This window comes from Notolepis coatsorum, assembly GCF_963971535.1.
Source record: "Notolepis coatsorum genome assembly, chromosome: 19".
Taxonomy (NCBI): Eukaryota; Metazoa; Chordata; class Actinopteri; order Aulopiformes; family Paralepididae; genus Notolepis; species Notolepis coatsorum.
In genome coordinates this window covers 45,444,085-45,588,263 of record NC_140183.1, presented here as the reverse complement: position 1 = coordinate 45,588,263, position 144,179 = coordinate 45,444,085, and the positions used below count along the sequence as shown (strand labels likewise).

Sequence of the window (144,179 nt, the reverse complement as noted above, 5' to 3'; positions counted from 1 at the left end):
TGTTCTGAAATGTTATTGCTAAAGATTGAGAAGATTGGATCAGTTGTACTTCTTTTTTGAATACTTGAAACCCTTTTTTTGTGGAATATTTGATGCGGCCCAGCCTCACCCAGACTCTACCTCCAGCGGCCCCCAGGTAAATTGAGTTTGAGACCCCTGGTGTATGGGCTAGCCCATTCTGCAGTGTGTTGGTGGAGTTTTAGTTCATTTATTCATTTACCCCTTCATGGGTGCACACCACAGTGGAGGTTGCTGCATTCCTACTAGTGAGGCAGTGCTTCACTAGTAGTAGTTTTTGTTGCAACCACCACTGGTGCTCCGTGCTTGTGAAGCAGGTGGCATCAGTCCTTTGCCTCTGGCATGTTGGAACGGTGCCCCGCCCGGCCGACGCCATGAGGTGAGTCGGCCCGGCAGGTGGCTGGTGGGCTGTTAAGCCTATACCGCCACGGTATGGAATTAGCAGCGACTTGTAACTTTGTTCGAATTGATGTTTTTTCTGTCAAAAATGGTGTCGGGTGGCGGGGCCATGAAGGCCAGCCGACGTCGAAACATTGCGCGAGGTTTTGACGTTATTAGCTTTGACCTAGCCGCAAGCTATAACCGCAGGGAGGGCTAGGATGCTGTCAACGCTTGAGATGTTTTTTTCCCTCCTCAGGGCTCCCCTCTCCGCAGAGGAACTTTGGTCTTTCCGCAGGAGCGCGGGTGGTATTTGACCTAGGCCCCACACCGCCTCACACCGCGCAGCCAGAGGTGAGAGCACGTCTCGCCAGCGGCTGTGGCGAGGCCCTCAACCAGCGGCCATGTTTCCCCCGCCTGAGGTACCCTGGGCACAACGTCAACAGGTGACCGCAAGGCCGACAGCCTTGGCGGCCGAGGGATCGGCTACATTAAAAAAACTTCGCCGTCTAGCTGTGTGCAGCTCGCTCTCCGGTCACTCCCCCCCCCAACACCAGCGGGATAAGGGCTCTGATTTGTTTCCTTTGGTTGCGGGTCGCGTGTCTTTAATGAAGCGCAAGCGGCCCCACGTTTTGCTTCTCATGGGGACAGGGGCTGACACCCAGTTGATGGCTAATGGCTGATGGGTCTGTCCGTGAGAATGTTGTGCTGTCAAGCGGCTCCCACACCACACATTCTGCGTCTGTGTTTGGTTGAGCCTGGTGTTACGTCTGTCAACTACAAAGGTTGGGGGGCTCAAGACCTCTTGAGGCAAACAGTGCGGGTTCCCCCGACCTCGCCTTCGCCAGGCCGGGTATCACGTTAGTGCCTCCCACTCCCGGAAGACCGGCAGTGGTCTGGCAGGCGCGCGTGATTTGGGTGGTAGTAATATCACTGCAGGGCTACGGTGTGTAGGAACCCACCCTATCGGGCAGTGTGGGGGCCTCACACCTTGCATGTCCAGCTGTAGAACAATTCCTCAGCAGTCCATGCTGGAGGGGTGTTCAGTGGGGGAGCTTTTGTCACCTAGTATGATGTCAGCTTCTCCCGTATCAAACCGGCCCTTTCTGTCGGGGTCCCCCCTTGGGTGCGATTGCCTCGTGGGTAGTGTCAGGGTCCGATGTCCCGACTCCACGGAACGCTCTGCTCGCGCGGTTAGTGGGTCCAGGGTTGGCTACGCACAGCTGGCGGGACCGGGCCGCCTATCTACGGTTTCTGGCGGACCAGCGCCAAGTGGCGGCGTGTGTACTTGGGATTAGATCATCACATATGGCTACAGCAGTGCCATATGTCGAGGTGGATGGAGAGAACGCTGAGGCGGGGACTTGTGTTTACACAACCCCACCCATTTTCAGGTTTGGTACAGACCCTATTGTCAGGGTCACCAGCAGTGACAGCTCTGGCCAACGAGATCCAATCTCTGTGGGCGAAGCAAGCCATCGTCGTGGTCCCAAAGGAGGACGCGATGCGTGGCATTTCCTCCCGGTATTCTCTGGTGCCCGAGAAATCGGGAGGGGGGGTGTCAGACCCATGCTGGACCTGTCCCATGGAAGGTTCAGCATTTTGACCGTCTCCCACCTGTTGAACGCTGTCAGGTGGGGGCCTGGTTCTTCTCCATAGACCTGTAGGATGCGTATTCGCATCCCGATCTTCCATCCTAGGGCTTACCTACGCTTCCTTTGCAGGGTTTAGCGTATGAGTACCAGAGGCTGCCGTTCGGCTATTCTCTGGCTCCCCGCATCTTCACCAAGTGCGTGGAGACCGCACTGGGGCCTCTGCGTCATCGGGGGTTACGAAGTGTATTCTGCCCTGGACGACGTTCTGGTCCTTGGCGGTCAGGGTAGATCGCCAGGTCTCATACCAGGCAGGTGGTGGAATTCCTCACCAGCCTGGGTTTTGCTGTAGACTGGAAGTAGAGTACTCCTCTTCCCAGTCGACGGGTGGAGTACTTGGGCTTATTCTAAGCTCAAGGTCTATATGGGTATCCCTCTCGGAGCGGCGACAAGTGGGCGGCACGCTCGAGAGGTTCTGTCCTAGGACGGTTACGGCGCTGTCTGTGATGCGCCTGCTCGGTATGATGGCATCTGCTCATTCCGTGGTCCCTCTTGGCCTCCTCTTCGTGAGGAGGATACAGAGGTGGTTTTCCAGTATGGAAATAGACCCGGTGAGAGGCAAGTGGAAGCGGCTAAGGTTCCCATGTCAGTACTGGGGGACCTTGCCCTCTGCGGAGGGCCTGGGGCCCTCACCAGCGGGGTCCCCATGGGCAGCAGGCTGTCACACGTCACGGTCTTCACCGACGCCTCCCTCACTGGGGGGCCCGGGGGGGGGACGTGTCGGGCCAACGCAGTAGGGGGCAGCTGGCAAGACCATGCTGCCCGGTCTGCGCTACATTCAATGTGTTGGCAGTCCTTCTGGTCCTCAAACGGTGTTTTGATCAGGACGGACAACATGACGTCAGCGTCGTATATCGACAGACAGGGAGGAGTATGCTCCCCCCGTCTGCACCGGGCAGCGTTCGGCTGGCTATGGGCGTTTCTCCATCCACGCAGCCTGAGGGCTCTCCACATCCCCGGCAGGGTGAATGTGGGTGCAGGTGTGATGTCGCGGGGTGGTCCTCACCCTGACGAGTGGGGATTACGTCCAGACATAGTCGGGCAGGTCTGGGACCGATTCCGTGGCCGTCCGGGATTCTGTACGCTTCCCCCCCCCCCTTACGCCTGATAGCTCAGCTGTTGGGGCGGGTACGTCGGAAGCACAGGACTTGGTCCTGGTCGTGCCGGGCCGGGGCTCAGCTGTTTGGTCCCCGGCCCTGATTCAGCTCTGTGTGGCCCCGCCGTGGCCTGTTCCGTGGTCACCGCGGGCCCTCTCTCAGGCACGCGGAACTCTGTTCTGCCTTCCTTTTCTGGGGCAGCCTCTAGGCTTGGCTGCTGTCAGTGTGAATCTGGTGGGGATGCGTCTTGGCTATTCTGTGGTTAACACTATCCGGCACACGCACGCTCCGTCCTCTACCACGGCTTACGCGGGTAGGTGGCATATTTTCCAAGAGTGGTGTAGAGTGGGGGGCTTGGACCCGGTGTCCTGCCCCCTGGACGCTGTCCTTTCCTTCCTTCAGTCTATTTTGGGTAGACTGTCGGCTTCGACGGTGAGGGTATATGCCGCGGCTATATCCTCTTGTCATGTGGGGTTTGAGGGCATTACGTTGTTCAGCCACCCTCTTATGAAGCGTTTCCTGCTTGGCGCTCGGCGTCTTAAGCCGGTGGAACGTTCTCTGTCTCCAAGTTGGGACCTCCAACTGGTCCTCGGCCGGTTGTCTGAGGCCCCGTTTGAGCCTCTTGAGCAGGCGTCTTTGGAACAGCTGTCTTCAAGACTGCATTCCTGCTGGCCATCACCTCCGCTAAGCGCGTGGGTGAGCTGTGTGCTCTCTCGGTGCGGCCTGAGTGCTTGTCTATTCGTGTCAATAGCGGTGCGACTCTGAGGCCTAATCCAGTCTTCGTGCCAAAAAATATCCGGAGCTCTTTTCGCTCCAGGGATATTGTGGTTCAGGCGTTTCATCCGCCTCCTCACGCTGGTGAGTTAGAGGTGAGCCTTCACCTGTCGTGTCCCGTCCGGGCTTTGGGGGTTTACCTCAGTCGGACTCAGGACTTCAGGGCTACCGATCAGCTCTTTGTTTGTTACGGTGGCTCTCGCGCTGGTAAGGCACTGTCCAAGCAGCGCCTGTCGCATTGGTTGTGCGAGGGCATTGCCCTTTGCTACACGTTGGCTGGGCTGGCCCCCCCTGGGGGTGTCAGGGCGCACTCCACTCGTGGAGTGGCGGCCTCTGCCGCCTTGTTAGGGGGGGGCCTCGGTGGAGGACATCTGTGCTGCGGCCTCCTGGTCCTCCCCGGGTCCCTTCGTTAGGTTTTACCTCATGGACATGACTGGGGGTTCTGTCTCCCAGGCGGTTCTGAGGTCTGGGACCTCCCCTGCGTCCCGCCCTTCGGTGGGTTAGCAGGGGTGTGTGGGTGTGTGCCACGGGGTGATGTGTCACACGTGGTCCCGCCTGTGCTGTGCGTTTTTAGGGGTCTCTAGTTCCCTCTTTTTTTGCACTTTGGTGGAGTTGACTGCTGCACCCTCTTCACTAGGAAGGGCGGGTGGACGGGACTCCCCTCCCCCCTGGTGGTAGGGCTTGCGGGTCCTCAGGGGGTACATTTGTCGGGCCACACGTCTGCTCTGCCCCATATCTCAGTATGGCGAAGAGCGAGACGCGAGGCCAGTAGGCTATATAACGAAAGGTTATGACTATAACCTAGTTATATGAGTACTGGCTGAGCGTCTCGCTCTTAGCGCGCCCTGAGGTCCCTTGTGAAGGATTTGGGGTGCTTTTTCAATGTATGTGATGTATAGATTGGGGGGGATGATCACAGCTAAAACGGTGAGATCGAAATGTGCATGGAAGACGGTGATAGAAGAAGCGGTTCAGAGGCAGTAGCCAGCAGAATGTTTAGCAGCCAGCCGAATGTTTTGCATTCCTTGCAAGAACAAATTGATAAGAGCGAGTGTACTGTAGGCCCAGAGCAGGAGGGAGAGAGGTTCATCTTAATGAAAGTTTAATGGTGTTAAAGGTTATGCAGTTGTCATGACAGCACGTCGCATGACAACCAGAAGGCGGGCTGTCGTTGCTACGGCGAAGATCTATAAGTCGAACGGTGTTTCCGGTTGTAGGGCAGACTAGAATCTGGCAGACCAAGAGTGAGTAGGACTGAGATCACACAGAAGACACTCTCTCCTCTCATCACAGAGAGGGGGGGGGGGGGGGGGGAATGCCACATCATCATTAGCTTCGGCTAACGCGAGGAGGGTTAGGCTAAAGACCAGGCCTGACCACTATTGGACATAACAGCAAAAGGACGATAGACTGAACACACCGAGAGATCAGTAGAATAGACTCTTCAAGGACAATACAATCTGTTAACATCTGAGCTGAGGTTTCTGTTTATCAAATAAAACCACGCTTTTCCTTGTAAGGTATTTCACGTTGTCGAAGTGTCGAATTCTTACGGAGGTGCAGAATTATTATGGTTTGCGGATTGTACTAACGGGGAGAGATAAGGATCTTATCAACCGGTATCGGAGACGTCAGGACCATTAAAATGACACAACGCAGAGGAATTGGATGGAGAGCCAAACAGACGAAGACGTGATACTGGCCAGTTTGATCAGGATCTAACAGTTGGTGCCGATGACAGCCGGATTTGCAAGAGATTAAAACAACGGGAACAGTTGGTTGCCGAGAGATAAAAAGACGGAAAAAGACTTTTTCAATAATGGGACGACAGTGGACAACAGTCATCATGTGTGGGAGAATCATGATCGAAGCAAGGCCGGCCAGCCCTGGGAGAGAGCGCCGAGTCGAGCGGTCATGAGGCGGACCAGCGCTGTAGGAGAAACAGCGCTTAGGAGAAAGATGTGAGTTCACTGTGCACACACGGTTGTTTTGATCTTTTAAGCCAAATAAAAACGAACAGATAGTGCATCCGTAAATAAGTAGCGACAGAGAAGCCAGCTGTGATAATATGAGCAAAGAGCCATGGTGTTTTGAAAAACCAAGATGGGTTTTATCTACAGGGAATGAAAAACAAACGGGCCGGTGAAGGAAGGCAGTGTTCTAAGGGGTTAATTCCATTTTTGTTGGTCTGTAATATAAGGGTTGTTTTCCTCGCAAGAGGCGGGAACGCAGGACTGTGAGTCGGGAGAATCTACCTACGTTTTTCAGACCTACCGTCATTTGGCATTCAGTCTATTTTTGACCTGTTCAGTACTTGCATGTTAGTAGATCATCTATTGTCATGTGACCTGCAGACATCATTATGACCTGTTTGGCCGACGAGACTCTAAGAAACAGTTGTTTTGTTGTTAGGCCTTGAAAAAGGAGGGGAGCGTTCGTTTGTTTGAGAGAGTAGCCATTATGAGCGAGACAAGATGGCCGCAAAAGGGGCCACGAGGAGGATGATACAAGATGGCCGTGAGCCACGAGGAGATAACAGATAAGAACCAGGAAGTGACACGTCAACTAAAACACCATCGAGGAGGAGTAGGTCGCCACCTAGTGGCGGAGGGGTTAGTGCTGGGGAGTTTTCATTACCCATAGGGGAATATTTAGCACAGAGAGTGGATTATTATTATAATAATAATATTAGATATAGAGTTTAATTATACAATGGATTAAATAAGAATTGCACAGAAAGATGGTGCAGTTATTTGAATGGGTTAATTATGGAATAAAGAGGGAGTTTGAATTCCAGTGGGGCCTTCTCACACCTAATAGATAGGCAGGGTCTTCAGAAGACACGTCACCAGAAGAACTGGCGCGCGCTGGGGGTCAAACTGGGATGAAGAGTTGCGCGGAGTGTGTATCGGAAGTTGCAAGTGTCACGCCGGAAGACAACAAACAGGGAACCGCCCTGTAAGATGGATAATAGGTGTGGAGAAGGTGGTAGACTAATAGCAAAACAAGGGAAGTCGAATGTACAGACGACTGCTGGTGTTGTGTTTCTGCTTTCAGCGGGGGGAGACACCGACAGCGGTGGAGACGACCAGGAGACAGACTGGAGGAGGAGGAAGCAGCAGGGGCCAGGCACCGCAGCCTGGTACACAGATCATCCACGACGAGAGAGAGGAGACGGCGGCGGTGGAGGAGCAGATGTGGAGAGGACAGCCAGAGACACTGAGCAGTAGCAGACCAGGGGAGACATTTTTGCCTAGGGGACCGCCCTGGGAGGGGGACCAGCTCAGGAAAGGAGCCGTCACTGAAAGGGGCCCTTGCCCTAGGAGACGGGACCGGCCCAAGATGGGAGGTGTACTGTAAGAGGGAAGGGAGCGCTCTGATTTGGACGTGGGGGGTACCTAATAGGGGGGCCGAAGGGTTTAGGTGTGTCGTCTGAAAAGTTGCAATCTGTGTTTTTCTCTGTCTCTCTCTCTCTCTCTCCTCCCTGACCGTTGTCTATCCTTTCTGGTTTGGGTGTGATGCGGGTGATGGAAAACAATAAGGCAAAAACAGCAGACGGCGGGGCCCTCATTGTTATGAGTCTATTTTTGTGTATAATTAATTGAAAAACCAAGTAGTCTGTTGATTCTGAAGGTTGATTAAGAATCAAAGGGGGGAATGAAGGATTTGGGGTGCTTTTTCAATGTATGTGATGTATAGATTGGGGGGGATGATCACAGCTAAAACGGTGAGATCGAAATGTGCATGGAAGACGGTGATAGAAGAAGCGGTTCAGAGGCAGTAGCCAGCAGAATGTTTAGCAGCCAGCCGAATGTTTTGCATTCCTTGCAAGAACAAATTGATAAGAGCGAGTGTACTGTAGGCCCAGAGCAGGAGGGAGAGAGGTTCATCTTAATGAAAGTTTAATGGTGTTAAAGGTTATGCAGTTGTCATGACAGCACGTCGCATGACAACCAGAAGGCGGGCTGTCGTTGCTACGGCGAAGATCTATAAGTCGAACGGTGTTTCCGGGTGTAGGGCAGACTAGAATCTGGCAGACCAAGAGCGAGTAGGACTGAGATCACACAGAAGACACTCTCTCCTCTCATCACAGAGAGGGGGGGGGGGGGGGGGGGGGGAGAATGCCACATCATCATTAGCTTCGGCTAACGCGAGGAGGGTTAGGCTAAAGACCAGGCCTGACCACTATTGGACATAACAGCAAAAGGACGATAGACTGAACACACCGAGAGATCAGTAGAATAGACTCTTCAAGGACAATACAATCTGTTAACATCTGAGCTGAGGTTTCTGTTTATCAAATAAAACCACGCTTTTCCTTGTAAGGTATTTCACGTTGTCGAAGTGTCGAATTCTTACGGAGGTGGATAATTATTATGGTTTGCGGATTGTACTAACGGGGAGAGATAAGGATCTTATCAACCGGTATCGGAGACGTCAGGACCATTAAAATGACACAACGCAGAGGAATTGGATGGAGAGCCAAACAGACGAAGACGTGATACTGGCCAGTTTGATCAGGATCTAACACTTGGTTGGGTTTTCTATGATGGAAACTTTTTCCAGAGGAAGGGCGAGTATGACCATGTCCGGTGTCTTATAGGGGGACACTGGGGCGGGGCCTGGTCAAGTGCATGGGTGCATTGTTTTTGTTAATGAAGTACAGTAGGTACTGGAGATAAAGTTATATCTCAGTATGGCGAAGAGCGAGACGCTCAGCCAGTACTCATATAACTAGGTTATAGTCATAACCTTTCGTTCAGTTACTAGTTAAACTATAGGCGACATGTAGTTCAGTTACTAGTTTAACCATAGGCGACTTGTAGTTCAGTTACTAGTTAACTATAGGCGACATGTAGTTCAGTTACTAGTTTAACTATAGGCGACTTGTAGTTCAGTTACTAGTTAACTATAGGCGACATGTAGTTCAGTTACTAGTTTAACTATAGGCGACATGTAGTTCAGTTACTAGTTTAACTATAGGCGACATGTAGTTCAGTTACTAGTTTAACAAAATTTTGCTATAGCTAGGTGGTTGTTTGAAACACACCCTCACAATCTAACCCACAATTCAGTTGTTGCTTCATATATTTGTATACAGTATGGCATTCCAGACTCCAATTATTGAGATCATTTCCCACATGTAGTTGAACTACTTTTTTCAAAATAATGTTAGTCGCTTAACTTCTTTCATTGCAGTAGTATTGTTGTAGCTAGTAAAATGTATTAGTTAAATTAGGATTAGTCTCACTGGGTGATCATCACACATAAAACACAGGAAATTGACACACTAGATTGCCTTGCATAAAAACCTGTCTAACCTTATCAACGTGAAGGGGGGGTTTCTGCACTCATTGTACAACATCCCTTATATCCTCCTATTGTCCTCCTGATCATGCGTCATGTCCACACGGCGTGTGGACGGCTGTAGCTATTGGCCTCTATACTGATTGGGGAGATGTGGGATTGTTCTGGGTCGTTCTGGGGGAAATGCTTGGGAACTCCACTTCCCAGCGTGAGAGGAGACGGAGAGCAGAACGGCTCCCCAGAGGCACAGCCAATGACCTCGCTGAGTGAAAAATATGCGGAGGTCACCGGGTTCCTATTGGGCCAGAGCTAAATCTCACTGACACCGGCCGGCAATAAGCCTTGATTTTATAACTGCTCGGAGACGCACTATATGTAGACGGATAAATGTCATGAAAATATGTCTGAATTTTCAAGCGTGTTTTCAGTAAGAACTAGCCGAATGTGATTTATTACCAATCTTCCGTGATATTGACTCTGACGTCTGATATATGTTCTCTGATTTGTGATGAGAAGTGAGTGAAGGATTTTATAGTTTCCAGATCAGTTATAGGCATAGCCACGATGAGCATACTTGTATAGTTCCATGAAGTTATGACGGTGAGGACAGCGGTGATTTCTACTGCTGACACAGAATAGCAGAAGTCACAATGAATCAACATCAATTGCCTGCGTCGAATAACTCTCTTGTCTCCAGATATTTGTATATGAAGGCGGATAGATCATTGTGAACCCCCCGTACCTCAGGGGTCAAGCCTGTACGGTATTAGTCATAGCCCTGGTCAGTGGGGAACGCTAGCAGAGTGCCTATAGCTGTACGTCTTGCAGTCACACACCCGCCCCCTTTCAACACCTACCAGTAGAGGTCAGCGTTCTCACACATACCTCCATGACCTGCAGAAGGGGATAGCAGCACCTGGGGCCTTGGTGGGGTCACGGTGTCAGCTGCAACTCTTGTACACTGCAAGTGCATATAGTAAACAGCAATACACAGTTTAAAAGACTGCTGAAATACAGGGTATATTCCTCCAGTAGAAGTGAAATTGTGCCTATAATAAGTGTATTTATCTAGGAAAGTACTTTTTAGGGTAAGTAACCCTAACCCTAAAATGTAAAAGAATAATACTTTAGTTAGCTTTATATGAAATTCATTAAGATTGTCCACACTGTTCCAAAATTGTTGCCCCCAAAAGTAATGGATCACCCGTTTTGTCATCTGAATATTTTGATGGGTTATTATCAACCCAAGGGTTGGGAAGTGGTCCCTCTTTAAATCATATAAACACAAAGCTATTGCAAATTATAGATTATATTCATTACATATTCATTACACTCATGGCTAAAAAATAATAGGAGTAAATTACTTAAGAATAAGTGAAATTACCTTTGGTATTCAACAACAACAACAACAACAACAACAACAACAAAGTAATTTACTGTATGTTCCACCTTTGTCAATACATGACACATAGGCCTATCAAACAGGTTTCTATAGTGTTGCACTCCCTTTGACCATCCACAGTGGGATTATAGCATGACAATGCCTTGAGATCAAAACAGTGGTGCAGAGTGTAGATTAAGGGTGCGGTTACACCTTTCGTTTCATTTTTGTATCGTCTCATATGCGTTTCGCCGTGACGTCGTGCGCCTCGAGTCACACTTTCGTTTTTTTTCCGTTTTTGTCACCCGAGCACACTGATGTAGTACACTGCCAAAGCAGTAGGTGGCAGTAGGTGGCAAACATGAAGGCAATTTCAACCAATCAGAACTTGAATGTGCCTGCAAAGCAAATGTCAACAAGGCGGCCACCTTCTTTTGCCTACAGTAGTTACCCAATGCAGCAATTCTTTTTCAGCAAAGCCTAATAAAAGTGCAATAAACAAAACGGATACATTCACTGTGTGTTCTGCCTGTCATTTGTTGATGAAACAAAACTAACATCAACACAAGTGACCACCAAGAGCGGATAGTTTAGTCTAAAAAAAGATCGGTAGCATTGTTAGCTGCATGCTAACGTCAATGGAGTATGCCATTATAACAATATAGCATTGTGGCTAGAAGCTAACGTTAGCTCACGCTACTTAGCCAGCACCAAACTGATGATATCGCGAGCTATCAGTAGTTAGATAACATTAGAGACAACGCTGTGTGTATTAAACAAAGGTGAATAGATGACTGGGCCATTTTGTTTAATGCTTGTTAAGTTGAAAGAGGAGCTCTGAGCTAACAGGGTCTGAATCCTGATAGCTCACGTTAGCCAGCTGCTCATGCAATCGGTAATGCTAGCAGAATGAATGGATGTAAACTTTATTTAACATATTGCATATGGGTACAATACAATACGGCTCAATACAAACAATTGTTAAGGGAATGCAGACTGTTGTAGCTTGGACTGGGGTCCTTATAACAATAACTTGACAACACATGGTAGCTGAAGCTATTTGGGACACGGAGCTATGTCCCAAACACACACACACTGTTGTCACCGGAAGGGCACGCAGATGGTATCTACAGCGCATGGGCGTTTTCGCAACAACGGCTCCGTGCAGACTACACGCTGTTGTCGACGCGTTTTTTTGCGTTTCTCCAAAACGCAAACACAATTTAGCGTTTCAGCCGTATCCACAAAAAAACGCCAAAAACGCATTTCTGTGTAATAGGGACATGAAACGTATTCAAAAACGTATAAAAAAAATGCCAGGAATACACTAGTCTAACCATGGCCTAAGTGTTAATGAGCTTCACCAGCCCCAACACACTGACTTAACATTAGCCAGAATAATGCGACTAGAGAAAACAGGCCCAGTCCCCTGCACACTAACTAGAGGGGAATCAACGCTCTGGGAATCTGCCTGTGGCCTCCATGCAGGAACCCTAGGAGGAGAAGGAAGCCGTTGAATCATAAAAGGTTGACTTCACTCTTCTGAATTATTAGCCTTATTGGAACAGCATGTTTGAGCTGGATGATCAGAGGGATGCTGGAGTGATGCAATATGGCCACAGTTCTCCCAAAAGCTGTTTGGACGGAGCTCGGTTTGTGGGGGCGCCCGAAACAAATTGCATTGTGAAACGGGAGGCGTTGTGCCGGGCGGTGGAGGCAATCGAAAAAATAAAAGAGCTAATGGCCCCATTCACAGATTTTGGGGGGAGTCTGGAGCTCTTCAACGCCTGCCTGGCACCCACGCACATACATGAGGCCCTTGATGGTGAAGTGCGTACGTATGTGTGTGTGTGTGTGTGTGTGGACAGGGGGGTGAAGCGGAGGAGGGCACTTACAAATTTTGTCTGCGAGGAAACGAGGAAACAGGCTTAGTGCTACAGGGTAATGCGCATGGCTAGCTGCAGCCGGGGGCCTTCTGGTTTTGGTGGTTGTAGTTGTACCAGGTCCAGCTCTAAATGAAGGTTTTAGTGGGGCGACCCTGGGCTGTTTGAGGTGTGGTCTGCCTCGGTGCTGCTAGGCCCTGCTCAATATCACACACGTCTGTAGCCTCGCTCCTCTGGCTTCAAGCTGAAGGCGGAAGGGAACCATCACGCTATCCACACAAGGCAGCTCCGACCAACCACCCCCATTATAGATGATGATCTCACCCTGCCTGTCTGTGGCCATTAAAGCTGAAGAAAATGGCCACCTAAGAGCGGCAGCAGCGTTTCCCTGAGGCCCTTAAATGACAAGGTATTTAGACCAGGCCGGCCATTGGACAAGAAGCAAGATAATAAAGAGTTGAATTTTGTAGGTTTAACTTTCAACTCAACAGTCCCCTGGCCCAAATAAGTGATTAGTGGGAATCTTTAAATATTAAAATAAAATATTATAAATATTATTTATAAAGATAACCAACTGTAAATCAGAATTGTCTTAAGGATAATAACGTGTTATTTTCTTTAAATATTTTTTGGTACAAAATGAAAACGGAGTATAAAATACTGGGTGGTTTAAAATAAGCGATACTGTTTCAAGATAGAAAAATGTTCTCTAAATTGTAACAATTCAATCTTTAATGCCAATAGCAATAAACACCTAGAATATACCGGAACTAGAACAGTTTCTCCATCTCAAATTACAGGAACTGTTGTTAAAAATTCCTCACATATGTTCAATAATTTTATTAAGTTTTCACTACTTTGGGAATGATCCTTTTCTCATCATACAGTCAAGCTGTGAATAGAGACAGCATTTAATGTCTCACTGTGTCATATATCATCCACTTCCCCACTAATGTCTGTATGTACAGAACAGTATTCTACACTGACAACTGCCGTAAATCTGCGGCTGCAGTCTGAAGACAACCGGGCGGTGACGACTGCTCTTCTGTCAGAAGCTTCCACACACTGTCCACACATGTTCATCTCCCGGTAACCCTTAAACATCCCACGACATGCTGCGTGTGCAAACGTGTACGTTCTCTGAGAAGCCAGTTGTATACAATAATATCATCAAATACTAAAATACTGTCCAGTTAAGAATGATACAAATTGACTGGTGACATCTGATTTAAAAGCTTCGAACCGTCAATAAAACTCTCTTGAACTCTCTCTCTTGCTCTTGTACAGCTCAGTAATGTTCTGGTTTTTCAATTTCTGGTTAAGATCCTTTAATGAGGAGTATGGGAATTATTTGTAATTGTGAATACGTGCTTTCTCAGGTAAACCATTTATTATTTATTGAATTATTTTATATGTTAAATACCCTGTTGTATGTCTGCTCCATTTTATAATTTTTTGACTATTTTTAAACCGAATCATTTTAAACTATTTTTATTATTCGTATTACTGAATTGAAACTGTAAACAGAGAACCTATTGGGATGCTAGATCCTAATGTGAAACACTGTGATTTACCTCTCTATCTTTTTCATGCTCGCTTATGCCTGTATTTTTTACTGTTGTGAAGCACTTTGAACTGCAACTTCTGTATGAAAAGTGCTATACAAATAAAGTTATTATTATTTAGGCATATACTTGAGAAAGCACCCGTTCATGATATTATTCATGAGATTACCGGATCTTATTGTCTGGTTATCAATATGTTATTACACAGTATTTACCCTGTAACCGTGTAGTGTGAACAGCTATCAATAATTGCTTTATTTCAAGAAATGTTTAGTGTAGTCATGTATTTGATTAATTACTGTTTTTATTAATTTGAAACAAGACATAGATTCGGCAGAAGACAGGGCAAGTCTGTCTCTTTCAGGTGTAGAGCCCAAACTATTTTATAGACAATAATGATTATATCTTTTGTTTCCATTCATTTAGCAGGTTATCATTTTTTATTACGCTATTTTAGGAACACTATTATAAATATAATTCAAGAAATACAGTGTTTTATATGAGACATATCAAATCGAGGCTTACTTGGCTATATGGGTTATATTGAGAGTTGCACCAAATGTAATGCACACTCAAATCTTTCCACATTAACTGTAGAAAAAAATATAATGATCATGCACACATAAAAAAAACACACTTGGGGCCTTTTAAAAGCCTATATTATATTCTGAAACAGAGAGCTGTAGGCTACATCAAGGCTTTCTGAGTAAAGCCTGACATTTCATCCCTCAGGGCAGTAAATCAAGAAGAAAAGCAAGTGTTATATGTGGGCTTTAACAGTAAACAGTAAACTGTTCTTTACGTTTACATTTTCTTACTTTAGCGAGTGGTTCCAGAGAAGCATTAAATGCTATCAGTAATATTATTTGTTAGTCCTTGAAAAGCTTCTAAATATTGTTGTCATTTATGCTGCTGCCACTGGCTGAGACTTCAATTTGCAGAACATCAAACAGTTTTAAAAAAAAATTTATGTGAAGGCTGTAACTGCACAATTTGAGGTTATTACTATTTGGCCTTGTGTTTTAAGGGGCCTTCGGGGACCCTGGTGACACACACTCATGCCTTTTCTACAGCTACACTTTAAAGCTATTGCCCCTCTTATTAGCTTCTACGCCTACAGCCGCCATGCCATATACCCCGACACTGTGTGGGCCGCCCCATGCATCTCTCCCTCCTCTGACTGACAGCCACAGGTTGAGCAGCAGGTCTACCTACGGTATCCGTATCTACTGGAGAGGAACGTGCCCGACCCCGGCCCCCTGGCCCCTCATGGGAACCCGTCACGGTTTAAAGATCATCAGATCAGACACACGGATCAACATCTGACCCACCACCCCCCCCAGCCCCCCCGACGCCTCTCCTCCATCACTGACTTGCAGTTCCAAGTCGAAGCAGAAAAGTTGAGAATCATCCCTCCATCTTACAGCCCCCACCCTCCACCCTAATTCACTTAACCCTCTGCTCTCTTCACACACAGCCCCACAGTGGGAGACGTTGCCTTATAGGCCCCAGAGCAGCGTGGCAATCGAGGAGGAGAAAAGAGCAGGATTCACTAACGACACCCTCACCCCCATGGGGAACCCACCCACTGCCGAGAGAGAATACAGAGAGATTGAAACCACATGTATATTAATACCAACTCACGGCCCTGAGCAAACGTCTAGAGCTCCCGCTAACCTGCTAATAGCCTCAATTTGTAAGGTAAACAGTGGAGAGAGTTTGACGCTCACTCACCTAAAGACGGCGTGGAGTCTAGCTGCTCTGCTTCCTGGCCCAGGGTATGGCAAGAATGGGAGAGAGAGCGATAGTGTCGTAGCCTGCCTTGCCTTTGCTGCACTATCTGTTAAAGTAATTTTCTCTCAAAGAGGAATTAATTTCCTTTCCCACGCAGGCCCCTATGCATGTGGCACAGCCCTGTGTACAGTAGAGGCTTGGAGCCCCTGGTGTGTGTGTGGAGTCCAGACGGAGAGAGAGAGAGAGAGAGAGAGAGAGAGAGAGAGAGAGAGAGAGAGAGAGAGAGAGAGACCCCACGCAGACCCCTTCATCTGCAAAACATACCCACGCTGAGAGACATATATGTTTAAATATATTTCATTAATCATATTTACAGGAGAATTGTTTTGAAGGAAGGGATTTATTTGAATTATTATTAATTTATGCAGTATATGATACCCCAATATGGATTTCTGAATTACTGGTTATACTATACTGGAGATATATTATGTAAAAGTAGCCTTATGCTTGCCATGTCTTGCAGGTGGAAAACAATGGAAATATTCACAATATCCTCATCTCACCATAATAATCTATATACAGGTCTCTCTCTTTGTTTCCACAATTCTCTACCATATGTTGTTGGTTAGTTTATGTATACTGTATTTTTTGTGTGGCATGCTTATCCTTTAATGTTCCAATCGGGAATTGGAGCAGGTAACTCTGTACCTTTTTCTACAATATATTATTTTTACCTCGTTATTTTAGCTTTGTACTGCCAGTAGCTTGTATACCTGTTTGACTGCATTTAAATTATTTCCCATTCTCAAAACCTCTGTTCTATTTTGAAGTTCAAAATGTTTGACCAGAATGGACCTGTACACATTACTGTGAGATCTACGTTTAGGATTATTTGGGGACAATTGCCCTACACTAAACAAAAAAGAGATTGGGTCTTATTTAGTATTGTGCCTACCTTCTCGAATGAACCCCACCCCCCCCCGCCACAACTTTGTCCAATAAAAAAGGAATAAAATTATCTTGAAGTCAACCATCTTTTGTTCGAGTTCGTGATCTGGAAGAAACATAATGAAAACTATTCAGGTTAGTATTAGAGATCAACTTTATGATGACCTCATATCATAGGCCAATAACGCTGAGATGAATTATCAGTATTAATTATCTCAATTGGTAGACTTGTTGGATGATTTTGAAAAATGTTTACATGTGGTGTTGGAGAGAAATGGCACATCTCTGCCCAAAGAGGGCGTAAACTAACTGGTGCTACCTATACTCATATTATTTCCCTTAAACTATTGAATAAATAATATTATATTATTGTTCCTCCCATATTTTTTGTCTCTTTTATAAATAAGAACCGAAAATGAGTTGAAAAAAATCTAAATAATTGAATTTCCCGGTGTCTGTGCAGCCTTGTTTATTCACTGTGTCCATGGAAATTACATGTATGAACGCAGCCATAAAGGTATTATGCAGAAAAGATAGTCTGTTTACTCTTATGATAACTACATCACTGCATAACTCATAAATGTTCAGATAAGCTTAATTTATGGTTATTTGTGATACTCTGTATACACCCAATTCAAAGTTATAACCGCATTTTCCCTCAAACCAATTTGGTCGCGGATGTCCGGATTTGGTCCAGTAAAAACGCAAAGTTGGGACAGAGCTGTTTTGCAGGCTGTGACGTCTGGTCGCAGACCATGTGTGGAGTGTGGAGAAATGGAACACAGCAAGCAGAGAAGGAGGTCTCAAGATTTCAAGATCTACGTGCTGTATCAAATTCACGAGCATAGACAGATACCATTATAAGGAGGAGGGGAGGAGAGAGGGAAACCATTATAACTCGGTGGAAGCAACGAGCGTCCCTGTCAGCTTCCACAACATAACAGTATTGGCAGGGGTCAGCATTTACAAAAGTCCCCACAGTCACCCTGTGACACCTACCCCTTTACCTCTACCCTCTCATCCCAGACCCCGGCAAACATTAAGATTGTTTTCTTAAAGGGGGCGGGGGGGGGGGGGGGGAGAAGGCCACTGGAGGTCAGATCCAAGTCCAAAATAAATTGCCTTCTTTTCCTGAGGCTCAGCCATTTTAATAGTGCAGATTTATTGTGCTGTGCTTTTTGGAGGACGATCATATGCATGTGGTCAGTAGCGCGTATGCAGACTGTGACCCAGCCTCCCTCTCACGTTACACCCTATTTATAACATCCCCTCTGCCGGTTCCCCCCTCGTTCTGCAGTTCCTAGGAACCACCTTCTGCTCCCAGGCTCGAGCTCTCAAGTCCCCGACTCCTCCTGTCACCTAGAGGCTTCTCTCAGCTCACCCGGGGCTCACTGTTTATCAGCCTGGCAACTGGCCGCATGCTCCGGATTACCACAGCACGCCCCTTTCAGCACACACTTAAGTGTTTTTTCCTCCAATCTTAATTTCTTTTCTTCTTTTTTTTTTGACTGAAGAAGCTGGTCAAGGAAGGAGAGAAGCATCTTGGATATCTATGAGTTTGTGATTTTCCTTTTTTGTTTTTGTTTGCTTTGTTGATTCAGTAACTTTACCCTGTTCACCTGCCCTCCGCACCTTTCCAGAAGGGCCGTGTGTGTATGTCTGTGAGTGCGTTTGCATGCGATGGATCACACACTGTTTGGCTGCCTGCGCAGCCCCCACGCCCCGGCACAGGCCTTGCACCCGGCCTTCACCCAGTCGCCCCTGACGCTGCACGGACGCTCGGACCACGTATCCTACCCTGACCTGGCCTCCTCCACCTCGTCCCCCTCGCCATGCATCATCTCCGGCTACCCGTCCGACGACGGCCTGTTCTCCGGGCAGCACCACCACCACTCCCACCGCGGCCACCTGCCCCCCCAGCAGCATCACCACCCGCCTCAGCACCAGGCCCCGTGGCACATTCCGCAGATGCCCTCGCCCGGCAGCGTCGGCTCGCGCCACAACCTCTGCCACCCTCACACTCACGCTCACTCGGCCCAGGACGGCGGGCACACGCCCTCGGACCTAGGCCCCCCCGGCGGGCCCAGCATGTGCGCCAGTACCCCTGGCCTCGGGGGGAGCAGCACCCCCACGGGGGCCTCCTGCGTGCCTGCAGACTTTGGCAGACAGTCTCTGTCACCCGCTGAGGCAGAGAAGAGGAACGGCAAGAGGAAAAGTGACAGCTCAGGTAAGAGCTGTGCTAAGATATAGACCTGAGGAGTTTCTATCACACCACTGAGCACAGCGGGGGAAATGAACAGGAAGTAAAGGAAATACTACAGGGATTAATTCACTCATGATAAATCACACTAATGAAGATCAGTAGAGATGTTATTAGATGTACAGTAGATCTTACAGTACAGTAACTTTATGTCAACAGAACAAGAGATATTATTATATTGAGATATTCTATCTGCCAGTTTATTATTTATAAACAATATATATATAAAGTGTGTGAAACCTTGCAGACCCAAGGACACTCACAAATACAACAAACTCTGTTTATGTAACCATTATATAAACACGACCACATTAATGTCAACTTTTGAGATTCCGAGTGGAGCACGAGAACTAACCGCTATTTGTGTTGCTCTAAATCCATCAGCGAAGTGTAACGGTAGAGCGGTTTACGCTGCACTGACAGAGAAACGCAGTCGAATGTCGTCTTAAGAAGCTGTTTGTAGGTGTCGGCTGACATGAACACAGGCAATTACAACGAGTTGACTGAAGCCAGGAGCGAAAGGCCGTATTATAACTCTGTGGCGGGCATCTGACTTCTGGCATGTTTTTGTTTTAAAATCACATCTGGTTCATTTCTACGCGTTTCAAGAGGGCAGAAAATGAGGCACACTGTAAAGAATGAATGTCACGGACTGTAAAAGACGACACCGGCGCCTCGCACGACACTAAACACCCAGAAAGATTTGGGCTTTTCGTGCCGCAGGCAAGCGATTTATTTAAGGATTTGTCTCGATCTTGTATTTTCAATAAATCACACAGAGTACTTTACTCAAATACACCATACAAAACTGGGGCAATAGAATGTTGTGGCATTTAACATCCAATAACAATTAAACACAACCATTCTTGTTTTACAAAAAAAAGTGTACTGTTGCCCGTTACCATTGTTAATTTTAGCCAACCTTAGTGAGACTGAGCTATACGAATTTGTGTTACAATTATTTTTTATATTATTTAAATTAAGTGATTTCATTTTGAATGCACCAGATAAACTCTGCTACCTTTAAGCAGTCATTATTTCATCATATTTTTTTCATATATTAAAAATAATAATAAAAAAAAAGAAAATAATAATAATAATAATAATAATAATAATAATAATAATAATAATAATACTGAACATGCATGTATTACACAATGACCTGGTTCACCCACAGTTCAGCATGGCCCACACTAAGTACTGTAAGAATTAACCTGCTTGCAGGTGAAATTAGTGACTTATTGCAGTGTCTTGCAGTATACAGTACATATGCCATGGCCTTGACCTGTACAACTAATGCCCATTGTTAAAGCTCTGTGAAACTGACAAGCAAACACTGTCCACATTACGACATATTGGGCCGTAAATAGCCAAATTAAGCCAATGCAATCAATAATACAAAAACAAAAAAACTCTTTGTATTATCTGTTTGAGGACTTAAGCTCAAACACCAAACACCTTCCTGATGACTGGTGCAACATTTCCAACCCATATTCACCACAATAATGGATCGCGCCGTGACAAACTCCCAGGATGGGGGCCAACGGGAGATTTTGCTGACAATGTGATATGAGAGGCAGTTATGGGTTTTCCATGCAGAGTGTGCCTGCCGTCCTCTCCGTCAGTGATTGTGCCTGCCGTCCTCTCCGTCAGTGAGAGGAGGAATGTACCGGTGGTCAGTACCACTTCTGGTTTGAAAAGGCCTCTTTGTACAGTATCTCACCTGGCCTAGGCTTATGTACACACAGCACTCGGACCAATGACTGATATTTCCTCCTACGATTAGCATTCTCTCAGGATGCTGGTCATCACCTCAGACAGCCATGCCTTCTTGACAGGACAGAGTTGACTTTACTATTTCTCTACATAACTACAGGGACGCGGCCGACCCAAGTGAGCATGTATATTTGGAGATCACTCCTTGAGTGACTGTGTTTGATGGACAGCATAATTTCACTGGGATCATTTCTATATTTCAAGTATAGCATGCTATTATTTATGCCAAATTTTAGAGTAGTCAGGCAGCATTCACATTAGTCCCATTTACCCCAGGTGGCTCTTACATTTCATACCGTTCAGCTGGCCAGTGGTTTTCATACTGAAACATTAAGTATTCATGGCACATACCGATAAATCTCGGGAGAATGCGAGAAAAATATCCCCAAATTATGAACCATGTAACCCGACAGAGGTTTTCCTGAGCTCGGAGGTCTTAATTTCCCATGCCTATACCATTCTATTAAGACTGCTGTCAGGCCACATGCGAGGGACTTATATTCTACTCACAAATTCAACACACACCACCCTCTATTTCCTTTTCTCCTTTGTCAAATGATTTGGAATTCAACCCCTGGCCCCCAAAGCCCCAATTCCCCAGTAACAATAGTTATTGCATACTCATTACATCGGCGAGTGCATTCTCTTCACGCTAACACCAATCACGCTGATTATCGAGGCTAGTTAGCCAGGCAGACTCAATCAGCTGTCTAAATATCACATTGTTGCCAGGTCAATAAGATGGCTCCCCCGATTCGGTTTCACCATCTGGACTCGAAACCTGAGTGACAAGCCCGTGAAACTTGAAGTTAGATAGGAAAACATAAACAAAACACGAGAGCTCATTTCCATGCTAAGTTTTCCCTTTAGCTCCCATATGAACTAGAGCAGACCAGGCCGACATGGGGGACCCTGATGTAAACAAGACAAACGTCTTTCTCTGGTCTGCATCCCCTTAACAATTGTGTGTATTGAGCCGTACTGTATTGTACCCATTCTGCAATCTGTTAAATAAAGTTTTCATTCATTCATGGTATCTCACTAGGGATTGTTTCCTAAAGGTAAGGCCACAGGCTTGGCTCACATGATAGGCCAGCTTTGTTTTGGTATTTGAGAGTCTGGTGGCTTCTGTGGAACCTATTTATTCTATAATTCTTATATTTAAAAATGTTTAAGCTTTTCACAATCCTATATAATTTCATGAGATCCATGAAACATTTGTTTCATCTTCCAGAGAAACTAGTCAAAATCTAATTTCGGAATTTTATTATTTGAGGGCCTTTTTCTTCAGCTCTTCTGTGTTTGTAGTGGGTGTTGCACACACCAAATTTCAAATTGTTATTCCCTGCCTTGATTGGCTGCCACAAATGGTAAGGTTAAAGATGATTGGTTGTTTTCACTGAACCCCAAAAGTGACATAGGCCATGGGGCACGTTCTGACTGTTTAGAACAGATTATGTATTTATTCATTTATTTACGTTACAACCCTGGCAAACAGCAGGGATTTCACATTTTCCCAACACTTAAATATTATTGCTAAATCCAAACCAAGATGAGACAAAAGCTTTTAAATTTTTTTCTCCATAGTATGGGACCTTTAAGTAGAACAGCTGGAGGGTGTGTGAGCTAACACTGTCAACTCATTTGCTCCATTTTTACTGAGTCAGTGGTTTAAGAGAGTGGTGTTCTTTAATGGTTACTAGATTTTCTGTGTGGAACAATAAAAAGGAGCTTGAAGTCTTATTTGGTTGAAGTCGAGGGTGTTTTGGTGTTGCCATGCGGAGAAGGAGTGAGCTGTGATGCAAGGGACCTATGTAACTCTGGCAGACAGCTTTTTTATACAAGCTTTTGGAATAACACTGTGGTCCTATTGGCGTATTTTATAGCATTCTTGCACATGCCGCTCTGATATTATTTTACCAAAGGAAATACAAAAAAAAGAAATCACTATAACTTTCACCGAAAGTAAACAACAAACACATTATTTTCCACTGAGGGACAAAACGGAATATTTTGACTCTCCCGTTTAGTCTTTCCAAAAGAAACAGAAACACACGGACAGTATTTTTCTGAGGAGGGACCTCCTGAGAGAGCAGCACTCTGCTCATTTGGGAATCCTGACCGACATACTCTGTCTGGCTGCTGTGTTTTTCTCCCATTATTCTGGCTTTTTTGTGGAGAGATGAAAGTCGCGGCGGAGACCTAATTGCTGTGGTGTAGCGGCTGTGTTGTAAAAAAAAAAAAAAAAAAAAAAGGCTGCCACTCGCTTTAACTCTGGCTCTGCTGGATCCCGAGCAGCTGTAAGGGCCGGTCGTGTTATTCTTTTTTATTTCTTTGCAGACAATGTCTGTGTTTACCAGAGAGAAAGGCGAGTAAATACATTGAGAGCAGCGAGGCTTCGGTCAGGCCCCCGGCTCTGTGCCAGACGGTGTCGGAGCGCTCCGCTGAAATTACAGGGAGGAAAATGCAAGGTCAATGGGAGCCGGACATTGGCTGTGGGTCAAGCGGTGATCAGCTTAATTTCAGGGAATCTCAAAATGCCATGTGGGATTTTCCTGCAGTATGGCCTGTGTATCTCCACATTTGTTTGCCCTTGATTCTAAGTTTGTGTGTGAATACCATACAAATATAACTATGTTGAGTAGTTTAAATTTACACCGGCTTTATATTTCATTTTTTATTTTAGAACCTCTGCAGAATTGTTTTTTCTTTTCACTGCAAGAAAGTGCTTAGTATCTGTTCTAGTCCAACAACACAAGACAACAGAAAGAAGAAAACAACTTCCTCTTTGACAAAACAAACAAACGAGAGGGCATTTTCAGTGAGAAATATTGAGGGGAGAAAAGAGAGAGAGGTTTCTCATGGTGTCTCTCGTGACGTGGCTCTCTGGGTCTCATGCTAGCTTGTGAATCTGGCTCTCTCGACTCCAGGGCCTATTTACAGTTGGGCTTTGGACAGGGCTGCGGGATTAACACACACTGCAGAACAGGACTGCAGATGAATTAGCATGCAATCACTGCTGCCTTCAAGAGCAATATGCAACTGAAGTGTGTCCAATGGAGAAACCACAGAGCCTGCTCACAATAGGAACGTTTTGGGAGACCGAATTAACAATCCATGTTTTCTTCTGAGACTGGGTGGGAAAAAACAAACAAATATAAATTGTATGTTTCTGTTTTGTCTGGGAGTGTAGTGGGCTTGTTTGCTTATACACTCTGTGCTGAAGGAAATCTTAAATTTCATCCTTTATTTCGAGGTAATGGAAGATTGTTTCAGTGGCCCATAATGTTCTACAATGTTTCCTAGAGGCCTTGGACTTGTTTTTGAATTGTTATCAAGTGTCATCTAGTGAATAGCACTGGTGTTGCCCACGGCTACGTTCTCGGTTTCACAAGATGAAGTAAACAAGACAAATCTAACCGAGATAATGAAGAAAATAACCAACAACTTTGCAAATTGTAGTGAGGTGGCAGCTTGCTCGCCATAATGAGACGCTTATAAAAATGTTGAGGTAAATAAACGAGGAAACATATTTTACACATCCTGTAGAGTTGTTTTGTTCCATATAAAAAAAACATGGGGGTAGCAGGCAGATTCCAGTAAGACTCAAAACAAATTAACAAAGTATAATACGAGTCAGCCTATATATTGTGAGAGCACAGCTGCCAAAGTCAGACACGTGTGTCCCATGGGTCCTTCCAGCCACTTCCAGTGTTCATAAACAATGCCCGAACAATAAAATCTTGATTGGCGGCTCCCATTGTCTCCTTTACCTGCCTCTCTCCCCCTCCTCCTCTCTTTGACTTGCACCTGCCGCGCAGCGCTCATTTTATCATTATTTTTCTTTGCATATAAATCTCCTCCGACTGGAAAGAAATGTGTGTGGTGTTTGATTTCAGAGTCCCAGGACGGGAATTACAAGTCAGATGTGAGCAGCAAACCCAGGAAGGAGAGGACGGCCTTCACTAAGGAGCAGATCAGAGAGCTGGAGGCCGAGTTCGCCCACCACAACTACCTGACCCGCCTGAGGCGCTACGAGATAGCCGTCAACCTCGACCTCACAGAGAGACAAGTATGTTGTCTGTACCTACTTACTGCCTCTACTGTACGTACTTACTGCCTCTACTGTACCTACTTACTGCCTCTACTGTACCTACTTACTGCCTCTACTGTACCTACTTACTGCTCCGCTACTGTACCTACTTACTGCCTCTACTGTACCTACTTACTGCCTCTACTGTACCTATTTACTGCTCCTCTACTGTACCTACTTACTGCCTCTACTGTACCTACTTACTGCTCCTCTACTGTACCTACTTACTGCTCCGCTACTGTACCTACTTACTGCCTCTACTGTACCTACTTACTGCCTCTACTGTACCTACTTACTGCTCCTCTACTGTACCTACTTACTGCCTCTACTGTACCTACTTACTGCATCTACTGTACCTACTTACTGCTCCTCTACTGTACCTACTTACTGCTCCTCTACTGTACCTACTTACTGCCTCTACTGTACCTACTTACTGCCTCTACTGTACCTACTTACTGCCTCTACTGTACCTACTTACTGCTCCTCTACTGTACCTACTTACTGCTCCTCTACTGTACCTACTTACTGCCTCTACTGTACCTACTTACTGCCTCTACTGTACCTACTTACTGCTCCTCTACTGTACCTACTTACTGCCTCTACTGTACATACTTACTGCTCCTCTACTGTACCTACTTACTGCTCCTCTACTGTACCTACTTACTGCCTCTACTGTACCTACTTACTGCTCCTCTACTGTACATACTTACTGCTCCTCTACTGTACCTACTTACTGCCTCTACTGTACCTACTTACTGCTCCTCTACTGTACCTACTTACTGTACCTACTTACTGCCTCTACTGTACCTACTTACTGCTCCTCTACTGTACCTACTTACTGCCTCTACTGTACCTACTTACTGCTCCTCTACTGTACCTACTTACTGCTCCTCTACTGTACCTACTTACTGCATCTACTGTACCTACTTACTGTACCTACTTACTGCTCCTCTACTGTACCTACTTACTGTACCTACTTACTGCTCCTCTACTGTACCTACTTACTGCTCCTCTACTGTACCTACTTACTGCTCCTCTACTGTACCTACTTACTGCCTCTACTGTACCTACTTACTGTACCTACTTACTGCCTCTACTGTACCTACTTACTGCTCCTCTACTGTACCTACTTACTGCTCCTCTACTGTACCTACTTACTGCCTCTACTGTACCTACTTACTGCTCCTCTACTGTACCTACGTACTGCCTCTACTGTACATACTTACTGCCTCTACTGTACCTACTTACTGCCTCTACTGTACCTACTTACTGCCTCTACTGTACATACTTACTGCCTCTACTGTACATACTTACTGCTCCTCTACTGTACCTACTTATTGCTCCTCTACTGTACATACTTACTGCTCCTCTACTGTACCTACTTACTGCTCCTACTGTACCTACTTACTGTCTCTACTGTACCTACTTACTGCCTCTACTGTACCTACTTACTGCTCCTCTACTGTACCTACTTACTGCTCCTCTACTGTACCTACTTACTGCTCCTACTGTACCTACTTACTGCTCCTCTACTGTACCTACTTACTGCTCCTACTGTACCTACTTACTGCTCCTACTGTACCTACTTACTGCCTCTACTGTACCTACTTACTGTCTCTACTGTACCTACTTACTGCTCCTCTACTGTACCTACTTACTGTCTCTACTGTACCTACTTACTGCTCCTACTGTACCTACTTACTGCCTCTACTGTACCTACTTACTGCTCCTCTACTGTACCTACTTACTGCTCCTCTACTGTACCTACTTACTGCTCCTACTGTACCTACTTACTGCCTCTACTGTACCTACTTACTGCCTCTACTGTACCTACTTACTGCTCCTACTGTACCTACTTACTGCTCCTCTACTGTACCTACTTACTGCTCCTCTACTGTACATACTTACTGATCCTCTACTGTACCTACTTACTGCTCCTCTACTGTACCTACTTACTGCCTTTACTGTACCTACTTACTAACTCTACTGTACCTACTTACTGCTCCTCTACTGTACCTACTTACTGCTCCTCTACTGTACCTACTTACTGCCTTTACTGTACCTATTTACTAACTCTACTGTACCTACTTACTGCTCCTCTACTGTACCTACTTACTGCTCATCTACTGTACCTACTTACTGCTCCTCTACTGTACCTACTTACTGCTCCTCTACTGCAGGGGTTCCCAAACTTTTCAGGCCAGGACCCAGAAAATAAGGCGTCAGAGAGCCGCGGCCCAATGCACATCGTCTGGCTTTTTTTTTCTTTTTTTTTTTGCCAGGCGACCGATTTTTTAAGCCAAATATCACTTCAATCCTATTAAGTTAGTTCAAGTTAGTTATTCATTTATATGTGCTATTTATGAGAGGGCTAACTTGTTGCAAAATAATAATGATAATAATAATAGCCTCATTAAAATACTATTGTTGCTTCGGTTGTTTTCAGCGTTTTATGTGCATAATCTGTTATTTAGTTTGAAATGTTCGTTGAAATAAGTAGATTTTTCGTTTTTGTTTATTTATTAAGTTAATATAAAACCATATAGTCACATTTTAGAATACAATAGAATATAATTTTAGAATACAACTAGAAACACTGTCCTGGCCTGCTTCTAAGTTCAGTGGCCTGACAAAAAAAAGAAAAAAAGAAAAGAAAAAAGAAAATGATTTTTCTTTTTTCTTTTTTTTTAATCATCTCGCGGCCCACCCGTGGCTGCTCGCAGCCCACCTTTGGGTCGCGACCCCGACTTTGGGAACCACTGCTCTACTGTACCTACTTACTGCCTCTACTGTACCTACTTACTGCCTCTACTGTACCTACTTACTGCTCCTCTACTGTACCTACTTACTGCCTCTACTGTACCTACTTGCTGCCTCTACTGTACCTACTTACTGCCTCTACTGTACATACTTACTGCTCCTCTACTGTACCTACTTACTGCCTCTACTGTACCTACTTACTGCCTCTACTGTACCTACTTACTGCTCTTCTACTGTACCTACTTACTGCCTCTACTGTACCTACTTACTGCTCCTCTACTGTACCTACTTACTGCTCCTCTACTGTACCTACTTACTGCCTCTACTGTACCTACTTACTGCCTCTACTGTACCTACTTACTGCCTCTACTGTACCTACTTACTGCTCCTCTACTGTACCTACTTACTGCTCCTCTACTGTACCTACTTACTGCTCCTCTACTGTACCTACTTACTGCCTCTACTGTACCTACTTACTGCCTCTACTGTACCTACTTACTGCCTCTACTGTACCTACTTACTGCTCCTCTACTGTACCTACTTACTGCCTCTACTGTACCTACTTACTGCTCCTTGTTTGAGACAAGTATGCCTCTACTGTACCTACTTACTGCGCCTCTACTGTACCTACTTACTGCCTCTACTGTACCTACTTACTGCGCCTCTACTGTACCTACTTACTGCCTCTACTGTACCTACTTACTGCTCCTTGTTTGAGACAAGTATGCCTCTACTGTACCTACTTACTGCTCCTTAGTTGTTTGAGACAAGTATGCCTCTACCTACTTACTGCTCCTTGTTTGAGAACCCCCTTGGGGTTCTGATATTATTGGCTCCCAATTTGCACATTAAAGCAACACTGTGTAATTTCCCCCCTACTAAGTAATCAAGTTCGGGAGTGTGTTCAAAGCAAGTTGAGACCGCCGGATAGCCACATATGGCCTGGTGAGACATGGCTCAGTTAGCCTTCTTGTGACACCAGAAGAACGCCTTGAATGAATGAGATGCGATCGTTTTTTTGGCAACAATGGAAAACAAATACCACCGACAAAACCAAGAATTCTCTGCAAATAAAGGAAAAATGCACATGGAGGCAATAGAGCCAAGAGGCTCATGGGAAATGTATTGAAAACACAGAGATGGTACCGCTTGTGGCCAGCAGGTGCCAGAAACGCACATTGTCGGTTTAACGGCTCGTTGGGAAAAGAGTCGGCCTTTAAGACAAAGACGCAGCTTTTCGGCTCGGGCTACTGTGTTTCCGTGACTTTGGTGCGTGTGCTATTGTGCGCCAGCTGTGGCTGTGTGGAGGGACTATCGTATTCCAGATGTTGCTGTCTATTCTTTCAGTCGGGCCACAGGCGAGGCAGGGAGACGGGCTGAAGGAAGTGCTGTCTAGCAAGTCACTTCCTCTCTCTCTCTCTCTCTAGCCCTGCTTAGTACAAACGAGTCTCCGAGCGCAGGCCGGTGTTCTGCCCCGTTTTTTCGGCCAGGAAGACTATGAAATTCACACAGGCGAGACTCGAGGAGCCAAAACAGCCCAAAATATGAGCTGGTAACAGTGTTTCATCCTAAAGTGTCTCTATAGAATATATACAGTGTGAATTTCATACATTTAATAACGGTCTAAGCTGAAATAATGGGGGGATGCGTTACTCCGCAGCAAAAATCAGTTCTGCAGAATAATGCATGCACCCCTTAACACTCTGTAATGACACTTCAAATCAAAGTTTGGTAGGAATGAAATGGTTTTACCAGCTCATATTTTGGGCCGTTTTGGCTCGACGGTGTGAATTTCATCCATGGCTGAAAAAGCGTGCGCGGGGGGGGGGGGGGGGGGGGGGCAATTCTCGGCGGGCCACTGTAAAAGCAGGCACGTGGGATAAATAACAGGAGACAAATTGTGGAGGAAGGAAACCCCATACAGCATGTTGTTCTGTGACACCCGCTTGGAAGCCATAAGTCACACTTAGTTGACACCTCGCCAGTCGTCTGTGGTGGTGGGACACTGCAGGTTAAATGTAAAGAACAGGCCTTGGACAGTTTCAGAGTGGGGAAGTCCAGCGCGGGGAAGTCCAGCGCGGGATTTCTCTCTGTACCTCTGGCCTAAAAACAGAAGACAAGAGTACTATGGAGACTATACACCAAAAGAAATAGCCCAACACTAAAACGTTGGACTGCTGATTTGTTCAGACCTGCATGTGGAGGATGATTGACTATACTGTAAGTCCTATGGGCCCAATGTAATAGTCTATGAGGAAGATATTTACAAATGTACCATGTCTTATCTTGCTCTGAATCCTATAGAAGTAATGACTGTGTAGCAAGTTATCAAGTACACGTTAAGGAGAACCAAACATATCAAAATAGCCAATGGACCTACATGAACCTACACTGATCCCCAATACGAGTGTCACTTTACAGAACTCAAATAGGCCTCTATTCTGTGTCTCAAATTCAGTCACTATATTCACATCATATTCACACAGGATTATAATTACGTGTGATTTCAGTGCTCTTGGCCAAAACACAAGTTGTAATATAAACATCTGTTAAGTGTCTCACTCTGTTTTGAGCAATTATCTCCCAGATGATAGCATTAAGGGACATAACACACAAGAACCGGGCTTCTGCAGGAGTGCCTTCAGCGCTGTGCCTTCTCAATGCATGGGAATAAAAGTGCAAGGCTTGCAGATGTATTTTAAGGATGGTCCACTTACAGCCATGACAGTGGGAAACCTGGGTGGCCACAGGATTGGAACTCAGTCCTCCTCAACCTGATAGTGTAGTGAAAACGGTGACATGCCAACCGGGAAATAACGAGTGGATCGTAAAAGACCTTTTGCTTTCACTCCATTGGGGAAATGTTGACATCAGACACAATTATTTTACTGTACAAACAGCCTGGAAGGTTAACTTAAGTGAAGTTTAGGCTAAAGGCCAGAGTTTAAGTGCCGGGCACTTATGTTCCCCTCTGCCCTGAGCCCTGAGAAGGCCCCACGGCAGGTGAAGAATCCGAGGTGATCCTCGGCATGGCACACGTCGCCGACGTTTTAGACAAATGTTTGTGCTGTCATCTGACTTCCTGGCCATGGCCTGTGGGCCCCCCTAGGAATGACACTCCCCAAAAATAAACCCGCCCGACATGACACCAGCGAGCAAGCCTCCCCCTCTCCTGAAAGCGTAACGTCGACACTGAGGGAGATTTTCGGCTCCGCTACGTGGAAACCGTTTTAAGCAACAGCTTAATCATCAATATGACTTGAGAGATGTAAATATGGTGCAAGTTGTTGAGTCAGGGAAAAGTGGGAGATGCCAAGTGGCAGATGGACCAGTACATAGACACATAATTGCTGCCAAGTTTTTACAGTAGCTAGCTATCAGGTGTTGCTGGGTGTATTACCCAATAATGGAGACTTTATGGTCTTGTGTGACTGTGACCGGTTGCTCTTTCTCTCTGAGCTTGTTGTTTGACCAGTCTTCTCTGTCCACTTTTCCCCCTTCAGGTGAAGGTGTGGTTCCAGAACAGGAGGATGAAGTGGAAGCGCGTGAAGGGAGGCCAGCAGGGGGCAGTTGCCCGAGAGAAAGAACTGGTGAATGTGAAAAAGGGGACACTGCTGCCGTCAGAGTTCTCTGGCATCGCAGCGCTTCACCACTCCACAGACTCCTTAGCCAATGAGGATAGTCATGACAGCGACCAGAGTTCCGAGCATGCTCACTTATGATACACAAACTACCGGTCCCGCCTCCTCAAAGTAGGCACCCGCCTCTGCCTCAGGAATGTCCTTAAAAGGACTGCTGTTTGCTGATTTGCCATCGGAGAGTACAACGATGCTAAATAAATGTACAAATGTACAAAGGCATGACGTGTGTTACTTGATGATAGATACAGTACACGTGCCAGGCAAAAAGAATATTTCAAGAGCTGAAGTGTTGAAATATTACAAAATGTCATTAATAGCTTTAAATGATTTTTTTTCAAAATGATTTTTTTAAACAAATTTAAGATAAGGAATATCAAAATGTCCAATATTGGATGACAGAAATGTATTATGAATGTTTGGACTCAAATCAGATTTGGTCAAAAAAATATTTTTTACATTCCATGTTGTGTGTCTTGCATTGCGTAGGAGGCAGGTTAAGGCTTTTGCACTGTTGAACATTTGCCTCAATTGGTCTCTACTGTATGTCATGTAAATTACAATGTAATTGAGTTATTGATCAAATCAAGTGCCGGAAATTTTTATTTGCCCAGCTAATATATATTCTGTAAATATTTCTCAATATCCACCCTATACAACTCACTCAGTAATACATGGATGGTTCTTCTAGTCAAAATTTGTTCTGCCTGGATATTTTATAAACCAACCTGAAATTTATATTTGATGAACATAATTTTTTCTTCTCCCTGAGACACTTGCAGATCAAATAAAATTTAAACAGTGGAAAATGGAAGACCCTCTGATTGCATAACTCCTGCATGCCCCTTCCCCATCCCACATGAATGCATGGTAATGTATGCGTATGCCGTGAACTGAGCTGAAATGAATTAAACATTACAGAATGTGTGGAAAGCTGGTGATGGGAGGGAGGGGGGGTGCATGCTAAATTCACATTTCCCTCCGGGCAGGGGCAGGACTCCTGCCAAGCATGCACAAGAGAACTCGCAAAGGATCATATTCTATTACAGAATCCAGTTGAAAATAACTTCATGACTTGATCTCCTTTTTCACCACATTGTGAGTCTGCATCCTAATGTGTAGAGAGGTGCTGGAGCCCGGGTCCAACAGTAGTTGGTAGTGTGACGTCCTCTGCTGAGTGTATGGTTTACACTGAATCACAAAAATTACTGCTATGCCGTAGTGACAGTTAGGACAGTATAGGCTGACTTATTAGGATGGCCTAACAATTAGGGATACACTGTTAGTGCCTGCCTTCTAATAAAAACTAAAAAAATAATGCAACAAGTAGGCTAAACATTATACAAACACAGGCTTCAGTACTATAATGATGATTCTGTTTTCCATAACTAATTTACACCTGGTAGGTCTGTCTGTATATGGATATATAATATAATATCTAGATTAAGGAAGAAAATACATGTTAATGGAAGGTGTAAATTGTCACAACATGCAATTAACCACATTCCCGAGCATATAAGAGCAAAATGGCCGCTGCGCTGTGTGAATATGGTCACTAGCGATCAAAGTAGGCCCATGTAGGGGAGACTGGGGTTATATGAGCCAATATTTACATAAATCTACCCATATTTCAGGATGTTTACTACCAATTTAAATGATAAGATTGCATCTAAGGGGTATGAAATCATGATTTATTTATTTTAAAGTGGTAGTCTGGCTCAACTTGTCCCAGGTTAGGGGTAAGTTGATCCTAGCCAGTTTAGGGGTAAATTTGTCCTTGCCAAAGGGTTGAAGGTTGAGGTTAAATTAGGTAAACTGACCAACTAAAGCATTTGGACATGAGAGATGATCTATTCCTCTATCAAATACAATTGAACAGTACTCCTTTATTTGAAAAGTCTTATTGGAATATTTATAATATATCATTTAATAATAATAATAATAATAATAATAATAATAATAATAATAATAATAATAATAATAATAATAATAATAATAATAATAATAATAATAATAATAATAATAATAATAATAATAATAATAATAAAGGGTTTTGAATAACAATGTGCTAACCACTTTCCCTAAGTGCTTCCCTCCATCAAAGGGCTCTTGAAGGGATCATCCTAAAATATTGTGTTAGATACAAGGGGTGGGTCAACTTACCTAGTGGATCATCTTACCCCACTCTCCCCTACAGGCTGTACAGTAACTCTCTACTGTCGTGTTCGTTAAATTGACCTTGAAGGATGATAGGAGAGGGTTTAGCAATCAAAGATTTAGTGATTATTCAATATTACAGAGTATACACACAAACAGTTGTGCGTGGACACAAGTTCTACTTAGCTCTGGGCTCAGCAGGAGTGTGTGCAGCTTCCTCCATCACATTGACTTTTATACATTTCTGGTTGGTGTGTTGGAGTGAATGAGGTGGCTCTTACCGATGGTAGTTCAAGTTTGTTTATTAAATATCACAATAAAATACACATACTTTACGGTGAAATGCTTGGTTCTGTATGAGCCCCTGAGAGTGTGCTTCATACAGTAAAAAAGAAAGTAGGTAAGAAAGTAAGTAAAAAGTAAGTAAACGAAAAATTTTAAAAAATAAGTAAAGAGGAATATACAATATAGATATACAATATAAAGTACAATATACAATCTAAAGTAGTAAAAACAGTGAGGTACAATGCAGACAATGAGGTAAGGTGATTTCAAATGAGGTATGAATGTAGTACAAATCTCTTTAATAATAGATAAATATAATGTGGTGTTAAAGTGTCTAAAGTGAGTGTTAAGGTGAGTGTTTGTTTAAAAGTGAGTGTGTGCATGTGGATGTGTGTGCAATGAGTGTAGATGATGGGTTGTTACATGAAGTCATTGAGCATCCTGATGGCCTGGGGATAGAAGCTCCTTCTGAGTTTATCTGTACTGGCCATGATACTCCGGTAGCGCTTGCCTGACCGCAACAGTTCAAAGAGGCAGTTGTTTGGGTGACTAGAGACTATACATGGTGATCAGTTAAAATAGCCAGGGTCTAGAATTACAGTCTGTCTCCTGGTGGTTCAGTTTTGAAGGACAGACTGGGGTTATCAGTGAATTCCTACACATAGGCATTTGCTTGTTTTAATACAGTATATAGCACATTTTGTAATAGTACACATATTTGTAGATATTTGTCTATACATTCTTACAATACATAAATGGATAAATGGATTGATTAATAGATATTATGCATATTGCAGATCCTGTCATTAGCTCCTCTGGTCAGCCAAAACCGTCGTCTCATCAGTCCTTGGTCTGTGGGCTCTTAGCAACAGATGCCACTGGCCTTCCGGTCACAAATAGATCTTGACCACTAGCTACAGACACAGGCTGAGATTTACATTAAGACATCATAATGAAAGACATGAATAAATGTATAGGACATGGATAAATGTATCTTAGCTCACACTACCTACTTTGTTTTTCATTCTGCACTGAACATGTGATGTTAAAGACGCAATCCACAATTGCAGCAGGCTTTGTTTACAGTAGTAATTGGACTGGGGCAATTTTTCCCCACTCTAAAATGTATTATCTGATCCTTTTGGCATGAGGGCCGACAGCATGTCACAGCTAAATGAGTTGTAGGACATGACTTATGAGGCCATACAAATTTGTTTCAATTGATGATTAACATTGTAAACATTAAAACATATATTATGATGGGCTGTCTTTAAGTCAAACTCTTCAAACATAATAATGTTAATAGCCTACCCATTTGATCAAATTAATTCCAAACTCATTTTGACCCTCTCAGGTGTAAGGATTCATTTAAGAATTCTACCTCACCTGGTATAGACCACCGCAACACTTCCGGTATTCTGAAATCATGGGAGAGAAGTCAAGTCAAGTCAAGTCAAGAGTTTTAATTGTCACGGCATACAGGTATACAATGAAATGCGGCTGGTCTTGCCCGCGACGATGTGCAATACAGTGGTACAACATATAATAGAGTCCAATAAAAATACAGTGGTACAACATATAATAGAATCCAATAAAAAACAACAGTGCAATAAAGGTACATGGTGTGCCATCTCGGTATCTGTACATAGTATTTACAGAGCATATAGGACATGCTAGGTAGCTTTAGTAGTGCAATACACTGTTCCTGATGTTATACTAATTTAAGTGGCCTTTCCTCTGGCCATAAGTGTGCGTGTGTGCGGCATGAGTGTTAAAGTGGCTGCTAGTGTGTGAGCGTGCTCAGCGTGCGTGTCGTGTATGTGCTAGTGTGTGCTTGTGTGTGGATAGTTCAGTTTCTGTGTCTCTCAATGTTCATTGTTCAAGGCTCTGATGGCCTGGGGGAAGAAGCTTAGCCTAAGCCTCTCCGTCCTAGTAGCTGGGGTTCGCAGGCGTCTGCCTGACCTCAGCAGCTGGAACAGGCTGTTATTGGGGTGGTGGGGGTCTTTCATTATCCTGCAGGCTCTGGATTTGCACCTCTTGTTGTATAGAGCCTGCAGGGGAGGTAGCGCAATACCCGTGGTACGCTCGGCTGAGCGCACCACTCTCTGTAGGGCCTTCTTGTCCTGTGCCGTGCTGTTCCCATACCAGGCAGTGATGTTTCCGGTCAAGATGCTCTCTACAGCTCCTGAGTAGAAGGACTGGAGTATCTTCCCCGATACTCTGAACTTCCTTAACTCTCTCAGGTGGTAGAGGCGCTGCTTCGCTTTCTTTACTACTGTGTCTATGTGTGTTGACCATGTCAGATCCTCTGAGATGTGGACCCCCAGGTACTTGAAGCTGCTCACCCTGTCCACGGTAGCCCCGTTAATCATCAGTGGTGTGTGTGTCTCCTGCTGTCCTCTCCTATAATCCACGATCAGCTCCTTGGTTTTACCAATGTTCAGGAGCAGGCTGTTGTCCTGGCACCAACGTTCCAGTACCTCAACCTCCTCTCGGTAGGCCTGGGGAGAGGGGGGGGAAGACACTTAATGAATGTGGATGAGAGCCTTGACGTAAGTGGTTGTAGCTACGGCTGTGGGAGTGCCGGAGACATGATCCAATATACTTGTATACGCCTGAGTCTCCTGAACACGGAGAGACTAATCCCAAGTCGATTGGAACTTTCTCGGCTGAGCTATAGTCACTTTTTCACACCTACTCCCCAAACTCTGTCTCACCGTGTTCAGGAGACTCAGGCATACAAGTATAAGTTTGATCGTGTCTAATATACAAATATATATATATATATATATATATATATATATATATATATATATATATATATATATATATATATATATATATATATATATATAGACATATATATATATATATATATTAGACACATATATATAATATAAACAACTTTACAACTCAGTACAACTCATTGTACCCATGGCACAAGTTCTGGACACATCCTCGCTGTCCAGGGGTGTTCGAACACACGCCGAACGAATCATCATTTCAGGATGTAGGAGACGTCCCGGAGTACGTACAACAGGTGGGTATGCTATTGCATCTCGTTGGTCCTGCTTTGTTTTGACTTTCAAGAAGACATGTCTGGTCTGCATCACCTTAACAATTGTGTATATTGAGCCGTACTGTATTGTACCCATTCTGCAATCTGTTAATAACATTTTCATTCATTCATGTCTTCACTCTCCAGCACCCCCATTCCCATAGCCGTAGCAACAACCACTTAATGTCAAGATACTGAGCTGCCATCGGATATTCTTTGTCCCTTACCGATCTCTAACCGAGGCACCCACCACCCAAATCCTGCCCTCCCACTTTCAGGATCCACAGAGCCATCAGTGTACACCTCCAGAGACCCTGATTCCAGAAGGAACCTCTCTATTTCTTCCACAATCTCGCCCTTATCCTCCTCCTTCAAGGATCCACATTCATTCATTTTATACCCCCGCTCTCTCTCCCATCATGAGCTCAATGTAACGCGGAAGTGCAGTGGTCTATAGTGCGTTATATTTTTTCCTAGCCGCATTTCTCGGAGATGCTCTCTGATTGGCCGACGCCTGTTTCTACACTGGTTAAGCTTAGGCACTCTTTCGAAGTTGGTTAAGGTTAGAGTTTGTCTTAGAGCGTGACGGCAAGTTCTTTCGACGGTTAAGCTTAGGCACTCTTTCGAAGTTGGTTAAGGTTAGAGTTTGTCTTAGAGCATGGCGATAGAACGCCAGGTAGTTTGCAGGCTGTTCGACGCGGAAATGGGCAAAGACACAGCTCGTCACGCGATTGGGCAAACATGTCAGTGGCCAATCAGAGAGCGCCAGTCAGTGGCCAATCAGAGAGCGTCTCCGAGAAATGCGACTAGGAAAAAAAATTACGCGTCTATAGCCGATGGGTGTCGCCTTAAATGGGTGTCAGACCTTTCTTTGACCCTCAAAGTATGCTCAAAAAAGTTACCAGACGGCGTGTATGCTTTACCAAACGCAGTTGTGCGATTTGCGAATCTGATTGGCCACTGACGTTTCTGGTCATGTGACATGTGCGCCCAATAGCGTGACGAGCTGTGTCTTTGCCCATTTCCGCGTCGAACAGCCTGCAAAGCACCTGGCGTTCTATCGCCATACTCTAAGACAAACTCTAACCTTAACCAACTTCGAAAGAGTGCCTAAGCTTATTGATTGAATTGATTGATTGAAAACTTTATTAACAGATTGCAGAATGGGTACAGTACAGTACAGCTCAATACATACAATTGTTAAGGGGATGCAGACCAGAGAAAGACTTTCGTCTTGTTTACATCAGGGTCCCCCATTTTCAATTCATCGTAACATATATGACATACATGACATACAGATAGAATACATGACATACAGACCGGCGAAAGAACTTGCCGTCACGCTCTAAGACAAACTCTAACCTTAACCAACTTCGAAAGAGTGCCTAAGCTTAACCGTCGAAAGAACTTGCAGTCACACGATTGGTGCACATGTCACATGACCAGAAACGTCAGTGGCCAATCAGATTCGCAAATCGCACAACTGCGTTGGGTAAAGCATTCACGCGACCAGACCAGATTCTTAACTGAGTGCCTATTCCCGCGAGAACAGACGGGCTGCCTACGAGTCACCTTAAACTGAACGGGACTTTACTGCACTGAAAGGTTGCTAGCTCTAGCTTATATATACCAAAGGTAGTAATATTACATTAGTATACTTGTTCTTGTTCTACATTATGTTTAGTGTAGGCTTGCGTTAACTTACATACGCCTGGCTGGTTGCCAAGAAATATCTGCTGAGAAAACTCTCCCCCAACAACTCAAGGTGTCACTGTCACGAAGAGACAACTGACAACAAGTGATTTACTGTACTGTTGATAAGGTTGGTGGAACTGCCGACAAGTCCAACGTCCCACAATCATTACTACAGAGTCTGTAGTACAGACATATAAACAACTCATTGTACCCAGTGTACTGCAGTCAGTGAAGGCGCCATGGCACAAGTTCTGGACACATCCTCGCTGTCCAGGGGTGTTCGGTCCATGTTTTACATGGTCACACCGAACGAATCATCATTTCAGGATGTAGGAGACGTCCCGGAGTACGTACAACAGGTGGGTAGTAGCCTATTGCATCCCGTTGGTCCTGCTTTGTTTTGACTGTCGACTGTCGAGAAGACTCTTGCGTCTTCAACAAAATGATAACTTTCAAAGCTACGAAATGTCTTTGCACAGATGACATAACCGTCATGAATGATGGCAAACTCGAAACGCGTGTGTTAAACAGTCACTAGTCTCTCCCGCATATACATCTAACGTACATAATGAATATTTACTGTACCGCACTCGTCTTTTATTGTGAGAAATGTCTGATAAAGGCTCAACGGCATACATGCAACACATGTTAGTTGTTTTAGGTATAGAACCACACTTTATTAAGCACATGAATAGGAGAAACAATTGCCTGCACAGCAGGAATCCGTATACTTCAGTACCAAACATGCAATTAAACAATCATATCCTATTACTACACGGTTTTATGATGTTCAAATGTGCATGGGTGTGTGAGCCTATTTTGTGATTGGGCTGTTTACTGTTTATGATGTGCTATTCATTACTCTGCAGCCATGTGATCCCAGTGGGATCTAGCACAATCCTAGTACTCGTCTAATGTTGGAATTCGTATATTGTTCCCAGGTTTGTCAGCTGTTAAATAATTTGTATAAAATCACAATATTTTGAGGCAACAGTGGTGTATTGTTAGGCCACATATTTCGAACTAACATCACTCATATGTGACAGTGACTAAATAAAAAGTCTGTTTGAGAAAACACAGACATCTGGTCCACAAATGTAATTTAATTTGCCACGAAATGTTGCAGTCCTTCAAAAAGCGTTTATACTAAATTATTGTAGTCCCTCAGAAATGTGCACACGCTCAAATAGGCCCTAACTTTTATTTTCTGTTTTGTGGAAACAAAGATACATATTCAGGAACAAATAGGGCAAGTCTCTTTTTTTTGCACATTATGAGACTCAAAATCCCCCCTGTAAGTAATTCTGCCCCTATCTAGTTGTCATGAGCATGGGGTTGTTGAAGTAAACTGTCTAACTGCCATGACTGTGGGGTTGTTGAGGTAAAACTATCTACAGTAGATGTCATGACTGTGGGGTTTTGAGGTAAAACTATCTACAGTAGATGTCATGACTGTGGTTGTTGAGGTAAAACTATCTACAGTAGATGTCATGACTGTGGTTGTTGAGGTAAAACTATATACAGTAGATGTCATTACTGTGGGGTTGTTGAGGTAAAACTATCTACTGTACAGTAGATGTCATTACTGTGGGGTTGTTGAGGTAAAACGATCTACTGTAGATGTCATTACTGTGGGGTTGTTGAGGTAAAACTATATACAGTAGATATAATAATAATAATAATAATAATAATAATAATAATAATAATAATAATAATACATTTAATTTATAAAGCGCTTTTCAAGAACCCAAAGACGCTGACAATGAGCAAAACAAATGAACAGAGACACAAAGAACCACAGGGAATAAGCAACAGTATGAATATGCAGGACATACAACCACGGGTAACAAGTAACAGACATGACTGGGGTTGTTGAGGTAAAACTATATACAGTAGATGTCATGACTGTGGGGTTGTTGAGGTAAAACTATATACAGTAGATGTCATGACTGGTTGTTGAGGTAAAACTATCTACAGTAGATGTCATGAGTGTGGGGTTGTTGAGGTAAAACTATCTACAGTAGATGTCACGAGCGTGGGGTTGTTGAGGTAAAACTATCTACAGTAGATGTCACGCGCGTTGGGTTGTTGAGGTAAAACTATCTACAGTAGATGTCACGAGCGTGGGGTTGTTGAGGTAAAACTATCTACAGTAGATGTCACGCGCGTTGGGTTGTTGAGGTAAAACTATCTACAGTAGATGTCACGAGCGTGGGGTTGTTGAGGTAAAACTATCTACAGTAGATGTCACGCGCGTGGGGTTGTTGAGGTAAAACTATCTACAGTAGATGTCACGAGCGTGGGGTTGTTGAGGTAAAACTATCTACAGTAGATGTCACGAGCGTGGGGTTGTTGAGGTAAAACTATCTACAGTAGATGTCACGAGCGTGGGGTTGTTGAGGTAAAACTATCTACAGTAGATGTCACAAGCGTGGGGTTGTTGAGGTAAAACTATCTACAGTAGATGTCACGAGCGTGGGGTTGTTGAGGTAAAACTATCCGCTAGACAGAAGGAAAAGAGGGGAAGGTTTTCGGCCGGTGTCCAGAATGATAATCTGACTCGTCGGTTTGGAGGGAGCCCATTTGTTAGCTGCAGTCCTTCAGTCCTGTGCCAGATGTTTGAGCGTTGCGTGTGATCGCAGGTCCCTTGTGGTGCTCTCTCACCTCTGCTTGTGTATGTACACACACACACACACACACACACACACACACACACACACACACACACACACACACACACACACACACACACTTCCTCTTGCTCCACCTGCAGATGTAGCACAGACACAAAAAAGCTCTCTTTCTCTCTCTCTCTCTCTCTCTCTCTCTCTCTCTCTCTCTCTCTCTCTCTCTCTCTCTCTCTCTCTCCTCTCTCTCTCTCTCTCTCTCTCTCTCTCTCTCTCTCTCTCTCTATCTCTCTCTCGCACTCACACACACACACACACACACACACACACACACACACACACACACACACACACACACACACACACACACACACACACACACACACACACACACACACACACACACACTTTGTCCTGCACCACCTGCAGATGTGCTCCTCAGTGGTGCTGTTACACTCCACATTCTTCACAGGCCTTGCTTGGAGTCCAGGTTAGGGTTACAATACAGAGAGCCTTCAGCCGACTGGTCCCATACGCTGTTCAAGTCACAGTTACCACCTTTTTCGGTGGCCCTAATTTGTTCCAGCTTTGACAGACCTATTAAGAGGTCAGTACATATTCCTAGCTTACTTGGTCTAATTACATCACCGGTTAAAAAGTTGTCCTGCTGAAATGTGGGATGGTGCAATAGGTCACCTGTTTTAAGAATTCACATATGTCCGTAGACAATGAATGGGGCTCTGAATTTGTGAGGCCATACAATGTTTGTGTGAGCTCTTACACATAATTAAGGTTTATATTATAGCATTGTCAGAATGTCTGAACCAGAATTAAAACCTCATTTGATTGTACAAACTCTTATTATGTTTGCATTCATTGTATACTTATTGTATTTATCAATATTATGTATGAATGCTCAACCTCATTGAAAATGAGGGCATTCCCCCAATTAATTTTCGATTTGAAATAAAGATAGAATGAATTCATCAATTTGGGTGCAAGAGCTCACAAACATTTTATGGCCTCTTTTATTTTTTACAGGATTACCTGAAAATAGAAATCGGCTTAATAAAATACATATTATACATATTATATATAATAACATAAAATACCTTTAACAACTGTGATTCCTCCTCTCGCATCTAGGATTCATAAAATTACCTTTAACAACAGGGATTCCTCCTCTCGCATCTAGGATTCATAAAATTACCTTTAACAACAGGGATTCCTCCTCTCATCTTGCCTACTTCTCTGAAACAGACATGTATCCTCTGGCAACAGTATTTCATGCCTTTCACAGGGGTTGCTTAACTCATTCACTGCCAACGACAAGTATACTCGTTATTGGGCTCCAATCGTTGAACGCCAACAACGAGTATACTCGTTATTTGATTGTTATTTCTTTTATTAGATATTTCTATTCATTACAGGCACACAGACTCTGGGTTAACATGGGGAATCATCATGAGAATGTAAAAGTGCAATACCGGCCGCATCACGCTAGGGCCTAACAAAATTAATAGTTTGGTTCCTGTTGGTTGTCAGTTAAGGCCATGGGTAGGTAGGGAATATATATATATATATCTTTTTTTTTCACGGCGACTATGGATAGGGAATTTTTTATTTAATAAAAATTAGTGATGCACCGATGTGAAAATTGTGGCCGATACCGATAACCGATATTAATATTGCTGTTCTGGCCGATACCGATATTTACCGATGTCGATATCTCTGTATAGAAAACACTTTTTATGATAATCAAATAAAGAGCTATTTTCCAAAACGCATAATTTTTTTACTTTTGTAACTTATTTTCAGAAATGACTGATATTTTGAAACTATTTAAGGCCAAAACATGTAAAAAGATTTTTAATTTTTTAATTTTAATTTTTTAATATCGGCCCTATCTTGATATCGGACCGATACCGATGTGTAAAAAAACGGCCATATCGGCCGATATTATATCGGCGGCCGATATATCGTGCATCACTAATAAAAAATTTCACGACAACATGGATGCATGTACTTTGCCAGCATGTTTAATATCCATAATACTAAAGGTTAAAATACAAAGACACTGTACTACAAAAGTACAATGTACAAAGGTAGTAGTATTAAAAATGCCACCCCTAAATACTACTCACTAAATATCCTGACGTCAGAGAGCTGTGCAAATATTGTGAAATACTTGCTTTTTATATATTCTCATTATTGTCACGGACTGCACTTTTTTGTATGGGTGGAGCCAAGCCAATAACAGCTTGAAATCCTAAGACAGAAAAATGCTGGTTTTGAGTACTTGATTAGAAATATAAAACAATGATTATTTTTGGAATAAACCTTACAGATGTGTTACATAGACTCACAGGAATTGTGTAAAGTTGCCCAAATAGTGCTAGGAATAGCAATACATAGCCCCTTTAAGATTTAAAATGTATTGTAAAAAAAAAAAAATTATTGGAATACTCCCGATCACAGGTAGAGCCATATGAAATCCGCGTTCACGGAATCGCGGACGGAATCACGGAATTTACCAATAAAAATCGAATCAACTGCAAAACGTGGAATATTGCAGAAGTTGGCCTAATCTGGACTGAAATTCCGTTTTTGGGTGGAAGGTTTGTTGCAAAGCAAACAGGACCGGGGAGGCGGGGACCGCTGCGTGTTACACACAACACAGCGGTGACCAAGCGTCTCGCTGCTTCGGTGTTAACGCCGTCAAGAAGCTAAGAAATTCCGCAATAAGCTCTAAATTCAGAGCAGAGCAGTATCCTAATGACTTTTATGCTTCAGTCGATAAGGTGTTTTGCAAATTCTGTCAACATACCGTGGGGACTGGACCCGCAAAAACACGTGCGAAGATCACTTCAAAAGCCATGTCAGGAACAAGGGCTGTGCGTCCCAAAACACACCAACTCTCTAACGATGATCTCTGGTGATCACAATAGATACAGCTGTGAGGCCCAAATAAAAAAGACATTAGCAACTTCAGAGGCCAGAGGGTGAGACCTATAAACACATGAAGGGTGCCGTGACTGGAAAAAAAGGTTGAGAAACACTGGTATATGGTGTGGCTCTTTGTGGTACCACATACATTTTTGTGGCTCTTAGGCCCCGTTTAGACGAGCGTTTTGTGAACAGAAACCGCAAAAGTCATCTTGCGGTTTCACTTTTAATTTTACGTTTAGACGAGCGTTTTGGAGTGGAATTCTCCGTGCAGACGACGCTGTAACGACGGAGACCCGCTGTCACACGATTGGCGCATATGTCACATGACGTGCTGTGAAGACCCGCCCTACTCTGCCTCTGATTCGCAGACTGTGGATGGGGAATGTGATTGCACCAAAGCAGAGTCACTCACAGACAGTGGCTCCACTCACGCCGTGGGACAGATTCTTGTGTATTTAAAAGTACTGCCAATGTAGCCTTCAGGTGATCTCCGTTGATATAAGTCAGACATACTTGCTTTGTTTACGTCTCGGCTACTGGCGCATACCTGCTACCTGTGACGTAAGCAGTACGCGCGACCACAGCCGTGACAACCCTTTCGTCATCGTTTTAACAGATTTATACGTTTTGATAGTTTAGACGAGATCGCAAAGCTTTTGCGTTTCTAGGAATTCCACCCTGGAAGGTAGTCTCACTTTTTTGCGGTTTCACCCCGTAAAAACGCCGTTTCCGTATAAACGAAAGGCACATCCGCAAAAATATTTTTGCGGATTCACCTGCTAGCGTTTCCGTCTAAACGGGGCCTTAGTCTCTGACTGGTTGGCCACCCCTGGTCTATAGTAAGGCTGTCCCCGAAGCCTGTTTTTGGGATTCGAACTTCGTCAGGATTTTTCGAACGAACGTAATTCATTGAACAAATTACATTTTTTATATAAATATCCTCAAACTAAATCCTCAATTTGAATAAAATGATTAATCTGATTAATCTTTAATGAATATAACTCATCAGTTTCTTTTAATACTATAATATTAGTGTAGCCTAATCTTTATCTGTAACTGTGAAGAAAAACCAGAATGAAAAAAATTTAAAATTAAAATGTATATTTATTAAAAATAAAATATTCAAATGTTGATTTAGAATTCGAATGCCAACGTAACGAACGAAGGTTCGAACGTTTGGGCTCAGCCCTAGTCTATAGTGGAATCGACGTATAGGGCTTTAACTCAGGATTTCATGAATTACCCTAGACCGCTCTAAAACCATACTTATATTCACCACGGTATAACACGGGAACATATGGATGGAAAATGTATTCTTTCTCACATATTGAACGATAGATAGGTGATGTCAAATGGGCCATAGTATTGTATCCATAGCTATAATATAGAATATAGTTATAGTTAACAAGGTGACTCAGTCCTATATTTTAAAGCGTGACAATGCGACCACAGGGCCATGGCTAATCCCCGGCGCTGAATGAGTTAAAGGTCAAGAAGGACACACAGTGTCATAAATGTATATACAAAGCAAATTTCTTTTTAATACAAAATTTTATTCTCACATAGGTTGAACTGGTTTTACAGAAAGTTCCATTCCTGTGAACTGCCAAGTGCGAGTGGCTAAGTGTCAGTGACTGAATGAATAAGTTAGTGACATTACTGTCTCTGATGGGCCACACACAAACTGTGAAATAAGACAACCTAGTCAGATTTTTCTTCGCTGCCTAGGGCATGTGCTATGGGCTATGTGCTTCAACAAACTATTGAGATTTGCCTCTCCGTCAACCGGGGATCATAGACAATGCGCGGTCCTTGACGCTAGAATGCATAATCTGAGTGGTATTTTCAGTCAAATAAAAACGTCAAAGACATGTTTTGGGGACCTCGGAGACCTCTATTAACTTGTTGAAAATAAGTAGAATATGTGACCTTTAAATTATAGTGCGTACTGCGTAGTGGGATAAGCAACGTCACACACCACAAGACACAAACGTTTTCCATGTCTTTTGTTCCTATTCCAAAGCCAATATTCATGCTCAGTACAGCTGCTTAAGACTGCTGATTCATCGAGGGCGGCTACGCGGCGTAGTGGGCAAGGCGCTCGCCACGAAATGCTGGAGACGTTGGGCTCGTCAGTTCGAGCCCAGCGCTCCACATTTGCTTTCAGTTTAGCTGGTCGTCTGTACTAATACACATTGGCCGTATTAGGGGGTGGGAAACTGATGGGTGGGGATCGGGCGTTGTGGACAGCGACTCCTACAGGTCGGTTGGTGCGCCTGCGCAGTAGAATCAGGAAGTGTCGGGGGCAGCGTGAGGCCTCCCACGCGTTACTCCTCACCACTGAGAGATCGAGCTGCGCAGGTGAAAAGATGCGACTGCTGTTACCTCAAGTACCGGAGGGGACTTGTGCTATGTATGACTTAGTCCACATTTCAGCCGGCTTGTGGGAGGCAAGAAACAGCGTCCGTGACAGGGGAGGGTTGAATTGGATGATACGAAATTGGGATGGGAGAAAAATATAGAAAATGGGAGAAAAAGTGGATAAAAAAAAAAGACTGCTGATTCATGATTCCCTGTTATATTCCAGGCCACTCCTTTCTTCGCGGGCCTGATGTTGCTGGAGGTGGTGGTGGGCTGGCTGATGAACCGGGACTCGGTCACCATCAGCGATGGACTCACCTCTGTGTCTGCTGGGATGGTGTCCAGGCTGCCAGCGTGAGTAATGTCACGGCTAACTAGTCACTAGTGAACCCAGAGATGCAGGAGGCAGGTAGAAGATCAAACCCAATTGTGGGCTAGAGCTTTGATTCTCTGCCTGAGCTGCCCACCGCCCAAAACTGTAGGCGTGCATGATTTGGGAAATTTGATTCAAAATCGATTTTCTTTTTAAATAATCTTTTTCCTCCTTTTTCAGATTTTTTTCTCCCATCCCACTGTTAGTCGTTATGCCAATTCCCAATCCCCTTCCTGGTCGTTGCGCACTCTACCCCCTACCATCGGTCCGGGAGGGTGGAGACTAGGGCTGACCCCTATTAGTCGATTAGTCGGCTAATCGGTCGAAAGGAGCCGTAGTCGACTGCCAACCTCTTTATTTGAAATATTTTTTTTATAAAATATTTTTTTTATTTAAATTTTTTTATCATTCTTTCCAAAAGAAAAGAGGCCTAGAAGCATGGCTAACGCTAATGGCACGCATACCAGAGGCTAACTGCCTACGAAAACAGGCACAGAGGCACTGACAGAGGATTTCACCCATCTAATGAACACACTAGACTAGAAAATGTTTAAATTGTACAATCTTTCAGCAGTCAGTCTGTAATTAATGTATGCATTCAAAAGTACTGAATAAATGTTTTATGGGCCCATAATAGTGATTATTAATATTATTTAAGTTAAGTTTTGCCATAATCATGTCTTTTGCCATAATCAGGTAGCGTAAAAAAAAGAAAAAAAAAACATTATATATATATTTTATATTAATCATTTTCGGCCTTTCGGCATTCGGTTTTCGGCCAACTGTTTCCTATTTTCGGTATCGGTTTTGGCCAAGAATTTATTCAGTGCATCTGTATACAGAAGATAGAAGTTAATACAGTTAAAAAAAACACTGAAAACAACACATCATTTAGTCGAGCCTTGGAATGGACACTGAATGGATGTTCCTGGTTTCCAAAACTCTGGGTTTCAAGATTCTCTACATCAAAATGATGGCATCAATCCTAGGGTGATATTCTTTTAAAAATATATCTCAAAGCTATATTTTTTAAAACTGTTCGCGGGAAAGCAGAAAGGGCAACAGAGAGACATTCCCCACCTGTAATCAGTTTTCCTTTAACCTTTGCACTGAAGAACCATATAACTCAGTTTTTAAATCTTTTGGACAGCCCATGTAATCGCAGTCCGTAGTACTGACACATACTGGTACCTAATAGGTTCACCTAAGGCTTTACTAAGTGAGATGTATGTTGTTTTGTGGTGGTGCCTTTCTATAAGCATAATGCTCTTATGTAGACTACCTCCACAATTGACAGGAACCGGTAGTGCCTCAGTACTCTGAAATTGCCTTCTGACATTTTTTGCTGCGCACGGATGTCCAACCTATCACGGAAAATCATTTCCTTACTCATCAGCAACGACATCTCATGATATTTTTGGGGCAGAATTCAAACAAATGATTAAAATTATCATAGAAAAAGTTGCATAATCAGCTCTAAATGGAAGTCAGTGTAAAGAATATGGTTTTCTCTCATAGTTATCATTAAAGGTCTAGCTCCTGCATTCTGATCTACCATAGTTGCTAACTGGGGATGGCTTTGTGACTGAGACCAGGCTAAAGAGAATACTGTACAGTACTGCTGATATTTATCTGAACATAATAGGGTGCTGTGAGATCATTCACGTTACTGTTCTTTTTGACCGAAGCTATTTCTAACATCCTCAGGTTGTTCATGAGAGGTTGCGAGTTGACCTCTTACATCTACGTGTGGAACAACTACCGTCTGATGGAGCTGCCTTGGGACTCTGCCTGGACCTGGTGGCTGGCCTTCCTGGGAGTGGACTTCTGCTACTACTGGATCCACCGGGCCGCTCACGGTACCAGCATGGTCCGGCCCATAGGCCAACAGAGACTGGCGATTTTTATTTGTAGAAATACACAGTGGATGTCGGTATACCTCATCATTTGGAACCCACTAAAGATACTGACAGAAATAAGAGAGGGACTATTCTTTAAGAATACCTTGTGACAAAATAATCTGGGGTGTAGAAGTCTGTGAAATTGCCTGTCACTAATTGAACAAAGAATTCCTTATCTTGGCGTTTTTGCCGTGTGACGGTATGAACAGACGCAAACGACACAGACACGATGATAAATGATCGCGCTGCCTTGATTTAGTTGACGTACCCGTAGGGAGGAACTGAGGAGATAGTACACACACATCATGGGTTTCTTGGACGTTGCGGAGGGGAAGCAATTATTTGTGAGTTACGTCCAGCTGGGTTTTGAACGGAGCAGATGCCAGAGGATGTGATCTCCAGAGAGCCACGGTCCTACCTGGGGCCTTCAGAGCAACGAGCTGTAAATACTAGCGATGGCTCCTGGAGAGCCTCGCTAAAGAAAGCTGGAGACTGTATTTCTACAGTGCTGTACCAGTACTAGTACTCGACATCTTTAAAACTATCCGAGGCCTAGGTTTAATTTGTCGTTTGTCTTTGAGCTTAGTGTTAGTTTGGTGATACACTTGCCGGACATTGACAAGCCGTTGTGCACTGGAGCAGTGCTTACTGTGCTTGTATCAGTGGCACATCAAAGCCGTATCGTCCAAATAGTTTTGGTTGAGAGTCCATTACCGTTGTGTTGACACTTGAATGACAAAACGGAAGCCTGTGTTTGTAAAGGTGCAGGGCTAAAATGTATTCTGTGACAGAAAATTACCCAGTGCACCCCCTTGGCTTGGCCAACCTGCCGCGATAGCCGAGAAGACATGTCTTAAAACATGCAAACAAATGTCCTGATTGTGTCATTATCCTGACAGGCAATCCACGAACCTGGGGTGAATAATGTTATATTAACATTTAAAAGGCTTGATGACAGGGGGGCTCCAGTAGCTCACCGCATATCTCGGCGCTATTTCTGCGTCGGGGAAAACCGTGCTGCGTCACGGATCTGGTGGACTCCGAGTTCGATTCCCGGACCCGCCGTCATTTGCCAGAATGTCTTCCCCTGATCTATATCCCGTTTCACCCTGTATCTGTCGGTCATGCTTGACCAGAAAAGCGATAAACGCTAAAAAATTTAGTTTAAAAAAGAAAAGGCTTGATGACCCAGCCTGGCATTTTACCTTATTTTTTAAATCACCATGGCGATGGATGTCGATCTCTTGAATAATATTCAGTGGAACCAGTGGAACTTCTCCTAATGAAGTGTGTGTCCCTGTTTTATTTTTTTCATTGTCTGACAATCCAAAAAGAACCATTGGTGCCCTATCGTATATCTGTATATATTTTCTGAAGCGTGGTATGATGTTTTATGTCCCGAAAACTTTCCACTTACTTTCATTTCCTCTCTACCGTTTTTTTTCTGGCTTGTTATTATGGAACATTGCGGGGTCACAGATAATTGTCTGGCGCTGGGCGGCCGCAGCGCTCGCTAAGGATATAAGCTTTTCCCCTCGCTGCCCTCTGGGGAACAGGCTCTCTCCGACCGCAGGACAGGGCAGACACGGCCCTCACTCTGCACTCTGGTTGAGTGAGGTCATCTCGGTCAACCAGACGCTGACCTGTAGCTCATTTCAATGTAAAGCTCGACTGACCCCCATTCCAAGCCATATCGTCCTGAGGCGGCTTTTTCAAGACTGATGACTACATGAAAGGCTGATTGATTTGACGAGACAGTTGTGGTTTAGGTCATATCCCTCAACTTAAGGGATATAAGTAAATGAGCATCGGATTGTGACTGCACAACACTGAAGGGACTTTCCCTCCTTTTACAAGTTATTGCACTCATATCACAGTTTTACAGTATAACCAATCTCTGCCTCAATGGAGCATGGGAAAATGTATCTACAATCCTATTGTGTCAAAACATATGAACTATAAATCTCAATATTGTGTAAAATGGAAAAAAAGAGAGAAAAAGGGGAAAGATTATAATAGAAAGCTAGAAAAAGAGCTAAAGTGACATCCTCCACTGAGAAATGTGAACCCTTATTAGCTGCACTGTAAAATATCACTTTCAATTTAACCGATTTTATAGCCCTTCTTTCATACTTTCCGCCTCATGTCTTCCACTTGAACGGACAGTTCCAGTCTAATTGAATGGAAAGTGCTTTGAAAGTACAAGGCGGTCGGTCGTCTCTGCTGATGCCATCGTTACTGACTGAGGATCCATTGCTTCCTGGCCTCGCTCTGGCCAGCCACTCTGCTGTGTGGAGATAGATACCAAATTGACTGGAAATGACCACATAGTATGCAGGCCTGCAGGAGTAAGTCCCCTTTATATTAAAGCTGCACCATGTAGTTTCTTTTTGGTGGGAAAAGGAACCTCGGAAAAGTAAAAAATAAAGTATGTACTTGCTAGTGGTGGAATGGTAGGCCTGCTGTAGCTTTGCATACAAAACATACCTTGCATACAACTTTGTCTCGAGGTTCCAACATTTCTGTCTCTGCCATCATTGCCCCGTGATTGTTGTTGAATTATTGGCTAATTTCAGCTCAAGGGATAGACCTACATTTTATTTTCAATCTGCTATGACATTAAAGTGACATTGTGACTCCATGCTCCATTCAGCACAACGACCCACACAAGAAGTCTAGAGGAAGACAGCCGTAGGTAGTTGCTGCTTGTTTTCCTTTTGTTTACAATTTGATTATTTAATCTAATATAGAATATTAATTGACGGCCCTATGACATATGCAATGAGCATGTAGTTGTGACATCACAAACTTAAGGAAGTCAAAACAAAGCAATCTAAGACATCTTCAAACCAACAGCTGTGACAAGATAAGTGACCACTTCAACTACAATACTTTTATCTCGCCATGCGTTGAGCGCCAGGACCCCCGAAAACCTGAGTATAGTCGGGTTTTCATCGTTATTTCTTTTATGTGATATTTCCATTCATTACAGGCACACGGACTTGGGGTTAACATGGGGAATCATCCTGAGAATGCCAAAGTGCAATACCGGCCGCATCCACCCAGGTGGCAGTATCGAGCACCCTTTGAAACATTATATCTTGGCCTGTGCGTCGATCAAATGTCTCCGGGCCCACTTTTCTTTGTCGGGCGAGGCGGGCGGGTATCCCGATCCCATTGAGAAGTGTCAAATGCCTCCGATGCATCTGTTGTGGTGGATTATGTTGGCGACACGGTGGACACCGGTACTTGGACTCGCGATCAGACAATTGGAATATAATCTTTGGGGTACCTCCTAGTGAAGGTAAGGATTAAATTATATCAATCCTGTTTTTATCCAACCATAATTTCACCTCGATCGCAACGTGTGTGTGTAACGTTACTCCACAACGTATGCCGTTGGTGACGATCAAAGCATCAAAAAACTACCCCCCCCCCCCCTTTCATGCATTCATGATGAAACATAATACCTATTATATATATTTGATTTGGAAATAGTAGCGTGTCCAGGCGAGAAACGGCAACGCTTTTAGTGAAATTCACGTTTTGCTGCATATCGTCGTTTTCTGGGATTAGACAGGATCACTCTAAAACTATACTCATATTCACCACGGTATAACACACAGACTTATTGACGAAAACAATTATAATTTTTCACATATTGAACGATAGATAGGTGATGTCAAATGGGCCATAGTATTGTATCCATAGCTATAATATAGAATATATATATAGCCCTGCAAACACCGCCACTTATTCCTATCTTTTAGAGCGTTGGCGTGGTAGGAACAAAGATGCTCTAGGCTTCCGGCGCTGATTGAGTCAAAGGCACAGTTTCTGGATAATTTAAAAAAATATTTAAATCTCCCTTTCTACAATATGAAACCTTTAAGCATTTTTTGGGTCAGCTGTGTGCCTGGCATTTGGGATTGTCCATTAACAGAAAGATTAGCATAGTCCCAGCCTGACTTCTTCATCAGCAGCTGTGGTTTGGCATTTCATCAGGGGCCTTTGGCGTTTTGGTTCTGATTCGCCAAAGAGAAATGGCAATTGAGGATAAAGTGGAGGGGAACACTCCTCGAAGCACTTGCGAGCGTAAACATTTGAATGACCCTTGTGCAAACAGTCTTGTAGTTGAAGTGGTCACTTATCTTGCCACAGCTGTTGGTTTGAAGATGTCTTAGATTACTTTCCTAGAAGTTAAATAAATATTTATACATCTAAAATGTTCTTATTGTTCAGGCATATGAAACAGTGTGACACCTCATACCACCATTCTCCAAATACTGGGCCCCTCTTTCTAATTAGTCACTGGCTTGTCCCTTGAAAATACGTTATTAACAGACCAACCAACTCCCAAGTGCTGCTGGCAACTCTTTGCTGTTGTTGATCGGCTATATTTCCATCCAATCCGCTTTCAACAAACTAGTCCTATGTGCTAAAACCCCCCAAAAAAAACAATCTCTTTCTGAACAGCCTGAAGCCAGATGGTTTGGGTGAGTTGGAAGCTTGCATCGGTTCGGATGCGGGCGTGTTGTTGACAGTGCTGTTGATTCTGTTTACTCTCCCCTCACATCGCATGTCCCACTAATAGCAGCTCTGCTCTCGCAGAATGTCTATATCCAGCCAGCCAGGCCAAAGCCATTAATCAGCCAGTCAGTCGTCCATACATTGATTATACGTATGAGTTAATGGAGTTATGCTGAAGCTGTCTCACTACACACTACTGTGAGAGCACTTGTCGCCAATACTTTGCTAGTAAAGTCATAGGGTTTACTACAGATTAGGAATAGATTTATTACAGGCTTTTCTGTGATTGGGTCCTGATAATCCGTATGAACGCTCTCTAAAGCTTAGCACAGCTCCTGTAGGCACTCTACTCGCAGACAGTTTACATTGGTGGATCCATGTAATGCAATTAGCAAGCGCTCTCACATGTGTTTTTTTGTTGAAAAATGTTTTTGGTTGGAAAGGAAAGGCCAAAGGGTACAAGAGGCACGAAAGCAGCGCAGGATGTTGCATCGCTAGCAGAAATCAGGACTTTGTCTTGTTATTCGTCATGTCATAGATACATATTTCCTTATCATAGTTTACATTATGTTCTAATATTCAAACATATTCTAATGTCCTCCTATTGCCCTCTGAGATCACATTAGCAGGGCCCCGTTCCCCGTACCTGGTTCAACTAAGTCGATCAAGATGTCATTATCCAGATTCAGTTAACCCGATGTTTGAAGCCGGGATTTTCCTGTTCCTCGAAGGTGGATTCAGTCTCGTTAACTCGATTCAGACTTGAGACCCAGGATAAATGCGCGCGGCCGCTTCATTTGAAAAGCCAGCACGTATCGATGGCAGAGATCCTGATTCTCTAACGGCATTGATTGATTAATTGATTTAAAACTTTATTGACAGATTGCAATACGGCTCAATCGCCTCGCCGACAAGTTAAATGCGTTATCTAGGCTAATTTTAAGTCCCTCATTACCTCAATCAATCAGATTATATTTCTTTAAACTTGCCTGCTGGATTGAATAATCAAATGAGATCTTGCTAGCGAAAATAATTAGTTAAACTGTTATACAGAATTACGATACGGCTCTCTTACCCATTGATTGATGTGTGGTCGATCTTTTACTTATCTCCACTGTGGTCTAACGGGTTGTTCTTTTGACTTTCACGCAGACGACCGGGGTTCGAAACCCTAGTCTTTTCCTTCTTTTTGCAATATAGGAATAATTCAATTTGGTGCACGTTGAGAGCTATATAAAGAATTACATCCTCAATGCATGTAGATTTATAATATTTTAACTTAAAACCAGGCTACTTTGGCGTATAATCATTAATATTATATTCAAAAAAATTATATTGGAAACACGGGGTTTCGAACACCGGTCGCTGGGTTGGCAGGGTTGAGCACTACCGCTGCGCCACTGTGCCAGATGGGATAAATTCATTGTTTATACATTAATGAACGAGAGACCCGTGTTTAGAATATTCTTTATTTTGAATGAAGTTTTATTTCTTTATCCTCATTCATTAATGTGACGTCAACGGCTCATTCAATTTCTCAAATCCGTCAAACAGCGCATCTCATCAGACATCTTAATCCCAGTTACAATTAAAATAACCACAAAGTCATAATGTGTACATCGCACCGAGCGAGCGCCACGGTATATATAACGTGCATTATTTAGGACAAAGTGAATTTAGTATCAGCATTTTGGGTATATTTTACATTTCAAAAGCCCCCTCTGGAAGAATGGAGCACAAAAACGTAATTCAGAATGGTATAATGCAGATCGTAGACTGTGGGAATAATTTCAGGAAACGGGCTGTCACTTCTTTGCGGGGGCGTGGCGATGGTTGATCCGGCTAACTTGAACTTAAACCCTGCTTTCGACCAGGCTCCAACTTTTGGATCTGTTGTCATGGTAATTTGGACAATCCAGGTACGGGGAATCGAAAGGTCCGGCTTAAGTCAGACTTGACCGAAGATTATCCGGCTAACTCAGTTATCCAGGTACGGGGAACGGGGCCCTGGGGGGAGCATGAGTATGGGGAGTGTGACATGGGAGTGGAGCCGAGGTGTTGTAGTTGTGGTGGGAAGCATAGTGTAGCGTATTGGGGTTGTGAGGCGATGAAGCGAGAGGTAGTGGTCCAGCAGGTGAGAAGGGATGATAGGATTTCGTATGCAGAGGCAGTTAGGAAGGTAGGTCAGGGAAAGCAAGGTAAGGAAGGAGAAGGGCATTTGGCAGTAAGGGTAGTGCAGGAGGATCAGGGGAAGCAAGGTGAGGATCAGGGGTTTAGAAAAGGGCATTTGTCAGTAGAGGAAGTACAGGAGGAGAAAGGGAGGGTGTGGGGGGAGAAGTTGGAGATAGTGGCATTTGTGACAAGAGTAGTGAATACAATAGTGATGGTTAGCAGTAGGACAGAGAGGTTAAAGTTAGTAGTTGAAGCAGCAGTACTAGACATGGGTATGAAGGGGTTGACAATGGAGCAAGTAACACAGGAGTTAGGGAAGTTAGGGAAGAAGGTGGTTGTGAGTGATCAAGTAAGAGAGTTAGGGAAGGTGGTGGTGAGTGTAGAAAAAGCCAGAGTCAGCCCACAGGAGGCAATGAATGACTCGTAGATTAGGATTGGATAGGGTGGTGATGTTAGGGAAGGGGTTTTGTTTTGGGTATTATGGGGTTTAATGGATCGTACAGTATGTGGCGGTATGCGCCTTCAGTGGTCGTGATCTGCCATTAACTCATGGAAGAAGAAGAAGAAGAACGGGGCCCTGGTGTTTGTGTTTGCGTGTGTGTGTGTGCCTCCTAGAATGCCTGCATATGTATATGTTTGTGTGCATATGTATTGTTGTTTTGTAGTTTCACCTGTGTGTGTGTGTTTGTGTGTGTGTATGCCTCCTAGAATGCCTGCATATGTATGTTTGTGTGCATTAGGGCTGTCCCCGACTAAGGATTTGGATAGTCGACTTCGATTGGCCGAAATTTGCAGATAGTCCACTGGTAGTCGACTACCCCCCCCCCCCCCCCCCCCCCGAATGCAAAACTTTTTTTAATTTAAAATAATAATATATATATATATACATTTATTTTTTAATCATTCCATTTGGGCTGTGGGGGGTGCTTAATGTCTGAAGGAGTCGACTGAAGGCTTCTTGTCCTCTGCGAAAGCATGCAATTGGTCCACTGATGGATACATCTTGATATTTGTCTAGTCCAGGGGTTCCCAAAGTCGGGGTCGCGACCCACAGGAGGGTCGCGAGCCGCCGCGGAGGGGTCGCCAGATGATTAAAAAAAAAAAAAACTTTTTTGTTGCAGTCAGGCCCTGAACTTAGAAGCAGGCCAGGACAGTGTTTCTAGTTGCAGCAGCGCAATAGTTAGATAACCTAGGTGGGGAACAACCAGGAGATCACTGCAACTCACACAAGTTGGAGAACTATCTCTCTCTCTCTCTCTCTCTCTCTCTCTCTCTCTCTCTCTCTCTCTCTTGCTCTCACACACACACTGGCATTTAAAGGGTTAGAATTATAAAATTAATATGTGGTGTTATGATCAGGGCTGAAGTTGAATAAAAGATTGTATTATTTTCAATCTGACATTACAAAAAACTGAAAATCCATCAGTGTTGTTGCTAATCATACATATTCTAGCCTGTTTTTTAACAATAATTTGTGATGCCATCACAAACACTGGCATTTAAAGGGTACAAATAAAAAAAATGCCTGCACCAGAATGCAGGAAATGAAGTCTTTGTAACAAGAAATGTCCTGGTGGGGGACCCCCAGACCCCCTGCTTAAAAAGTGGCCTGACTGGGGCTATATTTTGCACTATATTTCCTGGCCTGAATGATTTCCCCAGTCCGGCCCTGGTTAAAAGCCTCCAATGCTTATTAGTGTGTGTGCGTTTGAACGTGTGCATGTTTCAACCATACATTTCCATTTATAAAAAAAAAAAAAAAAAAAAATATATATATATATATATATTTTTTTTTAATTTAATTTAATTAAAAAAAAATTACCTCCTATAATAGTGGGGGTCGAGGCTCTCTCACCCCGTTATTTTTGGGTCGCGGCCTGAAAAGTTTGGGAACCCCTGGTCTAGTCTAGTGTGTTCATTAGATGGGTGAAATCCTCTTTCAGTGCCTCTGTGCCCGATTTCTTAGGCAGTTAGCCTTGCTGGCATGCGCGCGATTAGCGTTAGCCACGCTTTTAGACCTCTTTGCTTTTGGAAAGAATGATGTAAAAAATTATAATAATTATATATATATAATTTTTTTTTTTTTTGCATTCGACTAATCAGGGTCAGCCCTAGTGTGCATATGCATTGTTGTTTTGTAGTTGCACCTGTGTGTGTGTGTGTATGTGTGTGTGTGTGTGTGTGTGTGTGTGTGTGTGTGTGTGTGTGCGTGTGTGTGTGTGTGTGCATCCTCTCCGGCCCGTCCTGTTGCGTGCAATTCACTGTGTATCTGTTTGGCTGGAGCGTCCACACCCCTCCCAATCCTCCAGCCTTGCAGACAGCAGCAGTTGTTAAGACAAACAGATGTGCTCAGCACTCCTCCGCTCCCCCTCTCCTCTCCTCCCCTCTCCTCCTCTCTGTGTGCGTCCCCAGAGGAGGCCGGGCTGATGTGGATGTTATTGTTTAAAGAGGAGCTCGTCTTGGCTGTGGGGCAGGGCGGGGGTTAACCTCCCCCTGGGCGACCAGGGGCTTCATAAATCTTCCCTCTGACTACAAGTTCCTGGCCCGGCGCAGGTTGGAGAGCCGACAGAAAGAATGCCGGCCCCCGCTCACTGGCCGCCTCGCAGGCTCTGTAGAATGGGGTTGGGTCAGGATGCGGGGGCTCGCCCGCCGCGCTACAACAGACCAGAGCAACACCTCAAGGGAGCGGGGGATAACATCAACACTGGTCTACAGGTCATCATGCTCTCACTTGCCCTGTCTGGGGTGTGTACCTTTTATTTCCCCCCCTGTGTTTACCCAGGGATGATTTGCTGAGCATGTGTTCTCTTTTGCAGCAACACACTACCACACATGCACACCTGGGAGCAGCCCAGTACAACCAGCTTCCACATGCTCACCTGGAGCCACCCAGTACAACCAGCTTCCACATGCTCACCTGGGAGCCGCCCAGTACAACCAGCTTCCACATGCTCACCTGGGAGCCGCCCAGTACAACCAGCTTCCACATGCTCACCTGGGAGCCGCCCAGTTCACACACACACACACACACACTGGGGCGACAGTGGCTCAGGAGGTAGAGCAGTCGTCTGGTAATTCGGAGGTTCCCGGTACGATTGCCACTCCTCCCGGGCAGCGTGTCAAAGTGTCCAGGAGCAAGACACTTAACCCCTAATTGCTCCCGATGTGCAGGTTGACTCTGCCATCGGTGTGTGAATGTGTGAGTGAATGGGTAAAATGTGAGGAACAAATTGTAAAGCACTTTGGATAAAAGCGCTATATAAATGCAGCCATTTACCATTTACACACACACACACACACACACACACACACACACACACACACACACACACACACACACACACACACACACACACACACACACACACACACACACACACACACACACACACACACACACACAGGGTTTCTTACTGGTCTGGGGATCAAACCGGCAGCCTTCCTTTGTGACTGAGTGTGCATTTGAGTGCGTGCCTGTATGCACTCATGTCTCCACACCAAAGCTCAGTAGAGTTGGAATACATGTAATTTTGGACATAGTGGAGAAAGGAAGCGTGTCATTTACAACATGCTCAGAGACTGGATGTGAGAGCAGAACTGGGCAGAATTGCACATCAGCAGTCTACTGCCCTCATGTGCTTTGTTCGCTCCATAGATAGACCTCCCTCTGTTGGCACTCACAGACCAGGCTCTACACATCAAGTGTAAATAATACATATGAGGGATATTGTCTCTATTGTATACATACCATAGTATACATCAAATATACTAGGGTTGTTGCGGTGATGTGAAATTTCCCATGACCAATATACTCATGACAACCCGGTTGTTATCTGGTGATCCGCTGTGTCTGTTTGTCCAAGTCTGTTTTTAACCTCTTAACCCTTGAGAGTCAAAAGTCCTGTTTGCACCCGTCGGCGGAGAACAAAAGGATTTATAATTTCTCCCAAATGCTCAAAAAGTACCTCTTTTCAGAAATTGGTAAAAATAGAAAAATTACATTTTCTAGTGCTTTGAGATGTTATATATGTCTCGTTACTTGCTAAACTTAATACGACTTGTAAATATGTTTAATTCTAGCTAGATGGTATGATTGTAATTATCTCCTTTTGCCAGAGAACTACATTGCGTCAAGAAACGCACATACACGTACGCGTGGCGTTAATAGAATCGGGCGTTAACGCGTTAATACCGCGTTAACTTTGACAGCCTTAGAAATAATATATACATATTATGAAAGCCAAGGTGTTGTTTTATTATAATTAGTTTGATTGATTGATTGATTGAAAAGTTTATTAACAGATTGCAGAATGGGTACAGTACAGTACAGCTCAATACATACAATTGTTAAGGGGATGCAGACCAGAGAAAGACTTTCGACTTGTTTACATCAGGGTCCCCCATTTTCAATTCATCATAACATATATGACATACATGACATACAGATAGACAGTACTGCTACATCTATACATTTATGACATATCAGATTTGCAAATACAGTACTGTTTGTGATACAAAAGTGTCCAGAAAAGGAGTGTATATACATTTGGCATAGAAACTGTACATTGGAGGAGGTTGGTTGGGTGTGGTGGGGTTGGGTGGGTGGGGGGGTAGGGCGGGCCATACTTTTTTTATCTTGTAGACCAGGCCCATTGCAAGTTGCTGTACTCTGTCGTCTACTCTAAGCCATCCTAGGTTGTCAAAGTGGGCAGGGGTGAGGTGGGTTCTAGGAGTCTGGTCAAGTAGTAGTCTGACTAGCTTGTTTTGAGATGTTTGTAATTTGTTTTTTAGTGCCTTTGAGGTGCTTTGGTACCATGAGGTGCAAGCATAGTCGTAGTACCCTTGAATGAGTGCTCCTGCTAGAGTCTTCAGGGTATTCTTGTTTACCAGAGAGGAGATCCGGTACAAGTGCTGTAGTGCTGTCAGGCGATTAAAAAAATGTATCTAATTAATTACAGGATTTGTAATTAATTAATCTAATTAATCGCATTTTAATCGCATAACCATTTTATGCCTGATATTCTATATTCCATAATCATATTTCAAATTGCAGGTGTCCGGATGGCAGAATTCAGTACTGTATCTACAAAACCTTCTGTTTAATCATCTTCCATCTATTAATTTGCTTAGATTTTTCAGGTCTGATCAATTTGAGCATGGTGTTATTCACAGTCAAAGATAAAAGCATTTTTATTGATATTCTCATTTGGTTCATTACAATTTACTCAAGCCTAGTAACAGACACAGTATTTCTGACACTGGGAATACATTCCCTGAGATCCATAGATGTCCCTAGAATCAGATATCAAGAACATGCAAATGGGCCATATTAAAAAAAAGTCTGTAAATGTGTATTCTACGTTCTTATGGAATGAATGAGATAAAAACAAACAAAAAAATAAAAAAAAAAGAAAAAAAATCTTTTTTTGTAATTAATTTTGAGTTAATTTTCATAACGCGATAATTTGCTGTGTAATTAATTAATCTAATTAACGCGATAAACTGACAGCCCTAATTAGAATATGTTAAAAGCCCAAAGGTGAAAAAATCTGTTAGTTTTCATCGCTCTAGTCGTTAATTCCTGTCTGCAGTGCACTGAAGTGGAGGTGCTCTCTTCAGCGTCACGTTTGCGGGGAGGACCCAAGACCAACTCTAGCAGACGGGGGATCCGACGCTAAACATCGCCCCATTTCCAGAATAATCCAGTCTTTTTCCATAGATCGAGAGATATGACACATTATATGCAATAAGCCTAAATCGTTCTGGTTGATCGCCTGAAGCTCCAAATACTTAATCATCACAAAATCAAAGGTATATACCATGTACATATGTGCATTCACAAAATCATCAAGGGGGGGGGGGTCGTTTTGACTCAAAACTGTGATCGTGTTTGTAAGCATGTTTTATGTCCGGTAAAACACAAAACTGTGATCGTTACAAAAACATGTTTCAGGTTCGGTAAAATAGACATAGAATATACCTTACCTTAGCCAGAAGGTATTCCAAAAAGAATAATTCCAAGTGATCGCATCGCCATCGCGATTACCAGTGTATATGTCTATACTCATTTATATGAGAAATACGCTTCAGGCAACAACATTTCGAGGCGATCGCTGTGTCTATCTGTTCAGGCAGGAGGAGGAAAAAGGAAAATGTGTATCCACACCAAGCCATTCCAGTTAAAAGGTAGGTGATACTGCCACCTGGTGATATTCGATCGTCATTGCAATTCCAACGTAGGCATATGAATCAGAGACACCTAGATGGCTCCGGCTGACAGTATTGAATGGGGAACAAAGGAAAATATCAAAGGACCAGAAATTAGCAGTGCTAATTGCATGTGCTGTAAGCAGTCCTAACATTGGGTCTCATTCCCCAAAATTTTCCAAAGAGTTCTCTTGGAAGACTTATCTTGGAACCGACTGAGACAGAATCAATGACAAGTTCACTCTGAGTCCCCAACGTGCTGGTAATATGTCTTAAGTGGCTCAAACGGTCGCACCTGTGATATGATCTGATATCTGCTTGGGGAATGGCATTATGTCTTAAACTCGAAAGCGCGTCCCCGTTCAGGTCATTTGCATACAAAACAACGCCTCCAGAGCTCCTTATAAGGCAAAGTAATGACGCAGCTGTGTGGAAATGGATGCGGAAGTGCCTTGCGAGTCTTGCACGACCCATCGAAATGAGATTAGATTAATGTATTGTCATCATATATAGTACAGCTCGTGGTACACCTGCCGCAGCGCGCGCACACACACACACGCAGTATACTGTAGCCTACGGCGTAATGAATGAGAGCAGTATAGGCTTATTATTCCATTAATGCCTACGGCGTAATTAATGAACGCAGTATAGGCTTATTATTCCATTAATGACTTGTTACATTAGGATTTAGTAGATACTATGCCCTACGTACAGTATAGGTACAGTCTGTACTTATACTGTACATAGGGCAGAGGCAGAGCATATATATAGTATCTACTAAATCCTAATGAAACAAGTAACTAGAATATATTAAGCCTATACTGTTCATTAGACACGTAGGCCATACTGGCCCACACAAGACTTGTTATGGAATATTAATGCAGTCTATTTACATGCGATTCGCTTTAGTTGATTGATTGATTGAAAACTTTATTAACAGATTGCAGAATGGGTACAATACAGTACAGCTCAATACACACAATTGTTAAGGGGATGCAGACCAGAGAAATACTTTCATCTTGTTTACATCAGGGTCCCCCATTTTCAATTAATCAGGACATATAAGACATACATGACATACAGATAGACAGTACTGCTACATCTATACATTTATGCCATACCAGATTTGCAAATACAGTACTGTTTGTGATACAAAAAGAGTCCAGAAAAGAGAGTATATACATTTGACGTAGAAACTGTACATTGGAGGAGGTTGGGTAGGTGGGGTGGGGTTGGGTGGGTGGGGGGGTAGGGCGGGCCATACTTTTTTTTTTGGAAAATCAATCGAGTGGGGTGTCTAAAATATGTGTTTCTTTGTGGGGAATTCAAATATGGGATTATTTTTCGGATCGGATAACTCTAACCTACATTGTTTTGGATTTCAAAATGGCAGATTTTACCATTCTACACCCCTTGGCCATACATGGATGCCAACATGAATCTGAAGGAAATCCTAACATGCAAGGTGTCTAAATGATGTGTTTCTTAATGGGGAATTCAAATATGAGTAAATTTTTCGGATCAGATAACTCTAACCTACATAATTTTGGATTTCAAAATGGCCGATTTTACCATTTTTCACCTCTTGGCCATATATGGATGCCAACATGAATCTGAAGGAAATCCTATCATGCAAGGTGTCTAAATGATGTGTTTCTTAATGGGGAATTCAAATATGAGTTCATTTTTGGGATAGGATAAATCTAACCAACATAATTTTGGATTTCAAAATGGCCGATTTTACCATTTGAACCCATATGGTAAAAAAATAATCCCATATTTGAATTCCCCACAAAAAAACACATATTTTAAACACCCCACTTGATTGATTTTCCAAAAAAGAAAAAAAGTATTGCCCACCCTAGTGGGGGGGCTGTACATTGGAGGTGGTTGGGTGGGGGGGGGGGGGGGGGCGACACTGTACAACTGTACAAGCAAAACTACATTGGAATATTGACAAAACCATACTTGGTCATTTACTGTACATTGGAGGGGGTTGGGTTAGGACTTTTACAGGGGCCAGTTTCGAATTGCTCTGTCATTTCAGTGTTGGTGTATAGGCTATATAGTGTATTTCAATATGAGTTTAATTGATATATTCGAAGGAATGCAGGTTTATAGCTATATCAAACAAAGGTCTGTCCCATTGTATACCAATCAATGGGATATATTGCATGTTGACCTGCATTCTTTCAAATGTATATAATTAATCATTAAAACAGATGTGTAACAAATAAGAAATACAAATTCCACAGAAGGCATTAAATAATTATTATTTTCAATAATTTCACAATAATTGCATAATTGTGTTTGAATATCTGAGTAATTAAAGTAATTATACATTTGTCCAAAATAGCTGGTTCAGATATGGTTAATCCAGCTGCCCTGTGATCAGATGAATCCATATTATTTATTTTTCCGACATCAAATGCGTAATTTCTTATCGTACAAATATTGTCATATTTATTTGAATTATGATTAAGTAATTAATTCCAAGGAGGCCTGTAGCGTTAACATGAAGGAATCACTATGAGAACACAGTCTGTCAAGTTAATAAAATGTTCAATTGGTCAATCAATCATAAGTGTGCTCCTCAGCACTCTTAAATCTGCTCTCAGCCACGCGCAAATCTGATCTCAGGAAAATTTGGGGAATTGCGCTACCAGCCCTAATATGTCTTAAATGGGCAGAAATCTGCCTAAGAGGACATTTTTGGTCGTAAATCCGTTCGGGAATGAGACCCATTGAGAGTCACTGAGTATAAATATCTTTGCTTTTGGCTCGATGATAAATGTCCAAGTTCCATGTGGATATTCTTGCTTCCAAGCTGCGACAGAAAATTGGCTTCCTGTTCAGAAATAGATCCAGCTTTCCCGTGATTAGTAGATGGAGGATTGTTGAAGCTTTTTTCTTATCAATTTTGGACTATGGTGATGTGATTTATAGGCATGCTGCGGCTTCAACTCTTAAACCTCTGGACTTGGTCTATCATTCTGCCCTCAGATTTATTACTGGTGACGGATATGATACCCACCACTTTGTCCTTTATGAAAAGGTTGGATGGTCTTCGCTGGTTGAAAGGTACGGAAGCCCTAAGAGGCCGTACATTCATACATTTTATTTACTCCGTTTTCCCGTGATAACGAGTTAATTTAATTTGTTTTCCCGTGATAACGGGATCATTTTCTTGAGATCTCGAGAAAACGAAACGATAGTCTAGTATATATTAAATCACTGCAGGAAACATTCAGTGTCGCAATGTCAGAGGAGCAGGTAGCCCTTTCGTGACTATGATGCACTCGGTGCATCACAGTCACGAAAGGGGCTAAGCAGGAGGATATTGATCACCGCGTCACATATCTCTTCAATCAAGGCCTGACACAGGCTGAAATAGCTTTATGCCTTGCTGTTACAGATGATATATATACACATTAGTGTGCGTCAAAGTGCAATCAAAGTGAACTCTCAAAGAGCACCTGGCTACGGGAAGCTGCAACTCGAAACTGGCCCCCGTATGTCCAAACCCCTCCCTCCCACCCCCTCCATGTACAGTTTCCTCCCCATCGTATGTATATTTTCTGTTAGGATCTCTGTTTAACAGTACTGTATATTTGCATATCTTGTTGTATGTCACAAATGTAACAGTACTGTGTATACCTGTATGAATGTCATGTACCCCCCTGAAATAAATTAATCCGTTATCACGAGAAAACAGACTTCGTTTTCCTGTGATAACGAGATAAATTAATCCGTTATCACGAGAAAACAGACTTCGTTTTCTCGTGATAACGAGAAAATTATCCCATTATCACGAGAAAACAAATTAAATTAACTCGTTATCACGGGAAAACGGAGTAAATAAAATGTATGAATGTACGGCCGCTCAGGGCTTCCGTAGAAAGGCATAATTATCATTGGTATTTGTTTATTTTTAAAGCCCTTATTGGTAAGCTCCCCCCTTATATTATCACAACATTGTTGGCTTGGAATCTTGGAACCTATTCTACACGTTCAAATGACTGGTTGGTTCTTAGGGTTCCTCCAGTTTGTTAGAACTAGGTAAAACTGCTTTTTCCTTTGATGCTTCCAACAGCTGGAATGCCCTCCAACTGACTCTGAAGTTGGAAGTTCTTCCTTCTCTTGCTGCATTTAAAAGTATGATCTCCAACCACTGTGTATCGACTTAACTTATATTGTTTATTCTTGTTATACCTATATATATGTATGAATCTACTCAGTGATGAGCAGATCACTCGGCTCACCCGGCTCACTCTACGGGGAGGCTATATTGAGTGGAGCGCGCAAAATGTTTCCTTTTTTGTCAATACACACACCCACTAGGCTATGCGAGGCGAGCCCCACTCATTTAATATATAGTGCAAATTAAGTGTTCAAATTAAGGCATCCAATAATAGATTAACCATTGTCTTACCTTAATGCAGCAAAATGCTACGTTTCATCTTGGCATCAATGATCTTTTCTGCTTTAACTTTGTCTGTGAGATCACTTTCAACGTGAAGCAGACTCAGAGTTGACTGTCTCTCCTGGCGCATTGTTGTTCTTAGCCAGTTTCGGATGTGATGTGCCTCATTGCTGAGAAAAACCGTTCACAACTTGAATCATGGATCATTTGGATCTCATCAAGCTTTGAAAACAATGTCCATACAGTAGCTCTAAAAAGTTTCCACGATTTGATGAACTCTGACTCTCATCATGTCCTCTTAGAGCAAGCCCTTGTATGCCAAGATAAAGCAACATACTGCCTCAGGTAGTTATGCCCAGGGGCAGCCCGGTGCAGCTTCTAAATTACTTTGTTTATATGCCTTGTGATTGGCTACATTATTTAACCTGAGCCTACGCGTGATTGGGTACTGCCTGTACTTGGAATGTTAAACGCAGACACCTAGCCGATTGACACCTCCTTGGCCGTTGACACCTCGGCCGGCCAGCGGGCTGCAGCACAAGACACACACAATATAGTAGCCTAATGCTACGCTGCAGCCTGTGCACATATATTATATATAAATTCCCAGCATAACATTTGATTTGGCCATTTGGGTAGGCCTAGCCTAGCCTTCATTACCCGCCGCCTATGAATCTACTGATAACTGTGTCTTGTTTTGTAAGCTTGCCGTCGCTGTGAATGAGGGTAACCTAAGGATCCCAAAGGCTGTGAAAGCTCGACACAGACTGAGCTTCTTCCCCTCAGCCGCCAGGCTGATCAATGCCTCTGGTCCCCCCCCCCCCCCCCCTCCTCTGCCCCCAAGTGACACTGGCACAATGACACTGACTGCACTGCACTAGTCCGTACTGGATCTCTGCACTCTTCACTTTATATATATATATGTACTTTATTGATTAATCCCCCACTGCACTGTTTCGTTTCTTGTCTGTGTTGGTGTTGTTTACTGTGAAAAAAGATAGAAAATGCATACACTGTATTGCTGAAAGAATTACCAATGTGTTTTACACACATGGCTCAATAAAGGAATCTGAATCTGAACCTTACAAGTTGAAATAATGGTTTGAAATTAAATTAAATCAAACTGAGATCTAAAATCTGGCTCAGGCCTATTAGCAAGACTAGAACATAAACCTCAGTTGAGTAAGAAGTCAACGTTTTATGGCTCCACTTGATTTCTAGCTTTAGGCAAGACTGGTATGTGTTCACAAATATTGACTGAAGTGTCCTGCGGTACAGGAATAACATTTATGTGAATTCCTGAAAAGGAGCTGCAGTCGTCTGCTGCACAGTAAACCAGAGATGAACAGAATAGAATAGAAGTGAAGCAGCCGGTTTACCTTGAGCCTGAGGTGCTTTTGACCGACTCTTTAACACACAGCAGCAAGTGGGCCTGACTGGGTTTAGTGTTTAGTTTAGTGTGTGTGACTGAGCTGTGAGGACAGCATGAAGTATAGTAGTGACAGGGGGAGCCGGCCCGCCCTCCCGCTGCCCACGGCCAGTTGTGTTTGGGTTGGCACCCCATCCAAGCGCCTTCCAATCCAAACACCGGGAAGCTGTTCACAGCCCATTAGCCGCGTGAGTGACAGGACATCCCACCACTCAGAGGCCTGCGTGCATCAAGGGGGCAGCGCTGTTAATGCCAGGCTTTTGGTCACAGAGGGTGGTGATTTAAGCATGATTTTAAGCAGTTGATTGTTATTACTATAAAATGCTTTCATAAGGTGGATATTTGAAATGGGGATGAGTGGTTTGTCCTTCAGTTTTTCCCTCTCTGGAGTCAAAGTTTAACCCACCAATCACACCACCATCATAGTTCGCTTATTGGCAACATCGCCGGCCCCTATTGGAAGTCCATTTCTGGGAGCTCAATGGGACTTTGGGTCTTGTGTTTATGTGACACTGCTTATGCAAACGGGCTGGAGGGTAGGCATAAACAGACCCAGTCTCACAGTCCAAATCCTTCACGTAAGCTGATTTCACTCTGTATATTTACTTATGGCTTTTTAAGATTGCGTCACAAATGGTGATTCAAGACCATACAACTCAAGCTATTACATAAGGTGTAGACCAGTATTACACCACTACTCTCCAATCCTTTGTCCTTTGTGCAGTTGAGGTGGATAATCTACGTTCAAAACAGTGTATAGGAATTTTAAAGCTGGGGATCGGGACCCTCGATGGGGTCTCAAGACGATTTTTGGGGGGTTTGTGAAATAATTCTGAAAACAATGCTTGTGTTTATAATCTTTGGTATCGATTCTTGTGAAATATAAGTATAAAGCCCTCCAATCATGAATTGATTGATTGAAAACTTTATTAACAGATTGCAGAATGGGTACAGTACAGTACAGCTCAATACATACAATTGTTAAGGGGATGCAGACCAGAGAAAGACTTTCGTCTTGTTTACATCAGGGTCCCCCATTTTCAATTCATCATAACATATATGACATACACGACATACAGATAGACAGTACTGCTACATCTATACATTTATGACATACCAGATTTGCAAATACAGTACTGTTTGTGATACAAAAAGAGTCCAGCAAAGAGAGTATATACATTTGACATATAAACTGTACATTGGAGGAGGTTGGGTAGGTGGGGGGGGGGTTGGTTGGGTGGGGGGGCTGTACATTGGAGGTGGTTGGGTTGGTGGGGGGGGGGGGGGTTTGGTAGGAGGGGTGGGTGGGGAACACTGTACAACTGTATAAGCAAAACTGTACACTGGGGGGGGACACACACACACACTGTACAAGTGAAATAGCCTGGAAAAGGTTAAGTCTCTTTGGATAGGATATGATCGAATCGAATCGTGACCTTGAAATTGAAATTCATATGAAATCTGAAAACGTGTGTATCGTTATGCCCCAAGGATCTACAAATCTAACTTACTAAGGCTCTTTCTTACGTAAGGCCATTGTGTCACTGCTACCCCCCACCCTATATCACTGTACTGTCTCCACCCTGTATTAAGCGTGTGATCGTCCTCCTTATTCCTGAGAAATCAAATGGAGATCATTGCCGGCCCCCACCGGAGGGACGCGCATGTGGAAGTTGCCGTCCTCAGCGCTTTTTTTTCTTTTTCTTTTTCTCCTCTTTTCTTCTGTTCTCGCTGGGAAAAGGGGGTTCTGTGGCATCGGTTCTCACCATTAACGGGACTTCCCTCCTGAATAGGCCCTGCCAAACTATGCAGCGTCCCGCCGAGCCCGGAGAGATGAGGACATGGGCTTGCAGTGAAGCCTAGCGGCTCGCACTTCCTAGCGGTGACACGGAGCATCAATCTTTATCCCGGCTCCTTCGGTCCTGAGCAGAGCTGCTGGACCCCAGTGAAGGAAAAGAAAAAGGAAAGAAAGACTCAAGGCTGGTGGAATCAAACAAAGACTGGATTATCTTCTGTGTGTGTCTGGATGTCTCTTAGCAGAGCACTTTATCTCCATTCCTCCCCTCCACATACCAGAGGAAGTGGAGTTCAGAGATTTTCTGAAATCGAAATTGTAGTCTTTTTAAAATGTAACTCTTCTCTTCTCTTCTCTTCTCTTCTCTTCTCTTCTCTTCTCTTCTCTTCTCTTCTCTTCTCTTCTCTTCTCTTCTCTTCTCTTCTCTTCTCTTCTCTTCTCTTCTCTTCTCTTTTCTTTTCTTCTTATGTTCTCTCATCCCCCTCTTTTCTTATTTTCTCTCCTCTCCTCTCATCTCCTCTCTTCTCCTCTTTTCTTATTTTCTCTCCTCTCCTCTCATCTACTCTCCTCTTTTCTTCTATTCCCTTCGTTTTCTCCTCTCTCCTCCTCCTCTTTTCTTATTTTCTCCCCTCTCATCTACAGTACTCTTCTCTTCTCTTCTTCTCCTCTTTTCTTCTCTTCCCTTCCTCTCTCATCTCCTCTCCTCTTTTCTTCTCTTCCTCTCTCTCCTCTCCTCTTTTCTTCTCTTCTCTTCCTCTCACCTTCATCTCACCCTCTTCCTGTCATGTTTATGGCTGACTTGCTGGCTTCTGTCAGCAGTGTTGAGAGGGCAATTAAAGTTTGAAATAACGTCCCACCGAACCGTCCCCCCCGTTCCGTCTTACCCCCAAAAAGTACACCGGTCTGACGCTGCATCGACACTACCGAAAATATTCCATTTGACGTTTATTCCCTCACACCAGCAGAAAAACAGTAATAAGCCAGTGAAATAAGTGAGGTGTGGAGTATCAGTCAGGACCTGGAGTTTTCTCTGGGAGCCGATAGTGGTTCTCCCCGCAGGTCTCTAAGGCCTGAGGAAATACGCTTCCAAAAAAAGGCTGGGCGATTGTAAAAGGTTTGTCGTTTACTCTCTTTGGCTGTCGGGTGTGTATTGAGGAGAGTGTGGCATATCCTTCATGGACACACACCGAATCCAACGCACCTTCAAACACACTTTCTTCTGCAGCGTGTTTGTTCAGGTGCGGCGGCGCCCTCGACCCATTGGGTTTTACGCTACCCCCCCCCCCTCGGTCTTGAAAGAATTCACAAGTTTATTAAACAGCGAAAGAGGCGTGCGTTCAAGACGTGGCATCAAGGAACGACCTCTCAGAATAGAACAGCGGGGTATCCCGGAGAGAGGATGTTGTTGTTGCTTTGTGTGTGTGTGTGTGTGTGTGTGTGTGTGTGTGTGTGTGTGTGTGTGTGTGTGTGTGTGTGTGTGTGTGTGTGTGTGTGTGTGGTAGTAGTAGTATGTATTTGTGAATGTGTTTGTGCTGTATGTGGCACAGATGTCCGTGCATGAATGTGTGTGTGTGTATGCATATATTCTTATGTGTGTCCACCCATGTGCGCACGCAGATACTGTACATCCACCGTCACGTGGGTGTTAGGGGTGTAACCGTACACAAAAACCACGGTACAGTACCGTGGTTCGGTACGGGTTTTCGGTATAGTGGGGGAAAGTTTGGCTTTCCATGTTCCACTCAGGGGTGATGTAGTGTGCAGTAACGAATTGTACTTGTAGGGCTGTCAACTAATATTCTATATTGAAATTAATAATTGACTTGTAAAATCATTTTTTTTTTAATTATTATATTAGATTGTGAAAAAAACAGCCCCCGGTGGGTGGTCGTTAGTGGTTAACATACCGTTGTATTCGTTTGGTACACTACACAGCCGTTCGGTACGCTACGGTACACACTGAAACGGTTCGGTTCGGCACGGATACGTGTACCTTTACACCCCTAGTGGGTGTGCATCCTGCATATTTCCAGCCGTCCCCCAACAAAGAAAAGCACCCGAGTTGTAACCTGCACCCTGACGTCTCCACCGTTTTGACTTTAATTAAATTGCTTAACCGTCGTTTTATTATCATCACACATCACATGTACCACACGGAACCTTAACCTCATTTAATAATGTTTTGAATGTTTTGACTGTAATGCATACTGTGACTATAGATAGCCTATATGTGAGTCTTTGCGGTTGGGTAACATTGGAAGGTTAACTGTGCTCTCATGTCGGGGCGCCGGAGCCCAGTGAGTCCCGGGAGGTGCCAAGAAGCACAGAGGAGACGGGGTGGTCCGGAAACAGTCCGGAGATCCCGTGAAACTTAACAAGCATGTTCCTCTTGGATGTTAAAATGAAGTGTAACTCTGATATTAATGTAGCAAGTATCACAACACAGCAGAGGAATGTAAACTGGAGCGCTGGGAGATCAGACTGGACGTGTACCAGCTGCAGGCCTAATACCCCCTCTGTTATAATAGCCCTAATGTGCCCCTGATGGCCAGCCGGGCTCAGCCCTCAGCTTTTCATCATGGCTGCTCCAAGGAGCGAGATTTGAATGGCTCCTTGAGGGGGTGTGGGTGTCCAGTTACTCATTCGGAGGTCGATTGTGCAGATAAATCAGTGGTGGTGCTGATGCGAAGGCAGCTGTGTGTGTGTGTGTGTGTGTGTGTGTGTGTGTGTGTGTGTGTGTGTGTGTGTGTGTGTGGGTGTGCGTGTGTGTGTGCGTGTGTGTGTGTGTGTGTGTGTGCGTGCGTGTGTACGACGTGTACATTGTATGTGTGCGTGTGCGTGCGTGTGTACGACGTGTACATTGTATGTGTGCGCATGCGTGCGTGTGTACGACGTGTACATTGTATGTGTGCGTGTGCGTGCGTGTGTGTGTACGACGTGTACATTGTGTGCGTGCGTGTGTACGACGTGTACATTGTGTGCGTGCGTACGTGTGTACGACGTGTACATTGTGTGCGTGCGTACGTGTGTACGACGTGTACATTGTATGTGTGCATGCGTGCGTGTGTACGACGTGTACATTGTATGTGTGCGTGCGTGCGTGTGTATGACGTGTACATTGTATGTGTGCGTGTGTGCGTGCGTGCGTGTGTACAACGTGTACATTGTATGTGTGCGTGTGTGCGTGCGTGCGTACGACGTGTACATTGTATGTGTGCGTTTGTGTGTGCGTGTGTGCGTACGACGTGTACATTGTATGTGTGCGTGTGTGTGTGCGTGCGTGTGTGCGTGTGTGTGTACGACGTGTACATTGTGTGTGTGTGTGTGTGTGCGTGTGTGTGCGTGCGTGCGTGTGTGTGTGAAGGTTCAGGGCCAAGTGCTTGAACCTGTATGCGGACGGTTATGTGACGGCTGTTTACTCTTAACGAGAGACTGTGATGGTCATGTGTAGATTGGAGCATAAGTGATAACCTTTTATGAAGTGAAATAATGGTTTGGACTATTGCACTGTGTTGAAATTTGTTTTGTGTGTGCGTGTGCATGTGTGCGTGTGTGTGTCTGTGTGCGTGTGCATGTGTGCGTGTGCGTGTGTGTGCACTCCCCTCAGAGATGACCCTCCTGTGGGCAGCTCACCAGGTGCACCACAGTTCAGAATACTACAACCTGACCACCGCTCTCAGACAGTCCCTCACCCAGCAGTTCTCATCATGGGTAAACCCGCCCCCTTCAATTCTATTCTATTACAATCTGTGCTCCAGTAGCGTTTAGTTTCTTCATGGCGTGATCTTAACCCTTTCACTGCCACACTACAGAAGGTTAACCCTTCACTATCACACTACCGACGGTTACCCGGTGTATTGTCGCAGTGAAAGGGTTAACCGTTTGGTAGAGTGGTAGTGAAAGGTTTAAAGGGGAACACCTCCCCAATTTAAGAATACATACCACATGTTATTCCTATGGTCGAATACACTCTGAGAAAATATTTGTAAACATGACAAACAACTCTCCCAGATCCAATAACTGGACACATCAAACCTGTGATGTCATCAAGGATAAAGTCTGGAGCTGCTCCATAGACAGCGACTTGGGAGAGATGGTAAAGGTGACACTGAGAACACCCAGAGGAATGTTCTGTGTATACATTTAGGGTATAAAAACTCAAACAAACATTCCATCTGTCTATAACATCAATCTCCCATTCACTGTGTGTGGAGCAGCTCCAGACGTGATGCCTGATGACGTCACAGGTTTGAGTCTCACGCCTCTGGTTTCTGGGAGAGAGTAGCTCATATTCGGAAATATTGAATAAACTTTCCTAGACTGTGGAAATAACACATTTGAATTGTTCATTTGGGTGGTTTCAAGGCTTTCAATGAGCTAATACCGAATAACACTAGAGATGAATAGATGGATAAAAAACACCAGTGTTTGGTTTTAGAACTAATATTGATGTTGAGATACCATGCTGTGTGTTTCCCTCAGATCTTCTACCTGCCCATGGCGCTGGCTCTTCCCCCCTCTGTCTTCGCAGTTCACCTGCAGCTCAACCTGCTCTACCAGTTCTGGATCCACACAGAGGTACACACACACAGGAACACAGAGGCCGGCTCAGGCCACAGGGGGGGACGCCTGTACGTTAATGCCAAGCAAGCAGTGCAAAAATGCTTCCGCATTCGTCACCGCACGCTAGTGCGGTAAAGCGCCCTTCTTTTCAGACAAATGCTACCGTGCGTGCACCGGCGGCGGCGTGCTCGCTCAGGTGCGTGCGTGCGCCGGCGTGCTCGCGCGAGGTGCCCGCGCATGCGCATGAGATCCGACACGAGCGGAGCTCAATATATATAAGTCACCGCCCCTTATTCAGTATCTAGCAATAGCTCAATTGGCAAGGACACATGGCTGTGGATCCTATGGCTTGTTTGCTGGCGAGTTCGAATCCCATCGAAAATATTTTTTAACGTGATTTTTTTTTAACGTGTATTCTTTCGCCGGTTAAGGTTAGGCATGGTTAAGGTTAAGGTTAAGGTTAGGCATTGTTTCGGAGTTGGTTAAGGTTAGAACGGTTAAGTTTAGGCGCTGTTAAGGAGCTGGTTAAGGTTAGAGTTTGTCAAAGAGAATGGCAATATAATTTCTATGGTTAAGGTTAGGCATTGTTTCGGAGTTGGTTAAGGTTAGAACGGTTAAGTTTAGGCGTTGTTAAGGAGCTGGTTAAGGTTAGAGTTTGTCAAAGAGAATGGCAATAGACAGCCTATTTCCGCGCGACCTGGGCGCTGGGCGGCGGAAAATGAAAGGCGCATTACTGCATGCCACTACGGTAAATTTTTGCACTGCTTGCTTGGCATAAAGCTACACGCGGGGGGGACAGCATGCCAACCTGTTTCAACGTCTGGAAGAGACTGGGAGCGCACATGGAAATACAGGCCACAAGAGGGGCATTATTAGATTAGATTAGGTATATTGTCATTATACAGCACAAGTACTGTACAAGTTCGAAATTGGCAGTTAACCAGAGTTCAAAGGTAGCATTAAAGTGCAAATGCAATATACAATATGTACGTATTGACCCGGCCCAGCAGTTGGTGGCTCATGACGGAAAATCAGATTGCGAGAACATTTATGAAATGGTTTATTTATTTCATTGTAATCCCCCCCCCCCATATTATCACAGTTTGAATGTTTAAGAACATATATTAACCTCTTAACCCCCAGCCATATTTTCAGAAGATTTGCCTAAAAGTACATACTCAAGTAAATGGAAGATTGATCCACTTCTACAGGGCCATTTGCATGTTCTTGGTATCTAGGGACATCTATGGACCCCAGGGAATATAGTCCCAGTGTCAGAAATATTGTGTATGTTACTATGCTTGAGTAAATTGTAACGAACCAACGGAGAATATCAATTATTATTATGATTAGGTTTCTTTCCATCTTTGACGGTGAATAACCACATTTGACGGTGAATGTTTTGTCTAACATTGACCAAAAGTGAAAGGATGAGCTCATTCAGCACCTTCTTGAAATCAAGTGTACAAAAGATCTAAGCAAATGAACAAAGGGCAGATGATTTACAGGTTTCTTTGTAGATACAGTACTGAATTTTGCCATCCGGACGCATGCAATATGAAATATGAATTAGAATATAGAATATCAGGCCTATAATGACCTTGCGGCCGATACCGATTGTTCAACTAACACAATCGGCCGATACCGATACCGATACCGATATTTGTGGCACAAAATAAAATAAAAGTTAATATTTATTTTTTTTATTTATTTTTTTATATATATATTTTTTTATGAAACTACTGTATATTTGTATGTCTATAAATGTTTTGATGAATTGAAAATGGAGGACCCTTATGTAAAAAAGCCGAAAGTGTTTTTCTGGTCTTCATCCTCCAGTCTTAGCACTGTTGTTGTATTGAGCTGTACTGTATTGTACCCATTCTGCAATCGGTTAATAAAGTTTTCAATCAATCAATCAGACAAATGTATAGAAAAGCTTTTATTATAACCATACAACAAAAAATTATATTATTGTTTATGAAAATGTGTTAGCCCTATGCTTGACTATTATTTTAGGCATGGCAACAAATAAAATAATAATAATAAAATGAATAAATAAAATATTAAATAAATAGGCTACACGTCTCTCTTTTTGTGTTACAAATTGTGCTCACCGATATCAACATAGGCCTCTTTACTTACTTAAAAGGAAACATCAAGAAATATGTTTATGGTATTCCATCATGCCATGTGTGTTTTTTATATATTTTATAATGCTCTATTGCTGAAGTCTGAGTCAGTCATACAATACCCACTGGCTTTCATCTTCAACAGACTAACTTGACTAAAAAGATTATGAGTTTTAAGAGTTTAAGGGCGTTTTCACACCTAGCTCGTTTGGAGCTGTTGTTCCGAAACCTGGAGCGTTTACCCCCTATTTCGGTTCAGTTGGGCATATATGAACACAGCAATCACATTCTGTTGCGGAACAAAACAAGCGGGCCGAGACCACCTAGAGAGGGTGGTCTCGGCGCACTTCCAAACGAACCCGACGCGACTCGTACGCTGTGAGAATGCAATCGATTTAACAAACCGACACAACTCACTTGCCGTACTGTATACGCGCTGCATGATGACGCAACGCACACGCGTCCTGGACTGTTCCATCAGAGGGGGGAGCTTCGGTGGCCAGTGTGAGTGGCTACAGACCACTGCACTTAAATATAAACATTAGTCTACCTGGAGACTCAATGAGGTAATTGTAGATGTCGCCATAAGACGCGTCTGGTCATTTAGTGGGATCATTGTTTCATTATCCTGTTCGGCTGAAAGGACACTGGCCACCGAAGCTCCCCCCCTCTGATGGAACAGTCCAGGGCGGGGTGTGCGTTGCAATCACAATCCGTGGGCAATCTGCGCATGTGCATGGGGGGATGCTCTGCTTAAAAAACGGGCTTTTTCGCTGCCAAATTAGTTCTGATCGATTAGGAATGGCTCGCGCCGTGTTCAGGAGATTCTGGCGCATACAAGTCTATTCGATCATGTCTCTAGCACCCCCCACAGCCGTATCTTGCAACCACTTACAATCACGGCTCTCATCCACATTCATTAATTTGCTCTCCCCCCGCTCTCCCCTCCTCCCGATTTCAATGTAACGCGGAGATTCAGGGTTAGAGGGGCGGGGACACACACCCCAAAATCTGACCAATGAGTGACAGTTTTGCTCGCGCGTGCGTTTGTTTTTGGTCCGCTGGTTAACACTGCCGTGTGAACACAAACAAACTAAGGGGACAAGTGCAACATTGTATCATTATAGTCCCTGTGTCTCCCTGAACAAATCAAACGAACTACAGGTGTGAAAACGCCCTAAGAGACAGCAACTCACTGTATCTCTCTCAAACAAAGCTCCATGTTCTCCAGTAATATCTCCATAATCTGAGTTTGCAATGCATGTGTCGTGTCAGGTACAACCGAACCATTTTGATTGACAGTCGATTCTGCCAATTACGTCACACCGCTATCCACCCACCTCCCTGCTGTTTCTTACCACGCAATCGGCAAGCGTTTATTCGTTTTGAAACTTCCGGGAAGTCCGCCATTGATTTTCCACGAGAGATCAACAACAAAGCTAATAACGTTAGCTCCCTGCGGCCCACGAGTAGATTACCAGCGCTCTGCAGCAGTACTAAACGAGGCATAATGATTTTACTGCAACGAATGTTATAATAAAAGCTTTTCTATACATTTGTCTGATTGAAAACTTTATTAACAGATTGCAGAATGGGGTACAATTCAGTACAGGCTCTCTGAGCAAAGGAAGGAACTGAGCTATGAATGACCAACAACAATGCTATATGGTCGGGGTAAATACGCTGATGTTATTGAACGTAACTATATATAACGTTAATGCTTCTGCAAAGCAAGCTGCTTTTTACTGTTGCTCCGTATTTTTCTGCCTATCACTACTATAATGATTTATATTATAGCCCTTTCAACTTTAATTACTCTGTATGTTAACTCCCAGTTCCTATGGTACTTCTCCAGAACTGTGAATTTTCTTATCTATTCAGATTATGACCACAGTGCTCCGTCGAAAGGACGAGTAGCAAGATCTCTCCGTGGGAGGAATAGCGAGCCGTCTTATCAGCTACACACAAAGGACATATGTCGGCCACTGAAGGCGAGGATATTTATGAAAAGACGAGGAATACAGAGGTTTTCCTTGTTATTTTGAGTTGTAACGAGACGGAAGACGACAGTGGTTTGGTCGTGTGAGTAATAGAGCAACGGACCGCTCCAGAGCAACGGACTGCTCCGTGTTTAGAAATAGAGCAACGCACAGCTCCAGGGCGACGGAACCTGCCCTGTGTAGGGGAGAGAAACGGACATCTCCAGGGCGACGGAAAACTGCCCCGTTTAGGAGAGAGTGACGGACAGCTCTGTTGTATGATATTTCATAAAGACCACCGGTTGTGAAGTGACCCCACCATCACCACCACCACCACCACCATCACCACCACCACCACCATCACCATCACCACCAACCATCACCACCATCATCACCACCACCACCATCGTCATCACCACCACCACCACCACCAGCTAAGTACCTAGCTTAGCTTCAGTTTAGCCTAACCTGAAAAGACAGGAAATAAGGGAAGATGCCGGGACTCGGCTCTCCCACAGAATGTACTAACTGCTTGAAGATGAGTATGAGGATTGTAGAGCTGGAGGCTCGGGTTTCTACCCTGCACCAAATCCAACAGGATGAGCGACTCATTGACTCTATTTTTGAAGCTACTACAAATATAGCCAACGATACCATGATTGGGACCTGGCCTATGCTAGTAGCTACAGAACAGCACCACCCAAAAGACGGTCCTTGGCACAACCAAGGAGCTAAACCAAAGCAGTGGACCACCGTCAAGGATAAAAGGAGAAATAAATGAACCAGGACCTCACCCCCGGTACCGCCAGGAAATAGTTTCAACCTACTCTCGGAAACACGCATATCAACACCCAAAGCAAAGAGACTTAGAAGCGTGGCTAACGACGCTAACGAAGCAAACAGCGAGCGTAACGGAGCTCACGCTAATAGCAGGAATACCGGAGCTCACGCTAACACTAGCGAAGCAAACAGCTGGCATGCCAGAGCTCACACTAATGCTGGCGAAGCTAACAGCCGGCACATCGGAGCACACGCTAACAATGAGACGACGAGGAAAACAGAGCCACGAGAGCGTCGCAGTAGCCGACGCCGAAGGTACGAGACTAACATTAACATGACGGCTACTGAGAAGGCTAGTGGTACAGCTCGCGAGGCTATTTCACCAAGGCCACAAGACTGGTGAGAACCGGCAAACTCGGCCTAATCCAAAAACAAACAGCCCCAGAACTGTTGGAAAGAAAAATACTAACTTCACACAGAAAACAGACTGCATATTGATTGGAGATTCCACAACAAGGTACGTGGAAATGGCAAACACAGAAAATCGATGTCTAGAAAACACATCTGTGAAGGAGCTGACCAAAATACTTCCAACACTCATCGGGCCAGACATAACAAAAATTGTCATTCACTCTGGATCGTTTGACATCCTGCGAAGGAAAACGGGCACAGAGACATTGAAAGAGGATTTCACTTGTTTAATGAACACACTAGACAAATATCAGGATGTATCCATCAGTGGACCAATTGCATGCTATCGCAGAGGACAAGAAGCCTTTAGTCGACTCCTAAATTTTTATTCATGATTAGAATCTGCCTGTCTTACACACGGACTGAATTTCATTGACAATTTTAATGTGTTCTGGAATAATCCTGAACGCTTTCAGAGGAATGGATTCTTCCCAAACCGCCTTGGTTCGAGGCTTCTAGCAGCAAACCTACGTCATGCCTTAGTGACTTCCAAGGGCATCAAACTCATGATACAAGCACGAGCACAAGGCGTCCTGTCCCCAGACAAGGCCATCATGGCCACCAGCAACCCGCTTGATCAAATGTCCCCGAGAGAGCTAATCAAATCAGCTCATCATGCACTAGAGGAGATGGACAGTCTGCTAGCACCAAAAGGGGTATTAAATGAATAGTACAAACACCATGCCATCTTTCAAAACATACCGGTAATCTTAACCAGCCAATGGCATGGTAAAAGCTATAACAGATATACACCATCAATGCGTTCACCTGCTATTAACCTCAAAGCCATCAAGCTCAAGCCAAAGCAGACCTCCTCTAAAGAAGTCCAACAAATAAAATTAGCCCTCCTAAATGTCAGATCACTGAATAATAAAACATTTTTAGTAAATGATCTGATTAAAGAAAATAACTTAGATTGCATTTGCCTAGTAGAGACATGGCTAAATAATGACACAGCTACATCAATAATGATTGAGGCTTCTCCACCAGACTATAATTTTTATCAAATACCCAGAAAAAATAGAAGGGGTGGCGGAGTTGCAGCAATTTTCTCCTCAAAACTCTTGTTTAGAATCACGGAACTAGGCGAGTTCATGTCGATGGAATATCTTGCCATTGAGCTCAAAACAGAATCAACCATTATTGTCACAATTTACCGACCGCCCAGACACTCACCAATATTTATACAGGAGCTCTCTGAACTGATCTCATTATGTGTTACCGGATATGATAAGGTGATCCTAAATGGAGACTTGAACATCCATTTTAATAAGAAAACAGACTCCAAAACTATAGAGCTAGAAAATCTGCCCGGTATGCCAGATGGCCAGTCCAGGCACCATGCAGACAGGGTTAAAGAATGTTTGGAATGTGCGACAGGCGAGAGGAAGGTCACTCCATGTGATTCGTAGAAACGTCCAGGCTAGATGATTCCCAGGGAGAGCTCAGGCTGGTGGTGTTTCGGGGTGAGACGCAGGCCGGGAGCGTGTAGTCCTACACACAGAGAGAACAGGTTAGAGCACGGCAGATTAAACAGAGAGAGAGAGCAAGCAACAGTAGAGAGAGGGACCTAGTACCACGGCTGGTGAAGCAACACTCGGACAGTGAGTGGCAGGAAGCATAGACCTCATATCAGAGTCGGTGATGAGCAAACAAGTCTCAGGTGCGTCGATTGATCCCAGGTGACAACGTGTGGAAGCTGGAGTAGGAAGCTGCCCATATAAGGGCGTGGAAGCAGCAGGGGAGAGAGAGGCTCTGGCCGTGGTTGTAATGAACAAAGATCCAGTTATATTTTCCTGAGTTGAGTGTCACTTTCTTCTGTGATCGTCTCAGTTTATTTTATTTTTTATTTCTTTATTTTGCACCATTTCAGCAAAACAGTAAAAAATATCGAAACATTGACCATGACAGAATGTGTATATAAAGGTGCAGAATAGAGGCAAGAGACCCAGATGGGCCTATACGGGGGCCTCAACTCATTAAATCATCGGATTAAAAAAACACAAAAACAAAAGTAAAGTGAAATAAGTTCATAAAACAATTTTCCTAATATTAAGATAATAATTGTTAGGGTTTGTAACCGACCCCAAGCGCAACGGCACAGAGAGAGTTGTTTCAGAGTTAGCCAAAGCAAGGGCGTATTTATTCTCAGAGTCACAAGATAGAATTAGGTTGAGCAACAGAACAAACGGGGAATCTGGCATGTGAAGAATGTTGCGGCTCTGCAGATTCTCCCAGTAGGTGGTGGTGAGGAATTAGCTTGTGACGTCTGAGCCGCTCTGCAGATCCTCCCAGCATACACTCCAGGTGGAAACGGAGGGAGAGAGAGAAATCCCAGTTAGCCCAGCGCACAACAGAAACAGAGAGGTGACTGATCCAAATAAATATCCAAGTGACTTGATCTTCGGTGTGATACACACAGTTAGCAGAGTCCAGAGAAAAAACAATACGGGAATCCAAAGTGTAAATCCAACAACAAAAATGAGGTGAGAACAGTATAACAAAAACGGGATCTCTTCGGTGTTTCACAAACACACAAAAAACGGGTGATCCAAAAAGAACTGTTTCCAAAAACTCACCAGAGCGCAACGCGTAAAGCGGGCAGATAAACGAGGCGCAGGTTCGTACGGGGAATCAGGTTCTCCACAGGGATACTTCACGAAAGTCCTGGGGAGCAACAGACAGGGAACAGCGACGGGAAAGACAGGCAGATGCAGGGAATATTCAAAACGATCCAACATCGATATTAGGGGAATCAGGGTATATAAAGCCACAGGGCGCTGATGACAAGCTGTGACAGCTGCGGGATGAAATTGATCATTGCTCCAGAAGCGTGTGGTGGGGAGAGCACCAATCAACACGGCAACTTACAGGAAAGAAGCGTGTGGCGGGGAATGCAATTAATTAACGAAATACCTTAAAGGAACGGAGCGTGTGGGCGAGGAGCGGACCAATCATCACAGTACTTTAGGAAGCCTGTGGTGGGGAAAGAACCAATCCTCACAATAATAAGATAATAATTATAATAACAATAATAATCAAAGTAATAATAATAATAACAAAAACAACAACATTAATAATTAGTCTAAACAAATTAACATGAAACTATAAAACAAAGTGACATTAATGGTTTTATAAGATTGAAGCTATTCATTTAACAATGTATATTTAAGCTTGGATTTGAGTGATGAAATAGATGAGCAAGTTTTAATTATGGAGGGTTTTGAATTCCAAATTGTAGGACCTCTAAATCTTATACTGAACTGACCTAATGTTGTGCGGAAGAAATTACGATGAATATTATTTGATTGCCTTGTTGGATATGAATGAATACTGAAGTTTGATGTGAAAAAAATATGGAAAACACTAGGAAATAAATCTAAATTAAAAGTGCAGTTAAACATAAAAATACATATCTGGTATACATTGATATCATGTATCATGTATATATGGAATCAGACAAATTCTCAATTTCTTTATAAATGAGGAGATAAGATGTTTTATGCATCGTTCTAGTGCATCTACTATCAACTATCCACCATTTACCAGTTGACAAAACAAAAACCTTATATGTCTTCTTTTATGAGACAACAAACCAACTGATTCCTTCTCACCTAACAATACAATTTGGTAACTTAAGTCATTAAAAATGTGATGCAATGTGACCATGTGATTATTCCTTCCTTCATTCCACCCACCCCTCCTACCCAACCTCCCCCCCCCCCACTCCTACCCAACCCCCCCCCCACCCACCCACCCAACCACCTACAATGTACAGCTATTTTTCCATGGCTTCTCTTAACCCTAGTGGTTAGTGATCGAGGCTCGTTTGGTGTCCTCATAAGAAGCTTCTATTTTGCACTGCAGGTGGTAGGCCTGCTTCTGTGCCTTGTGTGTGCTCAGACGCTGCTCCACTGCCTTCTTAACACGTTCAGTGCCAGCAGGGGGCGCACAATTTAGTGCTTGAATGCCCAGCATCCACTTCAATGTTAACGTTAATATCGCCAAATCTATGTTTTAAATTATGGCTATGTGTCTAATCTGCCCGTCGCTTATCAATGACTCATTTTCCAGTCAACATTGTCAAAGCGGATTGTTTTTTTATCGGTTCATTTCCGTTTGATAGCATCTTGAAAAGCCCTTGTTTTCAAGGGGGAAAAAAATATTCCATAATAAACGGAATATTCTAGAATACACAAAAAACGTTCAAATTTTTCTGCCTATTTATGAATCGTTTTCAAATAAACGCTAGATTATCGATAGTATATGTGTACGTATGCACGCTATATAGGCGATCTGATATCTGATCTGATATATTTCCTGATCGCTCGCACAGCCAAACAGCAGGGATTAAAGCAAAAAAAAATCTCCTGACTGAACTTTTTTTCTGGCCAAGTCATATTCTTATTTTAACCTCTACTGTATTTTTTTTTAATAGTGTTAGCGTTTTAAGGGAGCCTACTTGTAGAGCGAGCCTACTGTCCTGACTGTGACTATAGACCCCACTGTTGTGTGCTGGAGAGCGTGAATGCAAGTCTTGTGGCTAGCTTCTGATTGATGGCGAGCTAGCACCCCTCCCCACTTTGAACCATGAACTAAACGGCTTGTTATCATACAAACAAGGGACTAAACACGTTTCGCAATTATGCCACAACAACAAGGGACAGTCTCCTCCCCACCGTTTGTATATATTTATTTACCACCCACTCACTCACCCCCTCCTAATGTACAGTCTCCTCCTCATCATATGTATATATTTACTGTTAGGATCTCTGGGTAACAGTACTGTATATTTGCATATCGTATATGTGACAAAATGTAACAGTACTATTACTATATACCTGTAAGGCATGTATGTCCCTATGTCATAAATGTCATGTATGTTGTGTATGTCATAAATGTCACTATGAATTGAAAATGGGGGACCCTGATGATGTAAACAAGACAAACGCCTTTCTCTGGTCTACATCCCCTTAACAATTGTGTGTATTGCTACTGGATTTACAAGATCCAGAGTGAATGAATGAATGAAAACTTTATTTAATACACGAGACCCTCTTCTTGGGACCAAGTAAGGTTGTCGATAATCCAATGTATAGTTACAACCCCCCCCCATCCCACCCAACCACATCCAATGTACAGTTTCTTCGTCAAATGTATATACTCTTTTTAGACTATTTTTGTATCACAAACAATAGGCTACTGTATTTGTAAATCTGGTATGTCATAAATGTATAGATGTAGCAGTATTGTCTATCTGTATGTCATGTGTGTCATATATGTTATGATGAACTGAAAATGGGGGACCCTGATGTAAACAAGACGAAAGTCTTTCTCTGGTCTGCATCCCCTTAACAATTGTGTGTATTGAGCTGTACTGTACCCATTCTGCAATCTGTTAATAACAATCAATCAATATTTAACAGATTGCAGAATGGGTACAATACAGTACAGCTCAATACACACAATTGTTAAGGGGATGCAGACCAGGGCCCTGTTTCTTGTACCTGGATAACTGAGTTAGCCGGATAACTTTAGCTGGATAACTGGGTTAGCCTGACTTTCCGATTTCATGTACGTGGATTTTCCAAATCACCATGACAACATATCCAAAAGTTTGAGCCTGGTCGAAAGCAGAGTTCAAGTTCAAGTTAGCCTGAACTATCGCCACGCCCCCGCAAAGAAGTGACAGCCCGTTTCCTGAAACTATTCCCACAGTCTACGATCTGCATTATACCATTCTGAATTACGTTTTTGTGCTCCATTCTTCCAGAGGGGGCTTTTGAAATGTAAAATAGACCCAACATGCTGATACTAAATTCACTTTGTCCTAAATAATGCACGTTATATATACCGTGGCGACGGTGGCGCTCGCTCGTGCGACGTACACATTATGTGGTTATTTTAATTGTAACTGGGATTAAGATGTCTGATGAGATGCGCTGTTTGACGGATTTGAGAAATTGAATGAGCCGTTGACGTCACATGAATGAATGAGGATAAAGAAATAAAACTTCATTCAAAATAAGGGATATTCTAAACACGGGTCTCTCGTTCATTAATGTATAAACAATGAATCTATCCCATCTGGCACAGTGGCCCAGCGGTAGCGCTCAAGTCTGCCAACCTAGCGATCCGGGTTCAAATCCCGGTGTTTCCAATATGATTTTTTTGAATATAATATTAATGATTATACGCCAAAGTAGCCTGGTTTTAAGTTAAAATATTATAAATCTACATGCATTGAGGATGTCATTCTTTATATAGCTCTCAACGTGCACCAAATTGAATTATTCCTATATTGCAAAAAGAAGGACCCCGGTCTTGAACCCGGGTCGTCCGTGTGGAAGTCAAAAGAACAACCCGTTAGACCACATAGGAGATAAGTCAAACATTGACTATACATCAATCAATGGGCAAGAAAGCCGTCTCGTAATTCTGTATAACAGTTAACTAGTTATTTTCGCTAGCAAGATCTCATTTGATTATTCAATCCAGCAGGCAAGTTTAAAGAAATATAATCTGATTGATTGAGGTAATGAGGGACTTAGAATTAGCCTATAGATAACGCATTTAACTTGTCGGCGAGGCGATTGAGCCTATTGCAATCTGTCAATAAAGTCTTAAATCAATTAATCAATCAATGCCGTTGAGAATCAGGGTCTCTGCCATCGATACGTGCTGGCTTTCCACCTAAAACGGGAGCGCGCATCTAGCCTGACTTGAGCCTGACTCTCAAGTCTGGCTTGAGTTAACGAGACTGAATCCTCCTTTGTGAAACAGGAAAATCCCGGCTTTGAACATCGGGTTAACTGAAGCTGGATAATGGACATGTTGATCGACTTAGTTGAACCACGTACATGAAACAGGGCCCAGAGAAAGACGTTTGTCTTGTTTACATCAGGGTCCCCCGTTTTCAATTCATAGTGACATACATGACATACAGGTATATAGTAATGTTACATTTGTGACATATATGATATGCAAATATACAGTACTGTTACCCAGAGATCTCCCGGACAAATGGGAGAAAGACGTTTATTGAGCTTAAAAACAATTGATAACGCAAATAACGTTCTGATTAACAAAGTCATTCGTTTTGTGGCATTAACGTTATCTAGATTTATCAACATTCATACATTTATCAGAAAGCGAGCGGCGCAAGCACACACACGAAACACCACCAACAACAACAACAACGACAACAACACACTGCTTGTCGCGTAAATAACGTTCTGATTAACAAAAGGCATTCGTTTTGTGGCATTCACGTTACCTAGATGTATCAATAGCAATAGTAATATATATGTTTCTTTAGACTAGAATAAGTCAAATGAACTTACGGTCTCGTAAAAGTTGCCGCATGTTGTTGATGAGTCAAGTTTACTCGCGAGTAGAGCTAGACGCTAGAGAGTCTCAAAATGGGCGCTTCCCATTGGTGCTGAGCACAGCGGAGGCGGGTGAAAGGGCTGTAAACTCAGAACAATCTCGCCTTCTGGTTGGTTGCATTTGCCTGAGAATTTGCCGATTGCTCGCAAATGACTGTTTGGTGCGGCCGCGGTAGGGGAAAAAAGGATATTTGACGCCTCTGATTGGCTCAGGTTAAAATCCGTCACGACTCCGAATCAAATGACGGAATCTCCAAATCAAATGGACGGATATCCGTCCCAAGACCGAACGCTTTAATGCCTGCAAACAGCCATATCACACATAGGGGAAAAGCTTATATCTCCGTGAAAACAGGTCTGATTATCCTAAGACTGGTAAAATAGATTCCTTACCTGAGATCAGATGGTATCCAAAAAGATTATTCCAATTCCTGATCGCCATTCCAAAAATCGATCCTTTTATTGATCCATCGCTACATACTGTAAACACATATTACATGCTGTTCTGATGGTCCACAATGACTGGGATCATCTCCGGTTACATGCGTGAGAAGTAAAATGTGGATTCCGGATTCTTTTTTTCTCATCCATTTTCATTGAGTCCATTCCAAAAGGGTGCATTACCATCTGGGAGATGATAGGGGGCGCTTTTTTCACATCTGAGCTCCTGATGGGGCTGGTTTCCCAACGGTAGACTCGGTTGATGAAATATGAATTCAGATCGCCATTAAAAAAAAATCACGATAATTGTCGTCCTGGGCATTCAGGGGGCGGGCTGATAACACGTGTTATGTCGTGGCTGGCATCCAAAGTGTTAAGAAAGTAGTGCTGGGCCACCAGCTCTGCCATGGTCAGCTTGACGGTTGTGTGATCGTTCTTTGGTTGCCGTTCGTAGTCCTCCCAGCCTCTGCTCTCCTTCCTTGGAGACGTCTGTGCCGTGCGAGCTGGTCGTGCTGTTGGGTGACACTCTCCCGCGGTTGGGCGTTGCAGTCGCTGACGGCGAGGGCTCCTTCACAGCTCCCATCCGGTCGCATCAGCAGGTCCTTGGCGGCGTTCTCCGTCGTCTTTCTGCTGTTGTGGGTCGCTCCAGGGTCTGGGTGACTACTCCGTTCTTTCGCCCGTCACGCCTTCACACTCGTCGTGTCCTTTCACCAACATCGTCTGAGGAGGATAAGACCACCTAGATTTTTTTTTTATTCTGTGTGTAAGGCATGTTAAATCGCTTGGATTTGATCTCACATAGAATCAGACAAGCCCAACTGGACCGGAATATGTCCAATACTTGAATCATTTTATGGCATGAGAACCAAAGTGTTTTTATGTGTCATCTGGGATGTAACCACGACAGACCCCAAACAGACACAGCCTGGGGGCGACACGTGTAGCTACCGGATGAGAGAACGACATAACAAGACAGCAGATGGAAATCATTTCTATACATGCGTGTGACGGTTAAAGTGAGAGTGACAGTGATGAAATGATGCGTGTCGGCTGGAGACGGAGGAGGCAGCCTCCTATTGCCCAGTATGACAGCAGAGCAGCTCCAACTCGCACACACTCTTTCCCATCACGGAATCTGACGTAAAATATGGTCAAATATTTCAGGCATAACAATGTTATTCTAATTCTAAAACATTACAATGTTTTTCTAATGATACAATTATAAATATAATATAATATATACTAGGGATGTCCCGATCGCATTTTTTGGCTCCCGATCCGATCCCGATCATGTGATTTTGAGTATCTGCCGATACCGATCTTTCCCGATCCGATCTTTCACATTAGTAACCAATTTGACGCATTTTTGTCAGAAACTGGCGAAGCGAGACAAGCCCCTGTGTTGCCTCAATAGCCCCGCCTCGAGCACGGTGGCTCACATTACATTCATCCTGAGCCCCTTCATACGAGAAATATTCAAAGTTTCAATCTGTTTGCACATTAGTATACATTCACAGTGTTCGACTTATGTAATGATCCATTTTTGTCTGAAACGTCGACGATAATCCTCACAAAGCAAATAACGACATAGCTCCGCGGTTAACAACAGCTGAACAGCAACAATTAAATGCCCCCACACTGCAGACACATTTACATTTACATTTACATTTAGTCATTTAGCTGACGCTTTTATCCAAAGCGACTTACAAGTTCTGTACGACAAGACAGCAAGAAGGGTACAACTCTATCAGCTGAGTAACAATGTTCATCAAGTGTTGCGTGTTACAGTGTAGGTTAGTTTATTAGGACAAGTGCATGACAGTAAGGTTAGTCAGGGTTAGATTTTTTTTTTTTTTTTTTTTTTTTATCATTTCAGATAATGGTTGAAGAAGTGAGTCTTTAGTCGACGGCGAAAGATTGGACGGGATTCGGCTGTCCTAACTGGGATGGGTAGTTCATTCCACCATTGTGGGGCAAGGACTGAGAATAGGCGGCTTCTCTTTGATGACCCTCCGGGAGCTTGGATAGGAGTAGGTCTGAGGCGGCCAGAAGATGCAGAGCGTAGGGGTCTTGAGGGTGTGTAGTTAGAGACCATTGACCGGAGGTAGGCGGGAGCGGTTCCCTTTGCTGCACGGTATGCTAGGTCGAGGGCCTTGAAGCGGATACGTGCAGCAATGGGGAGCCAGTGCAGGTCCCTAAGAAGTGGGGTGACATGGGCCGACTTCGGTAGGTTTGATATCAGGCGGGCCGCTGCGTTTTGAATGAGTTGAAGAGGCTTGGTGGCAGTGGCCGGGAGGCCAGCTAGCAGTGCGTTGCAGTAGTCGAGGCGGGAGATGACTGTTGATTGGATGAGGAGTTGGGTGGCTTCTTTTGTCAGGAAGGGGCGTATCCTTCTGACGTTGCTCAGGAGGAATCTGCACAGACTAAACATGAATGTCATCATGATTCATGACACAAAAGCATACAAAAAAAACTCAAAAACCAGCAGCCAATTAATTTTTGTAAATCAGGACTCACCACTTCGCTGTTGATGAACGTCACGTCAGCAACAAAAACCTCTTGCGTTGAACAACGTTAACAAAACTTCACCAACCGGCTAAATCCAAGAACAAACAAACTTTCGTCAACCGGCTAAATCAAAGAACAAACAACAAATTAACCACTTCGGTCCGCTGTTCATTTGCGGGCGCTGTGGATGAAAATAATTGCATCATCCACCGTTGATGGCTTCAGCGCTGTTCCCCTCTCCTCGAGCGTTCTCCCTGCGGTCAAAATGCTTCGAAAATGCAGCTTTCCCAGACACATTGGGAACTTTTCAAAAGCTCTCCCTTTACTATTTTATCTGTTAGCTTATCCATCTTGACTCAGACACGAGGCTCCCACTCTCTGATCTGATGACAGCACTACGTTACGGCGCTTAAAAAGTAAGTGAAAGCTGCCGTTTGTTTTGGCAAAATCTTCTGCTCTGTGCGACAATAAATAAATGAATGGTGATATGTAATTTTAAACCAAAACTAAGGCCTCAGTATGAGTTTAAGACGTGAACATGGTCATGTTTGTTGAATAATAATAAAAAAAATTATTATATATATATAAAAAAAAATCCCGATTTTGTTTTCCCAATCCCGATCTTCTGAAAATCATGTGTGATAGGCCCTCGATCCCGATCACGTGATCGGATCGGGACATCCCTAATATATAAAAATATAATGTGTATACTTGAAAATATTCTCAAAAAAAAAAAAGGGTATTTCACTGTCCGTGGTGCACTAAGTAAGGATAGCCTTTATAGAACCAGGGCTGTACTGACCACTAAGGATAGCCTTTATAGAACCAGGGCTGCAGTGGAACCTGTGTTGTACTGACCTCTAAGGATAGCCTTTATAGAACCAGGGCTGTACTGACCTCTAAGGATAGCCTTTATAGAACCAAGGCTGTACTGACCTCTAAGGATAGCCTATAGAACCAGGGCTGTACTGACCTCTAAGGATAGCCTTTATAGAACCAGGGCTGTACTGGCCTCTAAGGATAGCCTTTATAGAACCAGGGCTGTACTGACCTCTAAGGATAGCCTATAGAACCAGGGCTGTACTGACCTCTAAGGATAGCCTTTATAGAACCAGGGCTGTACTGACCTCTAAGGATAGCCTATAGAACCAGGGCTGTACTGACCTCTAAGGATAGCCTTTATAGAACCAGGGCTGTACTGACCTCTAAGGATAGCCTTTATAGAACCAGGGCTGTACTGGCCTCTAAGGATAGCCTTTATAGAACCAGGGCTGTACTGACCTCTAAGGATAGCCTATAGAACCAGGGCTGTACTGACCTGTAAGGATAGCCTATAGAACCAGGGCTGTACTGACCTCTAAGGATAGCCTATAGAACCAGGGCTGTACTGACCTGTAAGGATAGCCTATAGAACCAGGGCTGTACTGACCTCTAAGGATAGCCTTTATAGAACCAGGGCTGCAGTGGAACCTGTGTTTAATAAAAAGTAATGAGATTTTATGAAATATTCCAAACAGAAGCATGAGCAGTCTCCCACCCCTTTTAAAGTGACTGGGAGTATCACTTTTACAATCCCCCAATCGTTAGTGGGAACCAACGGATTTGGAACAGCCTTCCATCTTTTTAGTGCACTATTAGCGAAAATAGTCATAACGTTCACAATTTTCTGAAGGGGGGATGTAATTTATGCCTCCTTTATGGACTTTTTGATGTCATATAATTTATTGGCACGCTGTAGTCCCCGCGCCGAGAGCTGGAGTGAAGTGGGGAGACCTTTTTCATTCAAGATAAAACTCTCGGGCTCGGTTGCCAGACCACTCATTACGTTGGAAATAATGAATGGCTGAGAAACGCTGTCCAGTTGTGCACATTTCCCCCCAGACCGAGACACGCCGTCTTGTAGACTCCAGGACATCAAGATCTCTGTAAAAGTCACACCCAAAGAGAGACCCGCGTCTGTCTGGAATATGAACCGTATGGCGTGATCTGTAATGACGCTGGTGTTGTGAGTGAAGTGTAGTGAGTGTACAGCCTTAACATGAGTGCAGTGTACTGAATGTACAGCATTAACATGAATGAGTTGTGTGTTGTGAGTGCAGTGTACTGAATGTACAGCATTAACATGAATGAGTTGTGAGTGCAGTGTAGTGAATGTACAGCCTTAACATGAACACCCAGATTTGGATTATGAATGGGATACTTTGGGTACTTTCTTTTCGGTGTTAATGTTAATGCCTTAATTTGCATGATTGATTACACTGGAGTGAACAAGAGTTAGAGTGTGAGTGTGTGTTCAGTTCGGGTCACTTTATCCAGGTGGGAAAGTTGGCTTGCAGTCAGGAGCCCAGAGGAAAAACTACACAATAAACACAAATAATATCATAGACACAATATAGAGTACACAAAACACCATGAAGCCACCATCTCTAAAGTGCAAAGTTACACATGAAAATTAAGCAGGTTTATTGATTAGGGAATACATCTGCTTAACCTGCTTAGATTTTGCTGTAATAGGGAGCCAGGCTGTGTGCCAGAGACAATGGTCTTATATCCTTAGATGTCTTTAAAACCCTGTTGAACCTCGTCATGGTTAATAAAGCACCTACCTGTGTGTGTGTGTGTGTGTATGTGTGTGTGTGTGTGTGTGTGTGTGTGTGTGTGTGTGTGTTTGTGCGCGTGTGTGGATGTGTTAAATGTATTCGACCATTATCAGCAGTAGGGCTGTCTTAAATACTTTGAAGCTTCGTTCGATGGGCATGGGATTCGAATATGAAAATAAAATTTGAATATATATAAAAAATATATATATATGTATTCTTTTTTGTTTTTAGTGCAAAATCAACTCTGCCTCTCTTTGTTAATTACAACAAGCAATGCTGTTTGTTATTTAAGATGAGGTCGGACTCGGCACTGACAGATTTGTGTTCATTGTGCTGCTTTTATAAAGCCTCAAATGACGGCTTACAATATTTCATGAAAGCAAAGTGTTTAGTTTGTCTAAGATTTAAAAAGGTTTCAACTTTACAGCACTGACAAAGTTGAACAAAGTGCTGTACAAGTCCCACAACATTAAAAAAAATAGTATTTATAATTTTTTATTTAATTTTTGTATCTCGAAGCTTCGAATTAAAATCGAATCTTGGCCCCGAAGCTTCGAATTCCAAAAAAAAATTCGAAGGTCAGCCCTAATCAGCAGTATGGACTTCCCGCTGGTCTTGGCACCTGTCCTCATCCCACTTTGTTGAGCTTCCAATCTGAAAACATTGTTCTTTCCAGTGGGAAATTTGGCCACATCACTTAGCCCATGGCTGTAAAACCTGGACAGCAGCTCAGTTGATAAGAAACCCCTTAAACTAGCGGAAATTATGTTATAAAAGTCCTATTGGAAATAATAATGACTCTGGAGGGCGTGAAAGTATGAGACATTCTGGAGAACTATAGCAGCTAGCAAGATGACTAGCCTACTTGCTGCTATGCTAACATAGAAAACCAAGACAAAGGAGCATCATTACACATTGAAGTTGAACTGGGCTGAACCGGTTCAACTTCTAATGCCACAATTTAGGCTCCCAACTCTTGTGATGTGCAATGTGTATGCTCTAAAAACAATAGAGAACAAATGAAAATAGCATGTTACCACTTCCACTTCTGCTTGTCAATGTGACGGTTGCCTTTCAGTAATGCAACAGTGTCATTTTACAGTCTGGGTACTGTAGTCTACTGTAACAACATTGACCACAGTGTATATTTACAGTAACAGAACATTGACCACAGTGTGTATTTACAGTATGGGTAGCCTACTGTAACAGAACATTGACCACAGTGTGTATTTACAGTATGGGTAGCCTACTGTAACAGAACATTGTCCAAGATCTCCAATAAAGGGGTTATAGCATGCAGGTTAAGTGATCATTATATGATATACTGTACCCGCAAAAAGCTAAAACAAAAGGCCGGCTGCCACAAAACAGTCACATCTAGAGACCTCAAAACCTACTCTAGCGAGGCCTTTAACCTTGAACTGGAGAGCCTGGACTGGTCAGATGAGCTCAATGGTACACTGGTTGAAGAAACATGGCTTGGTTTCAAAACCAATTTTTCAACAATACTAAACGACATGGGTCCACCAGAACTAAGAACCACCAGGGTAAAAAATCACGCTGAGCCGTGGATGCACTCCGAAATATTGGCCGCTATGAAAACCAGAGACAAAAAATGCTCTGAGTTTCGTAAAAGTCAGTCAAAGCTTACCAAAAGCACGAGCAGTGAACTCCAAGCCCACGTGACTGAACTCAAACTGGAAAGAAACAGACTAAGAAATGACGTAAACTCCATGATCAAAACTGCAAAAAAGAATTTCATCAATGACAAAACTGAGGAAAACAAAAACAAACCACGTGAACTTTGGAAATGACTCAATAATCAACTAGGCTGCAGTAAAAAACTCAAAACCAGATTTTCAAACATAAACATAAAGACGGACAACACGCTCATCACAGACAAGCTGGATGTAGCCAATTACTTAAAAATGTTCTTCACAAACATAGCCACAACACTGGTAAACAAACTACCCTCCCACTCAGGGCATTTTGGGGTAGAACACATCATAGCCTACTACAATAACCTAGGGGTCCGCAAAGACGATTTCAAACTAGAAATGGTAACAACAGCTGAGGTACTCAAAAAAACTGAGCGCCCTCCAACCTAACAAGGCCACTGGCCATGACAATATCCCCTCCAAATTCCTCAGAGACACAGCAGCCGCCATCACCCCAGTCATCACACACATAATAAACCTCTCCATAAAACAGGGACACGTACCCAAAGACTTCAAAATAACACCCCTGCACAAAAAGGGCAGCAAATTAGACCCAGGCAACTACTGCCCTGTTTCTATCCTTACCTCCATCTCGAAAGTCACGAAAAAGATAGTATACGAACAGGTCGAAAAGTAACTTGCGGAAAAAAATCAAATCTACGAATTCCAATCTGGCCTCAGAACATCCCACTCCACTGACACATGCCTTCTCTATTTAAACGACCACATCAAACAAGAGGTGGACACGGGCAAATACTGCGGCATGGTCATGCTGTACCTACAAAAGGCCTTTGACACTGTCTATCACTCCATTCTGATTGACAAGCTAAAAGCAATTGGTTTTGAGTCTATCAGTGAGCTGGAGGCAATCCTACCTGGAGGGGAGAGAACTGATGGTGGAGGTAAACGGTACCCTATCCCCCCGCTCCCAGTGAGCTGTGGTGTTCCACAAGGAAGCATACTAGGACCGCTACTGTTCCTAATTTATGCAAATTACATGTCGTGAGCTTGTGACTGCAACTTGTTGCTGTTCGTGAACGACTCAGCCCTGCTGGTCTCTGACAAGAACAAGTTACAGGTTGAAAAAACCCTCAGCTCGGAACTAGGCAAAATCTGCATCTGGCTCGCTGATAACAAACTATCATTACACCTGGGTAAAACAGAGTCCATTCTCTTCGGTTCAAATAACAAACTCGGCAAGACTGACGGCTTCTCAGTTACAGTGGGCGACAATATTGTCACAAGGAAAGATGAAATTACATAGCTAGGTTCCATCCTAGAGGTAAATCATTCCTGTGACAAAATGGCATTCAATGTAATAAAAAAAGTCAACCAACGAACTCGATTCTTGTACCGGATCTCCTCTCTGGTAAACAAGAATACCCTGAAGACTCTGGCAGGAGCACTCATTCAAGGGTACTACGACTATGCTTGCACCGCATAGTACCAAAGCACCTCAAAGACGCTAAAAACAAAATTACAAACATCTCAAAACAAACTGGTCAGACTACTGCTTGACCTTACTCCTAGAACCCACCTCACCCCTGCCCACTTTGACAACCTAGAATGGCTTAGAGTAGACGACAGAGTACAGCAACTTGCAATGGGCCTGGTCTACAAGATACACTACACGACTAAGGTACCCATGTACATGTCAAAATGCTTCCCAAAGGTCAGTGAATACCACGATCACAACACCAGAGGGAGCTCCACAAATCATGTTAAACCCAGATTCGGCTCAAACAAGGGACTAAACACGTTTAGAAATTATGCCACATCAATGTGGAACGCCCTACCCACAGCTGTAAAGGAATGTGAATCACTACCCTCTTTCAAAACCACTCTCAAAGAGCACCTACGAGAGACGCCAATTCGAAACTGGCCCCTGTAAATGTCCTAACGCAACCCCCTCCAATGTACAATAAATGTCCTATTAAACCCAATAATACACAAGACCCTCTTCTTGGGACCAAGTAAGGTTTAGTCGATAATCCAATGTACAATTACCCCCCCCACCCTGCCTGCCCCACCGCCCCCACCCCACCACCTCCAATGTACAGTTTCCCACCTACCCAACCCCCCCCCCCCTCCACCCCTCCTACCATCCTCCTTCCTACCAACCCTTAACAATTGTGTGTATTGAGCTGTACTGTATTGTACCCATTCTGCAATCTGTTAATAAAGTTTTCAATCAATCAAACCTGTGTGTATTTACAGTATGGGTAGCCTACTGTAACAGAACATTGACCACAGTGTGTATTTACAGTATGGGTACTGGGTAGTCTACTGTAACAGAACATTGACCACAGTGTGTATTTACAGTATGGGTACTGTCTACTGTAACAGAACATTGACCACACTGGAATTGCTATATATTAGGAACACAGCCATTAGGTGGTTTCATTAGTAGTTTATGGTATTATGGGGACATATTATGGAGCCAGGAACACTGTCTACCTAATGTACTGCCCAGTTTGTATAGGTTATTTCTCTTGGGCGTGGGGTAGCTAGGCAGGGAAGGAAATCATTAATTTTTTATTTGGGGGTGGGCTATACCCACCAGAAGTGGTGTGCTTAATATAAGGGAGGAAAAAGGTGCTGGATTTTTTTTTATTTATTAGAATTACACTATTCTTTTAGTACAAAACATAACAAACATCTTTCACAGATTCAAGGAGGTCGGATAAATTGTTGAAAAGATACATAATCTGAGATGTATCATTCTCTCTTCCAGCTGATCCAAGATCTTGGGCCTCTGGAGTGGATCCTCAACACGCCCAGTCATCACAGAGTCCACCACGGTGAGATACGGCCCTAGTTAGCTTGTCAAAATGATAAATATACATTTTATTACACTTTAAGGTTTTTGAGTATTTTCACTTCACGAAAATGTTTATCTTTGTGGGGCGGCGTGGCTCAGGGGTAGAGCGGGTCGTCCAATGATCGAAAGGTTGGTGGTTCGAATCCCGCTCAAGCCCATGTCCATCCCACTGCCGTTGTGTCCTTGGGCAAGACACTTAACCTACTTGCCTCATATGAATGTGTATGCATGTGAATGAATGTTGGTGGTGGTCGGAGGGGCCGTAGGCAATGATTATTCGCCATGCTTCCGTGAGTCTGCCTCAGGGCAGCTCTGGCTGCAATTGCAGCTTACCACCACCGGTATGACTGTGTATGAACGAATAATGGACTCTGTAAGCGCTCTGGGGTCACTGGGGTGTCATGAAGAGCGCTATATAAATCCAATCCATTATTATTATTATCTTCCAGGGAGGAACGAGTATTGCATCGACAAAAACTACGGCGGAACTCTGATCATATGGGACAGGCTGTTTGGTAAGCCAGAGTAGCCATGTTGTTTGAGTCTGTTCTTATTTTCATGCACGCTTTCAGACGTTGCCTCTTGGAGATGGGTATCAGTAAGGTATGATTTTTCTGCGTCCTCAGGTACGTTTGCTCCGGAGAAGGACAAGGTGATCTATGGCCTGGTCTTCCCCATCAACACCTTCGAAATCCTCTATATTCAGGTCAGTACCACGGGGTCGTCGTCTGTTGGCCAAGCTGCAGAGCTGGAACTTTCACTTCAAAAGCTGTTCATGAACATAACCCTTAGCTCAACCCTAACCTTATGAGACCTCCTGTCTAACCACGACCAAATACAGAGATGATTTTTGTTATCGTGCTTTTTTAGCCATATTATTTTAACTTTGCGGCTTGATGACATCACTGAGCCGTTAGCCTCCGTCACGTATCAGACCGAATGTAAACACTTCTTAACAGCAACGATAGACGAAGCCTGAGCTCATGTTCTCCCCCCCCCCTTGCCGGCGGGGCATCCATTTTGTAACCATAACATTATTTCTCTACTTTAAACAAACTGCCCAGTGGAGGTGAAAGAGGCCAGTAAAATGAAATGCCAGGAGGGAGATGTTTGATTATTTTCTCTGCCCCCGACACTGGCAGCATACAGCGCGAGCCCCAATGTCACGAAACATTTCCACCACAAGATTAATTAAGGCCCCGATTGCATCGTTAACGACACCGTTCAGCCAAATGTAGCATTTAACTGTGTATTGATATTTGACTCACAGCACTGTCTCTTTTTTTCATTTTCTTTTAGTTTCACTATTACAAGTATGTGTGGAGAAAATTCAACCGTTACAAGAAGATTGGCAATAAGTTGTCAGCCTTCTACAAGGGGCCGAGTTGGAAACCTGGACAAGGAAGACTGGGAGATCACAGTCAATTTACCAAGGTTAGTAAAAAAAACCTTTTTTCCCCCCCCATCATTCCCAGAGAACGTCATAATTGAAATATTATACCCTCAGCCCTAATTGCCTATCATTTTGACACACACAAAAGACACAGCCCGAGTGACTCAGAGAATTCCTCCTCGAAGGATTCACATATTCTGCCACTTTTACAAGGAACCCGCCACACCAAATAAATGCATGCAAGCCTTTGTAGCGGGAACACAATAAGATCATTTTCACCCGTCTTTAAATACAGTCCGTGGGATCAAACGCACATGCAGTTCTATGAGAGAGAGAGAGAGTGTGCGTGTGTGTGTGTGTGTGTGTGTGTGTGTGTGTGTGTGTGTGTGTGTGTGTGTGTGTGTGTGTGTGTGTGTGTGTGTGTGTGTGTGTGTGTGTGTGCGCATGCATTCACATGTGTGCGTGTGTGTGTGCGCATGCATTCACATGTGTGCGTGTGTGTCTAGTGAAATATAGGCTCCAATTGGGTGCCCCAGCGGTTAGCTTTGAAATAGCGCTGATGGTGGCACATATTTAGTTCCCTCATGCTTCACACTCAAAAAAGAAAGAAAGAAAAGAAAAAAGAAACGACTCCCCTTTTGCCTTTACAATTAAATTGGCCCCTAAACTCAGCAGGGTGATTCTAAACATGTGGACGGAGCTGGGAATCAGACTGAAATATCTTGAAAGGCTTCACCCATTGTCGGGCCCAGGAGTCTGTGTTGTTGATCTGCTGATGAGGACAAGAAGGACAGAGGGTAGTGAGAGTGAAGGAGTCTGTTGATCTGCTGATGAGGACAAGAAGGACAGAGGTTAGTGAGAGTGAAGGAGTCTGTTGATCTGCTGACGAGGACAAGAAGGACAGAGGTTAGTGAGAGTGAAGGAGTCTGTTGATCTGCTGACGAGGACAAGAAGGACAGAGGGTAGTGAGAGTGAAGGAGTCTGTTGATCTGCTGACGAGGACAAGAAGGACAGAGGGTAGTGAGAGTGAAGGAGTCTGTTGATCTGCTGACGAGGACAAGAAGGACAGAGGTTAGTGAGAGTGAAGGAGTCTGTTGATCTGCTGACGAGGACAAGAAGGACAGAGGGTAGTGAGAGAGTGAAGGGAGCTATGGAGCCGGACGGGCTTTGGCTCTGTGATGCAAAGCAGAGCTGTGTGCTGGAAGATCTACCGGGGTTTGGGATGTGATGAGGGGAACCCATATGTGGTTGGGTTATACCCAGGGGAAAAAAACCTGAATGAACGGCGTCAGTCATCATCGACACATTTTCTATACAGAGGAGATGGAATACTGATTGATACCGAGAGCCTGAAAGGCCGGCGTCAGCCATCATCAGCAAGTCTTCTACACAGGCGATACAATACTGATTGATGCCGAGACCCTGAAAGAAAGATCTCACTGCTGTCTCATGATACTCTTGCGTTTAGTAGTAGCATTCCCACGTCAGCTGTTCAGGAATTAAGAAAACTATTCTTATTTTTAGTTTGACGGCAATCCATATGGGAAAATCTACAGTGAGTTTTGAATGGATTCCACAAGACCTAGGTTCATGAAACATATTCACAGCACTAATGGGACTTGAACTTTGAATTAAAGTAAAACATCATAATTGGAGTTAACCTTTCGCACCACAGCAGCAATATTCCACAGTTCCACAATATTCACACCATTCAGGAAGCATTGTTTATTATATTTGTATTGCATTTATGTGTAATTTATGTATCTATCTATATTCACAGAAAGCTAATGTACTGAAAAACTCCAGAATAGATGTTTAACTTGTTTCATTTTCTCCCGCTCAGCTGACAGGAGACGAGTTGCCACATGACCCCAGCTGGCCAATGGCATTAAAGCTCTACGTAGTGATACACTCCCTGCTAGTGCTGGGGGTTTACCAGTACACGTTTGAATCCAAGATGGTACGTAGCCGAAACGTTACACTTAATCAATTGTAAATGTTTATTTAGCCAAAGATAAGTGGAATTTTTACCAAACATGTAAGTTGTAACCATTCGTTTTGTTGAGGATAACATATCATATTATCCAGGGGAGGCTACTAGCTAGATCAGTTGATGTGAGATGGTCGCGTCTGCACTGATCAATGTGCATTTCTTTCACTATTTAGCTGGATGCATTGTAACGTTTTGAAAGTGCATCATTACTGTCAAGGAGGAATGATTTCAGTAAGCTTTTTATTACTTATGCATTCATCAGTTACCATATAGAACTAAAATATTGCATTTCCTCCAGCCAGAATTGTGGTAGTTGCAGGCCATGGTATAAATAAGACATTGTTTTTGGTACATTTTTGTATCTGAAATTCTGCAGTATTCACATCAAGAAGATACCTTATTGTATATGACTGAATCTCGGTCGTTAAAGAACCCATGACGCCTATCGCAAAGAGTAGGGGGTTCCCAATCAGGTCTCTGACATCAAGGCCACCTAATCATCCCTTCCCCTTAATTGGCTGATATCAATCCCTGTCTCCTGAGCCGTTCAGCCATTGTGTGTGCCTGGTGCCAGTGTATGGCAGCCATTGAGCCTGCATAGCCCAAGGTTGGGTGCTACCAGTGGTGGTGAAGGAGGCAATTTCCACCCTAAATTGTGGGGAGCGCTTTGAGTGTCTAGAAAAGTGCTATATAAATGTAATGAATGAATGTATATTATGTATAATTTGCTCTGTACTTTCACCGTTGACGAGCTGAATTCCATGTAATGTTACATCAATGACATCAGTGGTTAAACGACGCAAACCTGCAGTATCACATCAGACAAGGGGGGCGCACTTTGGTTTCCTACACTTTTCGAATGGAGAGATTAATTGAGGGTGAAACCTGGAATTTCATGAAACACTCATTGTAACGTAATTGTTGTTCTGCCATTTGAATAACAACATTTCTCCTGCTTAGTTTTAGTTTAGACTTTAAGTCGTTAAGACTGGTTCATAGTCAAGTGGAGTCCTCTGTTTATCCAGGAGGGAAAAGAGTAGCTCCGTCTACCATCATGACAGAATGAGTGATTGTCATTCCTCTTTAGAACAACCTTTGTCTATTATTTTCCACTCATCGAGCCAAAAGACCCCCTTTCCCCTCGTAAAAAAAAAAGAAAACAGGTCTCCCCGACAGTTATCTTTGGAAGCTGTTTTTTCCCTAGGCATAGTTTTGGTTAGCCAAAAAGTGGCCGTCCCACCCAGCCCCTTCAAACTCCAAATAAAACGGCCTGTCTTCTTCTGATCGCTACCTCCGTGGTGCTCTCTCAGTTGTGGTCCCCCCCCCCTCTTCCCCTCCATGTAGGTCCCGGCTGAGGGTTCCCCCTGCTCTAGGCGTATAGGATACAGCAGCAACAGCTGGTGGTCCAACAGTGAACACAAACGGCCCTAATTGCCGAGTCAACCATTTCCCAACCTAAATAGCCTTCAGGATGCAGCAATCAGGACTTCAGGAGGGAAAATAACAAAGTGAGGACTCCGGCCCAACAATAAATCATGTCACCGTATGTATTTATACCCACATGTCCACTAGCCGCTTATTTAGCCTGACAATTGATGATACAGTACAGGAGAATTTATGAGCTTTAGCGCTAATTCGAAAAAAGCCATGAAAAACATTTCTATTTCAAACAAACGGAGCTACTCTTCAATTACATCATTGGTAGGCCAGCATGGCCATTTCATTATAGGTTTACTAAACCGTTGACACCAGGGAGGGACAACATTGCCAAAATCAAGACATCTTAACTTCTTAACTCGAACCCCGAAATCCTGCTTGCGAGTATTCTTGAATATTATAATAACGGCGATTGTAATGGCCTGAATAAGGAGTTAATCTGCCATGTCTCGCGGGACAAGCGGAAACAATAACACAATCAGTCCATTGCTGAAGTTTTCAGCACGACCACCAGATGTTCAATTTAAATTTCTTCTCACTAGTGTTATTGTTGCAATTTGATACTTGAATCAAATTAGAAATTAGCACACAGGGCATGAAACACTTTCCTCCCTTTTTTTTCACTCATGAATATGAACACTTCCCACCTGATGACAACCGTTGCATTTTGAAACCTTTTTTTTTCTCCCAAGGAATTGTGGGTAGTGTCTCTGGGGACATTCCTGTGAGCGTAGCAGTCACTACAGATCGTGTGACTAAACATACCCTAGTCTGACCTGCAGTGGCCCCATGGGTTACAAAACATGCAAAGGGTTCACCTAATCCATTGAAGCTAAAATAATGTTCAAGTCATTATACCTACAAATTAAAAACAATTATTGTGTCTTTAGACTTTAAAGGCAAAATACTGTTGATCCATCAGCTGACTTGGATGATTTTCTAATACAAAAACATGTATTCCATGTACTGGAAACTCTTTGATGGATGATGGATGAACCAAAACCTTTTCTTTCCTTCCATCTGATTGACAGAACCACACAAACGACCCATTTCCTATCCTTTCCTTTCCTGAGTGTGGACTCAGAGAATACCGTTCTTATGGGGCTCAAGGATTACGACTCTTGTATAAACAGTTTTATTGCATCCTGTTGATGGCTGGATGCTGTGTTTACTATATATGGCCGGTTGGGTATATGTACTGCACGTATGAGAGCAGGGCAGCGGGGCTTGGTTGTGTGAGGAGGGCCTGAGTGTCAGAAATGTGAAGCTGAGCTGACAGACCACGGCATCATCACAATATGGAAGACTTCCAGCTGCTGTAGGATGTAGAACGTAGACTAGGCCGTTCATCACACGCAGTTTACAAATGTGCACGTTTGTGTATGTGCACGTGTTTGTGAACTGAGCACAAATAGCCCGCAAAATGTCAGACAGAATCTGTATGTGATTCGGTGTTCTCATGCTTGTTGTTTTGGATGATCTTGTTTTGTCTCATCCACTGCGGTTAAGTCCCCCTGTCAAGATCCATCGGAGATGAGCTTCCATTTAAACTGGCCATGTCAGTGTAAAGGTAGAGAGCATTGTTGTGGGATACGTACTATTCTGCTTATGCTGAAGGACAGACATGTTTGGGTTGGCACAGACTAGTGTACAATCCAACTGTGGTTTAGGACCTCTCTCCCACTAGATTCTCCAGTGATACAATCCATCATATTCATATAAAATTATATAGCTTACGACCCCAACTGCCCTCCCACAATAAGAACAATGATAATTTCATCTTTTCTCACGGTACATTGAAGTGCATTGGACAGTTAGCCTCCTTTATGTGGCGGTTAGCTTGTTTCCCTAGTTTCCCGATGATGTGTTAATTAGCAATAATTAGCAAACAACCTCTTTCCAATACAACCACCCTGAGATAAGAAACACAATGAAATACTGTATATATAATACAACATAACTGAGATAAGAAACACAATGAAATACTGTATATATAATAAAACATAACTGTGTGGGGGCCAGCACCTGCCACACTGTTTTCAAAAGATGTCATTCGTAGTTCAGCAGAAACTCGGCACAAGGCAAACTAAAAGTAAAATTGAGTGAAGTCTCATTCACTGGAAGAAGGCATAGATTAAAAGATTGATCTGGGGATTTTAAGAATATATTTGATTCAGAGGAAACGATTCAATATAGATTTTTCTATATTTTTTCCGGCCCTAGTTTGTGTGTGTAGGTGTGGTATACTGTCAAGCTGTAGATTCCAATGTGTTTGAGGCCTATCACTCCAGTCATCACACACATAATAAACCTATCCATAAAACAGGGACACATCCCCAAAGACTTCAAAATTGCGAGAGTGACCCCCCTACACAAAAAAGGCAACAAATTAGACCCAGGCAACTACCGCCCTGTTTCTATTCTTACCTCCATCTCGAAAGTCATGGAAAAAATAGTCTACGAACAGGTCAAAAAGTACCTCACGGAAAGAAATCGAATCTACGAATTCCAATCTGGCTTCAGAATATCCCACTCCACTGACACATGCCTTCTCTATTTGAAGGACCACATCAAACAAGAGGTGGATGCGGGCAAATACTGCGGCATGGTCATGCTGGACCTCCAAAAGGCTTTCGACACTGTCAATCACTCCATTCTGATTGACAAGCTAAAAGCAATTGGTTTTGATAGTTTATCAGAGCTGGATGCAATCCTACCTGGAGGGGAGAGAACAGATGGTAGAGGTAAACGGCACCCTACCCCCCCCCCCCCCCCCCCCTCCCAGTGAACTGTGGTGTTCCACAAGGAAGCATACTAGGACCGTTACTGTTCCTAATTTATGCAAATGACATGTCATCAGCTTGTGACTGCAACTTGTTCCTGTTCGCGGACGACTCAGCCCTGCTGGTCTCTGACAAGAACAAGCTACAGGTTGAACAAACCCTCAGCTCAGAACTCGGCAGAATCTGCACCTGGCTCGCTGATAACAAACTATCTTTACACCTGGGTAAAACAGAGTCCATTCTCTTCGGATCAAATAACAAACTCAGCAAGACCAACGGCTTCTTGTCACAAGGAAAGATGAAATTACATACCTGGGTTCCATCCTAGAGGCAAATCTTTCCTGTGACAAGATGGCATCCAATGTAATCAAAAAAGTCAACCAACGAACAAGATTATTGTACCGGATCTCCTCTCTGGTAAAGAAAAATACCCTGAAGACTCTAACAGTAGCACTCATTCAAGGGTACTATGACTATGCTTGCACCTCATGGTACCAAAGCACCTCAAAGGCACTAAAAACAAGATTAAAAACATCACAAAACAAACTGGTCAGACTACTGCTTGACTTTACTCCTAGAACCCACCTCACCCCTGCCCATTTTGACAACCTAGGAGGCTAGGATGGCTTAGAGTAGACGACAGAGTACAGCAACTTGCAATGGGCCTGGTCTACAAGATACACTGACTACACCACTAAGGTACCCATGTACATGTCGAAATACTTCCCAAAGGTCAGTGAATACCACGACCACAACACCAGAGGGAGTTCCACAAATCATGTTAAACCCAGATTCGGCTCAAACAAGGGACTAAACACGTTTCACAATTATGCCACATCAATGTGGAACGCCCTACCCACAGCCGTAAAAAAATGTGAATCCCTACCCACCTTCAAAACCGCTCTCAAAGAGCACCTACGGGAGGCTGCTATTAGAAACTGGCCCCCGTAAATGTCTGAACCGCTGAATGTCTGAATACTGTATATCTGCATATCTTGTATGTAACAAATGTAACAAATCTGTACATCTATATGTTGTGTATGTCATAAATGTCATTATGAATTGAAAATGGGGGACCCTGATGTAAACAAGACGAAAGTCTTTCTCTGGTCTGCATCCCCTTAACAATTATGTGTATTGAGCTGTACTGTACTGTACCCATTCTGCAATCTGTTAATTAAAGTTTTCAATCAATCAATCAATCAATATCCCTCCAAGCTTTAGGTTCTTCTTTTTAAAGATATCTTTTAGGGCATTTCTGCTTTATTGTGGACAGAACAGTCAGAGACAGGAAATCAGGTGAAGAGATGGGGGAGGACATGCAACACATGTCCTGGGCCGGATTTTAACCCAGGATGTTACGATCATGCAGCATCTTAACATGGTGCGCCACTGGTGCGCCCGAAGCTGTAGACTCTAATGTGTTTGTGGCCTATCCTAAAGGTTTATACTCTAATGTGTTTGTGGCCTATCCTCAAGGTTTAGACTAATGTGTTTGTGGCCTATCCTCAAGGTTCAGATCAGGGGTCAGCAACCTTTTTGACATGAAGTGCCAGTTTGAAATATAGTTGTAACTACCGGTAGTGTGCCTGTGCCATATCAACAATATTCCATGCATCGTAATTTTTTTTCTCATAATCAGGTATTTTTAATGATAATTTTTACATTATTACATCATTATTGTTATTGTTATTATTAACAATATTATTATGATGGTTGTATCAACCCTAAATCTGAGTTGGGGCGGGGGTGCAATGCAGACAAACAGTTTTGCTTTACTGAGCTCCGTTATCTGGGGGCTGTAGTTGGTCACTTTAAGCTGCACACCGGAGCATCTTTTAATCCAGCTGTTTGCTGTTCTCTGATATTTTCTGACATTTCGTTTTATGCGTCGCTCGACACTTCAAGCTGACATGGGGATATCTTTTATCCTTGATTTGATTGTCTCTTTGTTTGGCAAGCCTTCAAACAAAACATCTGAGCTACAGAGAAAAGCCTCCTTGATATACTCGCCATCAGTGAATGGCTTTCCACATTTCGCAATGCAATGAGCAATGCGATAGCTTGCTTCAGTTGCATGGTTTTTAGCAGTCGTGAACACTTTGAGGGTGCTGGCTTGCTTTCCATACCTGGCCACGGCACGTTTAATAGATTCTGCCTTAACTTTTTTGATGCTTCGTCTCAAAATGGTGTTTCACACCTGACGTTCTGCAAACTACATTTTCTAAACATAAAGTACACACAGCACGGCCCTTCTGACACACAAACCCGTAGTCGTCTGTCCACGAGGGCTGGAATGCCCGAATTTCCTTTGCTTTAGCTTTCTTAGCAGGGGTTGCCATCATGAAAGACGGCACAGACAGAATGCAACCGCAGCACTGTGTGATTACCTGGGAACTGCGCGCGGGCGCGGGAGGCCAGCTGACTGCTGACAGCTGAGCACCATGGGAACAGCTGTATAGCTGTCATAGGGTGTGCAAAACAGTCAACTTACAAAAAAGAACCTGTGGGAGGATTTCAACAAGATAAATGCGACAACAGTGCAAAATATTTCACTATAATATTTCAAAGCGAAGTAAAAAAAAATATATATATATAATTTTTTATTATTATATATTTTTTTTATGCTGCCCCCTGTGCCAATGAAAATGCCCCCATGTGCCTATGCGGGCACACATGCCTAGGGTTGCCTACCCCTGGTTTAGATTATAATGTGTTTGTGGCCTATCCTCAAGGTTTAGATTATAATGTGTTTGTGGCCTATCCTCAAGCTTTAGATTCTAATGTGTTTGTGGCCTATCCTCAAGCTTTAGATTCTAATGTGTTTGTGGCCTATCCTCAAGCTTTAGACTCTAATGTGTTTGTGGCCTATCCTCAAGGTTTAGACTCTAATGTGTTGTGGCCTATCCTCAAGGTTTATACTCTAATGTGTTTGTGGCCTATCCTCAAGGTTTAGACTCTAATGTGTTTGTGGCCTATCCTCAAGGTTTATACTCTAATGTGTTTGTGGCCTATCCTCAAGCTTTAGACTCTAATGTGTTTGTGGCCTATCCTCAAGGTTTAGACTCTAATGTGTTGTGGCCTATCCTCAAGGTTTATACTCTAATGTGTTTGTGGCCTATCCTCAAGGTTTAGACTCTAATGTGTTTGTGGCCTATCCTCAAGGTTTATACTCTAATGTGTTTGTGGCCTATCCTCAAGGTTTAGATTCTAATGTGTTTGTGGCCTATCCTCAAGGTTTAGATTATAATGTGTTTGTGGCCTATCCTCAAGGTTTAGACTCTAATGTGTTTGTGGCCTATCCTCAAGGTTTAGATTATAATGTGTTTGTGGCCTATCCTCAAGGTTTAGATTATAATGTGTTTGTGGCCTATCCTCAAGGTTTATACTCTAATGTGTTTGTGGCCTATCCTCAAGGTTTAGACTCTAATGTGTTTGTGGCCTATCCTCAAGGTTTATACTCTAATGTGTTTGTGGCCTATCCTCAAGGTTTAGATTCTAATGTGTTTGTGGCCTATCCTCAAGGTTTAGATTCTAATGTGTTTGTGGCCTATCCTCAAGGTTTAGATTATAATGTGTTTGTGGCCTATCCTCAAGCTTTAGACTCTAATGTGTTTGTGGCCTATCCTCAAGGTTTAGACTCTAATGTGTTTGTGGCCTATCCTCAAGGTTTAGACTCTAATGTGTTTGTGGCCTATCCTCTCAAACGTTAGATTCTAATGTGTTTGTGGCCTATCCTCAAGCTTTAGACTCTAATGTGTTTGTGGCCTATCCTCAAGGTTTAGACTCTAATGTGTTGTGGCCTATCCTCAAGGTTTATACTCTAATGTGTTTGTGGCCTATCCTCAAGGTTTAGACTCTAATGTGTTTGTGGCCTATCCTCAAGGTTTATACTCTAATGTGTTTGTGGCCTATCCTCAAGGTTTAGATTCTAATGTGTTTGTGGCCTATCCTCAAGGTTTAGATTATAATGTGTTTGTGGCCTATCCTCAAGGTTTAGACTCTAATGTGTTTGTGGCCTATCCTCAAGGTTTAGACTCTAATGTGTTTGTGGCCTATCCTCAAGGTTTAGACTCTAATGTGTTTGTGGCCTATCCTCTCAAACGTTAGATTCTAATGTGTTTTTACCATTCCTGTTTCTCATGTTAATGGAACCCTGACCTGATAGCTTCTGTCCCAGTTGACGGTCCTGGGAATAACGGTCTACATCCTGCTCACTCTCACAACCATGGGCTTCATCATGGACCAGAGGTACGGTATCATCAACATCTGTAGTTGACCTGCTGATAACGCTATCGCTCTCCATCTACGCCTCGTCTAAAGGCAAGGGGTCAAATCTATTTGAACTCAATCAACTTCAGGAAATTGAAAACGCTCCCCATTAAATACTGGATTATTCCTGTGGCAATCGTATGAAGTCACGCTTCACAGGGGGGTCAATAGGGGAGATATTGAGACGGAATGTCTTCGAGGGGCTGAATGTGACGGTGATAGTCGAAGTGTTCTGCCTCCACGCAGGCCGACGGCGGCCATCTTGGAGATGCTGCGGTGTGTTGTTATGGTGATGATGCAGAGATACGGCTACATGGAGCCACTCCTTCCCTCACTGGCTGTTCCCCTAGAGGTATGTTGACCCACAATGCATTAGACATTGATGTCACTGTATACCGAGTGCTCCATGCGCTCGTTCATATTGAGGAGAGATGGCAGTCAACTTATCAGAGCTTTCAGATAGCAAAGTGGAGTTGGATAGGAAAATGAAATGACATGAGATAGTGGTAATAAAGCACAAGACTCCAGCTCAGTCCTATGTTGTCACAATAGATGGTTTCTACAGTAAAGACAAGCAGCACAATAGTCCTTACATGGTCATTAACCTTGTCATTCTTTTGTTTGGTACACTAATGCTACATGACATGGGGTGGCTTAAAAGTAACCAGAATTGCTTAATTCTCCAAATGAAATGTACAGGAATCTATACTGGTGGTTCCGGTTCCATACAGTGCAAGATAATTGTTATGACAAGTAGACGGTCACGTAACACTAGCACTATATACATATGATATTAGTACTTTTCTCTCTGTTGAATACAGTGTGTTTGCAGCTGTAGAGGAACTGTAGTGGGTATTCAGTAGTACAACAGGCCAGTCAACCAGAGGTAGCTAGTGACAGGATTCCATTACATCATCACAGATTTCTTGGTACGACAGGTGTCTGTAATCAAGTAACAGGTGATACTCATTAAATGGCAAACCGTGGCTCCATGGTGTTGCACCATATTGGTGGGAGATGCATCACACGTCATGAGAGCACTATAAATACTAAATAGGATTAGACGCTTGAAGTATGAGAATTACAGAATAATGGACATTATGTCATTCTTGAGACTGAAAGGTGACATGGTGTCCAGGGACGTACGTTCCACAGGGTTGTGACATAGCGTGCCCGAGACGTACGTTCCACAGGGTTGTGACATAGCGTGCCCGAGACATACGTTCCACAGGGTTGTGCAGACAAGATTGTTCCTTGTTTTGCCATGAGGTCATGAGGTTTGGTGGGGAGGTGCTCAGTAGTCAGCCGCATTCAAATAGCCAATCCATCAACATGAAGGAAACACAGCCAGGAAGTTAAATGTAACGGATACATTTTATCCTTGTTAGAAATGTCTCGCTAGCTATCAAGGGAAAGTGTGTTATGTGGGGGAATAAAAAGCAAATCTTAACCATGTATGAAATATTTATTGCCAACAATGTAATGATGGAAATCAAATATGAGGGAGTTGAAAAGCTACATCCTGTTCTAGATCCTGTAATCCAAATGAAAACAAGCTTCCAATGTGTCTCAGCATGGATCCCTAATGTATCATGTTTGACAAGTACTCTTTAATAGAACAGACACACTCATGTCAGTGGATCAGTCACTGGCTCGTCATCTTCTCTCCATGTCATCAATTAAACTGTGCTGTTAACAGGGTCACAATCAGTGTGATTTACCCTGAGGAGCCAATCAAAATCCACACAGTTTGAGAATAACAGCGAGAGACATGCAAACAAACTGTCCAAAAATGTGTGTGTGTGTGTGTGTGTGTGTGTGTGTGTGTGTGTGTGTGTGTGTGTGTGTCTACGTGTGTGCGTGTGTGTTTATTTGTGTGTGTACACACACACGTGTGTTTATTTGTGTGTGTGATGCTGAGTAGGGTTGACAGCCAGTCTTTAGGGGCCATTAGGCCTAGTTAGAGCACTTTTCCTACAGAAAGCTAAGCCTGCTTGGATGAAGCTGTCTGCTACTCACCTTTGACACAGGGTTATTACTGTGTGTGTGTGTGTGTGTGTGTGTGTGTGTGTGTGTGTGTGTGTGTGTGTGTGTGTGTGTGTGTGTGTGTGTGTGTGTGTGTGTGTGTGTGTGTGTGTGTGTGTGTGTGTGTGTGTGTGTGTGTGTGTGTGTGTGTGTGTGTGTGTGTGTGTGTGTGTGTGTGTGTGTGTGTGTGTGCGGGGGTGTGTGTATGTAGATGTGTGTATGTAGATGTGTGTGTAAAATGTTTTTGTTCATCTGTCCTTAAACATACACTATATGTACACTTTATCCTAGCTTGTCTTGGATAATATTGAGGCCTATAATGTGTGTGTGTGTGTGTGTGTGTGTGTCTACAGTATGTGTGAATGTGTGTGAGTTGGCGCTGCCCCCCCCCCAGCCCTGTGATGTATGAGTCCAGATGCGTGGCCCAATTGACCATAAAATTGCCGTGCTTTTCTGGCAGCCGAGCTGGCTGACCTCTTATTATGTGCCCTTCTCCCGCTGTCTCTCTCTCCCTCCCTCTCTCTCTCCATATCTCTCTCTCTACCTCTCTCTCCCTCCCTCTCTCTCTCCCTATCTCTCTCTACCTCTATCTCCCTATCTCTCTCTCTACCTCTCTCTCTCCCTATCTCTCTACCTCTCTCTCCCTCCCTATTTCTCTCTAGCTACCTCTCTCCCCCCATCTCTCTCCCTATCTCTCTCTCCCTATCTCTCTCTACCTCTCTCTCTCCATCTCTCCCTATCTCTCTCCCTACAGTACATCTCTCCCTATCTTTCTCCCTATCTCCCTCCCTATCTCTCTCTATCTACCTCTCTCCCCCCCATCTATCTCTCTCTCCCTAACTCTCCCTCCCCTCTCTCTCTCTCTCTCTCTCTCTCTCTCTCTCTCTCTCTCTCTCTCTCTCTCTCTCTCTCTCTCTCTCTCTCTCTCTCTCTCTCTCTCTCTCTCTCTCTCTCTCTCTCTCTCTATCTCTCTCTCTCGCTCTCCCTTGCTCCTTGCCATCCCAGCAATTGTGAACAAGAGCAAACACTTCTGGAACCAATTAGTCCCATCTGCCTAACTAGTGCTGGCTGATGAGATTTGCACGTGAGCTGAATCGCTGCTTTTATTGTCCCTAAAGCTCCACATCTGCAGCTCTCAGGTGTTCAGGAGACCCAGGACTTTCCTACAATTTTCTCCTCTATTATTTCTCTTCTCTCGGCATGAAACAAACTCAGATTTTTTCTCCTATTAATTGCACATCCAAATCATTTTTTATTTTTTTTTTATTATTGCAAAACAAAATTATTAAAAGTCAGTACTCAACACACAATGCATAATGAAACTAACAATTAAGATGGCTAAAATGACATGCAAGCACAGAAACAGAAAGCAAAACAAATATATAATAATACTTTACCGTATACAGTGTATATCCAACGAAATTACCAATTATACCAATGTCTTATACAGGATATACCCCTAATACCTGTTATCTAAAACCCTACACACATATGCTCCAGCTCGAACCCCCCCCTCCCGGACCCCTCTTTGGATAGTACCTCCATTATCCCTCGCTCCTAACCAGACACTACCATTATAAGCTAGCTTTTATTCTCTCCACCACTTCTAACCACATTGACATTTTGGATTCATTGAGACCCAGAATTCTTGCTGTAGATATTTCTTGATAAATCACATCGAGATATGTAAGAAACCAAACTTTCCGGCACATTTTTTCCGGTTGAAACCAGCGTGATGCGATCAGCTTTTTAGCTACTGTGATACCCGATAAAACCAATCTCTTTAGCTGTGGATTTACTGCAAACTCAAAAACATCATTCAATAGTAATACAGAGGGGTGTACTGGTATATTCCAAGATACGAGTTTTGATAATTGTTGGGTCACATCTTTCCAGAATGCCTTAACTGGTGGGCAGTCCCAATACATGTGCATAAATGTCCCTTCGTCTCCATTTGTACATTGGGAGCATTTGGAGTCTTGTTTAAGACCCATTCTGTTCAGTCTTATAGGAGTCAAGTATGTCCTGTGAATATAGTTAAGATTGATTTGTTGATGGTCCGGGTTCCTTGATGTAAGTCGGACATTTGCCCATGCTCCTTGCCAATCAAAGTCACTTTCCAGGTCTGGTATATCCCTCCTCCAGACAGAGTCTAGTTGGAGGGTTTCATATGAGGACGTTAGTAATTGATGATAAAAACCTGAAACAAAACCTCTCGATGTCTCTCTTTCATAGAAGAATTTGTGGTATCTGTGGTGTTCAATTGGTATGTCTAATGGAACACCGTGAGACTTCAAACATAGCCGTAACTGTATGTAAAAAAGCCATGTGGACTTGATGAGATTAATTTTTTTGCATATTTCTCCATAACTACAAAAACCCTGGTTGTTAAAAACATCCCCTAATGAGTGTATGCCTTGCTCTTCCCATATAGGGAATCTTATAGGACGTTTTTCAATTAAGAGTGCATTGTTATTGAATAAGGGAGTGTGATTGTGCCATTTTTGTGGGTTAGGATATTTTTTTTGTGTTTCACGCCATATCCGGATCGCATGGGTAATTATGGGGCCAAATTTCCGCTCACAGTGCTTGATTGGTAGTTTAGTGTATGCTATGTCCTTCAGTCTATGTGGGGCTACTATGTTTTCTTCCAATTTTCTCCAGGATACTAATGCTTGGGGATCAAACCATGTTGTCAATGGTCTTAATGTGTACGCCTTAAAATAGTGGAAAAAATCTGGAAATGCCATGCCACCGTCTGCTTTATTTCTCTGTGCGGTGGATCTTTTTATACGTGGTGGTTTGTTATTCCAAATAAATTTGTATGTGGAGGAGTGTAATCTTTTCCAGTAACCCTCTGGAGGGGGTAACGGTAGCATTGAACTGAAGAAGTTGATTCTAGGTAGTACATCCATCTTAACTATTGATATCCTTGCCTGTACTGAGTTTTTAAGTTTTGCCCACCTGTCAAGGTCGTCTTTGATTTTGTTTTCGATTTTTGTGTAATTGTGCTTCACCGTTTGTCTTATGGTGGGGAATATTTCCACTCCCAAGCATCTAAAATGTTTTACCATAGGTATCTCACCTGGGAGGGTTATATCTTTTTTTGCAGGGGTGTTAAGTGGAAGGAAAGCCGACTTCGGCCAATTTATCTTAAATCCCGATAAATCACCAAAGTTCTCAATCAACTTGAGTAGATGAGGCAATGTGGTGTTGGGGCTTTGCATGAACAATATTACGTCGTCCGCATATAAACTAATTTTATGTTGTGTGCCCTTGATTACGATTGGTTCTATGGATTGGGATTGTCTTATATATTGTGCTAAAGGCTCTAATGATAGATCGAATAGTCCGGGACTAAGAGGGCAACCCTGTCTGGCTGAGCGTGATACCGGAACGATTTTGGAGATGATTGTACCTGTTGTAATCATGGCCGATGGGTCTTTGTATAATACTTTAATCATATCAATGAATCCTTTTCAAGCTTCAAGTTTCAAGTTTCAAGTTTCTTTTTCCTAACCCCATCCTTTCTAATACTGCCCATAGATACGACCATTCCAGCCTGTCAAAGGCTTTCATAGCATCCAGGGACAGCATCGCCTTAGGTATGGTGTCGTCCTTGTCTGCATCTAGTACGTGCAGTATTCGTCTTATGTTATCAGTGATCAGGCGACCTCTTATGAAGCCAGTTTGGTCCGGATGAACTAAAGACGTCATATGCTTTTGTAATCTGATGGCTAATACCTTAGAGTACAGTTTGATATCGGTTCCGAGGAGGCTTAAGGGTCTGTAACTACCGCACTCGGTGGGGTCTTTGTCTTTTTTGAGAAGGACTGATATGAGTGCAATATTGTCGTTTTTATGGAAGTTCCCCTCCTTGACTGAGTATAAGATCATATTTAGTAATAAGGGTCCAATTATGTCCCAACAAGAAAGGTACATTTCTGGTGGGATACCGTCTCTTCCAGGAGCCTTACCACTTTGCATTTCGGATATGGCCTTCTTGAGTTCCTCTAGTGTGATCGGTGTTTCTAACTGTTTAGCGTCATCCTCTGAAAGTTTAGGGAGAATAATTTGATTAAGATATGTGTCCATTTTGTTTTGATCGAAGGTCGTTTCTGATTTATATAAGTCGGAGTAGAATTCTTTGAATGTATCGTTTATTATTTTGGGGTCTGTTTCAAGTACTTGTTGTGCTCTAATGGTAGTTATATCTGCAAATTTTGCATTAATTCTTAATCGCATGGCTAATAGGTGACTAGGTTTAGAACCTTGGGAGTACTGCTGTTGTCTTGTGCTGCGTATTTGTATTTCCGATTGTTGTCTGTATATGGCATTGATCTCTATTTTTAGTACGTTAACTTGATTTTCTAGTCTAGTTGAGTTGTTGTATTTTAAAGAATTAAATAACGTTGAGTAAAGCGTTTCCAGTTCAGACAGTTTTGTGCATTGATTCTTGCGCATTTTGGAGGAAAAGCTATCAGTGAAATCCTTGATCATTCCCTTTACCGACATCCATATTATTCTGGGGTCTTGCACCGAGTTTGCATTCTCCCGTAGGAATACTATAATAGCTTCTTTGAGTTGTGTAATGAATTCCTTGTTATTAAGCAGCATCGAATTAAAACGCCATCTTGGGGCTCGGGAAGATAGTATACCAAATGTTCCTTTTAGGAGTAAATAACAGTGATCTGATAGTGCATTGGGTATCATTTCCACTTCATATTTATCAAATAGTCTCGGGGATGCAAAGACATAATCTATTCTGGATAATGTGTTATGTCTCGCCGATCGACAAGAGTACTTTCGGGTCGTGGGATTAAGTGAACGCCATAAGTCATTTACACCTGTAATCTTCGACCAATCCTTTAATGCTTTAGATGAATTCTTTTGTTCGCTGGAAAAGGCGAGGTAAGATTTGTCCATCCTTGGATTCCAAATGGCATTAAAATCTGCACCTATTATAAATGAGTAATTGGGAAGGTTTAACATTGCATTGGTTAGTGTAGAGAAGAAACCCTCTTCGTACAAATTTGGGGCATATACCGCTGCCAACGCTATTTTCCTGTTATTGTGTACAATCCTAGCTATAGTTATACGCCCATCTGCATCCGACCATACTCCCTTTAATTCAATATTTAACTTACGTCTAACGACTATGGCTACACCTCGAGTTCTCGTACCAAAAGAAGAGTGACTAATATTATGATATGTGTTATCCGCTAACATATCTATGTCTTCCTCTAAAATGTGCGTTTCGCTTAGTAGAGCCACGTCCACATGTTCTTTTTTCATCAGTGTGAGCACGCTTTTGCGTTTGTGTTGTTTATTTATCCCACCAGTGTTCCATATCATTATATTCAAACTAGCCATAATCTATACATGTTTTTGTGTAGTTTTTGGTAATGCTTCTGGAGTGCGAAGCTACAATAGATGTACATCCAATTATTGAGGTCCCGTTGAGAGCCGAGCTTAAAAACATATATATATACAAATAAAAATCCCCTTTTTTCCCCTCTCCCAGAGAGTCGTACAGGCCTGTGTTCCATAAACACATCCTCCGCGTATGACTCCCTCCCTTAGGCCACCGGATTGCCCAAACTGAGTTTTGTAATCCTAATCTTCCTATGCTAATTGCCATAGGATCTAACATTTTCATTCTAATTCAATAGAATGTCGCTTTTGGTCTTGCGCCTTCCCTTACTGTAATGAAATATTATGAAAAATGAAAAAAAAGAATATACCTTCATTGATATATTCATTTGAACCTTCTACTAACTTATGTAGGAAACATCAGAAAAAGGAAAAGATTGTAGAGAAACACTAACACCTTAATATGAAGAACAATGGGAAAGAACAATGTAAGATAAAAAAAAAAAAAAAAAGGAGTGAGAGCTAAAATAAAACTCAACGTGGAGAAACCACTAGAACAGAATTGAATAAATAGATAAAAGAGAAAAACAGAGACTTTTAGAGCTACATTGTGCCAATCTCTACATCAGTGGAGTGATTATTTAAATTATTAGAATAACCTTGTTGTGCTCATACGTTTAGGTGTGGCTGATTTTTTTTAAAGCCTTATTAAGGCCTGATTAAACTTCAGTCAATTGATGCTTATGCTTACACACCGGATGTTAATGTTAAAGGTTGCAGGCCTTCGTTGTAATGGTGCATTATATTCTAGAAGGTTGTAGAATACACTAGTATATACTAACAGACTGCTGTTATGTTCCAGAATGATCTTCCTACCCAGGGTTCATGACTACTAGTATTTTCGGGATATTTCTTAGTGACCCAGAGCAGTCGAGCGATGAGCCCAGAATATTCCAGATTGTTCATAGTGTCAATGATATATTCTTGTCTCCACGGAGACCAGAAGTCTGTAAATATAATGCATTACGAACCATATTATACACATTGTGCCTTGGTGTTGCCGGCATGCATAGCATCTGCTACTTTTGTTGAGCCCGGATAAAGTCATTCTAATACTGAGATACACAGAGAAAGAGAGAAATGAGTAGGCTTATCTGGTGCGAGACAGTGTTGCGTTCTGCCCTGGGGGATCTGCTCCATGTAGATTCAAGTATTCCTCTGCGTCTTTAGGCGTGCGTAATCCTTCCCTACGGCCGTCTTTACCCACGATCGATAATAGTGCCGGGTATATTAGCCTTGGTCTGAGGCCACACTTGAACAATTTCTGCATCACCTCCTTGTAGGGGAAACGCTGAGCGATGGCCTCTTTGCAAAGATCCTCATAGATAAATATTGAATTTTCACCATGTTTCAGCTTTCCCCTTTGGTTGCGTGCAACTCTGATGATGTCATCTCTTATTGCCGTCTTGCGCAGAGTAACAATGATGACTCTTGGACCGTTGCCTCTTTGTTCTCGAGTACCGATTCTGTAACATTGGTCCACTATCGGCTCTGTGGTTAGAATGTTGTTACCCAAAATCTCTGATAACACTGTTGGAAACTTGTCGTCTGTGCAATTGACTGATTCATCAAGTCCTACAATGCGGATGTTATTTCGCCTGTAGTAGCGTTGGGTTTCGAGTAGCCTCTCCATCGCTTCATCTTTAACTTCTTGTATTTTTATCCGACATGCCTCCTCCACCTTTTTTATCTCCTTCGTTACCTCTGTCAAACCATCGTTGACGTTATTCTCGTTCTCTTTGACTGCCCGTGTAATTTCTGTCACCGTATTCTCCACTGTCGTGATTTGCACGGACTGTACAGCGACCGCTTCCATAACTTCTTCGAATTTAGCATCGATGTGTGCGACGTGTACTTTGAAAGCTACCATCTGTTCCTTAATCAGATCCTTAATCAGGCTAGTCAGAGAGTTGAAGTCGGGTTGTGTAATTACACTGCCAGTGTCAGTTGATATTGCAGGTGCAGTGATGGGGCCGATGGATTTGTTGGCTATTATCTTCTCAATATCCTCTGCTTTGTCCTTCACGCTACTTTTTCCTGTCGTTCCCGTTATGTTGTCCTCTATTGTCTCCCTCTCGGAGCCAGTCGCCGATGGACCCGGTATATTCTCCGTTATATTCCAGCAGCGGGTCTGCCGACGCGTCACCTGTTGTTTCCTTGGATCGTGTCTCAATCGGCGCCGTTGGATTTGCTGCTTCGTGTTTCTTTCTACCCTTTTTCTCATCCTTACCCCCCATGTTGAGTCTTTATGTCTTTTGATATAGTTAGTAGAAGTTCCTATTAATACATACGATGTGGTTTAATCTCATTGGTATTTGTTAAAATAATGTTTTTGAACGAAAATAACGGTGACGGGAGCGGAGCTGTTACCAAATGCGTGCGCTACATATTGTAGCTAAACCGGAAGTCAAATCAGGTTTTTCTGTAAGCGAGCGCAGGTTTGATTTACGGCCTCCATGCTACGTGGCCTTGTTGCACCAACAGCGCCGGCGTTTTTTACACGCACCGGGCCTTCGAGTGAATCACCGGGCCTCATTTCAAGCGTCGGTACCGTATGTCTGAGCTGAGTAAATGTGACGCTCAGGTGGGGCTCATTGAAACACCCGCTAGCGGTTTTCATGGAAGAGTTCTTGGCTTTCTGTGTCTTTCTTGCCCGGCGCTATGTCAAAAGGAGGAGAGGGAGAAAGGGGGGAAAAAGGAAGAAAAGAAAAATGTTCCCTCGAAACTACAAGGAACATTAATGATATATGGCCCTGACGTGCGAGGTGAACGGCCAGCTCTTTGTTGCAGGAGGGACGTGTTTTGAAGTCGCGCCAAATCAATTAACAGTCACTCGAAAAACGTGGAGTGGGGGGAAATTCACATTTAATTGTATTCAGGCTCATGCGATTGTACATGAAAAAAGGACTGCAACAAAAAAAATGGGTGGGTTTGTGGCCCTTAAAGCCCGGTGGTGTGATATACAGCACCCTTAAAGCTCACAGCGGTATTTATAGTGGCTCTGGAGATTTCCCTTGTAAAGCTGCAGGCTTGACCTGTAAACCAGGGCTGCCTCTCGCTCCCAGCCGCCCACGCTACCCACACCCAGCGCCTGTGTGGCACACATGGAGACCACGCTCAGTGCTGCAGACTGGCTGATCGAGGAGAACGTGTGTGTGTATGTGGTGTGTTTGTGTGCGTGTGAATGGGGTGGTATGTGTGTGTGTGTGTGTGTGTGTGTGTGTGTGTGTGTGTGTGTGTGTGTGTGTGTGTGTGTGTGTATGTGTGTGTGTGTGTGTGTGTGAGTGAATGGGGATGGTGTGTGTGCGTGTGCATGTGTGCATGTGTTCGTGCATACATATTGGTGTGTGTACATGTGTGCACACCTACCTGTGTGTGTATTTGCACATGTGCTTGTCTGTGTGTGTGTGTGTGTGTGTGTGTGTGTGTGTGTGTGTGTGTGTGTGTGTGTGTGTGTGTGTGTGTGTGTGTGTGTGTGTGTGTGTGTGTGTGTGTGTGTGTGTGTGTGTGTGTGTGTGTGTGTGTGTGTGTGTGTGTGTGTGTGTGTGTGTGTGTGTGTGTGTGTGTGTGTGTGTGTGTGTGTGTGTGTGTGTGTGTGTGTGTGTGTGTGTGCGTGCGTGCGTGCGTGCGTGCGTGCGTGCGTGCGTGCGTGCGTGCGTGCGTGCGTGTGTGTATAATATGATGTCACATGTGTTGTGTTGCTGTTCGGGCCTCTCGTCTGCCTGAAGGCAAAGAGAAACGTGCTGCAAAGCAGAAGCCAGTCTCTGCCTGTCCCACAGTAATTAAGTAGCTACCCCCCACCCTGACTAGTGAGGTCATGGTCATTTAAGAGGCAAGCTCATAAAAATACACCTGTCTTTGGTTGAGACAGAGAGGGAGGGGGAGGGAGAGAGAGAGATTCTGAAAGTATCAACCTTTGCTGTGGAGAATGAATCTGTTAACTTACAATGTGTTATTTTGTAGTATCCAGAGCCGTCTGGGAGAAATGCGAGGCCCTGTGCGAAATGTTTTTATTACATTACTTATTTTTGCCTTACATTTCCAAAAGATATTAAATCAGGTTGTCGTCTCCAATCAGGAAGAAATTGTATATATATAAACACACATTTTACACACAACACGTTTGATTATTATAATGAAGCCTTGACACGATATGAGTTTTTATAGTAATGCTTGTTGTTTATTACAACATCACACAAAACAAATTCCCCATCTCACAACACATTGCCAAAACCCAAATATAGGCAAAATAATAACAGCCAGGGGGGGGGGGGGGGGGTTGATATGTGCCTCTGGGCAGGGAACACACTGGGAAACCCCGGTTACGTATGTAGCCTATAGGCCTACTTGCACTTCATAGAATTGACAACAATAACAATAAGCACTCAGATGTTACTCACAGATAACAGCAGATAATTATGTGAGGATTTTCCTCCTGGCTTTCCTTGCAGCAAATTCTGAAATGATGTCTTGATAATCCAGAGTAGATACAACGTCCTTTTCTATCGCGAGGATGGAAAGTCCACACAGTCTCGCATGGGACATTGTAGTGCGCAAATAGTTCTTTATCAATTAAAAAAAATAAGCTGCGCTCCCCAGATGCAACTGTGACGGGGATTGTCAGTAAAATCCGAAGGGCAACTTCGCAGTTAGGGAAGGTCCCGTTCCTCTTCTTGGCTTCCTCGGGCACCGTTACGCACAATAAGTGCAGCTAAGTGAACAGGTCCTCTCCGTTTATGTCGTTAGACTTTCCATCTGTCAGAGATGCGCTCAAAGCCTCACACTTTATCTTCAGTTCAGTGTCATCTATCTCTTTCAGTTTGGATAGGTTCAAAAGAAATGCAAATGTGTCCTCGAATTGTTGCAGTTGCTTAAATCTGGAGTTTAATGCTGCGAGGGCCTGTTCCCCGCCCAGAGGCACATATCTCAAACCCCCCCCCCCCCCCTGGCTGATCCACTATTTTGAGGAAATATTCGAATACTCAAATACCCGCTCTGCGGATAGTGGGATATTGTGTGCGTCCTCCTCCTTAGGGGTCGCGGCAGCCTCGCCCTCCTCCTCATCTTCACTGCTCGTCGTTGTGACCATCGTTGTCACCTGGAGCTGTGCAGCCCTGCTTGTGCTGCTGCATAGCTTCCCCTGCCTTTTCGGTTGTCCCGACGCGAGGCCCCGCGGCTGCTTCTGACGCGGTCGGGCCGCTGATTTTTGTGATGAATTTATCAAATTAACCTCTCAGCGAGGTATTGAACACTTCTTTTTTCTTTGCTTTTTTTCTTTGTTCATCCCCTGAGGCAAATTTCCTCCATTTATCTCGTTCTCTCGACATTGTGTTTCAAAATTCTAATTACCACCACTCTGCCACACACTGACACACACCACATCCACCTTACACCTGACCACCACCCCACGTGCCAATGCGCTTGATAGATGACACAGTCACGCTGTCACATATAGTGAGGCAGTTTATATGCATATTACTATTCTACAAACGTGTCTAATGTGAAATATATAAGCATGTAAGCAAAACTAGATTTTAGGTCTGCGATGGAAAGTGATTGTTAACATTCTATTTATTTGTATAAAAAGCAAATAATAATAATAATATTATAATTTTAAATTTGTTTAGGCCTCCTAGGTGCGAGGCCCTGTGCGACCGCACCTTTCGCACGCCCCTAGTGGCGGCTCTGGTAGTATCATGGTAGTAAGTTGCTTTATAGATTTGACACTAGCTGTGTGATGATGAAGTGTGAAACCTGAGAAACAGGTCTAAATCCACATAATATTCCAGAATATAAAGTGTCATGTCGGCTGTATTTTGAGTTTTTCCAGCTTTCACCTCCTTCCCCCTGCCTGTGTTTTCCAAGTCTCCAAGATTATCTCTCCGTCGGCCAACTTTTCGAGGGAAAGAAAAATACCACAGCCGCCAAAAAGACTGAGAGGTCAGAACAATATTATCAAGTTCACGCCAAGTGCTAAAACCTCACCTCGGGTGCCTGGCAACCTTATCTTCAGCGCAGCACCTGACTGGCATGAAAAAAAACACCACTCCGCCTTCCCAACAGTTCCAGCCATTGTCAGAGCACCGATCCTGAATGGACAGATAAGAGAGCTATCAGCGAGAGGCCGCTGTTATCTGAGGACGCTGTTTCCACTCGCCAGATCTCAGGTGCGAGAGGTTAGCAGCCTTTCCCCTCGGCCAGGAATGCATGGCAGCGAGGAGGCACTATCGAGGTCAACGGGATCATCTGGGGCTATATGGAAACTCTGCAGGGATGACATCATCTGAAAGCTCGCAGGGATGGAAAAGGAAAGGAAATCTCCTCTTAGGAGTGAAAAACTGAGCCGTTCTGAAGGAGAAGTGCCGGGGTTAGGTCAGTTCTGTTGGAGCAGACGGCGTTGGCGGTTGCTCGACTGTACACAGCGTGAAATCTTAGCGCTGCGTGTGCAGGGGACCACGTCAGTCAAAGAGTAAGCACTTGGTTTATGTTGTCAAACGGCGTGCCAGGTAAAACTATGGAAATCTGCTGGCAATTGGTCTCCAGGGAATTCTCAAGCAGCCGTTTGGTTTGGTTTTCTCATACTTTTACTTCTGAGGCCAATGTTGATTTTCTCGCTTAAATGATTTGCTCGTTCCTAATTGCAGTATAATTCATGGCTGGGTGTTTGTTCTTGAACTGACAAACTCTGTGACTCTCTTTTCTGAATACATGGGAATCAGATTTCTGGCAACTCGTAATGCTCGCGAAAAAAGATGTCTGCTCAGTTTTATAAATTATCACGTCTTTTATAATGCTTAGCTATGCATAACAAATCACAAAGACTGAGGGTAAAATCCCACTGTATAAGAACATAGTATATTCATTTGACACAGTTTAGTGTAGGGGGAGTGCCTCTCTCTTTCTCCCACCCTCTCCTTTCTTTCTCTAGATTTGTATGTGCACACAATCACACGCTCCTTTATCTGATTATTTCATAACATTTTCACAATGTCGTATCATAGCCAGGGAGGCCATGGCGCTGTGCCGAAATTAGGTCACTAATTGGAAACAGACAGGCAGACAGACAGACAGACAGACAGACAGACAGACAGACAGACAGACAGACAGACAGACAGACAGACAGACAGACAGACAGACAGACAGATACTGTAGATAGATACTGTAGATAGATACTGTGGATAGATAGACAGACAGACAGACACTGTAGATAGATACTGTAGATATATACTGTACTGTAGACAGATGGATAGATAGATAGATAGATATAGAGAAAGACAGACAGACAGACAGACAGACAGACAGACAGACAGACAGACAGACAGACAGACAGACAGACAGACAGACAGACATACAGACAGACAGACAGACAGACAGACAGACAGACAGACAGACAGACAGACAGACAGACCTCAATGTCCTCAGCAACTGTCTTCATATCAGCATCTACCTTTGTGTATCTTGGGCTCCCAGCCCTGGACAATAAGAAGAAGAGGATGAGGAAACTAAACAACAGACAGACAGACAGACAGACAGACAGACAGACAGACAGACAGACAGACAGACAGACAGACAGACAGACAGACAGACAGACAGACAGACAGACAGACAGACAGACAGACAGACAGACAGACAGACAGACAGACAGACAGACAGACAGACAGACAGACAGACAGACAGACAGACAGACAGACAGACAGACAGACAGACAGACAGACAGACAGACAGACAGACAGACAGACAGACAGACAGACAGACAGACAGACAGACAGACAGACAGACAGACAGACAGACAGACAGACAGACAGACAGACAGACAGACAGACAGACAGACAGACAGACAGACAGACAGACAGACAGACAGACAGACAGACAGACAGACAGACAGACAGACAGACAGACAGACAGACAGACAGACAGACAGACAGACAGACAGACAGACAGACAGACAGACAGACAGACAGACAGACAGACAGACAGACAGACAGACAGACAGACAGACAGACAGACAGACAGACAGACAGACAGACAGACAGACAGACAGACAGACAGACAGACAGACAGACAGACAGACAGACAGACAGACAGACAGACAGACAGACAGACAGACAGACAGACAGACAGACAGACAGACAGACAGACAGACAGACAGACAGACAGACAGACAGACAGACAGACAGACAGACAGACAGACAGACAGACAGACAGACAGACAGACAGACAGACAGACAGACAGACAGACAGACAGACAGACAGACAGACAGACAGACAGACAGACAGACAGACAGACAGACAGACAGACAGACAGACAGACAGACAGACAGACAGACAGACAGACAGACAGACAGACAGACAGACAGACAGACAGACAGACAGACAGACAGACAGACAGACAGACAGACAGACAGACAGACAGACAGACAGACAGACAGATCTCAATGGGCCTCATTCATGAAGCGATATAAGAACAGATTTCGTTCTTAACCGGTTAACCTGCAATGAGTCTCCTGGCCATTTTAGTTGTAGTTTTTGAGGACTGCATACTTTTTTTGCAAACCAAAACAACATACTTATAGCACATGCATTAGCCTGGTTTATTTTGAAAGATGACATTCTGAAGTTTCTGATTCCAGAATTTTTTTTCACTTTTAGTGGTAATGTAATAGAGTAACATACCGTGGTCTGAACTTGAGTTGTAGAAACACTTGTTACTCAAGTTTTTCTGTAGTAGTTAGTAGTCCAGAGGTAGTATTTCCCCAGAAGGTGGTATGGCTTACAAATCCAGACAGACCCATAGCCTGAAGCCTTATGTAGTACATGTCCAAAGATCCATTCAGAAATGAGTGATAAGGAGTGATGTTGTGTACAAAAGAAAAACTCAGTTTTCTCATAGACTTCAATTCGTTCAATCGTTTTTTTTTGTTTTTCAGATTCATACATCCTCACGTGAGGTATCATTGGAAAGCCACACTCATTGGCTACAACCCTCGGGAGTGGTATTTTGCGCAATACCGTGTACTTCAAAATACCGGCATGTAACTTGAGAACCGCTGAACGGATTTTGTCGGATTTTGTCGCTATCGACAGGCAACAAATAAGCCTTCAATTCGATATATATATTGTATTACAAAATATGCACATCCGAGCCACTAGGGGTCGCCAAAGTGCCGGTGGGCAAATCATCCTAAAAACATCCCACATGTGGGAAGGCGCATGCTAAGAGGTTTTAACTAGCATTTCCTCTTATTTTGTTCTTACCTGGGATTCTTGTTTTCTTATTGTTGCTTTTCTCTCAGGCAAGACCAAATTCTCGAGAATTTGTAGAGAGCACTCTTACCCAGATAAGAAACATTTAAAAAAGCCTACCATTATAATAATACATCAGATTTATATAGCGCTTTTCCTAATGTTCAAAGACACTTTACAAAACAAACAATATAATACAATACAGTTTTAGTAGATACAATAAAAAAATATATATAAAAAGGTGAGAGCGGAAGGAGTTCATGGGTTGAAAGCAAACCATTGGTCAATTGCCCCCAAATACCCCCACATACGACTTTATAAACCCAGAACTTTTCAATAATAATAATAATTATTATAACTTCTAATAAAAATGGATTATATATTGCTGTTAGAACAGTTAGATGCTGGCTGCCCAGGCCGTACGCATAGAATGCATATTTACAACCTCTCCTCTCCTCTCCTCTCCTCCCCTCTCTCCTCTCCTCTCCTCTCCTCTCCTCTCCTCTCCTCTCCTCTCCTCTCCTCTCCTCTCCTCTCCTCTCCTCTCCTCTCCTCTCCTCTCCTCTCCTCTCCTCTCCTCTCCTCTCTTCTCTGCTCCATATACAAGTTCTGAGCGCACTCAGGGTTTTAGCCACAGGGACCTTTCAGAGAGAGATGACAGGTGACAGATCCAGTATTTCAGAACCTACTGCGCGATTGGTTCTTGACAAGCACGCAGTCGTTCAGTATTGACAAAGCCTACTTTGCTGGAACGATTTATTTTGCACTATACAGTACATACAAGTACAAGTATACGTCTTTATTTGTTATCAGATTAACACACACACATGCGATGAGCGACCCACAGGAACACACACACACATGCACTTAGTCGCGAGTCATGAGACGTGTGTGTGTGTGTGTCATTTTGAGATCAGTCGCAAATCTATTATATCTATTATTAGGAGGTAGCGGGCGTGTCTGTATGCAAATTAATTTGAGCGCGAACACGCATTTTTGTTTAAGAATGAGTGGGATTCATCATGCAAGACACCTGGGTAAGCACAGATTTGGACGTTAACACTTTCCGTGCCGGAGGTCGGGTGCCCCAGAACCCTGTTGCGTGCCAGCGCCCACTTCAATGATAGAGCTCTCATATTTGTGAACGCATAAACTACATCTTAAATTATGGCTATGTGTATAATATGGCCGTCGCTTATCAATGACTTGTTTGTAGTCAACATTGTCGAAACGGATTGTTTTTTAATCGGTTCATTTCCGTTTTATACCATTTTGAAAAACTCTTGTTTTTTGAAAGTTTCAGGAAAATATTAACACTATGATCGCCGGGGACGAGTTAAGACGTCATTCCTAGCCATGCTCATTCTGCCGAAGACGCCGTAACTCGTCTTTGATGTCAATATTTCAAAAATCTGTCATCGAAATCATATTTCCCCTCCGGAGCCCTGAGACACACTGCAAAGCTCCACTCAACTCTCTAGCGGTTCAAGGGCGCCATCTGGTGGCCGATCGGCAGATCGCCAACCGGAAATGAGCCTTTGAACCGGTAGTGCTCATCCATATGTGGTCCGGGCACTCGCTATCGTTAGAGAGACTCCGTCTTGACAAAGTGAACATCGATCGGTGCAAATAACTCGAAAAAACAACATGATTTGGACGTATATACTATTATACAACCTGGAAATGGATCGGGCATTTCTCCATCCCATAATAGAAAAAATTCTGTTCCACGCTCATCTGCCAGCGGCGCGAGGAAGCCACGGTAAGATTCAGCGTTCTATTCTAACGTGTTCCATATAAACTGCTATGATGAACATATGACCCACTCTGGATGAATCATCTAACGCTGCCCACGGAATTATAAACGATCCCCCGCCCATCCGGTCATCATCAGATGATATGTAGTAACTCCTAGAAGCACATCCAGTTGACATTTTTTATCTCGCACAGATTCCTACCAAACTGTATTTGATCATCAATATAATGCATTTAGGGCTATAAATCACGTTCTGAAGAAAGCTGCAGAAAACGATAAAAACATACTTATACTTTAGACCATATTTTAGTATGAATATGTGAATGAAAAAGTTTAACGTTGCTACACCCTGAACAATACATATAGGACATTGAATGGGCCATAATAATGGCAATTTAGCAATAGAATTTAAAAAGTTATAGCCCTGCAAAGAAGGGGAACTTCTCCATAGACAAATAGAGATGGCGAGGGATAGTCAATTATGAATTTAACCCATGGCGATCAAAGTGTTAAGATTCTGTGATAAACGCCCTTTACTGGAATATTCTGGAATACACAAAAAACTGTGTAATTTTTCGGCCTATTTATGAATAGTTTTCAAATAAACGCTAGATTATCGATAGTATATGTGTACTTATGCACGCTATAGAAGCAGGCTGAAAAATCGATTATCTTATTTCCTGATCGCACACACACACACACGCACACACACACATAGGGCACACGTTGATATCTCTGTGAAAAAAGCTCTGATTATCCTAAGACTGGTCAAATAGATTCCTTACCTCAGATCAGATGTTCTCCAAAAAGATTATTCCAATTCCTGATCGCCATTCCAAATATCGATCGCGTTTATTGATCCAACGCTGGGTGGTCGAAACACTGATTCCACGCTGTTCTGAGGCTCCACAATGAATCCGATCGTCTCGGGTGACTTGCCTGAGAAGTAAAATGTGGAAGCAGGATTTCCCCCCCCCCCCCATGCGTTTCATTCAATCCATTCCAAAGGGGTGCAGTACCACAGGGGTGCAGTACCACAGGGAGAGACGATAGGGGGCGGTATTTTCCCAATGGAGCTCAGAGAGAGTTTGCAGTGGTAACGTGAGGCTAGATTGATGAAATATGAATTCAAATCGCTAATAAAAAAAACGAGATCTCTCGTCATTGGCACTGAACGGTCGGCATGAACAAACGAGATATCTCGTCGTTGGCACTCAAAGTGTTAAGAATGGCTTGATGAATGTGGCGGTGGCGTTTCTTATTGTTCTCTTAACAGACAGGTAAGCAAGAATATAAGAAAAATAATAAGAGAGTATTGTTGAATGAGGCCCAATGACCTCTGTCTTCATATCAGCATCTACCTGTGTGTATCTTGGGCTTCCAGCCCTGGACAATAAGAAGAAGAGGATGAGGAAACTAAACAACAAGTGGATGTGGAAGGACGGAAGGAGGGAGGATAGGGGAAGGCTACTTCTCTCACAGGCCCGTTGGGACTCATCCATCTACACTCCTTCTCAGAGGAATCATCCCATTGAACTGATTACCAGCAGACACAGACATCCACTGCTCTGCCTTTGTTCTTGTTGCACCGTCAACGAACAGCAGGGGCTTGATATCGCGAGGCTGAACCCCCTCTCCATCTTCTTTTTTATATTCATCCCCCTGTTTCTGGACTTGGGCCCGCTACTATCCCGACTTCCAACTTTCCACCGACTCTCTCCGCGGAGTAAGCTGCCACTGGGGCCACCCAGGGAATTATGGGTATTAGCGAGGTGTAGACTTCTCATATTGAGGCTGGGCTAATGCCAAACCCGTCTGGGCCTAAAAGTGAAGTATAAGAAGATATATGAAAAGGCATGCTTTTCATTCTCTTTTCTCACTGACTCCAGAGCAGTCCGTACCGCAAGTAAGAGGCACAACGGTGTGGCCGAGTCTACCTCGAATCTGACTCTGGGTCGGGACCCAAAAACTAGGCCACGGACCTTCCTCTTGTGGTTCCCCTCATTACCATATGTTTATGATACCTTTCAGGGAGCCTGGGGGGGGATCTCATTTGAGTCCCCTGACTTGAAGAGTTATCTCTATCTAGCTTTATCTATCAGATACAGTGAGCCACTGTGAACACCAGATGTGGGGGGGGGGGGGAGGACTCTCATGGTTGCCGTATCATTCCTCTGTATTATTTCAAATTGGCATATCATTAGGCTCCCTTATATTTTGATACGCTTTTCTTTACTGCTCTAGCGCCGTGCATTTTTCATGTGCGACTGGATGTGTGTGCGTAGGAGTGTGCGGGGGATATTTCTCATGGCTTTCCGCTACAGAGCAGGCACCAGACCAGTGCTCTCTGGTGAGTCGTTAACCTGCCTCTGCATATCCTTCCTCTGTGTCTGCTGCTCAGAACAACCTGAACACAGAGACTATACATGTACCGGTATGTCTGCTTCTAATGAAGAGACAGGAACTGTGTGTGTGTGTGTGTGCGTGTGTGTGCGTGCACGCATGTGTTTGTTGTAGGGCTGGGCAGACTTATCATACTATACCAGGTCACTATACTGTATATCAATACATTGAGTTTTATCATACTACTGTACATCAGGGCACTATACTGTACATCAATACATTGAGTTGTATAATACTATGCCAGGTCACTATACTGTATATCAATACATTGAGTTGTATCATACTACATCAGGTCACTATACTGTACATCAATACATTTTTTTTTTTTTTTTTTTTTTCTTTTTTTTTTTTTTCTCCGATTTTCTCCCATCCCAATGTTAGTCGTTATGCCAATTCCCAATCCCCTTCCTGGTCGCTGCGCACTTACCCCCCACAGTCGGTCTGGGAGAGTGGAGGCTATCACGTGCTTCCTCCGACACACGTCCAGCCAATCAACCGCTTCTTTTCACCTGGCAGCGCGGATTCTCATTGAGAGGGCGTAGCGTGTGGAAGGATCACACTATCCCACTCAAGTCCTAGCCGCGCTTAGCAGGCGCCCCGACCGAACTGTAGGAGTCGCTGTTTACAACGACCCGGACCCACCCCACCAGCTTCTCCCACCCTCTAATACTGCCAATTGTATTAGTGTGAACGGCCAGCCAAGCTGGTGACAACCCCGGAGCTGTGAGCTGGATTCGAACAGGCGAATCTAGCCGCTCCGGGGTTTGGTGACGAACGCAATCTCCGTTACGCCACCTGACCGCCCTCACAATACATTGAGTTTTATCATACTACTGTACATCAGGCCACTATACTGTACATCAATACATTGAGTTGTATCATACTACTGTACATCAGGTCACTATACTGTACATCAATACATTGAGTTTTATCATACTACATCAGGTCACTATACTGTACATCAATACATTGAGTTGTATCATACTACATCAGGTCGCTATACTGTACATCAATACATTGAGTTTTATCATACTACTGTACATCAGGTCACTATACTGTACATCAATACATTGAGTTGTATCATACTACATCAGGTCACTATACTGTACATCAATACATTGAGTTATCATACTACATCAGGACGCTATACTGTACAATCAATACATTGAGTTTTGAGTTTTATTTGAAAGAAAGTCAATTTAAAATGTTATTTTATTGGTAACTCCCTTGTACAGTATCATGCAGTCTATTATGATGAATTGATCAGTTAAATTATTTAATGTGATCTTTCATGTCTAAGCAGATATTGTAGATTTACATCGATATCAATGAAAGTCCTTCATATTATCATACACCCCCCCAGTCCTATTGTGTGTCTATGTGTCTGTGTGTGTTTGGCGTCAGGGCCCTGCTATACAGATGTGTGAGTATCACGTGTTTATACAGTCAGTGTGTGATATTAGCCTGTATGTACTGGACTGGCTGCCATATGGGCTGGAAACATCCCATTACAAGTCATACATCACAGGCCTGACAGCAGTCATTCTACCCTGTTTTTGTTTCAATCATGCCTGCAGCTGGCTCAGAGAGCGGGCACTGCCACGTTAACCCGCTGTAGACTGGAAGGGTGTCCCGACTGTAGGGAGTGGCTGAGGTTGAAAACAAACGCACCCTGTGGCGTCATGTGAATTCTTTAGGCAGTGTCTATATTTGGTGTAGATTTTATCATGGTGTTCCACTCAGTGTTCCCCTGCTAACTACATGTCTACAAGATCATGGAAGAAATATATGTCACACTGCCCTACAACTGTGTGATTAGTGAAACAGAAAACAATTATTGGTCCAATACATCTCCACTGTCTCCTTTGGAGATGTACTGGAGTAGATAGTAGATACTATACTGATTATATACCCTCTACTTGTAGAGTCCTTTTCTCTGTTTTACTACTTGTGTAGTTACTGCTGTTTGCCTTGGTAGGGCAGCATATAATATCCTTGCAACAAGAGGTTTTGGCTCAATAACAGGCATTTTACAAGCTTGAATTTGGCTTTCAGGAAATTTGATTATCACAATTGAATCAAAAACCTTGCTTCTGCGGATGCTTTCGATCCGCCCGTCTCTGATCATCTGATCGAAACAGCCCTAAACCCAAAATGGGGAAATCCATGCGGTCGAATCTTTCCTGTTGGTGCCCCTAATGAAGAGCCCCCTCTCTCCAGATCAAAACATAGTGAGTGTGAGGCGATTTGTTGAGATGCCTACTTTTGGAAGCCAGTGTTCTCTGGTTATGCCGCTTATTTGCAGACGATCAAACCCTGCTTCTATCCACTATGTAATCTGTCCCATATGCCTTTCCTTCAGCACAGTCCATTGAAATGTAACGCAGTGCGCGGCCGACATGGAGAGAGATGAGAGCAGGAGGAGAAATCGGAGGGGGCCCTCTCCTCTCTCCCTAACATGCGGCTTTGATAGAAACGTCTGTCAGGTCTTGGTCGGTCGGAGTGGAGTGTGATTTGCGAGGCCCCCCCCCCCCCCCCCCCCCCTCCCGGGAGGCTTTGCTCGCTCCAGCCCAGTCCGTCTCAGAGATGGGCACGGTGCAGCGCCGGGTCTGTCCAGAGAAACACGCAGAGACCAGTTTGCACTAGAGACTTTGGTCCTGCTTACCCCCTTCCTCCCCCTCCTCCCTTCCTTCTGTCACTTTTTTCCCCTCATTCTCTCCATCTTCTCCTCCTCTCTGTGGGGAACCTGTTGCCAGGACAGGTAGTGAGAGGAGGAACAGAGGAGAGGTGGGGGGGTGGGGGTGGCATTCCAGTCCCTGTTATGCACTCTCTCCCGCTTTCTCTCTTACTCTCTCCTGTATTTGCCCCCCCTCTCTCTCTCTCTCTCTCTCTCTCTCTCTCTCTCTCTCTCTCTCTCTCTCTCTCTCTCTCTCTCTCTCTCTCTCTCTCTCTCTCTCTCTCTCTCTCAATATCCCTCTCTTTCTCTCTCTACTACCCCCCCCCCCCTCTCTCACTCTCTCTCTCACAACCTCCACCCCTCTCTCTCTCTCTGTCTCAGAGGAAAACAGCTGCAGCGTCCAGGAGGAAAAGGTTTATTTTTTTCCCATCAGGCTTTGTGCCTGTGATGGACAGGGGTCTGGTTTTGGCTCTCATAGCGAAGTAGGATGCAGTTTATGGCCCAGAACACAGTCGGGGGTGGAGGGTAGGACCGTTTCTGGTGGAACACGCCCCCCCCCCCCTAATCCTCCCCCTGTGGTGGTGACCCTGTGACCCCCACGTGAGAGCATCATGGGAGACGACTTTGCCCCCAACACTCCTTAACCTCTCGAAACCCTCTCTCCTCTGTCATGGTGCGTCTGGCCGGCTTCTAGAGGCTTCCACTGTTTTCTTTCAATTAGGGATTCACTTTCACTGTTCTCCTTTGCGTCCGCCGGCCGTAAATTATATTCACCCTTTTTTTTCTCTCTTCTTTCCATACAAGCCTCTCGCCGTAGCACGTCTGGGTTATTGTGCAGCATAATTATTACCTGATATGAGAGCGGGGAAACAGCTGTCATGTTCTGAGGGGGGAGAAAAGGAAAGCAAAACATCTCCTCAATGTCTTTGTCTAAAGATCTCTATTCATTTAGTCTCCACAGCTGCTGTGTTGTAGTTCAAAATCTCTGGTGTCACTGTGTAACTAAATACAAAATACACAAGTACAGTATAAAACCCCTGTAGCAGAGTACAATATACACATATACACTACAGTATAAAACCCCTGTAGCAGATAGTACAATATACACATATACACTACAGTATAACAGCCCTGTAGCAGATAGTACAATATACACATATACACTACAGTATAACAGCCCTGTAGCAGATAGTACAATATACATATACACTACAGTATAACAGCCCTGTAGCAGATAGTACAATATACACATATACACTACAGTATAACAGCCCTGTAGCAGATAGTACAATATACATATACACTACAGTATAACAGCCCTGTAGCAGATAGTACAATATATACATATACACTACAGTATAACAGCCCTGTAGCAGATAGTACAATATACACATATACACTACAGTATAACAGCCCTGTAGCAGATAGTACAATATATACATATACACTACAATATAACAGCCCTGTAGCAGATAGTACAATATACATGTATATACTACAGTATAAAACCTACAGAGTATAATATACATGTATACACTACAGTATAAAACCTACAGAGTATAATATACATGTATACACTACGCAGTGGTTCCCAAAGTGGGGGTAGGGGTCGCGAGCAGCTGCGGGGGGGTCGCAAGATGATTTCCAGAATGTATTCATTTCATATAAAAATATATATATAATATTATAAAAAAAATTATACCACCTCCTATAATAGTGGGGGTCGCGGCTCTCTGACACCGTTATTTCGGGGGTCGCGGCCTGAAAACTTTGGGAACCCGTGCACTATAGTATAAAATCTACAGAGTATAATATACATAATATACACTACAGTATAAAATCTACAGAGTATAATATACATAATATACACTACAGTATAAAATCTACAGAGTATAATATACATAATATACACTACAGTATACAACCTACAGAGTATAATATACATAATATACACTACAGTATAAAACCTACAGAGTATAATATACATAATATACACTACATTATAAAACCTACAGAGTATAATATACACTACAGTATAAAATCTACAGAGTATAATATACATGTATACACTACAGTATAAAACCTACAGAGTATAATATACATAATATACACTACAGTATAAAACCTACAGAGTATAATATACATAATATACACTACAGTATAAAATCTACAGAGTAGCACACACACTAACTTGTGTGTATTTCTTCCAGGCCTTTGTCTCCCTCTCCCTGCTGTACTGGGTTGTGCAGACCTTCTCCCAACTGGCCACCGTCAAGAGCAAGTCAGTCTGAGGCAGCTCTCCATGCACCTGACTGAGCGCTGGGGAGTCTAGCTTTAATATAGGAGGTACATGTACAGTAATGTCACCATACCATAATGTGTTAGAAGCATATATTTTATAAATGTGTTTATTTGCTAAATATTTGTATTTACAAACTTTATAAAATGTATAGACAATTAAACATAAACACCCCCCCCCCCCAGCTCATTGGTATGTGTCTGTTGATCTTTTCATGGTGTTGTGCTCCATTTGTTTATGGTTGGAGGTGTTTTATTTACAATTTGTCTTGTATGAACTACGACTCACAAAGACCATTTACAATGACATAATAGCTAATATACTTACAAATGTACTCTTAAGACAGCTACATTACGATGTGAGTGGCCATGTTGAAATGACGTCAAATGACACTGATGCTGAGACTGAATGAAATGTTTATCTTTACTTTGCAACAAATACCTCCCAGACCTCTCATAAACGGAATGTTCTGTTCAAAATCCTCTGTATGGTATGGTTTAATTTGTAATGTATTTGTAATTTATTTGTAATCAAAGTCTTGATTTTTAATTAAAAAAAAATCAACCTCCTTTTACCTTTCCAGACACTGTTTATTTCCTATAAAAACGGAAGTGATGCAACAAAAGCAGCAAAAAGGAAATAAACAGCCCCAAAATGTGTATGTATGTGTGTGTGTGTATATATATATATATATATATATATATATATATATATATATATATAAAGCATAATGCCTTAGGGTCAGTCAATCTTCAGTTGACAGCAGATGGCGCTGTTACTACCCTCTATGACCTGATGCTGCTCTACTGATACTGCTATATGTTGCTCTACTGTTACTACACGATGCTCTACTGTTACTACATGATGCTGCTCTACTGTTACTACATGATGCTGCTCTACTGTTACTACTAGGGGTGGGAATCACCAGAGATCTCGCGATATGCTACTATCGCGATACTTGAGCCGCGATACGATAGTATCGCGATACTCGATATATCGCGAATATTGCGCTTTTTTTCCACATTTTTTATTTTAATTTCTAACTGTCAACATGTTTTATCTAATAAAATAAAGTTCAGTCTGTTCATCTCACTTCAATCATTTGTATTGCAGAACATGGTATTTTCTCAAGCAGACAGATGTAAACACTGTAATCTGTGTTGCATGTACCTGACAAACTGAACTGTTTGTATTACAGTCATATTCCAACTTAACTGAATGCACATGTGTGTGTGTGGACTACTGTACTATTACAGGTATTGAAATGAACAATGCAACTTCCTTATACAATATATATATATATATATTTTATGAATAATTAAATATCGATACTTGGCGTCCCTGTATCGATACAGTATCACCACGCAAAGTATCGCGATACTACTACGTATCGATTTCCCCCCCACCCCTAGTTACTACATGATGCTCTACTGTTACTACATGAGTATCTACTGTTACTACATGATGCTGCTCTACTGTTACTACCTGATGCTGCTCTACTGTTACTACATGATGCTGCTCTACTGTTACTACCTGATGCTGCTCTACTGTTACTACATGAGTATCTACTGTTACTACATGATGATGCTCTACTGTTACTACCTGATGCTGCTCTACTGTTACTACCTGATGCTGCTCTACTGTTACTACATGATGCTGCTCTACTGTTACTACCTGATGCTGCTCTACTGTTACTACATGATGATGCTCTACTGTTACTACATGATGCTGCTCTACTGTTACTACCTGATGCTGCTCTACTGTTACTACCTGACGCTGCTCTACTGTTACTACATGATGCTCTACTGTTACTACATGATGCTCTACTGTTACTACATGAGTATCTACTGTTACTACCTGATGGTGCTCTATTGTTACTACATGATGCTGCTCTACTGTTACTACATGATTATCTACTGTTACTACCTGATGCTGCTCTACTGTTACTACATGATTATCTACTGTTACTACCTGATGCTGCTCTACTGTTACTACCTGATGCTCTACTGTTACTACATGATGCTGCTCTACTGTTACTACATGATGCTGCTCTACTGTTACTACACGATGCTGCTCTACTGTTACTACATGATGCTCTACTGTTACTACCTGATGGTGCTCTACTGTTACTACATGATGCTGCTCTACTGTTACTACATGATTATCTACTGTTACTACCTGATGCTGCTCTACTGTTACTACATGATTATCTACTGTTACTACCTGATGCTGCTCTACTGTTACTACCTGATGCTCTACTGTTACTACATGATTATCTACTGTTACTACCTGATGCTGCTCTACTGTTACTACATGATGCTGCTCTACTGTTACTACATGATGCTGCTCTACTGTTACTACATGATGCTGCTCTACTGTTACTACATGATGCTGCTCTACTGTTACTACATGGTGCTGCTCTACTGTTACTACCTGATGCTGCTCTACTGTTACTACCTGATGCTGCTCTACTGTTACTACATGATGCTCTACTGTTACTACCTGATGCTGCTCTACTGTTACTACATGATGCTGCTCTACTGTTACTACATGATGATGCTCTACTGTTACTACCTGATGCTGCTCTACTGTTACTACCTGATGCTGCTCTACTGTTACTACATGATGCTGCTCTACTGTTACTACCTGATGCTGCTCTACTGTTACTACATGATGATGCTCTACTGTTACTACATGATGCTGCTCTACTGTTACTACCTGATGCTGCTCTACTGTTACTACCTGACGCTGCTCTACTGTTACTACATGATGCTCTACTGTTACTACATGATGCTCTACTGTTACTACATGAGTATCTACTGTTACTACCTGATGGTGCTCTATTGTTACTACATGATGCTGCTCTACTGTTACTACATGATTATCTACTGTTACTACCTGATGCTGCTCTACTGTTACTACATGATTATCTACTGTTACTACCTGATGCTGCTCTACTGTTACTACCTGATGCTCTACTGTTACTACATGATGCTGCTCTACTGTTACTACATGATGCTGCTCTACTGTTACTACACGATGCTGCTCTACTGTTACTACATGATGCTCTACTGTTACTACCTGATGGTGCTCTACTGTTACTACATGATGCTGCTCTACTGTTACTACATGATTATCTACTGTTACTACCTGATGCTGCTCTACTGTTACTACATGATTATCTACTGTTACTACCTGATGCTGCTCTACTGTTACTACCTGATGCTCTACTGTTACTACATGATTATCTACTGTTACTACCTGATGCTGCTCTACTGTTACTACATGATGCTGCTCTACTGTTACTACATGATGCTGCTCTACTGTTACTACATGATGCTGCTCTACTGTTACTACATGATGCTGCTCTACTGTTACTACATGGTGCTGCTCTACTGTTACTACCTGATGCTGCTCTACTGTTACTACCTGATGCTGCTCTACTGTTACTACATGATGCTCTACTGTTACTACCTGATGCTGCTCTACTGTTACTACATGATGCTGCTCTACTGTTACTACATGATGCTCTACTGTTACTACATGATGCTGCTCTACTGTTACTACCTGATGCTGCTCTACTGTTACTACATGATCCTGCTCTACTGTTACTACCTGATGCTCTACTGTTACTACATGATCCTGCTCTACTGTTACTACCTGATGCTCTACTGTTACTACATGATGCTGCTCTACTGTTACTACCTGATGCTCTACTGTTACTACCTGATGCTGCTCTACTGTTACTACATGATCCTGCTCTACTGTTACTACCTGATGCTGCTCTACTGTTACTACCTGATGCTGCTCTACTGTTACTACATGATGCTGCTCTACTGTTACTACCTGATGCTCTACTGTTACTACGTGATGCTGCTCTACTGTTACTACCTGATGCTGCTCTACTGTTACTACCTGATGCTCTACTGTTACTACCTGATGCTGCTCTACTGTTACTACCTGATGCTCTACTGTTACTACATGATGCTCTACTGTTACTACATGATGCTGCTCTACTGTTACTACAGGATGCTCTACTGTTACTACCTGATGCTCTACTGTTACTACATGATGCTCTACTGTTACTACATGATGTTGCTCTACTGTTACTACCTGATGCTGCTCTACTGTTACTACATGATGCTGCTCTACTGTTACTACCTGATGCTGCTCTACTGTTACTACATGATGATGCTCTACTGTTACTACATGATGCTGCTCTACTGTTACTACCTGATGCTGCTCTACTGTTACTACCTGACGCTGCTCTACTGTTACTACATGATGCTCTACTGTTACTACATGATGCTCTACTGTTACTACATGAGTATCTACTGTTACTACCTGATGGTGCTCTATTGTTACTACATGATGCTGCTCTACTGTTACTACATGATTATCTACTGTTACTACCTGATGCTGCTCTACTGTTACTACATGATTATCTACTGTTACTACCTGATGCTGCTCTACTGTTACTACCTGATGCTCTACTGTTACTACATGATGCTGCTCTACTGTTACTACATGATGCTGCTCTACTGTTACTACACGATGCTGCTCTACTGTTACTACATGATGCTCTACTGTTACTACCTGATGGTGCTCTACTGTTACTACATGATGCTGCTCTACTGTTACTACATGATTATCTACTGTTACTACCTGATGCTGCTCTACTGTTACTACATGATTATCTACTGTTACTACCTGATGCTGCTCTACTGTTACTACCTGATGCTCTACTGTTACTACATGATTATCTACTGTTACTACCTGATGCTGCTCTACTGTTACTACATGATGCTGCTCTACTGTTACTACATGATGCTGCTCTACTGTTACTACATGATGCTGCTCTACTGTTACTACATGATGCTGCTCTACTGTTACTACATGGTGCTGCTCTACTGTTACTACCTGATGCTGCTCTACTGTTACTACCTGATGCTGCTCTACTGTTACTACATGATGCTCTACTGTTACTACCTGATGCTGCTCTACTGTTACTACATGATGCTGCTCTACTGTTACTACATGATGCTCTACTGTTACTACATGATGCTGCTCTACTGTTACTACCTGATGCTGCTCTACTGTTACTACATGATCCTGCTCTACTGTTACTACCTGATGCTCTACTGTTACTACATGATCCTGCTCTACTGTTACTACCTGATGCTCTACTGTTACTACATGATGCTGCTCTACTGTTACTACCTGATGCTCTACTGTTACTACCTGATGCTGCTCTACTGTTACTACATGATCCTGCTCTACTGTTACTACCTGATGCTGCTCTACTGTTACTACCTGATGCTGCTCTACTGTTACTACATGATGCTGCTCTACTGTTACTACCTGATGCTCTACTGTTACTACGTGATGCTGCTCTACTGTTACTACCTGATGCTGCTCTACTGTTACTACCTGATGCTCTACTGTTACTACCTGATGCTGCTCTACTGTTACTACCTGATGCTCTACTGTTACTACATGATGCTCTACTGTTACTACATGATGCTGCTCTACTGTTACTACAGGATGCTCTACTGTTACTACCTGATGCTCTACTGTTACTACATGATGCTCTACTGTTACTACATGATGTTGCTCTACTGTTACTACCTGATGCTGCTCTACTGTTACTACATGATGCTACTCTACTGTTACTACCTGATGCTCTACTGTTACTACATGATGCTGCTCTACTGTTACTACAGGATGCTCTACTGTTACTACATGATGCTGCTCTACTGTTACTACCTGATGCTGCTCTACTGTTACTACCTGATGCTGCTCTACTGTTACTACAGGATGCTCTACTGTTACTACATGATGCTGCTCTACTGTTACTACATGCTGCTCTACTGTTACTACAGGATGCTCTACTGTTACTACATGATGCTGCTCTACTGTTACTACCTGATGCTGCTCTACTGTTACTACATGATGCTGCTCTACTGTTACTACATGATGCTGCTCTACTGTTACTACCTGATGCTGCTCTACTGTTACTACCTGATGCTGCTCTACTGTTACTACATGATGCTGCTCTACTGTTACTACCTGATGCTGCTCTACTGTTACTACCTGATGCTGCTCTACTGTTACTACCTGATGCTGCTCTACTGTTACTACCTGATGCTGCTCTACTGTTACTACCTGATGCTGCTCTACTGTTACTACATGATGCTGCTCTACTGTTACTACCTGATGCTGCTCTACTGTTACTACCTGATGCTGCTCTACTGTTACTACCTGATGCTGCTCTACTGTTACTACATGATGCTGCTCTACTGTTACTACCTGATGCTCTACTGTTACTACATGATGCTGCTCTACTGTTACTACATGATGCTGCTCTACTGTTACTACATGATGCTGCTCTACTGTTACTACATGATGCTCTACTGTTACTACATGATGCTGCTCTACTGTTACTACCTGATGCTCTACTGTTACTACATGATGCTCTACTGTTACTACATGCTGCTCTACTGTTACTACATGATGCTGCTCTACTGTTACTACCTGATGCTCTACTGTTACTACATGATGATGCTCTACTGTTACTACCTGATGCTGATCTACTGTTACTACCTGATGCTGCTCTACTGTTACTACATGATGCTGCTCTACTGTTACTACATGATGCTGCTCTACTGTTACTACCTGATGCTCTACTGTTACTATGTGATGCTCTACTGTTACTACCTGATGCTCTACTGTTACTATGTGATGCTCTACTGTTACTACATGCTGCTCTACTGTTACTACATGATGCTCTACTGTTACTACATGATGCTGCTCTACTGTTACTACCTGATGCTCTACTGTTACTATGTGATGCTCTACTGTTACTACCTGATGCTCTACTGTTACTATGTGATGCTCTACTGTTACTACATGCTGCTCTACTGTTACTACATGATGCTCTACTGTTACTACATGCTGCTCTACTGTTACTACCTGATGCTCTACTGTTACTACATGATGCTCTACTGTTACTACATGCTGCTCTACTGTTACTACATGATGCTGCTCTACTGTTACTACCTGATGCTCTACTGTTACTACATGATGATGCTCTACTGTTACTACCTGATGCTGATCTACTGTTACTACCTGATGCTGCTCTACTGTTACTACATGATGCTGCTCTACTGTTACTACCTGATGCTGCTCTACTGTTACTACCTGATGCTCTACTGTTACTACATGCTGCTCTACTGTTACTACCTGATGCTCTACTGTTACTACATGATGCTGCTCTACTGTTACTACATGATGCTGCTCTACTGTTACTACATGATGCTGCTCTACTGTTACTACATGATGCTGCTCTACTGTTACTATATGATGCTCTACTGTTACTACCTGATGCTGCTCTACTGTTACTACATGATGCTCTACTGTTACTACCTGATGCTCTACTGTTACTACATGATGCTGCTCTACTGTTACTACATGATGCTGCTCTACTGTTACTACATGATGCTGCTCTACTGTTACTACATGGTGCTCTACTGTTACTACCTGATGCTGCTCTACTGTTACTACATGATGCTCTACTGTTACTACCTGATGCTCTACTGTTACTACCTGATGCTGCTCTACTGTTACTACATGATGCTGCTCTACTGTTACTACCTGATGCTGCTCTACTGTTACTACCTGATGCTGCTCTACTGTTACTACATGATGCTGCTCTACTGTTACTACCTGATGCTGCTCTACTGTTACTACATGATGCTGCTCTACTGTTACTACCTGATGCTGCTCTACTGTTACTACCCTCTACTACCTGATGCTGCTCTACTCCACCACAGTATGCTTCCTTTAATTCCCTTAGATATGATGTAGATGAGTTCATAACAGGGTTATCTCCTTTTTGGTTCCAATAAGCCTTTCTGGTGATGATGGATCATGACTTGTCCTTCAGAATCAGAAATGTAGTTATCAGTTTATTGGTCAACCTGTTTTGTTTGTGTATGTATTTATTCACATGTTCAGTTACGATCTCATCAGGCAGCATCAAAATGAAACCCAGAGGACCCATAGAGAACGTTAGGTTATGAATATAACCAAGTTCTGTTAACACTAGTGGACGCTCTGCGTCTCTATGCATATATCTCGCTTCAGCATATATACACTGAATAATATCAAAATGTACCTTTAAATGCCAGCATTCATCTGGCCACACCCCCATCCGCTTACCTATATAAGCAGGGGTGGTGCCACACACTCATCTCCTTCCCAACAAATTTCACCACAATGAAAAATCAAGGGCCGCAGCGGCGTCTAGACGCAGAGCGTCCACTAGTGTTAACAGAACTTGGTTATATTCATAACCTAACGTTCTGTATCACTCTAGCTCCCGCTCTGCGTCTCTATGCATAATAGGAGCTGAGCGGTAGCTAGAAGCTCGACAAATACACCCCGCTGAGGCCCCCCACAGCCATCAGATCAGGGAGGGCCGAGCCCCCCCGACCCACCCTAATGGACGGCACCCCCCTATTGGTGGCTTCACGGGAGGGCGACGGACCCGACCGTGCGAAGAGGCACTCAAGCAACTCAACGCACAGGGTGAGCAGACCGTGGCTTGACCCCACGACTACACACACGCACAACCCGCATGCCACCCGGGAACGAACGGAGGAAACAACCTCGTTACTGCCCCCAGAATCACGGGGTCAAGGGCAAACCCAACCCCGTGGCAAGGCCGTAGCAGCGGAGCGCGAAGGAAGACCCAGACCCACCAAAGGGACTGGACCCCCTGGAACGGGGGCCCGGAGAAGTCCATGATGCCAGCATCAAGACCCCACCAGGTGGGCACTTAGTGACCCCGCCCCCCACATCGCCAGTGTATTCGGACAAAGGCCCCTCAGCCGAGCGGGCCCTGTCCCCCCAATAGTACACCGCCTGGCACACTGACCCTGCAGAACAGGCAGTCAGCATGGCCGTAAGCACACAAAAAAGGTTAACCAACGGAAGCAGGCAGCGCACCGGGGAAAAACCAGGCAACAGGCTGTTAACCCTAGCCTGGAGACTGCGGACGAGACAGGCGCCAGAGGGGACAGCTGAACACAGCCGCCCCCGCGGAAGGGGCGTATGCTGGCGTTGTTGCATGACCAAGCCTCCATTTAAAAACCCCCACCCAGAGGGGTTGAGGCAGAGAAGGCTGACACCATTGGCAGACGTCATGAACGTGCAGGGGCACCCTCAACCGGTGAACCCGGGAGTTGACACTGCTCCAACACACCAGGGAATCAACCACCTTGGTGTTACCCAATGCGGCGGTTGTTCCTATAACCCCTCAAGAAAAAACTCCAAAACACACCTGCGAGTATACACCGGCTATACCGCAGTACAAGTGTTTCAGTTTTCAAAAAGGGTTAACCCAGGCCTACGGGTCGACGAAACATTACTTCGGACCGGGCCTGGCGATACGGGAAGCACAGGGTCACCAGAGGAGGTCAAAGACCACCCCAACAGGCCCCTCTTCGCCATGCGTGAGAGAAGAGCGAAAAAGAATGGAGAACCAGCCCCAAGCACACCAAACTAGGTATTCCCAGGCGGTCTCCCAACCAAGTACTAACCAGGACCAACCTGTGTAGCGGCCGAGATCCGACGAGATCGAGCGTGTACAGGTTGGCATGGCCGTAAGCCATTACGACAGTGCTGAGTAAAAAATTTACCCAACCAGGGTCTCCATAGCGCTTAACCCTGTGACACCCGGACCGACCTGGCATTTTTCCCCCTGAAAAAAGCCCAAGTCCCTCAGGGTACCAGAACAGCAGATCTGCATCCCCGGCGGACAACGGGTTCAACTGAT

General features: G+C 43.6%; 2 protein-coding genes across 2 annotated transcripts; both read left to right on the top strand.

The window, feature by feature from the left end:
- The first annotated feature begins 18,100 nt into the window (after positions 1-18,100).
- Positions 18,101-32,052, top strand: meox2a (mesenchyme homeobox 2a). The gene is made up of 3 exons (XM_084336168.1): positions 18,101-18,964; positions 24,673-24,845; positions 31,130-32,052. Exons 1-3 carry the CDS (start codon positions 18,418-18,420, stop codon positions 31,346-31,348), a joined length of 939 nt encoding a protein of 312 aa, XP_084192294.1. The 5' UTR covers positions 18,101-18,417; the 3' UTR covers positions 31,349-32,052.
- Positions 32,053-38,698: 6,646 nt separating this feature from the next.
- On the top strand, positions 38,699-134,452 carry agmo (alkylglycerol monooxygenase; the record flags this gene model as incomplete). The annotated part of the gene is made up of 13 exons (XM_084336000.1): positions 38,699-38,818; positions 46,623-46,750; positions 48,477-48,628; positions 72,834-72,937; positions 73,709-73,804; positions 96,541-96,607; positions 97,077-97,142; positions 97,254-97,333; positions 97,927-98,061; positions 99,864-99,980; positions 108,402-108,484; positions 108,752-108,857; positions 134,253-134,452. The coding sequence occupies 13 exons, from the start codon at positions 38,699-38,701 to the stop codon at positions 134,331-134,333; spliced, it is 1,335 nt and encodes a 444-aa protein (XP_084192126.1). The 3' UTR covers positions 134,334-134,452.
- Between the last annotated feature and the right edge of the window lie 9,727 nt (positions 134,453-144,179).

What these genes read in the sequence shown, in the direction of transcription:
- meox2a (XM_084336168.1), top strand. Translation starts at nt 18,418, where the DNA reads ATGGATCACACACTGTTTGGCTGCCTGCGCAGCCCCCACGCCCCGGCA. An exon ending in GAGGAAAAGTGACAGCTCAG is followed by an intron (nt 18,965 to 24,672) that starts GTAAGAGCTGTG and finishes GTTTGATTTCAG; the next exon opens with AGTCCCAGGACGGGAATTAC. An exon ending in TCGACCTCACAGAGAGACAA is followed by an intron (nt 24,846 to 31,129) that starts GTATGTTGTCTG and finishes TTCCCCCTTCAG; the next exon opens with GTGAAGGTGTGGTTCCAGAA.